Genomic DNA, 144179 nt, shown 5'->3' with positions numbered 1-144179 from the left:
ATTCTGGCATTCTGCAGTTCAGTCCACCGATATGGCCCTTTACACATATACCCATGCATATGTAGTGTAGCTCCTTGCTTGCGAGTACTTTGGATGAGTACTCACGGTTGCTTTTCTCCCTCTTTTCCCCCCTTCCCTTCTACCTGGTTGTCACAACCAGATGCTGGGGCCCTGGAGCCAGACGCCACCGTCGACGATGACTACTACACCGGAGGTGCCTACTACTACGTGCAGCCCGCTGACGACGACCAGGAGTAGTTTAGGAGGATCCCAGTCAGGAGGCCTGCGCCTCTTTCGATCTGTATCCCAGTTTGTGCTAGCCTTCTTAAGGCAAACTTGTTTAACTTATGTCTGTACTCAGATATTGTTGCTTCCGCTGACTCGTCTATGATCGAGCACTTGTATTCGAGCCCTCGAGGCCCTTGGCTTGTATTATGATGCTTGTATGACTTATTTTTATTTATAGAGTTGTGTTGTGATATCTTCCCGTGAGTCCCTGATCTTGATCGTACACATTTGCGTGCATGATTAGTGTACGATTGAATCGGGGGCGTCACAAAAGGTGTCAAAGGTTAGAGGTTCATGGAAATATGGGAGGCTTGATGAGCAAAAGATAGGTAACGCAGCATAGCGATAGAACGAAGCAACTAGCATAGCAATGATAGTAGTGAGATCTAGGGTAGCGGTCATCTTGCCTAAAATCCCACAAGGAAGAAGAACGAGTCCATGAAGAAGATGAACGGATGAAGCCGAACCAAGCGTAGACGAACGAGTCCTCACGATCGCAACGAAAGAGGAACTATCGAAAAGAAGCACACAACATAGTAAAGACACCACACATAGACAAGGCATGATGCTCAACCAAGCATGATGCATGACAAAGCTACATGAAGCTACTCATGGCAAGAGATGATGCAAACAAGAGCAACACATCAAGGCAAATTTAAATGAGGTCGGGAACAACATATAACAATTCCGGTAAGTCCTCATATGCATATTTCGAAATTGGTCCAGATCTGAACAAAACTTATGTTTAAGTAGTTAAACATCAAGTTAAGATGCACCAAGATGATCTACACGAGATTCCAGTCAAGTTACATATAAAGTTCATTTAGTTCGGGGCTATGGCCTAGAAGATATGAGCAAAACAAGTCAAACATGGCATTGATGCAAAATGCATACAAACATCAAGCAAATACCTCAAAACAAGGATGCAACATGATAATATGGAACTACATGCAAAATCAAGCAAGTTTCATATAGAGCACACTCAAAACGGAGCAACGGTTCAACACACAAACACTAAACAAGTTTAAAGGACAAGCTGTCCGAAACAGCAACTAGGCATATTGCAAGCATCAGAACAATATGCTACAACATCTCAACATAAAAACAAAAGACATGGACATGATGCACAAGTAAAGCACAACAAAACATGAACACTGAGCTATCTCCAGAAATCACTAGAACAGCTCAAACACACATGGTAAGATTGCAAGTTATAACAATTTCAGACTTTGCAGAAAATAACATCACGACGCAATGTTTAGAGCTATCAAACAACATGTTACAGGAACTTATCATGGCAAACAAAGGCATGGCATGAATCTACTAAATGCATAGATCAAAAGTCCCTTAATGACCATAAGCCAAAAATGATCAGAAAATATGATGGCACCCATGTAAACATAGCGAGTTATTATACAGATTCAAACATGGCAGAAACAGAATTATGAAGGCATGTAGATGAGCTTGTGCAACTCACTACAGAGAAAAACATGGCATGGCAAGGCACCCAACAGTAATAAGACATGTTTTAGAAGCTAGGCATGGCAAGAGCAAGTTTATAGGGTGCATGGATCACTAGCAACAATCATGGTAACAACTGAACTTAAAGTTAACAGGCTAACAGCAATATTATCAAGCAACTTTGGAGCAAGATATGAACAAGCTACACCACGCTATAAATGCTACCAGGGGCATGGATGGATATAGGATGACATGTAGAACAAAACATGTTTAGTGGGCATCTCCAGATTATGCATAGAATGATAGTAGCAACATGTTTATATAGCATCACGAAATAACAGATTCAGCCTAGTAAAACAGCAACAGCATGTACCCTACTTAACAAGCTCGATTCACTCACCACAAGTCATTGCATGACAAGATAAGCACAGTATCATCAAGAAGACATGTTTGTGAAACAAACCAAGTCAAGAACAAGTTCATAGCATGCAATGATCAACTATAGCAACCTTGGCTAAATTGAATAACATGTAAATAATCTGCCAGGAAACATTTTGAAGCAAAAGTAGAGCAATCAAATGACATGCTAGACTACTCCATAATTGCAACAAAGGGCATGAATGGATAGACAATAACCATATGTTCAAAACACCCTTACTGAAGTGTCTCAAAATATGCATGGATCTCTTTGTAGCATCAAGTTTAGATGGCATCAAAATAACAGCAAAACAGGGACTAAAATCAGCAACATCACGATGCCTAGTTTGCATGCTTGTGCTAGTCACCACATTGATCACAAAAATACAAGGCATACACCCCTGTAAAGAAGCCATAGCATAGTTCAAAATACATGCACACATCAATCATGGCAAAAATGACAAAAGAGCTCGTTCTGTTAACAGACAGCAGAAAACATTATGAAGCACTCTTAGAACGATGATTCGGGCATCAAGATGACCTCAAATGAATATGATGCAATCGAATGAAATGATGTACTCGTCGAGGCGAACAATTTGACATATTACACGGACGAAACGGAGCTACAGATGCAGAGATACAACATGACGAACAGGCATGAAAATATCAAAAATCTGGGACTTAGAAATTTCGGGGGCAACCTCCAGATCTGCACGGTTTTTAAAGCGGCGGCGGATCTCGCAGGATCTCCGCCGGAGAAGATGGGGAAGACGGCCAGAGCTCGGGGAGGAGGCCGGGGAGGTCGGGGACGACCGGATCCGGTCCGGCCCGACCGGAGCCGCGGCAAGGCGGCACGGCAGCCGGCGACGCGGGACGGCGGAGGGGCGGCGCGGGGCGCGGCTCCGGTGGCCGGAGGCGGCCGGGCAGGCAGCCGGGCGACGCGGGGCAGCCCGGGAGGCAGGGAGGCGGCACTCGGCGAAGGGGAGGCGAGGGGCCGGCGGAGGAGGCTCGGGGGCCGGCCGGAGGGACGCGGCGGCGGGGTTCCGGCGCGGCGGCCGACGGCGCACGGGCGGCGAGGCGCCGCGGCGGCGGCGGAGGCCTTCGGCCCGGGCGGCGGCGAAGGGTGAGCGCGACGACGCGGGCGGCGGCGCGGGCTCCCTCGGGCTCGGCGCGGCCCGGGGCGGGCTCGATCTGGGCCCTCACTGGCCCCGGCGACGGGGAGGAGAGAGAGAGGGCGCGGGGGCGACGTGTCCCTGCCGGATTGGCCAAGGGGGCGGTGGCGGACGTGTCCGGCGCCGGGCGGACGTGTCCGGCGCGGCGCAGAGGGAAAAGCTAGGGTTAGGGGAAATGGACTGCGGGAATTTCGGAGGGGATCACATATTTATAGGTAGAGGGAGCTAGGAGAGTCCAAATGAGGAGCGGTTTTCGCCCACACGATCGTGATCGAACGACCGAGAGCATGGAGGGGAGTTAGATGGGTTTTGGGACACTTTGGAAGGGGTGTTGGGCTGCAAAGAAAGAGGGGCTTTACGGTTACCCGGTTAACCGTTGGAGTACCAAACAACCTCCGAATGGCACGAAACTTGACAGGCGGTCTACCGGTGGTATACCAAGGCCACTTGGCAAGCCCCGGGTCATTCCGAGAAAGTTTAACACCCACACATGAAAATAGAGAAGAGGGGGACGCCGGAGGGCATATGAGTGCCGTATTGCAAAACGGACAACGGGGAAAAGGCTCGGATGCATGAGACGAACACGTATGCGATGCAATGCAATGCACATGATGACATGGCAAAGTGCAACGTGCAAGCAAATGACATGGCAACGACGGCGAATAACTGGCGGACACCTGGCGCATCGGATCCGGTGCGTTACAACCACCTTCCGGAGGTGTAGAAAAATAATGTATAGGAGCTTGGAATGCCTCTGATGAGATGTAATCTTCCTTTCACCGTAGTAGTACTTTGTTTGGTTTTGTACTAAACCTTCTATGGTGTGTATGACGATGGAATAAAAGAAGTAGTTTTTGTATCTACCATGTCATACAGATGATCATCTTACATTCCAAGTTATCCATTACATTCTACATTTCTATGTCAGAATCTTATCATCCTGGACTAAACCATTGTCTTGTTTTCAAAGGATGGTTAACACCCGCACCAACCCTGCTCCCCCAGAGCAGGCCGAAGGCAGCAGAGTTGGGGAAACAAACCTGCCTCACCCACCTTCTCTGGCCGAGGTTATGCTAGAAGCCGAGAGAAACAAGCGGGAGACCAACCATTTGTTGGAGCGCATCGAGCAAAACACGGCACACCATCAGAGGAATAACTTGGTGTCGCTCAGCGACTTCATCAAGTTACATCCACCCACTTTCCACCACTCCGTCGAGCCTCTCGACGCCGATGACTGGCTTCGCAGTATTACTCACAAGATACGCTCTGCACTCGTAGCTGAGGCTGATAAGGTCACATTTGCTACATATCATCTTGAAGGCCCCGCCATTCTCTGGTGGGAGAACTATGGAGCCATGCGCCCAGTGGGCCAGGTCACTACTTGGGCTGAATTCAGCGAGGCTTTCTGTGAACATCACATTCCGGAGGGTCTTATGGACCATAAACGCGAGGAGTTCTGCAGTTTCACTCAAGGTCGACTCTCTGTGGATGCATACTGCAGGGAGTTCGGTAACCTAGCACGGTATGCAACTGAGGAAGTTTCCACTGATGCCAAGAAGCAAGCAAGGTTCCGCAAGGGACTTAGCCCTGAGCTTCGCCGTGACCTCCGTCTGCATGAGTGCACATCTTTTCATAAGCTTGTTAACAAGGCCATCAGTGCTGAGTCGGGTCAGTCTGATTATGAAGCAACACGCAAGCATGGCCGCGACATGGGTTCCTCATCCGGTGCTGGTTCACAGAAGCGTCGGGTGTGGGTGCCTAACACTGCCCTGCCACCGAGGTTCACACCGAGGCCATCCTATCAGGCGCCTCGTCCAGCTCAACAGTATGCACCAGCCAAGCCCTATGGTGGGCCAACCAACAATGCTCCTCCACGCACCAGCTCCGTGACATGCTTCAAGTGTGGGGAATCGGGCCACTACCTGCGCGAGTGTCCCCAGACCAACCCCAACCAGTCTAGAAAAGCTGTTGGCCATGGCAAGCCGACAGGGAAAGTGTTCTATGCCAAGCCGGCCACCGCTGCACGTGGCCATGTCAACTGTATCTCTGCTGAAGAAGCTCAAGAGGATCCAAACGTCGTTCTTGGTACGCTCCTTGTTAACTGCCACCCGGCATCTGTTCTTTTCGATACTGGAGCATCTCATTCATTTATATCCGAGAGCTATGCTCGACTGCATAACACCACATTCTGTGAGATGCCCACCTCTATGGTAATTCAAACCCCGGGATTCAAATGGCAAACTTCTAGAGTAAGCCATGGGAATGAAATTCAAGTCGATAGACTTGTTTTTCTCGCATCTTTGATAGCTCTCAAATCTTCGGATATTAATATCATCTTGGGTATGGACTGGATGTCAGCCCATCATGCTAAGATTGATTGCTTCTCTAGGACTGTTCAACTCACACATCCTTCGGGAAAGATAGTCAATGTCTTGACCCGAGTAGCCAAGCGACAGCTATATTCTCTTAACGCCAGTCCATTGCCAGACCTCGAAGACATTCTGGTAGTCCGTGACTTTCCGGATGTCTTTCCAGAGGAATTGCCAGGTGTTCCACCTGACAGAGATGTCGAGTTCGTGATAGATCTCATTCCCGGAACTGTCCCAATTTCTAGAAGACCCTATAAGATGGCACCACTAGAACTAGCCGAGCTTAAGACAGAACTCGATGAGTCCTTGAAAAAGGATTTCATCCGTCCTAGTTCGTCTCCATGGGCTTGTCCTGTTCTCTTCGTCAAGAAGAAGGATGGTACGGATCGGATGGTTGTAGATTATCGACCAGTCAGCCTGGTCACAATCAAGAACAAGTATCCGCTCCCCAGGATCAATGATCTGTATGATCAGCTCGCTGGATCCTCATTCTTCTCCAAAATGGATTTGAGGTTGGGCTACCATCAAATCAAAATCAGGAACGGGGACATTCCTAAAACAGCCTTTGTTACTCGTTATGGCCAATACGAGTACACCGTCATGTCCTTCGGTTTAACCAATGCTCCAGCCACTTTCTCTCGCTTAATGAACTCAATCTTCATGGAGTATTTGGATAAATTCGTTGTGGTTTACCTCGATGATATACTCATCTACTCCAAGAACGAGGAAGAACATGCCGAGCATCTAAGGCTAGTGTTGATGAAACTTAGAGAGCATCGCCTTTATGCCAAGTTCTCTAAATGCGAATTTTGGTTGCCAGAAGTGACCTATCTAGGACATGTAATTTCTAGTAAGGGTATTGCTGTCAATCCCGAGCGAGTTCAAGCCGTCCTTAATTGGACTCCACCTGAATCGGTCAAGCAAATTCGGAGTTTCCTTGGCTTAGCGAGCTATTGTCGCCGCTTTGTCAAGAACTTCTCCAAGGTTGCTAAACATCTAACTGAACTCCTCAAGAAAGATAAATAGTTCGAGTGGACTCCACAATGTGAGCACAACTTTCAGGAACTGAAAAGACGCCTGACATCTGCTCCCGTACTGGTACCACCAGATTTCTCTAAGGACTTTGTTATCTATTGCGACACCTCGCGACAGGGACTAGGTTGCATTCTCATGCAAGATCGTCATGTAATTGCTTATGCTTCACGGCAATTACACCCACATGAGGAGAACTACCCTACTCATGATCTAGAGCTTGCAGCTGTAGTCCATGCACTTAAAACCTGGTGACATTACCTCCTCGGTAATCGTTGTGAAATCTTCACCGATCATCAAAGTCTGAAGTACATATTCACCCAACCGGATTTGAATCTCAGGCAAAGACGTTGGGTCGAGTTGATCACAGATTTCGACTTAGGGATAACTTACACCCCAGGAAAAGCCAATGTCATGGCTGATGCACTAAGTCGTAAATCTTATTGTAACAAACTGATGTTACAACAAAGTCAACTGCTTCTCCATGAGGAATTTCGGAAGCTTAATCTTCACATCGTTCCTCAAGGATTTATTTCCACCTTGGTGGCGAAACCTACCCTTACGGATCAGATCATCAAAGCTCAGAAGGTAGATCCGGGGATTTCCCGTATCAAAAGAAACATCAAGAAAGGAGTTGCGAATTGTTTCTCCATTGATGATCAAGGAGTCGTATACTTCGGGAACCGCCTAGTGGTTCGTAAAATGCGAAACCTGACGTGATTGATCCTTAAGGAAGCTCATGAATCTCCTCTCACCATTCATCCCAGTAGCACTAAGATGTATCAGGACCTACGCCAGAGGTTCTGGTTGACTAGGATGAAGAGAGAAATTGCTTAGTTTGTTGCTAGTTGCGACGTCTGTCGTCGTGTAAAAGCAGAGCATCGACGGCCTGCTGGCACCCTTCAACCTTTAGCTATTCCTGAATGGAAATGGGACAAAATTGGTATGGACTTCATCACCGGTTTTCCCAGGACCAAGAGAGGGAATAACGCTATCTTCATCATTGTCGATCGTCTTTCCAAAGTGGCCATTTCTTGCCTGTTCGTGAGAGTATAACCGCTAGTCAGCTAGCAGACTTGTATATCTCCCGAATAGTATCCCTCCATGGTGTTCCACTGGAAATTAACTCGGATCGAGGAAGTCTCTTCACCTCTCGATTTTAGGAAAGTTTCCAAAATGCTATGGGAACCCGCCTTTCCTTTAGCACTGCCTTTCACCCTCAATCAAGTGGTTAAGTAAAACATGTCAACCAGATTCTAGAAGACATGCTTCGAGCTTCTGTTATCTCATTCGGAATGGATTGGGAGAAATGCCTTCCATTTTCCGAATTTGCTTATAACAACAGCTATCAATCTAGCTTGGGTAAAGCCCCTTTTGAAGTTCTCTATGGACGAAGGTGTCGAACGCCTCTTAACTGGTCAGAAACCGGGGAAAGACAATTCTTTGGCCCGGATATGATCCAGGAAGTAGAAGAGCAAGTTCGCATTGTTCATGAAAAGTTGAAAACAGCCCAGTCTCGTCAAAAGAGTCAATATGACCGAAAACATAAGGCTATGACTTTTGAGGTTGACGAGAAGGCTTACCTTCGGGTTACTCCTCTGAAGGGAACCCATCGTTTCGGTATCAAAGGCAAATTGGCTCCTCGCTACATTGGACCTTTTCGCATTCTCGCTAAACGAGGAGAAGTTGCCTACCAATTGGAACTACCTCCGCATCTCTCCAGAGTCCACGATGTCTTCCACGTTTCTCAACTCAGGTGTTGCTTCTCAGATCCTATTCGTGGAGTGGACCACGAAACGCTTGATCTTCAAGATAATCTCATGTACCGAGAGTACCCCGTTGGTATCCTCGATCAAGCCGAGCGTACCACTCGACGTCATAATATCAAGTTTATCAAGATTCAATGGTCGCACCCTTCTGAGAAGGAAGCAACTTGGGAAAGGGAGGATCGTCTTCGACTTGAGTACCCCGCCTTCTTTCCGGAGGAACCTAAATCTCGGGATGAGATTCTTTTGAGTGGGGTTGAGTTGTGACACCCTAGCTAGTTCATGCATTAGAGTGTTGCATCATGTCTATTTTTCTCAACAGAAACTTGAAATGGGGATGACAGAACCCCCAGCCCCCTCTGAAACCAACTAGGGTTTACTAAAAATATTTTCAATGAACCTGAAATGCCCTTCTAAAATGTCCATCATTTTTGCCCTGGTCCAGAACCTCTGCCAAAAGTGGTGTACAATTTTCTAGGTCATCCTAAGGTCTTTGAATTAAATCATAAGTATTTGAGTCTGGGCATTTAAATTATATAAATTATTTTAAATTCTCAAATAATCCCAAACTAAAATGTTCCATGCTGGATATATTCCAGTTAATGGCCATGAGCAGTTTGGTGAATTTTGGAGTTGTTTAGGCATTTTTAGTAAGTCCACAAAGTTACAGAATAAATAAAAATAGATAAATAAAAAGAGAGAGAGGGAACTAACCTGGCAGCCCACCAGCCAGCCCACCTAGCCGGCCCAGCCCAGCAGCCACTCCAGCGAGCTGCTTGCCTTCGCCAGGCAGGCAGGCAGGTGCTCGACGGCGGCACTAGCGCGCGCCACGCAGCTACCCGCCGCCCTGCTTCCTCCCCTCGCCTCTCTGCTGGCCTGGACAACCCCACGTCGTGCCCCGAACCCCGTGGACACATCCATTCTCCCCCTGCCTCTCTCCCTCGCTCTCCCGCTCCATGGCCGACGCCACCGTAGCCGCACCGTCGCCGTAGTCGCGCTCTCCGTCGTCCTTGCGCCGTGCCGTCGTGTCCAGGAGCTCCGCCGCCCTCCTCTTCATCGAGCTAGCCGAGCCCCGAGTGCTCGCTTGCCCCGAGGCCTCTGCACTGACCTCGCCCGACTCCGCCATCGCCGGAGATCCCCTTCGCCGTTGCCGCCGCACCAGCTCGTCCCCGACCGCGCCGTCTACTCCCTCGAGACCGCTGTGAGCCCAGCTACCTCTCCCCCCTTTCCTTTCTCGCTCTCAAGCCCCATAGCGATTGCACGTAGCTCACCCGCACGCGCCGCCGCGGAGTTCGTCTCCGACGTGACTCCGGCCATCCACTGGCCACACCACCATGTCCAACGCACTCACCGCACTCGTAGGAACCCGTAGCACCTCACCACGAGCCTCGCCGTGCTCCGTAGCTTCGGGTTCATCATCACCCGAACTCCAGCGACCACCAAAGTCGTCGCCGGCGCCGTTTCCAGCCACCCCGAGCGCAACCACCACCACCAAGAGCTGCGGCTTGCTCCCAGCTACACGTAGATGCCCTCCGCCGCTCATTTGGTCGCCGGAATGCACAAAACCACTCTCGCCGCCGTGTTCGGCCTCGTCGGCGGCTAAACAACGGTGAGTTGACCCCGCTGACCCCTCGTTTGACCACGGGTGGGCCCAGTTTGACCCCCCTTGGTCAATGACAGGTGGGGTCCAGCCCTGTTAACTAATCAGGATTAGTTTTAATTAATATTTAGTTAAACTAATTACACTGACACACGGGACCCACTAGTCAGGGTTGACCTGGACTGTTCTGTTGACCGCTAACGTCATCCTGACGTAATGCTGACGTAATAATTTATTTACTGGAATTATTTTTATTCAGGAAATTCCAGGAAATACCACAAACTTCAAAAAATCATAGAAATTAATCTGTAGCTCCAAATGCAAAGTTTTATATATGAAAAATGATCAGAAAAATCCAATCTATCCATCTTTACTGGTTTCATGCATGTTTAAACAATTTAACCTGCTGTTTAGTACAGAACAAGATAAAGCACTAAAAAGGGCCACATATGAGTTTGAAACTTGAATCTTTTGTTCAAACTAGTTCAAACCCATCTGGTCTTAGTTGCATTAGCCCAACACACTCATTTTGCCATGTCTCATGCATGCATCATATTGTTGCATATTGTTTGGTGATGTTTGTGTATCGGTGCTCTTTGCGGCAGGTTCTGCCTCCGAGGAGTACCACGATTACCCTAACGAAGAACAATACCAGTGCACCGACCCATCAGGCAAGCAACCAACCATTTGATCATATCGATACAATCCCATGTTCTCGCTTCTGCTCTCTTTTACTGCATTAAGACAACGCGTTTCAAACTGCTGTGTGCTACGGTAGTTGAACCCATTTCCTCTGCATGACCTATCATTGCCACAGTAACTAGATGAAACCCACTAGCATGTGTAGGAGTTGATTGAGCCATATGTATGTGTTGTTCCTACCTTGCTATGCCTGCTATGCTTAGAGTCGTGTCAGGTCTGGTTCATCTGGGTGATGGGCTAGAGTGAAATGATCATGTGGATATGAGAGTAAGGTGTTGAACACGATTTGGTAAAGGTATCGATGAGAGGCCATGTAGGACTACATGGTGGGTTGTTTCATTGAAGCCGACCCTAAGCACTAAGATCTGTATGTGTGATTTAAGATTCAGCTACTACCATGCATTGGGCCCGAAACCAATGGACCCTCTCGGCTTCTTATTCACCCTAGTCCTCTGTCCAAGAGTTGCAAGTAGTTTCTGGTGTTTGTAGCCTACTGGAGGCCGTGGACAGCGCTGACCGCGGGGTGGGCTGTGATGCGGTAGGTACGTGGCACGGTGTACCAGATACCCGTTAGGTATCTCGGGAACCCTGTACACATCGTTCGGGGCCGTATGTGGAAACCTCGGTCGGACTCCCTGCGGATGGAACCTGGATAGGCTATAAACCTGGACTAGAGACTTAGGTGTTTAGGTAGGTCGTGGCCGACACCCATGTTGGGCTTCCGCTTGAAGGTTGTCGAGTACATGTCGTGTAAACGGCGGTAAGTGGTGAGAGCGTGTATGAAGAAGTACACCCCTGCAAGGTTAACATCATCTATTCGAATAGCCGCGTCCGCGGTAAAGGACTACTTGGTCACCTATATAGTTCATAGACAAGTAAATGGATACTACTAAAAATCTCAAGATAAGCGTGAGTGCCGAGGATGGATCTTCCATAGGATGACGGAGGTGGATACTCAGTGGTGTATTGAAGTGGTGAGTAGTGGACTCGAGTGCGCAAAACCATTTCAAGTTGGTGTCTCATAGGATAGCTTAGCCAAGAGTCAAAGCTGGCTTGCTGCAATAACCCCACCAACCTTTCTTGATAATGTGCATGTATGTAGGATATTATGTAAGTCTTGCTGAGTACCTTTGTACTCATGTTGCTTTAATTTACATTTTTCAGAAGACGCTGCAACCCCTTCTGATGGGTTCTTCATAGACATTGACATCAATGAGTAGACTGAGGCCCAGGCGGTGATCCTGAGCTTGTGAAGGACCATGTAGTATAGCCAGGCTTCCCCAAGCCTCTTTTATTTTACTAGTTGTCTGTACTCACACAAGTTACTTCCGCTGTTGGCTTGTATGCTTGTATGACTTGAATGTGGGTCGTGTGACCCATACTTGTGTGTGTGCTATGTATGGCTCTCTGAGCCTTTAAATAAAAGTACTTTTGTTGTAGAGTCATGTTGTGATGCCTTGTTGTATTTGCACATATCGAGCATATTGTGTGTATGATTGAAATGCTTGTATGTGTGGGATCTGACTATCTAGTTGTTTATTCTTAGTAGCCTCTCTTACTGGGAAATGTCTCCTAGTGTTTCCACTGAGCCTTGGTAGCTTGCTACTGCTCCGGAACACTTAGGCTGGCCGGCATGTGTCCTTCTTTGTTCCTGTGTCTGTCCCTTCGGGGAAATGTCACACGATGGATACCGGAGTCTTGTTAGCCTGCTACAGCCCGGTTTACCGGAGTCCTACTAGCCCAGTGCTACAGGCCGGATCCACTTGCTGATGACCGACACGTTCGATGCTGGGTCATGGATGCCTGTCCCTGTAAGTCTGTGCCACTTTGGGTTTACGACTAGCCATGTCAGCCCGGGCTCCTTACCATATGGATGCTAGCGACACTATCATATACGTGTGCCAAAAGGCGCAAACGGTCCCGGGCAAAGGTAAGACGACACCCGTGGGAATACCGTGCGTGAGGCTGCAAAGTGATATGAGATGTTACATGCTAGATCGATGTGGCATCGAGTCGAGGTCCTGACACGAGGGCAGCAGCGGAGATGCCGGAGGGTCCAGCGACTCTCCCGAGATTCTCGTGACTCCGGAGACGAGCAACGACAGCTACGAGCCCCGGAGCTCGCGTCGCGCCCGGAGCAGAGTTGTTGCATCAGGCCGCCGGCGCGGCTGATCTGGATGGGGTTGGTGCTGACCCCTCATGGCCCATTGTTGATGATGGCGTCGATCATGAAGGCACATGTAATTAGCTTCCCTTAGGATTAGCACCTTTTGTTCCCTACGAGGAATCGGGGAAATACCCTGTGGGGGCATGTAAAACGTTTTCTACACCTTTTGTTAATATTATCCTTATCGCGAAGTGATGTAAGATTCTTGTCATGTCTCAGCTCGGTTCCCCCTTTCTAACCTCACGAGGGCTTGGTGCTCTACGCTGATAGATCCCGGTCCCCAGGCAGGCTTCAGCCGTCGCTGGTATGACAGGTCGCGATGTCGTGGTCAAGGCCAGGAGGTGAGCGGCCCGAGGTCTAGTAAGAGCCCCTGAGGCGCGATGCTCAGGAGGTCCCCCTTAGCGCTCAAGCAGCCGCCGCTGGGTGAGAAAGGAAGGCAACATCACCGTCACAGGACCGCATTTAAGTGAGGGTTCGGTGTTGCATTGATTAGCTTTTCTAGGAGCGTGACTTATCTCGGGAGCTTGGAGCCGTTCAGTAGCGAGGTGCCAGACCTGCGTGTCGGTAGCTAGGATGTTGCTGGGTCAGGCCTTCGGAAGCTTGTCCTTTCTTCCCAGCACTCTCCTTTGTGCTCTACGTCCTCAGGTCCCGGCCCTCCAGCGAGCTCAGCCGCCGCTGGTATGTTAGGTCGCGATGCTGTGATCAAGGCTAGGTGGTGAGGGCTGGAGAGCCAGTAAGAGCTCCTGAGTAGCGATGCTCAGGAGCCCCCTTTCAACGCGCGAGCGGATCGCACGGGTAAAAGAGAGAGAGAGTTCATGACGCCCCCACGCTATTCCTTAGTTGGACCCTGTAAACCAACATGAGGAAAACAGGGACTGGCATTACGATTGCCGGCCAGCCATTGGTTGCTCCGATGGGGTGATGAGGGCACTGAGGGCCTGGCGAGGTAGCACCTTGCAGTGCTGCCGCGACCAGAGCTCAACCACTCAGATTTGTCAATGTTGAAGGGATGGACCCATGCACAAGCGCCGTTCCAAAGCGAGCGGCTCCAAGGGTAGGTGTCAATTGAGCAGGCGATTATCACAGGCAGGTTAAGCATGAAAAAGAAAACCAACTTAGATAGATGCAGGAAAGGCCCGAGCGGCTTGGGGATGATGCAACCCGAGGGGCGCCCCCAACAAGGTAAGCTAAAGACATAAGAAAAACGGATACATGCCGCGGGGACAGACCCACGCGACCTGGGAATGATGCAGCCCTGAGGGTGCTCCCAGCTGAAATGAAACTCGAAAGATGTGTTGGCGAGTGTTGGAGTAGCTGATGACGCACGGTGAAGAAGCCAATCCTCACGAGCCTTCGGAACCCTGAGCCTCGGGAGGCTCTGGAGGTCCGGGTGGCTCGGCAAGGTCCATCTCCATCTCCTCCAGGAACGCACGGTGCCTGGCCACCTGAGCCTCCAAAATGCTCCTCATCAGGCGCTGGTGAGTAGCAGCCGCGTTCGGCAGGCCGAAAGGCATGCGAACATAGCTGTGGCGTGGAACCTCGCAACGTCCCACACGCGAAGGCTGGAAGCGCTCCTGAGACGCGACTCGATTGAGCCCTAGGTAGTCGATGCAGACGCGCAGCCCGCCATCCTCGGCTGGATGGGGTGCTACGCCGGGTAGGCGGCGGCTGCCGCGCATGACTCTCGACCCCTGCAGCTCCTGAGTGACCTCGGTGATGAACTCCTGAGGGTTGGGCCCTCCTTGCCTCATGCCTTCCTAAGGGAAACGTGCCGCGAAGCACGCCTCCCTCGTGCTCTTGGCAAAGTCAGTGGCCCTCTAGGAGAGAGCCCCCAAGCCTTGCGCACCTTTCTATGCGACGGATGGAGGCGCCCCTTGGACGGGCGCAGATCCTGGCGTGGTGCCTCCGGAGGTGCCTCTCTCCTGAGGCCTTGAGCTGGGTGATGTCTTCTTCTTTGGGGTTGCCTCGGGAAGGCTCCCACTCTTGCTGTGCGAGTCCACAATTGATGCGGCTTGGAAGGCACGCTTGAGAGAGCACACCACATCCTTCTCTTCACAGGGGACTGTGATGATTCCGCAGCTTCCCGGCATCTTGAGGACATTGTAGCCATGATGAGTCGCTGCCATGAACTTGGCCAGGGCTAGATACCCGAGGATGGCATTGTACGGCAGGTGAATGTGGGCAACGTCGAAGTCAATGAGCTTGGTACGGTAGTTCTTGCGCTGTCAAGAGGTGACAGGGAGGCATACCTACCCTATCGGGGTGGTGGAACCATCAGTGACTACTAGGAAAGGCTTGGTCGACTGAAGCTGGTCATACGGCACTTGGAGATTGTTGAACGTCTCGAAGGATAGAATGTTGAGTCCTACACCGCCATCAATGAGGGTCCTGGTGACCTGCACATTGTTGATGACTGGGGAACTGAGCATTGGATGGACACGGGCTGTTGCCGCACACTTGAGTTGATCCGCCAAGCTGAACGTGATGGCGCACGTGGACCACCTGAGAGGGTGCGTGGCCTTGAGCTTGGGGAGGATTACATTCACCTCGCGAGCAAATTGCTTGAAGATGCGCTGAGAGGCCGGGGCCTGGGCACTGCCCAAGATGCAAGCAATAGCACGCGACTCCTGGAAGCCCCCATCCCCCTCGTCCTGATGATGGTCGTCATTCCATCTTGGCAGTGGCGGTAGAGGAGGAAGGCCTGCGTTGCCTTGCGGGTGATCCTCACGAGGCTGATCCCTCCAAGCCCCCCTCGCGAGGCTAGTCCTGCGAGTGATCCTCGCGAGGCCTGTCACGCCACCCTTGACGAGGGCCACGGTCGTCCCATCGTCATCCACCTCTTCCTCCACCTCTTCCTCCGCCTCGACCATAGCCCCGATCGTTGTACTCAGGGCGTCGATTGACATGTCCTTGTCACACGGCCCTGAGCTCTTGGCATTCATTGGTGTTGTGGGTGTGGAGGTTGTGGTACATGCAGTACCGGCTTCCCTTTGACGACTCCGGCTGGTCCCTGCCGTGCTTCATATCTGGCTCTGCTGCGAGCACAACTGCTCCTTTGCGCTTCACGTCCTTGGCCTTGGCTTTCTTCTGTTCTAGGTCAGCAGCTGGGAGCTCGAGAAGGGAGAGGCGTCCCTCCTCGGCCATTGCGCACTTGGTTGCCAGGTTGAACATCTCCAGAGACATGCACATATCTTCGTGGATCGCCAGCTCCTCCTTCATCTTGACATCATGGACACCATCAGAGAATGTTGAGATGATGGACTCCTCGGTCACCTTGGGAATCTTGAGGCGAGCGTTGTTGAAGCGCTGGATGTACTTCTACAGGGTCTCTTCGGATTGCTGCTTGATGCGGTGCATGTCACCCACGGCCGGAGGGCAGTCGCGTGTGCCCTGGAAGTTGGCAATGAAGCGGGTGTGCATCTCGTCCCAGGAGGAGATCATGCCGGGAGGCAGGTTGAAGAGCCAGGTGCGGGCACCGTCTTTGAGCGCCATGGGAAACCAGTTCACCATGACCTTTTTGTCTCCGTTGGCCGCTTTGATGCCCAGCTCATAGAGCTACACGAACTCTGCAGGGTCGGCAGTGCGGTCGTAGCGAGGAGGCAGGTCTGGCTTGAACTTGCCCAGCCAGGCGACACTGCGTAGCTCGGTGGTGAAGGAGTGACAGCCTGCAGTGGCCACCAGTGCTCTTTGCTGATGCGGGGCTTGCTCCTGGAGACTCCCGCGCGCCGCCGCCAGGGGCAACTCGGGGTCTTGACGCGCCTGCGCAGGGATGCGGTCATGACGTGCCAGTGCAGGGAGCACGCGAGCACCTTCTTGGGGACGAGGATTTCTTGGCAGCTCCTTTCTTGTCGCGCTGGCGCTGGATGCGGTGGGTTTCCTCCAGGGGCAGCGCGTCTTGGAGCCAGGGCGCCTTCTTGGGGAAGAGGTGCCGGAGGCGCCTCCTGAACCGCATCACCCACGCAGGACGGAGGGCGAGGCAGCGAGAGGGACGGTGCAGGGGAGCCCCCTGCGGTGCTGACGAGATCGGTGATGCGAGCGAGCCACTCCTCATAGAGGTCATCGATGGGACGGTAGCACATGAGCTCACATGGCAGGACCAATGCGGCGTGCGCGTCCGTGGGAGCGCTACTGGCGTGCAACGACGAACCAGCTAGAGTCAGCGATGGGGTGCCGGTGCGGCCTTCCCACCGCACCGAGGGATGCAGAGACGACGTCTGCTGCTCGTTCCCTGCCGGGCCGGTGGCAGCGTGGGCGGCAGGCGGTGGGGAACAACGGTGAGGCCCACCGAAGGGAGCCGTCTGGGTGACGTGGGCGGCGAGAGCAGCCGACGCTCAGCGTGAGCCCTGCGAGCGTCAGCCATGGACACGGCGAACGATCGAACATGGAACAACGGAAGAAAGATTCCGTAGCACCCCTACCTTGCGCGCCAAATGTCGGATATCGGGTTCCAGCAAAACCCTTAAGGTTTGAACTCTGGGGTGCGCGCGAAGATCCTTCGTCTACAAATCCACACCTGAACGCCTCACTGAGAATCTAAGCTACACGATGAACAACACGAGGGACACAAGATTTCTACTGGTTCGGGCCACCGTTGTGGTGTACTACCCTACTCCAGTGTGTGGTGTGGTGGATTGCCTCAGGGGCTGATGATGAACAGTACAAGGGAGGAATAGCCTCGCAAGAGGTGTTCTTGGGCTGGTGCGATGAACTACTTGGGTTAGTTCGATCGCCTCTTGATCTGATGAGAACTTGATGATCTCCTCTCTACCGTGGTGGCTATCCCTATTTATAGAGGCCTTGGTCCTATTCCCAGATATTGAGCGGGAAAGGCGCCAACAATGGCCATTTTGAAGGGGAACATCTAGTACAAGTTATCCTGACTAAAGTTGGTCTTTGGCTGCTAAAGCACTGGCGATCATGCCATCTTGGGCTCCATGGTGACCTCCGTCCTGCCGCTCTGCTGATCTTGGTCTCATTGCACCGAAATGGTAACCTTTCCTTGATGCCTCGGTACTCCGTGCTTGTGCTTGCCCCCTTTGCACCAAAGAGGAAACAAGGACACTACGCAGGCCGGCGCCCGCCTGGTCTCGATCGTCATGGCTTGCGTCACGAGCACCTCGTGAGGTAACCTTGCCTTGGTCTCTCCGCCTCCTCGCGAGCCTGCCTGGTGAGGCCGCTGCTGAGGAAGCCTTGCATCGTCCGCCCCGTGAGGCTTGCCCCCTCGCGAGGGTCTTGAGCTTGAATTGATGATGATGGGCCGTACTAGGCCACCCCTTGAGCCACGCCGCAGGCCGCAGGCAGGCAAGTCTGGGGACCCCCGTTCCCAGAACGCCGACACGGCCCATTATGGTCTGCCGAATCTTGTGGGCCTTTAGCTGGGCCGGCCCATCGTGGTCCGAAAAATCTTGTGGGCCTTTAGCTGGGCCGGTCCGTTATGGTCTGCAAAATCGTGTGGGCCTTCAGCTGGGCCGACCCTTTATAGTCCGCTAAATTTTGTTGGCCTTTAGATGGGCCGGCCCATTATTGTCTACAAAATCTTGTGGGCCTTTAGCTAGGCTGGCCCATTATGGTCTGCTAAATCTTATGGGCCTTCGGTTGGGCCTGCCCATTTAAACTTTATGGGCCATTTTTTGGCTGGTCCACTTGTCAACATATCATAGGCCCATCTCGACTGTTGGATGAGTGACACCTGGATCCGTCAGCTAATGAGAATTTTACACATGGAAAATCGGCATTGGTCATGGCTGTTAGCGGGTTATCGGATCCAAAACCGGACCCGATAGGTTAATGGTGGTTAACATCGACCCGTTACGATGGATGCCACGTGTCGGTCACCCTTGAAGAAAGCACTTCTATGACGCGTGATTTATCGTCATGGAAGTGGACACTTCCGTGATGATAATTTTGGTAATGTCATGGAACACTTCTACGACAGCACAGGTATGACTATCTTGATTCTGTCATAAAATTGTCATGGATGTACATGCATGACAGAAAACGCGACCTACTGTGAGAAACATGTATCATCACGGGAGTGTATTTTTTTTTGTAGTGCGTGCCTGCCCCCAAGTTTACTGCTAGTGATGAATTTGCATATGTTGTAGACATGATCAACATGAACATGAATAACAGCCTATAAAACAATCCTTTCAAAATCCGGCTTAAAGCCTCCGGTTTAAAATAGATGTCTTGATTAGTACTGAACTCGTCACCCCCAAGGGCTAGTTTAATATGTATGCATGAGCCGGTCCTTCGTACTCTTGAACACAATACTTAATTGTGTAGTTCTCATGAGCCGGCTATGGCCGGTTGTAGCATCAAAGGGTAGTCGTAAAATTGCAACAAGACAATCAATATGCATTAGACCGCAAGTGCCAAGTACTCTTGCTCGCAAAGTGCTTGGGACTTATTCACATAAGCCGCCACATAAACAGAGCTTTCGGTAGACATTAGCCCCCAAGTGCCAAGTGTTGTTGCTTGCAAAAGTCTTGGGACTTAATGTTTTGAACTAAAGTTGAATTATGATTTTGATCCGGGGTGTCGGTGGGAAACGACACCTACGGGATCACAAGAACCCCTGCTATGGTTGCGGGGCGCCGGGTTGTGAGAAGAGCAGGATTAGCAATCAGCACAAGGATCGTTTACCCAGGTTCGGGCCGCGAGGATGCGTAAAACCCTAGTCCTGCTTTGGTGGATGTATTGAGTGTTTGTCAGGTCTTGAACTAGCTACGGTAGCTGCGTGGTTTCAAAGAGCCGAATCCCTCTCCAGTACGCCATGGGCCTCCTTTTATAGTCGAAAGGGGCTGCCATAGTGGCATAGAGGAGGTGGAAAGGCCTATAGTGCTACGAGCTTATCGCTCGTATTACAGGACAAGGCACATTTAATGCGTAGCTTAGGTGTCCTCTCCATCTGATCTTATTGGGGATGGGAGCGAGGCCCGTCCCGTCCGTCCCCACTCCTCCTCACTTCGACACGCGCCCTGGCCAGCGATGCATGCGGCGCCATGTAGGCAGGGAAGCAGCTGAGGTGGCGCGGTGGTGGATCCTCCATGAAGATCTGCATGCCGCCACGCAGGCGTGCACTGAGTTGGCCTGGAAGCTGCATGTTGCCACGCAGGTGCCTGCCCAGCTGGTTGGGATGGCAGCTGCATGTGAACTGTGGTGGAGATTTGGTTGGTGCGGGCCTGGAAGTGGCCCCGCTGACGCTCTTGGCAAGGGTCTTGCCGGGTGGCGGTCTTGACGTGGCGCGCTGGCGTCCCCGGCAAGGATCTTGCCGGGGGTCTTGTGGGTTTCCTCTGCAAGGATCTTGTCGTGAATTGTTGACTTCCAATCCCCATCTGATCTTGAATATTCTTTGTCTTCACAAAGATCTGCATGCCAACATGGAGGTGCCTCCCGAGCCCTAGCCCAACGTGGTTGATGGTGTTGGAGACCGTGGGTTTGAGGGTGTCTCACTCCGCTGGTGTGGGCGAGCTGTCCCGGCAAGGGACTTGCTGGGGAAACCTGCTTCGCCCATCTGCTCTCTGTGGTCTCGGTCTTTGGCTTCTCTTCGGCTCCCCTACTTTGCCCTCTATGTGCGGCCGTGGCGCATGGCTCTGACTGCCCATGCACAAGTAAAGGGTCAAAAGGAGAGCCCCTACTTTTGTACACCGACAGGAGCCCCCGGGCCTGGGCCACGCATAAGCGCGACACATTGTTGGGCCAGGCCCAAAACGGTACGCGGGCAGGCGGGGCGGATTTTACCGCGGTAACTGTTTCGTCCGCTGCGCTTCCCCACGACCCGCGTCGAACGTGCGTCATGGAGGAGCGTGCTTGATGTGGTGGGCATGCGTGGGGCGGTTCCCGCACGCATGCGTCATATCGCAGTTAATGGGAAAGGAGGCGGCCCGCGCCTTCCCCGTAAAAGGGAATAACCGTGGGCGCGTTGCTCACTTTACCCCTTCCCTGCGTCTTTTCCAATCTAGGAACCGCCACTCCCTTTCTTCCTCCTGCTCGAGCCCCCCGTCTTCGTCCACCGTTGCTGCGCTTCCGCCGTCCTCTGCCATCTTGCTTCTCGCAGCCGCCATGGCGCCCAAATCAACCAAAGGCAAGGGAGTGGCCAAAGATGCCGGGGCGGCGGAGCAGCTGGAGAGCGAGCTGGTGGCGCGACGGGCGTAGTTCGCCTACTTCCCCTCGACGGTCGACGTGTCCGAGCTCTGGGATTTCTTCAAATCTCTATGGGGGGGTGAAGACCGGGGGAGAAACGACGGGGCATCCAGCCACGCGTGTCATCCCTGCCAGCGACGGGGCCGCCCCAAATCGGTACCCCTTCTTTGTTGACTACTTCTCTTGCGGGCTCTGTCCCCCTTTCTCTGATTTCTTCAAGGATGTCATGCACACCTACGGCTTCCGCCTTCTGGATTTCACTCTGATTGTCGTGGCGTGCATGGTTCTCTTCGCACAGCTCTGCGAGGGCTTTGCCGGGGTGCACCCCAACACGACGCTCTTCCGCCACTACTTCTCTCCTCGGATCAAAAAGGAGGGCGCCATCTCCGGTTTCTTCGCCTGGATTCTATGGGAGAAGGGGGCGTACCCAGAGGGCGCCACGAAGGAGTGGTGGGAACAGAGGAGGGGCCGGTGGTGCTGGATTGAGGAGGAGAACCCGCCAGCATTCTGCAAGGTTCGCCGGGAGCCGCCGGTCCGTGGAAACGACTGGGGCGACGTCGACACCGACGACGCGAAGCTCACGATTGCCACCACCAAGATCCATCGGCTCACCCAGGCCGGGCTCACCCTCAAAATGATCGAGGCAGACTTCATCCGCCGCCGAGTCACTCCTTTGCACAACAAGGGGAGGCCGGCCTGGCTTTTCATGAATGCTGCTGACATCATGAGGCTCCGCCCCGGCCTCGAACACAACCTGACGGTGCTGAGGCATGCCCATCTCTGCCAACGGATCTTCCAGCTTGAGGTCAATGACGACGGCGAGGTTGAGCGGTCCGGCAAGGATGCGAGGGCCGCCGCGAAGGCCGACAAGGTCGCCAAAGAGCCCGTTTTCAAGTTGTCGGTGGGAGTGGTCCCGTTGTGCAACAATTCTTGTCAGTCCGAGACCGTCGCCATGATGTCGTTCTTCAACGCGCAATGCCTTGACCCGAGTTGGGTCGAGCCAGATGAGCTCCAAGTACAGGAATTCTTTGACACCTTGCATGAGCGGTACGTCACCTCCGAGCCACGGCTCATCCAGGACACCTCCCAGGCGGAGCTGGATTACATCACCGCCAGGGTGGCGGAGGCGAAGCTCACCGAGGAGGTCGGTAGCGCCGGCGGCGTGGAGGATAAGGCCGCGGTGGTAGCAGAAGAAGAAGACATTGCCCGGTGGGCTGAGGCCGCTATGGAGGCCAGCAGTGCCGGCACCGGAGCTCCCCTCGTCGAGGACGTGGTCGACGAGTCGTTGGAAGAGGAGGACGAGGGGGAGGAGACCACGGCAGCTGACCCTCCAATCACTGGAAGAGGGAGAGTCCTACTGTGGGCCACCTCCGGCGAGCCAGTCTATCCCGACCGGGCCGCGCAGCTGCGGCAAGCCGAGGAGACGTCTGCTCGCCAGACGAGGGCTGTGGCAACAAAGAAGGCGGTGAAGGCCATGGCGGCGAAGAAGAAGGCATCCGCTTCTTCATCGTCCAAGTGTGTCCAGACGCCATCGCCTCCCCTTCGCCGGCAGACATTGGCGCGGGGATCGCGTTTGACTGGACCCCTCAGCCCATAGAGGAAGAGGAAGGCAGTAGAGGAGGAGGAGGAGGAAGAGTAAGCTCTGCTTTTCCCTCTTCTTTTCCTTTTTTTTGTTTTCTCCATTTCCGCAAATGGTGCCGCCTATCCTGAATCATCTTCATCCCGCAGGGACGTGGAGACGCTGGCCCAAAGGGCGAAGAGGGCCAGGATTTCGACAAGCGGCCAGCCCCTGGCAGGCACCTCCAGCATGCCGCTGGTGGTGTTGAGCAGCCCGGACAGCAGCCCCCAGCCCAGCCCCCGGCGTGAGCCCATCACTCGTCCTTTGTCGATGTGCGCTAGGGGTACGATACTTTGGTACTGACCATGTCATGGATGTAGGAGGGGAGCAGCAGCAACGGGAGCCATAGAGGGCTTCTCCCAATGCGCCGCCCCCATCGACAATGCTGCCCCGAGGGGCGTCCCCAGCAAGGGCACCAAGCACCGAGCCCATGCACACGGAGGAGGAGGAGGAGAACGAGGGTGCCGGTGGCTTCGCCTCGACGCCGAACCTTGGCGGGGAGGGGACTTTTGCTTCTCGGCTTGGCACGGGTAAGCCACTCGCCTTACGTTCCTGCTTGCGTTCTTTCTTTCTTCTTTTTTTATTGGCTTTTGATCTTGGCCCCGCCCTGTCCCCTTCTTGGCATCTAGACTTCCCCTTGATGGACACAGAGGACGTCGATACCGTCATTGAGGATGTCACCAAGGACGCCGCAGCGCTGGCCGGGAAGATCACCACTGGGGAGAGCGCCAATGGCGCTGCCGAGGACGCTGCCAAGGGGCTCGCCAAGGAGCCCGACAAGGGACCTGCCGGGGAGGCCGGCAAGGCCGCTGGCTAGGAGGAGGTGGTTGATGACCAGCCCTCCACCTCCGCTGCCTCCGCCTCCGGCAGGTACCTGCGGGTGAGCGATGACCTCTTCGTCCATCTTCTAGGTGCGTCGAGCACCAGGGCTCCCATCGAGGGAAAGGTGTTTGATGATGAAGTGCTTTCCGCGGCTGGGCTCGAGGTCGTCAACGAGCCAAGCATTGGTGGCGACGGCTCCCGGGAGGAGCGGCTGCTCCAGGCCATGGGCGCCAGCTTCTGGAAGCTCCAGGCGCTCCACCGCGCCCGTTTGGACAAGGCCATGTCCAGGACGGCGGTGGTGGAGAAGGCGGAGGCGGACCTCCAGGGGCGTGTCGCCGAGGCGCAGGACTGGTTCCGCTAGGCTCAAGACGAGCTGAAGGCCGCCCAGGGTGAGCTGGCCAAGCGTGACGTGGAGCTCACCATGAAGCTGGCCGACGTCGAGAAGGCCCAAGAGGCGGGAAGAACTTGGCCGCTGCTGCCGAGACCGCCCGGGCCCAGCACGAGGCCGCACTAAACTCCTAGGAGGAGGACCTTGCCGCGCGCGAGGAGAGGCTCGCCACCACGCTCCGCAGCAAGGATGAAGAGGTGGACTAACTCGTCGTACAGTGGACCCAAGAGCCAGAGCAGAGGCACAGGGAGGCGCTCGATGCCCAGGCTATGGTTCACGCCGGCAAGGTGAAGGAGCTGGTGGCGGAGCGGGATGAGCTGAAGGAACAAACTCTGAAGTTGTCCGAGGAGAAGGACACGCTCAACAGTGCCCTGGCAGAGGTGCATGGCGCAGCCGTCAGCAGGGCCGGAGAGATCTCCGAGGCCAACAACTCCATCAGAGACCTCAAGCTGAAGCTGGAGGATGTCGAGAAGATGCTGTCGGAGGCCAAGGCCCGAGAGGGGACCCTGGCCAAGAACCTGGAGACCGAGAAGCAGCTACGGAGGAACGAGGCCGCCAACCTTAATGACCATGTGGAGGGCGAGAAGCGTTGGCTCGGATGCCTCGCCATCGTTACGAACTCGGTCGTCATACATCTGGCCATCATGGGGATGTCGGACATAAGGTACGCCCCAGAGACGAGCCCGAGCCCCAACGCCAACCTGACCCAGTTCTTTGAGAAGGTTGTCGGCGCCCTGGAGCCGCTTCACTCTAACTGGGTAGCCTCCCTAGCCGAGGAGTCCCGGATGCTCTGTCGGGGCGCCATGACCAAGGTGCTTGCCAAGAGAGCGCACTGGTTTCCCGACCTCGACTTCGAAGCTGCACTGAAGAGCTTGCCGGAGGATGATGACATTGCGGCGCTCAAGGAGCTTATCAAGCCCATCATCAGCCGCATCGACAAAATCAAGAGGTTTGAGGGCCAGTGCCGGGACTAGGCACCCCATTTCTTATCGCCGCTGTAGGTTCATGACCAGGACAATTGCTATCTTTAGTTAGGACCGCGGTGGCAATTTCTATAATATAACTCTGTAGTACTTCTGACATTATGCATGTTATTTTCGAGTTCGATTTGCCTTTGTATGTCCACCCTACGCTAACTGGGTAGGCTTGCCGATGCGTAAATCCAGGGCGGCATCTTGAGGAAGGATACCCATTGGCCTGCCTGGTGCGCTTGCTGCCAAGCGAACCACCTTACCGCCCTTAACGCAGTCGCTCGAACTGGCAAGCTTGACTCGAGTCAGAGTCAAGAGAGTTGCCAATTGTGGAAGGCTACCCTGCCGCCCTTGACGCGGCCGCTTGAGCTGTTGAGCAGACTTGAAACAGAACAAAGTCGTTGCCAAATTGCGGGAGAGCCCCTTTGCGCACAGGTTTCCCATACATAGGCAGAATCTCCAAGGATGATAACCTTATATTAAGGAGAAAAGTTTAAAGTTTGGCATGACTTAGCTTTTTTGTCGCCACCCTGGCATCCTTCGTGCTCGCAGGCAACACTTCTCTCTTGGCTGCCTTCTCCGCGGGAGACGTGGCGATGAAGAACTGCTAGGCCAACTACTATACCAGATTCTCACAATTGCGCCCCCTACCTAGCACGCCAAAGATGTCGGTGGAAAACGACACCTATGGGATCACAAGAATCCCTACTATGGTTGCGGGGCGCGGGGTTGTGAGAAGAGCAGGATTAGCAATCAGCACAATGATCATTTACACAGGTTCGGGCCGCGAGGATGCATAAAACCCTAGTCCTCCTTTGGTGGATGTATTAAGTGTTCTTGAGCTCTTGAACTAGCTACGGTAGCTGCGTGGTTTCAAAGAGCCGAATCCCTCTCCAGTAAACCATGGGCCTCCTTTTATAGTCGAAAGGGGCTGCCACAGTGGCACACAGGAGGTGGAAAGGCCTACAGTGCTACGAGCTTATCACTCATATTACAGGATAAGGCACATTTAATGCGTAGCTTAGGTGTCCTCTCGCTTTATCAGGGATGGGAGCGAGGCCCGTCCCGTCTGTCGCTGCTCCTCCTCGCTTCGACATGCGCCCTGGCCAGTGATGTATGCGGCGCCATGTAGGCAGGCAAGCAGCTGAGGTGGCGCGGTGGTGGAGCCTCCACGAAGATCTACATGCCGCCACACAGGCGTGTGCTGAGTTGTCCTGGAAGGTGCATGTTGCCACGCAGGTGCCTGCCCAGCTGGTTGGGCTGGCAGCTGGTGGAGATTTGGTTGGTGCGGGGCCTGGCAGTGGCCCTACTGACGCTCTTGGCAAGGGTCTTGCCGGGTGGCGGTCTTGCCAGGTGACTCGGCAAGGGTCTTGCCGTGGCGCGCTGGCGTCCCCAGCAAGGATGTTGTCGGGGGTCTTGTGGGTTTCCTCGGCAAGGATCTTGCGTGGATTGTTGCCTTCCAATCCCCATCTGATCTTGAATGTTCTTTGCCTTCACAAAGATCTGCATGCCACCATGGAGGTGCCTCCCGAGCCCTGGCCCAACGTGGTTGATGGTGTTGGAGACCGTGGGTTTGAGGGTGGCTCAATCCGCTGGTGTGGGTGAGCTGCCCCGGCAAGGGGCTTGCCGGGGCCGCTGAGGCTGCCCCAGCAAGGGTCTTGCCAGGGAAACCTGCTTCGCCCATCTGCTCTCTGTGTTCTTGGTCTTCGGCTTCTCTTTGGCTTCCCTCCTTTGCCCTGCTATGTGCGGCCGTGGCGCATGGCTCTAACTGCCCCAGCACAAGTAAAGGGGTCAAAAGGAGAGCCCCTACTTTTGTACACCGACATAGTGTATGAACAGACCACCACTGCTCAAGTTCAATCAGAGCTGTCTGACTTGAAGACTCATCTGGAGATGCAAGAGGCTGAGGCCCAGAAGGCGAATTCAAAGTTGGAATTTAGTGTGGCTGAAGCAGAAAACATGAAGACCGTCTTTGAAGTCGAGAAAAATGCCTGGGCTGAAGAGAAAATAGCCTTGACACGACGGGCTGAGAAGGCGGAGGCGGCTCTCCAGGAAGCGAGCACTCAACTTACCGTCTTAAAATGCCTGGTGTCTCAGATGGTTTCTTCTATCTTTGGTAAGTCGCCTTATGATTATCAGATTTGAATATCTTCCTTGATGATATGAACCATGTTGAACCCATCCAATGATTATTTTGCAAGCCCAGAAGCACCAATCTCAACCAAGATATGCTTGTGAAGCTAAAGGCGGTTTACACATTGGCGGAGCAGCTTTACACTAGTGCTCAGCGCGCATTGGCCACAAATTCTCCATCTAACGAAGCCCCCACACTCTTGGTTGATGTGTTAAGGAAAATATCCATTTTGCCTAAGAGATTTAATGAAATGAAGCGATCATCTGCGAGAGCCAGAGCTGTGACTGCCTTAAGGCGTCCCAAAGCATGGTTACCAGAGTTAGACTCAGCCGATATCTCTATCGGGTATCCAAGCTTCAAGGAAGACGACACTCCGTTTGACCAGAAGGACTTTGCTGCTTGCGTGAAGGATATACGTCCTCTGGCCAGTCTAATTGAGAATGAGACAGACCTCACCAAACATCAACCGGCTTACAACGTGGGAAATCAAAAGATGCCAATGTCGTCTTACAAAGTGAAAGACCTGACCCCCTAATCCATAAGCACACTTTTTCTCCTGAAGTTGACCCATCTAAGCTAATTGATGATGAAGCTGAGTTCCAAGCTTTGAGTGGTATTGACTGGTCGTCACCAACCTTCCAGGAAGTAGAACGGGACAAAGAAGCGGAGAGGGATGATCCGGAAGCGTCAGGCCATCAGGATGATTGACACGCTGGGTGGTTCATATTTGTGACCTTCTGAAAAATAGTTAATCCTTTGGATTCTGGGAGTCATGTAATAAGGTAGCAATAACTTTGCTCTGCCGTGCCATCGTGCATGTTTATGTTATGCTCAACGCTGTTAAGCCACCGCATTATAATTATCCTCTTTACACTTATTATATTGTTTAACTCATGTGGATGAAAATTCTGAATTATCCTGCACACAAAATAGATCACAAGATCCCTTGGCGGTTTACGGCAGGGCGGGTCATAATACTGTCACACCCTAGCTAGTTCATGCATTAGAGTGTTGCATCATGTTTACCTTTCATCAGAAACTTGAAATGGGAATGACAGAACCCCCAGCCCCCCTGAAACCAACTAGGGTTTACTAAAAATAATTTCAATGAACCTGAAATGCCCTTCTAAAATGTCCATCATTTTTGTCTTGGGTTAGAACCTCTGCCAAAATTGGTTCACAATTTTCTAGGACACATAAGGTCACTGGATTAAATCATTAGCTATTTGAGTTTCGGCCTTTAAATAATATAAATATTTTAAATGCTCAAATAATTCTGGAAATAAGTGTCGGCTGTTGGAAACAATCTAAACTAAGCCCCTAATTATTTCCAAGATTTTTGAAATTGCCTAGCTATTTTCAATAAAGCAAAATAGTTGCAAAAAATTAGAAAAACAACTTAAATGGAAAAAAAAGAGAGAGAGAAAGGCCAGTGGGCACTTACCTGCACTGGGCCGGCCCACCTGGCCCGTGCCAGTCACCACCCACCTCTGCCAGTAGGCAGAGGAGGGACACCGCGACGCCGCCGAGCTCGCCACGCCACCTCCCTGCCTGCCTGCGTCGCCCGCGCCAGCGCGACGCCTCGAAGGGCCTACTCGGCGCCGCCCCGACCCCCTGGACATCTCATTCTCCCCCTGTCCTCTCCCGCGCCCTCTGCTGCCATGGCCGAAGCAGCTGCCACCGCACCGCCGCTGTTGTCGCGCCCACCTCGTCCTCGCGCCGCTCCATCGTGTCCACGAGCCCATCCGTCGTCTGCTCTATCGAGCTAGCCGAGCCTCGAGAGCTCGCACGCTCTGCACCGCCTTCACTGACCCCGTCTTCACCGACCGTCGCCGGACATCCGTTTCGCCGTCACCGCTGCAGCAGCTCGTCCCCGACCTCGCCGTCTGCTCCGCCGTGACCACCGTGAGCCTAGCTACCTCCCCATCCTCTTTGTTCACTCTCTCGAGCACCATAGCGGCTGCACGAAGCTCACCCACACGCGCCACCGCCGAGTTCGTCGCCGACGTGACTCCGGCCACGCAACAGCCACGCCACCCTGCCCGTTAGCCTTACCGCACCCCCAGGAGGCCGCATAACTATTCCACGCTCCTCGCCGTGGCTCCTAGCAATGAGCCCGAGCTCACCCGAGCTCCGGCAGCTGCCAAGGTCGTCGCCGACGCCGTTTCCGGCGACCCCGAGCCCAACCACAGCCACCACTGGACGCGGCTCGTCCCTAGCTACACGTAGATGCCCTCCGCCGCCTTTTTGGTCTCCGGAGCACAAATCCCAAACCGCCCCGCCGCGTTTGGTCTCGACGGCGGCTAAACACCGGCGAGTTTGACCCCGCTGACCATGTTTGACCCCGGGTGGGCCCAGTTTGACCCCCCTGGGTCAATGATAGGTGGGGCCCGCCCTGCTAATTAACCTAGGGTTAGTACTAATTAAAATTAGTTAGTCTAATGACACTGACACGCGGGACCCACTAGCTAGGTTTGACCTGGACCGTCCCCGTTGACTGCTGACGTCACCCTGATGCAGTGCTGACGCAATAATTCATTTACTGGAATTATTCTTATACAGGAAATTCCATAAAATACTACAAACTTCAAAAATTCATAAAAATTAATCTGTAGCTCCAAATGCAAAGTGTTATATATGAAAAATGATCAGAAAAATCCAATCTATCCATCTGTAATGGTTTCATGCATGTTTAAGCAAGTTAACCTGCTGTTTAGTGCAGAACATGATAAAGCACTATTAAGGGCCATATATGAGCTTGGAACTTGAATCTTTGATTCAAAATGGTTCAAACCCATCTGGTCTTAGTTGCATTAGCCCAATACACTCATTTTTCCATGTCTCATGCATGCATCATATTGTTGCACATTGTTTGGTGATGATTGTATATCAGTGCTCTCTGTGGCAGGTTCTGCCCTCGAAGAGTATCGCGAGTATCCAAACAAGGAGCAATACCAGTCCACGGACCCGCAAGGCAAGCAACCAACCATTTGATCATATCGATACAATCCCATGTTCTCGCCTCTGCTCTCTTTTACTGCATTAAGACAACGCGTTTCAAACTGCTATGTGCTACGGTAGTTGAACCCATTTCCTCTGCATGACCCGTCGTTGCCACAGTAACTAGATGAAACCCACTAGCATGTGTAGGAGTTTATTGAGCCATGTGTATGTGTTTCCTGCCTTGCTATGCCTGCTATGCTTAGAGTCGTGTCATGTCTGGTTCATCTGGCTGATGGTCTAGAGTGAAATGATCATGTCGGCAATGAGAGTGATGTGTTGAACACGATTTGGTAAAGGTATCGATGAGGGGCCATGTAGGAGTACATGGTGGGTTGTTTCATTGGAACCGTCCTTAAGCACCGAGATCTGTATATGTGATTTAAGATTCTGCTACTACAATGCATTAGGCCTTGAAATATGACACCGCTTGACTTCTTATCCACCCTAGTCCTCTGTCCAGGAGTTGCAAGTAGTTTCTGGTGTTTGTAGCTTACTAGAGGCCGTGGGCAGCGCTGAACCGCGGGGTGGGTTGTGATGCGGTAGGTACATGGCCGGGTATCCCGGGCACCCGTTAGGTGTCTTGGAACCCTGTACACATCGTTCGAGGCCGTATGCGGAATCCTCGGCTGGACTCCCTGCGGATGGAACCTGAATAGGCGATAAACCTAGAATAGAGACTTAGGTGTTTAGGTAGGTCGTGGTCTACACCCACGTCGACTTTCGCTTGAAGTCCGCCGAGCACATGTCGTGTGCAAACGCTAAGTGGTGGAAACATGTATGAAGAAGTACACCCCTGCATGGATAACATCATCTATTCGAATAGCCTCATCCGCGGTAAAGGACTACTTGGTTGCCTATACAGTTCATAGACAAGTAAATGGATACTAGTAAAAGCCTCAAGATAAGCATGAGTGCCGAGGATGGCTCTTCCGTAGGATGACATAGGTGGATCCTTGTTAGTGTATTGAAGTGGTGTGTAGCGGACTCGAGTGCGCAAAATAATTTCAAGTTGGAGTCTCGTAAGATAGCTTAGCCAAGAGTCAAAGCTAGCTTGCTGCAATAACCCCACCATCCCTTCTTGATAATGTGCATGTTTGTAGGATCTGATGTAAGTCTTGCTGAGTACCTTTGTACTCATGTTGCTTAATTTACGTTTTACAAAAGACGCTCCAACCCCTTCTGATGGGTTCTTCATAAACGTCAATGTCGATGAGTAGGCTGAAGCCCAGGTGGTGATCCTGAGCTCACGATTGACCGTGTAGTATAGTCAGCCTTTCTCAAGCCTCTTTTAGTTCCTAGTTGTCTATACTCAGACAAATTACTCCGCTGTTGGCTTGTATGTTTGTGTGACTTGAATGCTGGGTCGTGTGACCCATACTTATGTGTATGATATGTATGGCTCTGTGAGCCTTTAAACAAAGTACTTGAGTTGTAGAGTCATGTTGTGATGCCATGTTGTATTTGCACATATGGAGCATATTGTGTGTATGATTGAAATGCTTGGTATGTGTGGGATCTGCCTATCTAGTTGTTTATCCTTGGTAGCCTCTCTTACCGGGAAATGTCTCCTAGTGCTTCCACTGAGCCATGGTAGCTTGCTACTTCTCCGGAACACTTAGGTTGGCCGGCATGTGTCATTCTTCGTTCCTGTGTCTGTCCCTATGGGGAAATGTCACGTGATGACTACCAGAGTCCTGTTAGCCCGCTACAGCCCGCTTTACCGGAGTCCTACTAGCCTAGTGCTACAGCCCAGATTCACTTGCTGATGACCGACACATTCGTTGCTGGGTCATGTATGCCTGTCCCTGTAAGTTAGTGCCACTTTGGGTTCACGACTAGCCATGTCAGCCCGGGCTCCTTGTCACAGGGATGCTAGCGACACTATCATATACATGTGCCAAAAGGCACAAACGGTCCCGGGCAAGTTAAGGCGACACCTGTGGGAATACCGTGCGTGAGGCCGCAAAGTGATATGAGGTGTTACATGCTAGATCGATGTGGCATTGAGTCGGGGTCCTGACAGTGTTGGCATCAGAGCCAGACTTCCTGTAGGTTCTCCAAGCCAAACTGGTCGATGTTGAGTCTAGAAATGCTTTAGATATATGTAGGGGAATTGATTGTGGGATGGAACATAAGGCTCTTTTTACTCCTTTACCTCATGGCATTCTGATCTGGGTCAGTCCATCTTCCACCGGGGGTTAAGGATTAGGATGTCTTCTCTCTATCAGGTTCACGTGTTACTAATCTATAGTACCTTATAGGTTTGTTGGATACAAGCCTAGTTCAGTTCTACTACCCCGTTATGTTGATTAGATGGACCTAGAAACTTGATATGATGTTGTTGAGTGTCTATGCAATCCTTTGCAAAGTGTCTCAAAATCTTTTTTGGGCATTTACAACCGTTATGTTGTCCAATTTCTGCTAGAAATTCTAATGCCTTTGCATTGCATCATGTTTCAGATGGCCTCCCGCACCCAGAATCAAGTTGTTCGTCTGACTTGGTGCCTCGATGTACCTGGCCATATGGCTATGTTGGTCCGTGTAATGATCGAGGCTGGTTACGATGGTATCCCGAGTACACGTTGAGGACACTACAAAAAAAAGACACATCCGTGACATTTTGGGCCGAACGAAAAAAAATTCTGTCATACATATGACACTTCTATGACAATAATTGTGACAAGACCCGGTATCATCATAGATGTGGTGGGCTCCTACTTCTATGACAAAAAGTCATGACAGAAAATGGTCTTTTCGTCCTGGGCGGGCCGGCCACGTAGCTGCATGACATTCTTTGGGCCGTCTGTCGGTGTCAAAACCGGCAGATCTCGGGTAGGGGGTCCCGAACTGTGCGTCTAGGCGGATGGTAACAGGAGACAAGGGACATGATGTTTTTACCTAGGTTCGGGCCCTCTCGATGGAGGTAAAACCCTACTCCTGCTTGATTAATATTGATGATAGGGGTAGTACAAGAGTGGATCTACCACAAGATCAGAGAGGCTAAACCCTATAAGCTAGCCTATGGTATGATTCTTGTTCGTCCTACGGACTAAAACTCTCCGGTTTATATAGACACCGGAGAGGGCTAGGGTTACACAGAGTCGGTTACAATGGGAGGAGATCTTCATATCGTATCGCCAAGCTTGCCTTCCACGCCAAGGAAAGTCCCTTCCGGACACGGGACGGAGTCTTCAATCTTGTATCTTCATAGTCCAGGAGTCCGGCCAAAGGTCATAGTCCGGCCATCCGGACGCCCCCTAATCCAGGACTCCCTCAGTAGCCCCTGAACCAGGCTTCAATGACGACGAGTCCGGCGCGCAAGTTGTCTTCGGCATTGCAAGACGGGTTCCTCCTCCGAATACTTCATAGAAGATATTGAACACAAGGATAGTGTCCGGCTCTGCAAAATAAGTTCCACATGCCACCGTAGAGAGAATAATATTTGCACCAATCTAATCTGCTGACGTATTCCGCAGCGTGACATTACGCCACGGCCAGGCTTTTATTCGAATCATTTTACTGTTCCACCTTAGCGCGTTTAGCGAGGCGGTTTCCTTGGCACGTCTTGTCAAAGCAGAGATCGTGTCCCCTTATTCCGGGATTCTCATCAATACGGGCGTGGGTAACCCAACCGCGCCATTAACCGTGGCGCTTGGGAGATAAGCGAGTTTTATTAGGCCGGTGGGGGCTCATAGTTTCGGCCGCCCATATAAGGGGATAAGAATCTACCCTTTCCATTTACGCCTTCTCCTTCCTTCACTTATTCGTCCCTGCATGCTCGAGCTCCAACGCCTAAGCCCGCACTTCCCACCTCAACCTTCTCCAATCATGTCAGGAGCGGGAGGTAGATGGATGGCCTCCTCCGTCACGGAGGGGCAAATCAAAAAGCTGAGGAAGGCCAGATACTTGTCTGACGACATCGCGCACCGGCTTCCAGATGAGGGGCAACTCATCCCCACCCCCAGGCCCCATGAGAGGGTTGTTTTTCTTCCCCATTTCCTCCGCGGACTGGGTTTTCCTCTTCACCCGTTCGTCCGGGGGCTCATGTTCTACTACGGCCTGGACTTTCACGATCTGGCCCCGAACTTCATCCTCAACATCTTTGCGTTCATCGTCATATGCGAGGCCTTCCTCTGCATCCAGCCCCACTTCGGCTTATGGCTGAAGACTTTTAATGTCAAGCCGAAGGTAGTGGGCAGCCGCCAAGCGGAGTGCGGAGGCTCCATGGTGGGCCAGATGGCCAACGTCCTATGGCTCGAGGGCTCCTTCGTGGAAACAATAAAGGGATGGAAATCGGGGTGGTTCTACATCACCGAGCCGCGCGATCCCAAATGGGCGGCGGTCCCCGAATTTCGATCTGGCTTCCCCACATTGCTCACTTCCTAGAAAGAGATGGATCTAACATGGGGGTATTCGGAGGAGCTGACCGGACGTCAAACCTGCGTCCGAAAGCTGGTGAACAAGAATCTCAAGCTTGTCAACATAGTCCAGGTCATGCTCATCCGCCGGATCCTCCCATGCCAACAACGGGCCTTCAAATTGTGGGAGTTTGATCCGTCACATCACCAAACCTTGAGCAAGCTTTTTGACACTATGTACGAAGATGCCTAGAAGGTGCTGTTTAAGGGAACTGAGGCACCCGCATCCGCTACCGAAGATCGCGGATTCAACTCGCGGCGTCAGGCCAGCGAGGTAAGCTGCTCTACCCTTTACGGGACTCTTGTCTTTCATAGTCTGACTCTATGCGAGGTCTAACCTCCCTTTCCTTTAACAGGACTGGCTGAAGACATCCGGGCAGATGAACTATCTAGATCCCTTACCAGAAGACCCAGCGGATGCCCAATTGACAGGGCTGCTGGTTCCGGCACCTCACGTGGTGCCAGAGAAGAAGGCCAAGAAGAAGGCCACGGAGACTCGCAAGAGCTCCCGGCGCCTGGTGGTGTCGGGTTCATCGCCCGACAACCCCGAAGCACCCTCCGCCTCTGAAGACGAGGAGGAGGAAGAAGAAGAAGCCTCTCCCCCTCCGACGGGGGGAGGAAAGAAAAGAAAGGCCGCCCCAACTGGGGAGGCCGGAGGGTCCAAGAAGGGGAAAACCCTTCTGCCGGACTACGCCTCCGATGCCAAAGACGGCGGGGAGGAATGGCTGCCCTGGGTCAAGCCCCTGGCTAGATCGTAAGTGTCCGGATATCCGAATAACTTATGACGCCCCTCCATTATTTGGCATTTCCTGACGCCGAATTTGATCATGCAGTCCGCCCAAGGCTCAGCTCGATGATTCGATGAGTGGCTCCTTGGATTCGTCGGATGTGAATAGCGCTTCACTTCCGACGGCCTCCTCCCCTCTCCCTACGGACGATGCCGAGGTGGAGTCCCGAAAGGCACTAAACCAGGAGGAGGTGGTCCTGGAGGCGCCGCAAGGCAACCTCCCGGACTCCAGGCCCAAAGGGGGTAAAGCCCCGGAGGGATCGAAGCCCGGCCCCGGGCCGGACACTGCTCCGGAACCATCAATGGTTCCAGAGTCCGACAGGCGGCGCCTTCATAAGAAGGGCAAGACTACGATGCCGGCGACCTCCGTCCATCCGGAGGCGCCGGACAATTTGCTGGAGGTGCTTAACAGCGCCTCCATCGATGAGGAACGCCGCATTGTTATGAGTGCGGTGATTCAGAAGGTTCAGTCCGCTAATAGCGGGCTGACAGAAGCCTGTACAAGTCTGTTAACAGGCTTTGAGGTATGTGTTCAAAACATATAAAAATGTTACCGCATAGATAATAGCCGCTGATGCTCAGTTCAGCGTTCGGAAAGAAAAGCCGAGCTGAAGATCTAAAAAGATATACGCAGGAGTCTAACAAAAATATGTCAATATGGGAATGCAGGCTACGCTGCTGACCTCTGGCGCACTGACTACGGAGGTCAAAATATTGAATGAGAACCTCGAGCGGTCCGAGAACGAGCTCGGCCATGCCAAGAAGCAGCTCGAGGACAAGGAGGGTATGTAATACAACATGTAAATGTATATAGAAATACTTGGTTGCAAATAATGACAGGACCAACGTAAATGTTGTAGGGGCCACAGCCGAGGTGGTGACCCTGAAGGAGGCGGTCTCCAAGGCCGAAAGCAGTGCGGCCCTGGAGCGCACCGAGCGAGAGAAGCAGGAGGCGCGGGTGCCGGAGGTGCGGCAAGAGCTCCAGGCTCTCGTGGAAAAACATGAGAGTTTGGAGCGTAACTCGAAGACTCGAGAGTCCGAGCTCGCCTTGGCTCTTGAGAGTGCCAAGACCGCTAAGGTCGAAGCCTAGAAGGCCCTTCAGGAGATCGAGGCGATGAAGAAGATAGCGGCGGGTAAGGCATTCTTTATGCAAAGCAAGAATATATAAGTAAATTATCTGCTACTTACCCGAATCCGGAGCTCTTCAGGAGCGTTCGCCGATCTGCCCCGTAGTGTGTCTGATGGTGTCGCATTCTACCGAGCCGAAGAGGGGAGCTCGACCGAAAAAGTGTTCTGGTCTCAATATGCTGAGGCCGGACATCCGGTGCCCCTAAGAGACCAGCTGAAGCAGCTGGTCGAACTCCACAAGGTGGCCGAACAGGCCATGAAGGGCCTCATAGTTCGACTGTGGCCTAGAGAAGCCATGCCTCAGAGCTAATTCGGTCTGGTGCGGCGGCTGGTGGACGTGTGTCCGTGGATTGAGGTCGTCAAGCGCTCCGTCTGTATCGAAGGTGCCCGTCGGGCCCTTGCCCGTGCTAAAGTGCACTGGGGCAAGCTGGACGGTGAGAAGCTTTTGACGGACACGCCACCGCCGGGCAAGGAGTATCGTACGCCCGAGATGTATTATAAGGGCGTCCTGAAGGGTGCCCGCCTTATAGCGGATGAATGCTCCAAAGATGTAATTTTTGAGTAGACTCGCATCTGTTATCCTGTACGCTGAAAACTTTGTTCATATGCATTAAGGAACGCTTTGTTAATTTAAAATATTACCTTTTGTGCGGCCGTTTATCAACTGAGAGATGCAAGTCATCGGCTTCTACCCCCATGCCACGGATGCTGCGGTGTTTGGGATAAACTTGAGCGCTCTTGTTCCCATTCTTGGGTCCATCTAGGGGGGCGCTCAGCACAACGAACCAGGCCATCGGACTTATAATTCTTTATCACTCTCACTTAGCCATAGAATTCTATAATTTTAAATTTCGGCGAAGCCCCTAGTATTCGGAAGACCAAGTTCGGGGCGCTATCCATGCCTAGGCCGGATAAGTCCGGCTCCTCGCTCTAAGCGGCATAAGTCTTTAAGGACTTGAAAAACGTCGCGAACAGTGACCGGTCTCTCGCACTATCATGACGGTCAGTTTTAGCTTTCTCTACTGAGGTGTTAAGCCAATGTCGAGCTAGTCCTTTAAGCTTCAGTGGGAGGTATTTGATGGTGTGTAGATCATCACCACGAGCCATGTGGATATGAAGGAGATAATCCTCGATCCATACCGCAGGATCTGTTGTGCCATCGTATGATTCGATGCTTACGGGTTTAAAGCCCTCGGGGATTTGATGATCCATTACTTCGTCTATGAAGCATAGTGGGTGTGCGGCGCCCCTGTACTGGGCTATATCATGACGCAGCTCGGATGAGCTTGGTCTGTTGTATTCGGCCTGGCCGTATTTATCATGTCCGGCATGACGGCTAGCGTCACGTGAAGTGGGGCGCCCATGCGATCCGTAGATCGATCTTGTTTCCCTTGCCTTATTCTCCAATATGTCTTGCAGGTCTGTTGCGTCTCCCCGTACTCTGGTATGTTTTGAGTGGTGCTGGGGTGCAGCTTGGGTCGAGGGCCTGAAGGCCTCTCTGTCGCGGCCACGGGGTGGCCGATTGGGCGCTTCATACGCTGGTGATGTAGGTTTAGTTGCTTCCTCCTCAAGTTGGGGTAGCAGCCTGTGCTTTGGGTAGCTCTTGGAGGGGCGCTCGAGTTTATACTCTTCAGCCGCCAGGACTTCGGTCCATCTGTCGGCTAGCAAGTCTTGGTCAGCTCTAAGCTGCTGCTGTTTTTTCTTGAGGCTGCTTGCCGTGGCCATAAGCCTGCGTTTGAAACGCTCTTGTTCGACGGGATCATCTGGCACGACGAATTCGTCGTCATCGAGGCTTGCCTCGTCTTCGGAGGGAGGCATATAATTGTCGTCCTCGACCTCTTTGTCGGCCGCTCTCTCATGAGGGCTGGCTCCTTCATCCTCCTGCACTGAATCCTGTTGGAGGGGGTTGTCTTTTGCACTGTCCGGCGTGTTGTTATCTCCGGTGCCGGAATCGCCATTTTTGCTTTGGCGAGATTTAGAGCGGCGCCGCTGACGTCGGCGCTTGGGTTGCTTCTTGGAGGGGTCGTCCTCCGTTTTTTCATCGCCATCCCCTGCTTTGGGGGTGTCCAGCATGTATATGTCATATGACGAGGTGGCTTTCTATTTCCCTATAGGTGCTGGTTCTTGGTCGTCTCCTTCGTCGGCGTCCATACCGTCGATGTCTTCGGAGTCGAAGTCGAGCATGTCGGTTAGATCATCGACGGTGGCTACAAAATGGGTGGTGGGTGGGTTTCGAATTTCTTCGTTGTCCGCATCCCAACCCTGCTGACCATAGTCCGGCCAGGGCTCTCCTGACAAAGAGAGAGACTTTAGTAAATCCAGGATGTCGCCAAAGGGCGAGTGTTGAAAGACGTCCGCGGCGGTGAACTCCATGATCGGAGCCCAATCGGGTTCGATTGGAAGGGGTGCGGAATATACGGAGTCCGGCACCTTGGAGTAACAGGCCCTGCAAAGGACTAGGCTGGTATTCGGCTCTATCGCTGTAGATATTGCAGCTCCCGGGGTGGCGTCCAACCGTCCATCCCCGACTAGCGCAGTCGGCTCCGAGCTAATGATCGGAGCGGACACCTGAGCGGCACTCTGGGCGTTGTCCAATGGCAGAGTTATATCATGCCCATCGGGACAGAGCGACACGCTCGGCCATGGCTCGAATCCATCGAAGATCAAGTCCCCGTGGATATCGGCCGTGTAATTTAAGCTTCCAAACCTGACCTGATGGCCAGGGGCGTAGCTTTCGATATGCTCCAGATGGCCAAGAGAGTTGGCCCGCAAATGCGAAGCCGCCGAATACGAAGATCTGTCCAGGGAGAAAGGTCTCACCCTGGACTACATCGTGATTGATGATCGAAGAAGCCATCGGGCCTAAAGGTGACGACATAGAGGAACTCTCAATGAAAGCACCAATGTCGGTGTCAAAACCGGCGGATCTCGGGTAGGGGGTCCCGAACTGTGCGTCTAGGCGGATGGTAACAGGAGACAAGGGACACGATGTTTTTATCCAGATTCGGTCCCTCTCGATGGAGGTAAAACCCTACTCCTGCTTGATTAATATTGATGATAGGGGTAGTACAAGAGTGGATCTACCACGATATTAGAGAGGCTAAACCCTAGAAGCTAGCCTATGGCAGGATTGTTGTTCGTCCTACGGACTAAAACTCTCCGGTTTATATAGACACTGGAGAGGGCTAGGGTTACACAGAGTCGGTTACAATGGGAGGAGATCTTCATATCGTATCGCCAAGCTTGCCTTCCACGCCAAGGAAAGTCCCATCCGGACACTGGACGGAGTCTTCAATCTTGTATCTTCATAGTCCGGGAGTCTGGCCAAAGGTCATAGTCCGGCCATCCGGACACACCCTAGTCCAGGACTCCCTCACCGTCCATGACGGAAAAACCGTGGTAGAAGCGAGGGGGAGGAAAATTTCGGGGAGTTCCTGGTTACGGTGGGAGGTCGGGGGCCGAGCGATGCGCGTTTCTCTCGTACACGTGCGAGGCATTGGCTCTAACTGAACCCGAGCGAGGCGTTGGGCTCTAACTGAACCCGAGCGATTGCACTGCAGGCTACGCATTACTGAACCCAAGCGATCGATCGATGGCTGTTAACTGAACCCGATCGAGCGATTCCTTCGCAACTGCTGCTAACTGAAGCCGATCGATTGGATGAACAGTGAGCGATGGCGTTGCCTCTGGATGAACAGGACCCCGTGGTGTGGTGGAGTGCTGGAGGAACAGTAGAGATGGAGGGGTGCCCGTGGCGGGGTGGTTGAACAGGACCCCGTGGTGTGGAGGGCTAGATGAACAGTAGACGGTGGAGGGGTGCCCTTGGAGGGGTGGTTGAACAGTAGCCGGTGGAGTAGCGCACGGTGGAGGCTGGATGAACAGGAGCCCATGGAGGCTGGAGGAGGTCGATGGTATCCCGTGGAGGCTGGAGGAGGTCGATAGTGGAGATGAATAGTATCCCGTGGACTCCCGTTTTGCGGTACGCCACACCCCTCCCGATGAACAGGGCCCCCTTTTCGACCGTAGCGCTCCAACACAAGTCCGTTTCGTCCGTTTTGCGGTACGCCACACCCCTCCCAATCAACAGGACCCCCGTTTCGACTGTAGGAGGTCCGTTTCGTCTGTTTTGCGGTACGCCACACCCCTCCCGATCAACAGGACCCCCATTTCGACCGTAGGAGGTCTGTTTCTTTCGTTTTGCTGTACGCTAGACCCCTCCTGATCAATAGGACCCTGTTCCGAACGTAGGAGGTCCGTTTCCTCCGTTGTGTGGTACGCCAGGCCTCGTTTCCATCGCCTGTTCCATCCAAGCCCTCCCGATGAACACGAGCACGCATTCCATTCCGACCCAGCCGGTTGGCTCCCATGGGTTTCGTTGCCTCCCGATGAACATGACACATTCCGTTTCCTCCCGATGAACACGATGCATTCCGTTACCTCCCCATGAACATGAGGCATTCCGTTGCCTCCGCATCAACATGACGACGACGATGTTTCTCTGTTCCGACCCAGCCATGTACACGAGCACTGGCCATACGTATGCGCGAGTAGGCATTCGAGACCCCGCCCATATGTACGTACGTGGCCGTATTTTCTTTCTTGCACCCTGGCCGTTGTACGTACATGTACATGCTACGTGCGCCTCTACTACGACACATACGCACCTCTACTACGACACGTGTGCGCCTCTACATCGACCAATATATATGTACGTACACATTCGCTACCAGAATGACAACGCTGCATATGCTTCGACCAGGTGTGTCCCGAGTGTCAAGAACTTCCTTGCCTGCGAAGATGTAGCTGGTGGGTCTCAGCAGTCAGGGGGGCGAATCGTTTTGGTTTGTTTTACCCGGACGCACTTCCTTGCATACGAAGATGTAGCTGGTGGGTCCGAGAAGTCAGGGGGCAAATCATTTTTTTTTGCCCGGACGCACTTCCTGGCGTGCGAAGGTGTAGCTGGTGGGTACCAGAAGTCAGGGGGGAAACGTTTTTTTCGCGAAATACGATGGACAGTCCAATGGGCCCCTGCTGTCAGGTGGAGGAATCATTATTTTCCACGTAATAAGGAGGCACTTCCTTGTTGCGGCCGTGGATCCAGCTGTCAGCCTCTCCACGTACAGTTCACGTCCAATGGAAGTCGTTCCTTGACCATGTTGACCACGCCACGCCGAGAGCACCAGGGCGGTGGATGACGGCGAGGCCTAGGAAGGGGACGACGCGGAGCCGGTGAAGACGCGGCAGTGGATGCCCACGCGTAGAGGAGTATGAGGGTTCACTCGTTCGGCTGCGGTGTGAGGCTGCCATCGCCGCAGGGCCTGGCCAGCGGTGGGAATAGTAGGGGGCGGTGAGGACTCCATGGCAGCATAGCCGGCCACAGAAGGCAGGAGCAGGCGGCACGACCGGCGCTTCTTTGGGCGGCTGGAGCAAGAAGACCAGAGGTTGAAGAAGCACTACGGCCGTTGGATGGACATCGTATTGTCACTGGACCTAGAATCGTGCATATTGACTAAGTTGACAAAGCCCTCCATACCCGTCAACTTAGTAGGCCCACAAGTCAGCCTGCCACTATACTGGGTCCCAGCTAACAGGGGGAGTATTCATTTTTTGTGCGTAATAAGGAGGCACTTCCTTGCGTGCGAAGATATAGCTAGTGGGTCCGAGCTGTCAGCGGCGGTAACATTTTGTCGCCAAATACAGAGGCCCTTTCTGTGGGTCCTTGATGTCAGGTGGAGGAATCATTATTTTGCTCGTAATAAGGAGGCATTTCCTTGCGTGCGGCCGTGGACCCAGCTATCGGCCTCTCCACGTACAGTCCACTTCAGATGCATGTTGGTCGTATACCATGTTGACCAGGCCGCGCCGAGAGCACCAGGGCGGTGGACGACGGCGAGGCCTAGGACGGGAACGACACGAAGGCAGGGAAGACTCAGTAGTTGTTTCAAATGCAGAGGGGAGTACGACTGTACGAGGGTTTACTGGTTCGTGTGCCATCATCGGAGAATAACATCAGGTGTGGGTGAGTAGAGGGATGGCTAGGCCAGCGATGGGAGTACGGTGGGGCGCTGAGGCCTGCGCGGCAGCAGAGCGGGCCACAGGGAGGAGGGAGCAGGCAGTCCCGCCAGCGCTTGTTTGAGCGGCTGGAGCAGGAAGAGCAGACATTGAAGAAGCACGACGGCTGTTGGATGGCCATCCAACAGTCACTGCTTGTGCATCAACCTTTTTTTAGGAAAGACTCAAATCTGGGGAAAACATCATACATCCCTTCTGCCATTATTTCTAATAATTTACAGCCCATTTGCTAATTCCTATGGTTTTTTTGGAGCCCATATTCTTTTTGTTAGCATTACAGCCCATATTGTGGCCACGGTTAAAAAATTATACAAAATTTTGCATATTTCGGTGCGGTCCGAACTGTTTTTAATCCTGAAATTTTGACTCACATTCAAACTGATTTTCAAAATAAATGTATATCAATATAAAATCCAACAAATTCTCCATGCATAAAAATTAATCTAATTTAAAATCTCGAAATGACAAAAAAATATTTGAAACTAATTGCCGGTTTGATGTGTTTTAAAAATGTACAGCCCATTTCTCATTACTGACGGGCCATTTGCTCGGCTAGCCGAATGAAAGCTCTCCTCGTCTTGAAAGATTTGCAGCCCAACAGGCCTGACAAAGCGACTAACTTGGCGAATCACAAAAAAACTGGGCTGTGGCCATGGACCTAGCTGTCAGCCTCTCCACGCACAGTACTCTTCTGATGGAATGTCGTTGACCACATTGACCACGCCGTGCCGAGAGCACCAAGGCGGTGGACGACGGCGAGGCCTAGGAAGGGGACGACGTGAAGCTGGGGAAGATGCGGCAGTGGATGCCCATGCGGAGAGGAGTACGAGGGTTCACTGGTTCGGCTGCGGTGTGAGGCTGCCGTCGCCGCAGGGCCTGGCTAGCGGTGGGAGAAGTAGGGGGCGATGAGGCCTCAACGGTAGCACAGCCGGCTACTGGAGGCAGGAGCAGGCGGTCTCGCCGATGCTGGTTTGGGCGGATGGTGCAAGAAGAGCAGTGATTGAAGAAGCAGCAGGACCGTTCGATTCAAATCCAACGATTACTGCTGCTAGAATCGTTTGTTGACTAAGTTGACAAGCCCAGCATAGGCGTCAACTTAGCAGGCCCACAGGTTAGCCTCCCAACCGGTGCGCCCCAGATGTTAGTGGGAGGAATCATTCTTTTTCGCGTAATAAGGAGGCTGTTGATTGCGTGCAGCCAGGCCAGCGGGGCAGTATGGTGGGTCGGGGAAGCCTGCGCGGCATCACAGCGGGCCACAAGAGGAGGGAGCAGGCAGTCCCGCCGGCGCTAGTTTAGGCGACTGGAGCAGGAAGATCAGAGATTGAAGAAGCACGTCGGCCGTTGGATGGACGTCCAACAATCACTACTGCTAGAATCATGTGTTCACTGACAAAGCCTTGCATAAACAAGCCAGCCTCGAAATCTATGGCGTGTACTCATTTTATAATTCATATGGAAATTATTGCGGCTCATTTTCCATTTTTAGAATTGCTGGCCATTTTCTGGTCAGTACGAGGGTCAAAAATTTTACTAAATATGTGGGAAATTTTGAATATTCGCAAATTTTTGCTAGGGAACGAAATATTCTTAATCCAAAAATTAATAGCCATACTAAAAAAAATTTAAAAATAAATTAGTACTATGTCATGTTAAATCCAATGAAATACGTATAAGATATTAGTGAAGAACAAAAACAAAAAAAAGAAACTAATATCCCATTTGCTATATTTTTTTTGGAATTTTCAACCCCTTTTGATATTACTTTTAATAGACATTGACCATACTCTTTGGCCAGGACGGAATACATCCCTCCTCGTCTTGAAAGATTTGTAGCCTAGTAATTCAGAGAAAATAAATAGGCCTAGCTCTGGTATTCTTCAAAAAGAAATACCGGGCTACCTATTTTCCCAAAGAACTGGTGCATGAGCGTTTAGCTTTATTTATTTATTTACTTATTTATGTTTAGGGGACCATGAGCATGTACCTGGGCCGGATTCATGTGAGAGCCTCCCTTCCAGTTAATTATGGGCTTCTCTATTGGGCCTTCATCAGTGGCCTGCATGTTATCAATAAGTAGAAAATATGTTCCGTACGAAAAATAGTATGAGCTACGTACGGTACGGGGCACTAAAGGATCGAACCATGCAACGACTTCCAAAACATTGTGTTTGTCGTTCTAACAACACATTTATTCAACCAACAGACAAAATATACTACTGACTGTACATTGAAAACAGCAGCAGCAGCAACCAGGGCTGGGGGTGCAACAGAAGCAGTAAGCAGGCCAGAAGAGTGAAGATGCAACTCTCTCTTCCAAAACAAACATCAGCCATCATTACAAAAGGGCTACCAAAAAGAACAAGTGTATGCATCAAACTAAATAAAGATCCTACTACACCAAGTATACGCATCTAACTAACTGGCTCAGTTAGACGTTACTATTTATTAAGCTGTGCAGATTGGCTGACGGCTTGAACAAGATGGGTGCCTGACGGGGGAAACTCCAGCCAGCAGGTCGAAGTCTGATACTTGTGACCCTCTCTCCTACTTTGGCCTGCAGAGCATGGTGGCACGTATCAGGATATGGTGCATGCAGAGACGCATGGTACGCTGTGTACACACAGTTTTGCCTGATGAACGAAACCGCGCTGCCATCATGATCCTTGCTGTCGGTTCTCTCCTGGTTAATCGGATAATTCAGTCTGACAAACAGAGAGCATGTACCAAGGCTACTTACCAGCCTCCAGTCAAAAATTCCTGATGGCCCAGAGAAGCTGGGATCCTGCTCAAAGACCTTGCAGTGACTGTGATTGTATTCCGCAAATCAACACGTCCGATACATGCGAACGATCATCAATCTTTCGAAGTTGTCTGATCGAGCCAGGAAACACCTGCAACTGCCATGCCGCTTTTCTTTGAAAGGTTCTGGGATTAGGAAGGGTAGGGACACCATGCGGCCTATAACATCATATCAAGTTGGAGTCAAATAAAAAAGGGCTCTTGATTTAGTCAATCTTAAGAACAGCATGTTATGAGCATGAATATTTTTTCAGTAAATGTGGACAGTAATATAAGCAAGCCATCATGATATCATAGGAAAGTAACATACTGCTGTAACAGCCGTTTGTAGCGATGACTGGAGTAGGCCAGCAATACGTCCAGCCAAAGAAGGAGTCGACAGCGTAAATGAAGCCCTTGTGTTCAATGGCATCAGAGAATCATGGAGGATGTATGATCCTGCGATGGACATGCAGATTTATCCACTTACCGCAGTGACCTGTCAGATAGGCGAGACCGCGGTTGAAGAACGCAATTATCCTGAAGTCTTTATAATTCGCAGATCTTGTGGGCACTTGGCAGATTACAACCTTGAGCAAATCAAACTTGGTATCATGTTGGCTACTGTAAGATTCCGAGTATTCTGGGCCACGGTGCCAAAGCAGTGCAGTGTTAATCAAAGGAAGGGGGATCAATCGCCGGGTGTAGACCTCCATGAGCATCCAGCTGCCGCGACCATCGACGAGCACCATCCAAGACATGTTCATGCCGACCCAGTACATACCGTTAATGTAGTTGATTGTGACGGGGATCGGATCGTAGTCAAGGGGTTGATGCTCGCCACCCTACGATCGTTATGCTACGTGACATGCCGTTTCTGTAGATCAGGCGGCATCAGCAAGCAAGGAGCTGGCTTAAAAAGCTCCAGCCTGAGGGCTTTGAGTAAATGGTAAAGCCCCGACGAGCACGCGGCGAGCGGCATGGTACTGAGATTTTCCACACGCAAAATAATGAGCTTGATTACCTCTGTGGGGAGCGAATTCCAGCCACTCTTTCGGCGGACGCTGCTCGGTTCTGCCATTGTTAGTTCTTGGGTTTCGGACGAGGGGGGGAGGAGCCTTAGTGGGGATGGAAGATTGGACGAGATTATGTGCGGACAAAGATGGAGAAGCGAATATGTGCTGCGGGAAGTGGACAGGTGATGATGACTACAACATGCCGCTTGACTTACGAGACACATACCAGCAGCGTAGGGTCTTGTCGATGCCAGACAACATGGTTGAGTGATCACAGTACTGGTACTCCCTACAGTGCTATGCTCTAACTTGCTTGAGTAGAGTAGTAGAGTAGGACTCTGCTCTACTACTAGCACCAGAGGAGTAGTATATTCTAATCTAAAATAGTTACAAACTTCAATACCCGAGCATGGGACGACTACGAGCCATGCTCAAAGACCGTGTCTACGTGGTGTCTGGACTTATATGCAAAAAAATAGCAAGATGCCCGTGCATTGCACGACACACCATCATCACCAACTGGGTTTTTTATCTACTCCTACTCCTATAAAAGACTCAGTTGGTGATGATGGAGGCAAGGAGGCGTGTTCAGCCGGGCATGCAGCGGACGGCGCAACACTATTCGATTTGTTATAAAAAACAAAGAAGAGTAGTAGAGATAGAGACATAGGGAGGAGCGCGAGGTTGTGGGAGATAAGGATGAACGAGGCAAGGCCTTATCTATAAATGTGGAGAGAGGTGCGGGTATCTTTTGTAAAATTCTCATAGCTGGCTTTCTATCCGTCAGATATAGATCGGACGGTCTATATTACAAGATGGCAGGCATACCATCATCACCAACTCGGTTTTCTATAAGAGTAGATATAGATAGATAGGGACTAGGGAGTACTAGTAAGGACACCATCTACTGCTTCGTGTACTACTCCTGCCAATGCACCGCGCGGACGGTCAGGCGTCGCTGTTTCTTTCCTCGCTGCCACTAGTAGAGGAGCACGCCCGGCTTCGTGTAGCGGCGAGGAACGGAACGGCGACGCGTCGCACAGCGGCGAGGAGCGGAACACCGACGCGTCCTCCTCTACTAGTGGCAGCGAGGAATGGAACGGCAACGCGTGACCGTCCGCGCGGTGCAGCGAGGGGCTCCTAGGGCTTGGGAGGGGCGATGCCATGGTGATCGACGTGAGAGGGAGGGGGAGGAGATAGCGATGAACGTGAACGTGAGGGGAGGAGATAGCGATGTCGTGGGAGGTGCAGTATTTATAGCGAGCAATGGCACACCTACGTAAGATATGGACTGAGCTGCGCTGACTTAACTGCAGGTCCAGTTGCGTCACTGATGGGCCAGTCCCCTATTGGGCCCATATGTCAGTGACCCAATGAACCTGAAGTCAAGTAAAATCTACGTGGGCATATTTGTTGGAGCAAATTACGGGGGAGCGAAGGGGTGGAAATATTGCTGGTCACAACGGATTGGACGAGCATGGGGAGGAGAGTCATGCATGCAGATTTTTTCACACGGGGTGGAGTGGTGGGACCGCCGGAGGGAGAAGGAGAGTTTGGCAGGCATATTGTCTCCACACATGGAGAGGAAAAGATTTGGAGATGAACGGGCTTCCTGCAGGTATGGGGAATGGTGCATAATAAGTCATCTTGCATGCCGGGCTAGGTATAGTCTCAAGTCATTAAAAACATACACGCCCCACACATGTTCATATTTCAAGGTGCACTAAATAATTGCATGCGATGATTAAGGCTGGCCATAATGGTGGTATCTTAGCAGGTATCATGCACACAGGAATAGCAAACATGCTGATGTGGCAAAGAATTAAAGAAGAGAGGGGGGTTAGAGTAACTAGTGTTGATGCATGCATTGGTAAACACATTTTTTTGTGAAGAACGACAACATTAGTTGAGTACTTTTGCAGACTTCAAAAACTATTCCACCGCCTCTACAATCTAGCTAAGAGTAGGTGAAATTTTTGAATCGAGCCCTTTAAACTAGAAGGGAGGTAGTGGTACTCTAATAGCTAGGTGTGTAAGTCATCTTATGAAAACCAAATAATCCCAAAACACGTAGGCGCGGCGCATTAACTTCTACCTCGTTTCTTGTTTCTTGACATATCAACCAATAAGAGATGAGGGTGTGCATGCTTTTAATGACCTGAGACTATCAAACATGACATGCAGTGGTTAGTTCATTGCATGCAATACTATTAATTAGCAAATAAACATTGATGTCTCTCGTTTTCCCCTCCTCCTTGGTCACGGTGCACAGCCTAAGATGACTTACTCGCCTAGACGGAGGGAGTATCAACATTCACAATGTCAAATCAATGTTTTTACACTCATTATAAAACGTTGTTCTTATACTCATTATAATCAGCATTGTAGATATTGATATTTTTAGTATAAATTTGGTCGTGGGATTTCATTGATGCCTGTCAAAGCATGGAGGAAGCAGGGATTAGGGCTTGCATCGCCGGTCTCTACATAGGTATATCTCTTCATAATCCTGTAATTTTAGAGACTGATTGCGCTTTTGTGGTAGCGTCTCTTGCATCGGGGGACTATGACAGGTCTCCTATGTGTGACTTGAAGATGAAAGCGTTGATCATCTCGAAGTTGATCAACAATCTTCAATTGTCAAAGATTAGCCATTCAGCCAATAAGGTGGCACACTTAATCGCTAAGTATAGCTTTGACAATAGATTAGATGGTATTCTTGTAAATAACGTACCGCCCTGTGTGGTGAATATTGTATCGAATGAGTGTACTAGTGTGGCTGCTTAATTAATATAAGGTGGTGTTCAAAAAAAGTATAAATTTGGTCAAACACATCGCAAACAGTTGACGGGAGTAAAAAGGACCAGAGGGAGTATCATGCATGCGGAGTAGGCAAAAAAAGTTGCTCATTTATAGCCGGTCTAAGTCTCAGAGGGCGTGACCGCGCGAGGGAGGCGAAGGTCGTGGGAGGCACGGCAGTTGATGGAATTAAGTGAAGTTACATCCACGCGCCGGCATGGCGTGCGAACAGGCAGAAGCTATACCGTCAGGCCTACGATATGGGTCTAGTAGACATGACATCTAGTGGGTCCCGCATAGTTCTCGAGAACTCTTAGGGGGCTTGCAACCGTTTATCCACCGGGCAAGCCAGCAACCCCATGCCGTTTGCACACCATACTCGTCCCCTTCTTCTACCTCACAACAGTTTGCTCCCAGTCGTCCCATCCTTTCACATTAGTTCGCTCCCAATTTTTGCGGGGTACAACAGTTCAACTTCTCCTAACCCTCCTCCAAAATCCATGGCCTCCCAAATCTCCATGGTCGCCGCTGAGTACCAGGTTAGAGCCATCACCGGCGATCAGTTCATCGTCATCTACACACGTGGATCCGTGACGGTGAAAGCATGGCTTGCTCGCTTCCTACGCATGTTCAACAGTTCAACTGATGAGTGGGTCGCTGGGCTAGATGTTGAGTACACCACAGTCCTGGGACAAGAGAAGGATCTAAAGGACGAAGAGAGGAAGAAGCCCGCCGTGATCCAGGTTTCTGCACATAACATTTGCTTGGTCTACCACATATGCCATGCCGACGTTGAGTGCCAGGATTTTAAGAACTTCCTCAAGGACAAAAGAGTGAAATTCGTTACTGTAGGCTTTAAGGACGACAGGGATGTCCTGCGTCGGATAGGTCTTGTTGTAGGCTAGCCCTTCGATCTCTAGAAGGCAAGCCTGGTGTCCTCCTCTCAACCTTCAATGTTGACCCTGGCAGCAGCCATGATTGATCCTTCGTACGCTATACTGAATAAACCTCATCACGAGTTTCATCATGCATGGGAGTCGAAGACATTAGATGAAGATCACATCCTGTATGCGGCAATGGACGCCTACCTTTGTTTAAATATCTACAAGGGTTGGATGAAGAAGCAGAGCCCAGTGTCCGGTTCAAGCAAAGAAGCGTCAGCGAAGAGGAAGAGGAAGAGGGACGAGGACGAAGTCGAGGATGTGGACTCGGACTCCGAGTAGGTGGCAGTGCCGTCGCTCATTCTGGTTCTACTGCAGTGTCAAGCGGACTAGTTGCTTAGTTTATTTTCAAGGGTGTGATGTGCTGAGGCCCCAGCAGAACTATGTTTATGTTCTTTCTCGTTATTTGAACTCTTTAGTACATACAGTAGTACTAGTACTATGTCTTACTACTATTCTTCTTGCAGTTGGTACTACTGCTCGTATCTTCGTGTTCCTACTGTACGTAATACGTTCGTACTAGTAGTATAATTTGGGTCAGTCGATTTGTGAAAGAAGTTCGACGGAGCGAAGGAAGAAGACGACAGAAGAGGTGGAAGAAGCCCTTCTAGCCATCCATGTTGCATCAAACGGCTCACATTAGTCGACTGACCCAAATTGCTCCTTCAGATTGCAGCATCCACGTGGAATTCAAGGTCTCGAAGGTACATTCCACGTCCGCACCAGGTTTGCGGGCTCGACGCACGCGCGACCGGCTTCCGCCGTGACAACCACCATGCGTGCCTCCTCCACGTGGGCGGAGAAGACAATGACATGCTAGTTCCTCCTCGCCGGCGTGCTGGAGCACGCACTCGTCCTCCACTTCGTATGCTGCGTGCATAGACGCGGCTCCACCAGCTCCTCGCATGCTTGGTAGTGCGGCGGCATGGCCAGGAGGGACTACAGACAACGTGAGCGGGCGAGCCTTCGGCTTCATGGCACAGGGATGGCGGCGACACGGCGGTGATGGGCGAGAAATTGTTGGCCGGAGTAGGCGGGCGCTGGCATGCGCAACGGCGGCGGCGGCATATTGATGAGTGCGCGTGTGGGAGCTTACTTTAGTTTTATATAAGGTTGGTCAGACTTAAAAGAAAGCCGTACTAGTACACGTAAACATTAGACTCAGGCAGCGCTTTTATTAGTTTTTTTGAAGTTAGTACCACAGCGACGATACGGAATCCTGTGCAAGCGCGTGAACCGCGGCCGCGCGGTCGATCGAACGGTGCATCACCATGTCGCGCTCGAAGGACATCCACCGAACCTTTTTTTGTGTGTGAAAACAATCCTTGAATATTACTCAACTTTTTCTTCCTGGGAAAGTTTTTGACGCTGCAATATTTCCATATATTTGAATTTAGCTCCAGTTTTTGTTTATTTGGATTTGGACGTTTTAGGTGCACCCTAGTTTTTTTAATACTTATTTTCTGTGTGTGACTGAGAGAGAACACGTGCATGTGTCCATATGTGTGTTGTGGCAGAAGGGCAATGTGGAGACGGTGTGCATGTGATACAGACATGGAGAGGTGTGAATGTGCAAATGATCATGCACGAATGAGACATAGACAGATGCCGATACGTTGTGTATACATGAGAGAATGGTCTTCTAGTTTACTTGTGTGTGTGTGTGTGTGTGAGAGAGAGAGAGACAGAGAGAGAGAGAGAGAGAGGAGCATCCGTAACACAACAACCATCTCTCTCGAGTCGTCCGCCCCTTCCACGATTGCATGCAACACATGCATCAACGCGCACATTTTGACACCCTCACCCGGCCCCTGCCCACCTCAAGGCCCGCACAATCTCTTCGTGAATACCCATTTCTCTCCTTAGGTTTGTTTTCTCTCAATATCTGACACACACACACACACACACGCAGCATAACACACACACACACACACTCCCCCGAGCACACAATTCATCCCCATCCAAGGTTATACGACGACCAATCTCGCTTGTGCTTCTTTGCACCCCAACATGCACAACACCTCAATCTTCAAAGAGGGCATCGAGAAGATCGAAGACGGCGACCACACCGCGCTAGAGAATGCGGGGTCATTTGGAAGCAGGGTGATGTGACGACGGCTGACTGACTCCTCCCCCACCCTGTCTCTCTCTCTTGCACAAAATTACCAATCCCTCTCTCCCACGCACAAAATTGTCAATCCCTTAACCCACGAGATCCTTCCCCTCTCGTCCATGTTTTTCCAGCTCTCTCATCAAACATGTTGTCTCTTCTCCTTCCACGTATACAGAATCCGGATGCACACGCATCTCACATATATTACATGTCTCCATCTTTCTCACAGACCTAACTACTTCCTCTCTCTTTCTCTCTATCTCTCTCTCTCTCTGTCTCGTTAGGTTTGTCTCCTACTCTATTATCCACATAGATACAATCTTTCCCGCCCTATCTGCTCCATCTTCAAAAGCTCTCTCTGCACATTTCATTCACACATTGGAATATGTCAAAATGTTGCTTCTATAATGGCTGATGTAGAGTTATGGTTGTTTTTGTTGCATCCTACAAAGTAATAACTATGAAATGCATTTAGATTCTCATTTGACTGGGATTATGTGAGTTTGAGCATGTTGTGAAGTACTATAGACCCTGTATACATCTTGGGGTTCGACAATGATTGTAACTATTGAATTGTATAGACCATTACATTCGAAGTCAATAGCCTAATATATTTATTTCACAATTTCAACAAATGATTAGTTCACTACAAACTAAGAAAACAAATGTGTACTCCCTCCATTTTTATTTAAGTCCCCGTATTAGCATTGGTCAAACTCAAGTTTTGTAAACTCTCAGAAAGCTTATAACAAAAAATATTAACATATACGATAACAAATAAATACCATTAGATTACTTATTGAATGTACTTTCACATCATACGTATTTGTTCTGGTAAATGTTTATATTTTTATATAAACTTGGTCAAACTTTAGGAAGTTTGACTTCGGTCAAACCTAATATGCAGAGTTTACTACTACTACTCGCTAGTTGCTTAGCTGAATCACTCAACATGCCACACGGGGAGTCTACTGTCACAAAATTTTGAGGTCGGCGGGAAAATCTCCCGCGACCCTGATTCGAGCAGTGGGAAGTTACCATCATAGCCTTCGGAACAGGCCTACGGATGACGCTTGGTAGGGGGCTGTTTTCGTAACTTCAGGTTCACCCTACCCAGCCAACCCCACCAGGGCACCCAGAGTAGTACACCTAAATACTCCCCATTTTCTATCCCCACCGCAAAATAGACTTCTCCATGGCACCGTAGCCTTCGTGCTCCTCCCCTTTACCTCAACGCACTCGTCCACCGCATTGCATCTGCCTCATCGACGACCTTATACGCCGCACTGGAGCCGGTCCACCATCATCGTCGTACACGGAACCTCGTCCCCAGCATCGTATTCCACGGTCTCGGATCTTCTTCCCGGAAGCCGACGCCAAGCGCAGAAGTACCACCATCGTGGAAAATGAACTGACTCCCATTGCCGACCATGACTCACAGAGGCCGCCGCGACCATCGTTCTCCTCCTCGATTGGTAATGTGTGTATTGAATCACTTAGCAGTACATGTGCAGTTCCAATTTTATTCATACCTACCCTTCAAATTCCCTGGGTGCTATTGTTACCGTAAAAGTAATTGGTTATAGCCTCCATTGTCCAACAGAATATCATCTTGTAATTGTGCGTCGCTCCTGTATCGCGCTGTGCTTGGGTAGGTTTTTCATCTGCAACCAGTAGTGTGGCAAATGATGGAAAGGTTTTTAGAACTAGCAAGATGCCCATGCATTGCACGCATCAAGATGCATTTGTATGAGTAGTTTATCTTGTGGGAGAAAAGGATGAACGAGGGAAGGTCTTATTTGCAAATCTGGAGAGGGGTATGGGTATCTTTTTGCAAAATTCCCATTTGTTTCCTTCCTATCTGTCAGATATAAATTGGACGGCCTATATTGCAAGAAAAAAAGTATAGAGAAAAAAGTAGACAGTAAAGGAAGTAGAGATAAATATTAAATATTAAATATAAAATAAATATAACAGTAGAGAAGAGAGTAGAGATAGCAGAGACGTCGGGAAAGGATCGCGCGCACGCGAAGAAGCGGCCGGGAGTGCGCTAGTTCTGGCGCGCGCGCGTCCGGCGCACTTTATAAAATCCAACGGCCTCCCACCACTTTGTGCCTTGCCACCGCTTTGTGACTGGCCATTGCTTTTTTGCCTCACCGCTGCCACGCCACCATGCCACCGCGTCACCGGGAAAGTTGGGGATACCGCGACGTCCGCACGCGCACCTCTGGCGGCTTCTCCGCTGAGATCTGGTTCCATGGGATGCACCTCGGCCTCGGCAATTTCAACACCGCCAACGAGGCCGCCTGCGCGTACAATGCAGCGGCGTGGCGCCTCCGGTGGTCTCATAGAACATTGAACTTCCTCAACGTGCCAACGCGGGAGTGGGCGCAGGAGCTCGTGCCTCTGCCGCGACTTAGCACAGACGAGGATCGTCGTGACAACCGGAGGTGGGAGCACCGTCTCGGCATCGCCGAGATGGACGGAAGCCATGGCGCTGTGGCGCCAACACTTCCCATAGGACATCATCAACGAGCGCGAGTTCTACGCGCAAAGGAGGGTGGAGAGGGATAAGAGGAGGGCGGAGCGAGCCGCCTATCGCAAGGACAAGCGTAGGCGAAAAGCGGACGCTCAATTAAACATGAGGCTAGGAGCAGCGCCGCCCTGGGAACCCGACGATGATCGATATCTTCACGCCTATAGTCAGACGTCGGAGGAGGACATCACCGAGGAGGAGTCGGACGACGAGGAGTAGTTGAATTATCTTTTTTTTATCTATCTATGCTGAGAACTATCCTCTACTCTCTAGTATCTACTTCTCGATCTCAGCAGTGTAAACGCTTTTTTAAAGCGCCGCGCGTTGCGATTCTGTTGGAGATGCTCTTACATGGCAGACGAGTGCTTTAATGTTGCCCACAAGATGCGCGAGTATTACTAGTAGTATATTTTTCTTGCCATGTTGAGATTTTAAAACCACGAGTGCGAACATGCAGAGGAGCAATGAAGACCAAACAGGGATATTCAGGACATCTTAAAGGAGCGTGGCAAGTTAAAGAGGAGCTGCACCGAACTTGTAAAACGAGCTTTTTTAAGTAACACCCTTTCAATTACTTTCGTTTAGCCTCGTGTTCTTCGATGTGTATACGTGGCAGTTTCTGTTTCTCTTAAGCGTGGTATTCTTCGATCTTAATCGTCATAATGATTTCGTTTTTAGCTTGATGTAGGAAGTGGGTGTTCTCACCTTGTAGTCTGTTTTTATATTTCTTTTCCTTTTGAATTCACTTCTTCGAGTTCTTTTCATCTGGCTTATACTAAATGGATCTAGGTTGCTCTGAGTATTGATCTAAAAAAGAAGTAACTTCATGTCAGAATGCAGTTCCTGCGAGGAGGGAAGTATGGTCAACCTCGAGACCATGTTTCCAAAATGAGGTTGGATTACACACAAGGTGCCAGTTCCCAAATGATGCTGGACTAGTCACAAGGGGCAAATTCCCAGATGATGCTGGATTACACACAAGCCAGGTGGAGTCGTCAGCTGTTTGTGTCCTCCTGACATTAGTAAAGGCTGAAAGAAAGCGTGCAGCAGCCCTTGAGAATGTAGTTGAGTTCCTGAAGAAGCAAAAAGAACAATCAGATGCCCTCTTCACCCAAGCCAAAGAAGAGATGGAAGAAGCCAGAAATAAGCTAGCAGAGGCAGAGTAGGCTAGGTGTCTGCTGCTATCTAAAACTGTTGTCAATACAAAATTTCTTCATAATAGCTAGGTTCAAATGTTTATCTAGTCAGCATGCGTGTTGTGATGTCTGTGCATCTACTGATGTGACACAATTTTTTTTTGGGTCATGTAATAACAACAATTACTTTCCAAACAATAACGGACGAAGCATTGGACATGGTATAGTTCACGCGCAAGCCCGACATTCCAAGTTCAACTTCCACAGTAAACTCATGTTAATAGATATCTGCACATTCATACATAATGTCCACAACCATGATTCACTTCAAAGCCAAAAAAATGTGAGGAGAGTTATAAATAAATAAAAACCTCTACTAGTTCCTGCTACCAGTGCGAGCACAACAAGTAAAGACCATGCGTAAATTAATTATATTTTAGTCATTTTTTGTGTTCTAAAATGCCTGCCGGCTCGTGGAAGGACATGTTGCCGGCACACACGCGGATTAAATGAAGGCAAGCGGGGCAGTCTAAGCTGGTTGCACGCGGCGAGGAGGCATGCTCAGCCGGGCCTGCAGCGAGTGCGGCCCTCTTGGCCGGCGCGCCGGTTCAATGCATGCGCTATGAGAGGTCGCGTCCGTGTTAGAGCAATGACTCCCTCCAGTCCTTTTTTGTTTGGGTATAACAAAATCTCGTTTCCCATTCACATTTTACAAGTAAAATTCATGGACAAACTTTGACCCAAAGTACGATGGGGACAAGTAAACTAGAATGGAGGTAGTAGTTTTTTTAATCAAAGAAGGGTTTCCCCTTCCGATTTTCATTACTGAACACCAGCACCTAAATCTAAACCATAATATTTGCCCTAGAACTACCAGGTTCAACATCTCGCAACATAAACCCATACAACCATACGCCAAGGAGGTACGTAGTACTATGAATTCCATTTTCGCTCCATACCAATCGTTCTAAAAACTACTTACTACTTATAACGTGCCATTGAAAATCGGAACTCTTAATCCGTTTTGATGAGATAAGGGAGGAATGTTGTTGGTTTCAAGATTCGAGGAGTGGTATATGTCTAATTTCTACTCTTACTAGCAAGATGCCCATGTGTTGCATGGAACATCAAGATCTTGTGGTAGAAAAGGATGAACAAGGGAAGGACTTATATGCAAATGTGGTGAAGAGTGCGGGTAAATTGCCATATTTTCGTTCCTATCCGTCAGATATAAATCGGATGACCTACATTGCAGGATGGCAGGCCTGCCATCATCACCAACTCTATTTTTTGTCCCTACTCTTATAAAAAGCATTGTCAGTGATGATTGTGTGCCTGCCATCCTGCAATATAGGCCATCCAATCTATATCTGACGGATAGGAAGGAAACTATGGCAATTTTGCAAAAAGATACCCACACCCCTCTCCACATTTGCAAATAAGGCCTTCCCTCGTTCATCCTTTTCCCCCACAAGATAAACTACTCATACAAATGCATCTTGATGTTCCATGCAACGCATGGTCATCTTTCTAGTTGTTGCAAAATGCCCATGTGTGTGAGAGAGAGGGAGAGTGGAGGAGGATGGAGTGCATGTGTGACAAAGACACAAGGAGTGGTTGTGCGATAGGTATCAGCTTAAAATGAGGCGATAGTGTGTGTATGCACTATCCAGAGGGCGTGTCTCAAGAAGGGAAGAAAAAGCTACATAGATACAAGGAGCGGGAGAGAGACATGTATGTGATGGTGGAAGCACGAGTGTGCGGGTGTATAAACCTATCTAGAGGCTCGCTAGTCGATAAATGTTTGTGAGAGACATATGAGTCGGGGTGCGAAAGCGAGAGTTTTGTGTGTGTGTGTGTGAGAGAGACGGTAGTCGGGAAGGGGAGTGGAAGTAGGAGTTGTGTGTGTGTGTGTATGTGAGAGAGAGAGGAGATGGTCGTTGGGGTTGTCTGATCGGTAAACAAATGAATAATGCCAGTCTGGGATGGAGACAAAAAGGAGACCATAACAAATGTTGTGTCTACAGGAGAGAGAGAGAGAGAGAGAGAGAGAGAGAGAGAGAGAGAAGAGTAATTTTAGTGGTATGAGTCATATGTAGAGACATACAGGGTGTGTGAGAGAATCCCATAGAGAGAAATACAAAGTGGAAGACGAGTGGAGACTGTGTGTGTGGCCATGAAAAAGAAAGCTTAGGTACCGAGTGATACCAGAGAACAGTAGAGACGTGAGAGATAATGAAAACCATGTAATGTATAATGATAGGGAGAGTGTGACACTTCTCAAGGGAGACGTCGAGAGACCATGTTTGCGAGAATAGGAGAAACATGAAGTGAGCATGCGGGTGAGCTAGAGAAAAGATAGTGATAGCTACCTGAAGGAGCATGCATGCGAGAGAGATGGGCATGAAAGGAGTGAACAAAAAAGGGATTCAAATATTTGAATTTGAGATGATGATACATGTAATCCATACTCGAACCAAAATTGATCTATCAAACATGCATACTCATATGAATTCATGCACATCTATGTTATTTAATATGTAGATATTACTGATCCATACATTTTAGTAGAACATAATTTCGTTAAATTTTTTTGAATTCATCCTTAACTTTTCGAGATTGTTGTATTTGTAAATCATATTATACATATAAAGGAGCAGAATTCTTTGTTGTGGTTTTGAAAGTATATATAAAAATGATGTATATAGAATGTAATTCCAATTGAAAATGGATCCCGCCCGAAAAAATAGAATACAAACGGGATTCGAATTGAGTTGGCACGGTAAACATGCACTCTGCAAAATTTGAACGAAGCGGGGAAAGTCGCAGTAACCGGCCGAAACCAAAATCTGCGAGATGGAAATCACTACTGCCTATCCCTGCCATGCAAATCCTATCTACTGGATTTCAATAGGTCTCAATAGGGGTAGGTTTGCAATTTCACCCATACATGACATAACTGCCTCTCACCCGGATTCATACACGGTGGGCGCCAAAACACAGTGTGTCCTCGGCCGAAATCGACTCCTCCCTGATTCATATTCATACACGGTGGGCGCCAAAAACAAACTCTCGTCGGAAAATATTCGGTGTATGCGAGATTACCATCCTATCCCCAACCGACTAATGTTGTTGTGATGTAGTAGAAATTAGAAAGGGGGGCTAAGTTTGTAAATTTCCTCGCATTTGAGACAAGCGCGCCCTGAAAATACATGGTTCCCCCCTTCCTCTCTACCTCCCTTTTCCCCATTTGTACTCTGTGAGCGCCAAAACACCCTCTCCAGCCCACCCTCCTCCGTCCGCCACCGTCCGCCACCCCATCCACCGCCGTCCTCCTCCACCATGCCGGAGCTGATACCCCGACGCCACCGTCCATTACAAGAGATCGACCTCTCTCATCCACGCCTTCGGACCGGGATCCTTGCATCCCATCCTCTCGCTTCATCTCCACCATCGTCCACCTTGCCGGCACCGCTCCTATGACCGTCTCGTCCACCGCGCCCTGCCGCCACCGTCTACCCTCCTAGATCTGCTTCCACGCCGCCGACAGCCATCGCTACCGCAGCACCGTCAAATTCTCAGCAGATGCGTACACGATGCCGCACCAGAGGTGGTACTCTTTCGTATCTGCTCAACTTATTTATTGCAGCAAGAAAATAGATCGCCACTTCTTTACTCTGATTTCTTGTCTTGGTTGCGAAGTTGCCTTTGTTCGGTTTGCACCTTCAGATCCGCCATGGCACGCTCAATACTATACTCCCAATTCTTATGGTTTTCCCCTTTTATATTCCACACTAGTTAAATCATAGTAGACTAAATTTCAAAATTGGGTCAGTCGATTTTTCAGAGCTCACACGGAGTTCGTCGGTGCGATCGAAGGGGCTCGGGTGGTTGTGGGGCCTCGCCAAACGAAGAAAACTCAACGCGGGTGGGGGTTGGGGCGTGGGTGGGTGGTGGGGTGGTGGAGGAACACAGGCGGTGGGGGCCGGTGGTCCGGTCGGCGGCCCGTGCGGTGTTCTGTATGGGAAGAATCAGAGACTAGGAAGAAGAAGGGTTAGGAGACATAGGATCTTCATCCCACCGCCTGAAATGGTTGAGAGACAGCTGGGAGTTGCATTCTTAATGCGCTCTGGTTCATCATGTGTGGGCACTGCGCAACCAACATTTTATTATCCAAAATCTACTTGCTCTTCTTTACCATGTTCCTCTTCCGTTCTTCTTTAATATGTACTCTCTCCGTTCCTAAATACAAGTCTTTGTATAGATTCCACCATGGACTACATATGGAGCAAAATGAGTGATTCTACACTCTAAAATGTATCTGGATACATCTATATGTGATCCATATTGGAAATCTCTACCAAGACATATATTTTGGAACGGAGGGAGTATGATAGTAGTACAGTATGTTCCTTGTACTGAAGATGAGCAGGGACATTTGCAGTGTCGAGGTCTATACGGTCGGTCGTGATGGACACTTTGAGCCTCTTTGATTCGTAGGATCTTGTAAACATAGGAATAAGATTTGTAGTGGCCTGCCCACTTGAATCCTATAAGAATAGCAAGGAAATGCGGGGAGCTGTGTCGCCTTTGAGAGTTACACTGATATTAACAGTACCGCACCTTCACTTGAAGAGAGCTGGTATCCGAAGCCTTTCTAGCCGTACTGGCAATACTAGGACATATTTTCCAGCAAGTTCCACTTTGCTGATTTTACTCTAATGCTTAAGGTTTTCCCGTTATATCTACACTATGATCTTTGTAGCTGCTTTGTGTCGCACTAGCAGCAGTACACTCTTGAAGCTAAACACTGCAATGACTTACAAAATTGGCACCAAGGCATTGAGTGCCATTCTGGATGCAATGAAACTCATACGCTCCCCACCTATTGACTCTTGTTCAGAATATGATCCTAATGACTATTCTAACCTCAAGGAGTCAAAGGCAGATGGCCTGTCCTGTTCACCCATCAAGGTGCCTGTTCTAATTTGGTAATGTTTTATTGATTGCAGGTATCTTGAATATGTTGTCTTGCATTTCTTCTACTTTGTTGCACCGCCATCTGCTTAGTTTACTCATCATATATGTCGAGGTGCCATGCCCATCCATTATCAATACATATTCCATCTGTCATCATACCATGTTTTTCCACTCAAATGATGTTCTTGTGCATTAGAGATCAAAAAGGAAGAGGGTGATTGCCGAACCTGAAGGAGCACCAGCAAAGTCCTTGAAAAACGTGGTGGTGCCAGAGAAATCAGACATCACCCCACTTATATTGGCTGTAGAACCAGTGACACAAAACGTAGGACCGATTCCAGCAGACTGTACCCATACTTCACTGGCCACACCACTAGCCCCACCACACAGGACCTGCACTCCAGCAAAAGTTATACCGACTTGATTTGCCATAGCACTAGCTGTACCACAGAAAAACCACTCTAGCAAAAAGTACAGCAAGTCCACCGGCCGAAGACCTATCCCAACTGCAGAGACGGCCAATTCCTGCAGATTGGAACCCCATTCCATTTATTCACAGTTTAAAAGACAATGCTTTCAATGTTGTTAGGGACTACGTGCATATATTCCCATCATGGGAAGATTATTGTTAAGACAAACACCATTTTCACATCTTCCTGTCCAACTTACGTGTAAGTGTTATTATTCATGGTTATTATTTTCCTGTTTTCTGCTGATTGAACACATCAATGATTTACATTACATTGTTGTAACTAAGCGAGGGTCAATCTGGATAGTCATGACGAGCAAAGCTTGCTTGTTCTTTTCACGGAAGCATTGCAGCAGTATCGGTGTTACCTGAGGAAATCACACTTTGATGGCAAGTCTATAAACGAATTTCCGTTGAAGTCTCATGTGCTAAATTCAGAAGAGATTGAATGGAAAAACCTTGTTATGCACTGGTCTCATTCCCAGGATGACGTACCGTCTATGAAATCACATGACAATTTGAACTTCTACTTTTCCGCATGTGCTTTACGGATCTTTTTTGCAGGAAATCTGCTCGAAGAAGAATTCTGGTTTGAAAGGAACGACGGGATATCACAAATATGCTACCAGCTGCTTTGCTCTTGTTAGTACCTGTTGTCATATATCACTGTACTTGCATACATACCCGGTTCATTATGTGACAGCAGTATGCATGATAGCTTGCTTATCAATTGTTCGCTCTAAATTATCTGATCTGTATGAATGTATACATTAGTGTAGAATATATCTAGTGCCAATGGTTTTTTAGCTCTGCATTGTTCTTGTAAGTACATGTTGTCCTTTATCAGTGTACTTATAATGACAGGTTGTTGTTCAAGTACCATCACTCTGCAGCTTATTTTCCTTTGCCCTCCATTTTCTACACATCAAATCTATATTTACTCTTACCATAAGGTTGGTACTGAAGAAGTTTAGCTATGCATTCCTCTTGGCTATACCTTTTGCCTGTATCGCTGCACTTACATTTATAGCTACTTGGTTATGTAGCATCACTCTTCATCTTATCTTAAATATTCTCCATTTTTTCGTATATTATCACATCTATATTTACTCTTAACAAAATGTAGAATAAAGGCAATGCTTATGAAGAAGATTTTGTGGTAAACTTCTTGAATTGCCCCCCCCCAATCAGCATGGACAAGGCCTTTATAGAGCCTGTCTTCACCAGTAATGTAAGTTTTTCCATCTCAAGCCTTCAAACTTTGTTGTATATATTTGTTTAGGCATGACTGCAACAGCTATTTATTTTTGGTGTTTGCATCAAATCGCATGTTTAAAGTTTATTATGTAGTTCATAAACAAAAGTTTGTCCTTTCTCAATTTAAGTTATCAGTTGTACAACCAAGTTCCTTCTTCATACCATGTAAATTAAACTATACAGAGCAAGTGATCTTCTTTTGCACTGCATGTATGCTTCTGTTCTTCATCCGTAATCCAGTGGTGTGGTGAACCTACCCACTACAGCACAATGTCATATTCTGCAATGTCTTATATATGAACAATGTCATATCATTCTACTACTCCCTCCGTCCGAAAATACTTGTCATTGAAATGGATGTATCTAGATGTATTTTAGTTCTAGACACATCCATTTTGATGACAAGTAATTCCGGACGGAGGGAGTATTATTCAAACCGTCTCTTTATTTGCCAATCTGAAATGGGATAAATTGACAGCACACTAAATATTGATACTTATGAGTTCTTGATCTGTAATCCAGTGGTGTCGTGAAGCCGCCAACTCATTCACAATGTCATTTCTTGCCATGTCTTGACCTGAACAATACCATATTGTGTTAATGCAATTTTAAACTGTGTCACTTTATTCGTCAGTAAGAAATGTGATGAATTGTCAGCACTGATACTTTTATGTGCAAAACCTGTCATCTGTCTGCTTGTTTGTCTTTCAGAGTGAGGAAGATATAAGTGTTGAACAAGCGCAGTCTCATCATATTGCTCAGCTGCTTGCGCTGCAGCTCCCCAGCAGGGCTAACCTTTCTTGAACTCTATTAAAGTGATGTTGGTTTTGTATATTATTTTGTCGGCATGTTTATTTCCATTGGTGGCAATCTTTGATGCCCAGTGTATGTAATCTGCTGTCTGCTTGTGCTTTATTATCATAGAGGCGAACTTTGATGCCTAGTGGATGTAATATGCTATAATTTCTTTATTGTATAGTCTAGGTTTTTTCTTATTAATGATGATGCAGTTATTTTACTGTATATATATCATGTCTTCGCAGTAAACCGGCCAAACCATAAAATTACGGTACATAATCAGGCTGTCATGCACTCATGATGTAGGTTGCGCCTGAAACGTGTCGAACAGCTAACGGGCCGGCAGCAGCTCGAAATGAACCCCTGCCCATGATTGTACGAATCAAATCACGGGCTTTTAAAAGGCCAAAATTTTCTTCGTCCTTCTTTGGCCCAATCAGATAACGGCTGCGAGAAGGCCGGATGCAAACTGGGCCGTAGTTATGCCCAACTATATGACGGGCTTTTAACAGGCCGGAATTAATGTAGGTCCAAAATGTTAAACGGGCCCTTAATAGGCCAAAACTTATATCAGGCCGAATTACTAAGTGGGCCTTTAGCAAGTGGGCCCAAAAGCATAGTGTCCAGTTGACGGGCCGAATCTGATATGGGCCATAATTGAGCCCAAAGCCTCTTAAAGGGCCGGACCTAATCTGGGCTGTAATTTGGCCCAGAATGTGGTAGGCTTTTAACAGGCCGGATCTCATATGGGCCACTATTAGGCCCGGAACATGGCAGGACCTTAATGGACTGGTTCAAATATGGGCCGACATTTGGCCCAAAACATGCCAGCTAGTTAATGGGCCGGCCTACTAGGGTCCTCAAAATCTTGTGGGCCTACAGCTAGGCCGGCCCATTAATGTCGGCGAAATCTCGTGGGCCTTTAGCCGGGCCGGCCCATTATGACCCGCAAGAATATTGTGGGCCTTTACCTAGGCTGGCCCATTATGGCACACAAAAATCTTGTGGGCCTTTACCTGGGCCGGCCCATTATGGCCCACAAAATCTTGTGGGCCTTTAGCTGGGCCAGCCCATTATGGTCCGTAAAATCTCGTGGGCCTTTAGGTGGGCCGGCCATTATGGTCCGCAAAATCTTGTTTGCCTTCAGTTGGGCCGGCCCATTTAAACTTGATTGGCCGGTCCACGTGTCAACATATCATAGGCGCGTCTCGCACGTTGGATGAGTGACACCTGTCCCAGCGCGGACCTGACACGTGTCTCCTCTAGCCAATGATGATTTTACACGTGGAAAATCCCCATTGGTCGGGGCTGTTAACGGGTTATCAGATCCAAAACCCGACCCGATAGCTTAACGGTGTTCTGTTACGGTGGATGCCACGTGTCGGTCACCCTTGACGAAAGCACTTCTGTGACGCGCGATTTATCGTCATGGAAGTGGACACTTCCATGATGATAATTTTAGTAATGTCATGGAACACTTCTACGACAACACAGGTATGACTATCTTGATTCTGTCATAAATTTGTCATGGATGTACATGCATGACAAAAAACGCGACCTACTGTGACAAACACGTATCATCACGGAAGTGTATTTTTTCGTAGTGGGAGCAGTATAGAGATTTCAATCAAAGCCAATACTGCTTCACAGTCAGGATATTCCCTTCCTATCCTGGATCCACTGAACCCCTCCATTGCTAATATGGACTTGGGGTTACCATCGAGATGTCCGTGCAGGACGCTTCTTATCTGATGAGGACTATTATGCGGACTAGAACTGCCTTGCTGTGGAACACTGACTTCCGCTATATGCCAGCGTCACTCCTTGGGGCGAAGGTTACTTCACATCTATTTACACCAACTCTTCTCATGAGGATTCGCTGCTCCGCACTACCGCATAGATGCTTGAGGATAAGGACCGCGAAAATTGTGCCTTGCGATTGGAGCTTTTCAACTCCGGTCTGATCACTGGGCCACTTTAATCCGGTTTGCACCCACTGTGCAGGTAGGGTATATGGATATGCGGGATTTGTACCCCGTGTGGTCTAGTCTGCCAGATCGTATGGATTGGCGTGATGTAGGGGGCATCACTCCTCCCCGTGGACCTCGTCTGCCGCCGTTTGTTGGACCTAGGCCACATCCGAGTCCTTATGGACCACAGGCTCCACGGGATCGACTTTTTCCAGATGATCACGTCCAGCTTCCAGGACATGCGGGTAATCTCTATGAAGATTACTACAGAAATGTCTGAGCTGATGGTAGCACCACTCGTATTGTAATAGTTATATCATCCACCGTCCTGCGTGACTCGTGCGATATGACTTAGTGTGTACCACATACCAGAGGTGTAGAAAAATAATGCATAGGAGCTTGGGATGCCTCTGATGGGATGTAATCTTCCTTTCACCGCAGTTGTACTCCATTTGGTCTTGTACTAAACCTTGTATGGTGTGTATGACGATGGAATAAATGTAGTAGTTTCTGTGTTTACCATGTCATACGGATGATCATCTTGCATTCTGGGTTATCCCTTACATTCTGTATTTCTATGTCAGAATCTTATCATTTTGGACTAAACCATTGTATTGTTTTCCTAGGATGGTCAACACCAGCAACAACCCTGCTCCCCCGGAGTAGGCTGAAGGCAGTGGAGCTAGGGATGCGAACCTGCCTCATCCTCCTTCTCCGGCTGAGGTCATGCTGGAGGCCGAGAGGAACAAACGGGAGACCTACCTTTGCTGGAACGCATCAAACAGAACATAGCTCTACACCAGAGGAATAACTTGGTGTCGCTCAGTGACTTCATCAAGTTACATCCACCCACCTTCCATCACTCCATCGAGCCTCTCGACGCCGATGATTGGCTTTGCAGCATTACCCACAAGCTACGTTCTGCACACGTAGCTGAGCCTGATAAGGTCACTTTTGCTTCCTATCACCTTGAAGGCCCTGCCAGTCTCTGGTGGGAGAATTATGAGGCCATGCGCCCAGCTAGCCAGGTCACTACTTGGGCAGAATTCAGTGACGCTTTCCGTGAACACCACATTCTGGAGGGTCTTATGGATCGTAAGCGTGAGGAGTTATGCAGTTTCAATGAAGGTAGACTCTTTGTGGATGCTTACAGTAGGGAGTTCGGTAACCTAGCACATTATGCAACTTTGGAAGTTTCCACCGATGCTAAGAAGGAGGAAAGGTTCCGCAAGGGACTTAGCCCCGAGCTTCGTCGTGATCTCCGTCTGCACGAATGCGCTTCCTTCCAGAAGCTTGTGAACAAGGCCATCAGTGCTGAGACAGGTTAGACTGATTTCGAAGCAACACGCAAGCATGTCCGTGACACTGGTTCCTCATCCGGTTCTAGCCCTCAGAAGCGTCGGGTGTGGGTGCCTAACACCGCCCTGCCACCCAGGTTCACACCGAGGCCATCCTATCAGGCGCCTCGTCCAGCTCAGTAGTATGCACCAGCCAAGTCCTATGGTGGATCAACCAACATTGCACCTCCACGCACCAGCTCTGTGACGTGTTTCAAGTGTGGAGAACCAGGACACTACATGCGAGAGTGTCCCTAGACCAACCCCAACCACTTTGGAAAGGCTGTTGGCCGTGGCAAGCCAACAGGGAAGGTGTACTATGCCAAGCCAGCCACCGCTGCACGTGGCCATGTGAACTGTGTCTCAGCTGAAGAGGCTTAGGAGGATCCTAACATCGTTCTCCGTACGCACCTTGTTAATTTCCATCCAACATCTGTTCTTTTTGATACTGGAGCATCTCATTCATTCATATCTGAAAACTATGCTCGTTTGCATAACACCGTATTCTGTGACATGCCTTCCACCATGGAAATTTCTACTCCTGGTTCTAGATGGCAAATCTCTAGAGTAAGCCATGGGAATGAAATTCAGGTCGACAGACTTGTTTTCCATGCATCATTAATAGCTCTCAAATCTTAGGATATTAATATCATCTTGGGTATGGATTGGATGTCATCCCATCATGCCAAGATTGATTGCTTCTCTAGGACTGTTCAACTTACACATCCTTCGGGCGAGATAGTCAATGTCTTGACCGGAGTAGCTAAGCGACAACTATATTCTCCTAATGCCAGTCCTTTGACAGACCTCGAAGATGTTCCGGTAGTCCGTGACTTTCCGGATGTCTTTCCAGAAGAATTGCTAGGTGTTCCACCTGACCGAGATGTCGAGTTCGTGATAGATCTTATTCCAGGAACTGTCCCAATTTCTAGAAGACCCTATAAGATGGCACCACTAGAACTAGCCGAGCTTAAGAAACAACTCGATGAGTCCTTGAAAAAGAGTTTCATCCGTCCTAGTTCGTCTCCATGGGATTGTCCCGTCCTCTTCGTCAAGAAGAAGGATGGTACGGATCGGATGGTTGTAGATTATCAACCCGTCAACTTGGTCACAATAAAGAACAAGTATTCACTTCCCAGGATCAACGACCTGTATGATCAGCTAGCTGGATCCTCAGTCTTTTCTAAGATGGATTTGAGGTTGGGCTACCATCAAATCAAAATCAAGAACGGGGAAATTCCCAAAACGGGCTTTGTTACTCGTTATGGCCAATACGAGTACACCGTCATGTCCTTCAGTTTAACCAATGCCCCAGCCACTTTCTCTCGGTTAATGAACTCAATCTTCATGGAGTACTTGGATAAATTCGTCATGGTTTACCTCGATGATATACTCATCTACTCCAAGAATGAGGAAGAACATGCGAAGCATCTAAGGCTTGTGTTGATGAAACTTCGAGAGCATCGCCTTTATGCCAAATTTTCTAAATGCGAATTTTGGTTGCCAGAAGTGACTTATCTAGGCCATGTAATCTCTGGTAATGGTATTGCTGTCAATCTCGAGCGAGTTCAAGCCATTCTTAATTGGACTCCACCTGAATCGGTCAAGCAAGTTCGGAGTTTCCTTGGCTTAGTGAGCTATTGTCGCCGCTTTGTCGAGAACTTCTCCAAAGTTGCTAAACCTCTAACTAAACTCCGCAAGAAAGATAAAAAGTTTGAGTGGACCCCATAGTGTGAGCACAGCTTTCAGGAACTGAAAAGACGCCTGACATCTGCTCCCGTATTGGTACCACCAGATTTCTCCAAGGACTTTGTTATCTATTGCGACGCCTCGCGACAAGGACTAGGTTGCATTCTCATGCAAGATCGTCATGTAATTGCTTATGCTTCACGACAATTGCACCCACATGAGGAAAATTATCCTACTAATGATCTAGAGCTTGCAGTTGTAGTCCATGCACTCAAAACCTGGCGACATTACCTCCTGGGTAATCATTGCAAAATCTTCACCGATCACCAAAGTCTGAAGTATATATTCACCCAACCGAATTTGAATCTTAGGCAAAGACGTTGGGTCGAGTTGATCACATATTTCAACTTAGGGATAACTTACACCCCAGGAAAAGCCAATGTCATGGCTGATGCACTAAGTCGTAAATCTTATTGTAACAATCTGATGTTACAACAAAGTCAACCACTTATCCATGAGGAATTTCGAAAGCTTAACCTTCACATTGTTCCTCAAGGATTCCTTTCCACCTTGGTGGAGAAACCTACTCTTACGGATCAAATCATTGCTGCCCAAAAGCGAGATAAAGGGATATTCCAAATCAAGGAGAATATCGCTGGCAAAGATGCTAAATGTTTCTCTACAAATTATCATGGTGTTGTGTACTTTGAGAACCGTCTAGTGGTTCCCAAGAACCAGCATCTACGGCAGTTGATCCTTAAGGAGGCTCATGAATCTCTTCTCACCATTCAACCCAGATGTACCAAAATGTATCAGGTCCTACGTCAGAGGTTCTGGTGGACTAGGATGAAGAGAGATATTGCTCAATTCATTGCTAATTGCGACGTTTGTGGTCGTGTAAAAGCAGAGCATCAATGTCCTGCTGGCACCCTTCAACCCTTACCTATTCCTGAATGGAAATGGGATAAAATTGGTATGGATTTCATCACCGGTTTCCCAGGACCAAGAGAGGGAATAATGTTATCTTCGTCGTTATCGAACGTCTTTCCAAAGTGGCCCATTTCTTGCCTGTTCGTGAGAGTATAACCGCTAGCCAGCTAGCAGACTTGTATATCTCCCGAATAGTGTCCCTCCATGGTGTTCCGCTGGAAATCAACTTAGATCGAGGAAGTCTTTTCACCTCTCAATTTTGGAAAAATTTCCAAAATGCTATGGGAACCCACCTTTCCTTTAGCCACTGCCTTTCACCCTCAATCAAGTGGTCAAGTAGAACGTGTCAACTAGATTCTAGAAGACATGCTTCGAGCTTCTGTTATCTCATTCGGAATGGCTTGGGAGAAATGCCTTCCATTTGCCGAATTTGCTTATAACAACAGCTATCAATCTAGATTCGGTAAAGCCCCTTTTGAAGTTCTCTATGGACGAAGGTGTCGAACGCCTCTTAACTAGTCAGAAACCGGGAAAAGACAATTCTTTGGCCCGGATATGATCCAGGAAGCAGAAGAGCAAGTTCGCATCGTTCGTGAAAAGTTGAAAACAGCCCAATCTCGTCAAAAGAGCCAATATGACTGAAAACATAAGGCTATGTCTTTTGAGGTTGACGAGAAGGCTTACCTTCGGGTTACTCCTCTGAAGGGAACCCATTGTTTCAGTATCAAAGGCAAATTGGCTCCTTGCTACAATGGACCCTTTCGCATTCTTGCCAAACGAGGAGAAGTTTCCTACCAATTGGAACTACCTCCGCATCTCTCCATAGTCCATGATGTCTTCCACATTTCTCAACTCAGGCGTTGCTTCTCGGATCCTATCCGTGGAGTGGACCACGAAACGCTTGATCTTCAAGACAATCTCGCGTATCGAGAATACCCCATTCGTATCCTCGATCAAGCCGAGCGTACCACTCGACGTCATAATATCAAGTTTCTCAAGGTTCAATGGTTGCACCATTCTGAGAAAGAAGCAACTTGGGAAAGGGAGGATCGTCTTCGACTCGAGTATCCCTCCTTCTTTCCGGAGGATCCTAAATCTTAGGACGAGATTTTTCTGAGTGGGGGTGAGTTGTCACACCCTAGCTAGTTCATGCATTAGAGTGTTGCATCATGTTTACCTTTCATCAGAAACTTGAAATGGGGATGACAGAACACCCAGCCCCCCTGAAACCAACTATGGTTTACTAAAAATAATTTGAATGAACCTGAAATGCCCTTCTAAAATGTCCATCATTTTTGTCTTGGGTTAGAACCTCTGCCAAAATTGGTTAACATATTTCTAGGACACATAAGGTCACTGGATTAAATCATTAGCTATTTGAGTTTGGGCATTTAAATAATATAAAATATTTTAAATGCTCAAATAATTCTGGAAATAAGTGTGGGCAGTTGGAAATAATCTATAGTAAGCCCCTAATTATTTCCAAGATTTTTGGAAATGCCTAGCTATTTTAAAAAAGCCAAACAGTTGCAGAAAATTAGAAAAACAATTCAAATGGAAAAAGAGAGAGAGAGAGAGAAAGGCCAATGGCCACTTACCTGCACTGGGCTGGCCCACCTGGCCCGTGCCAGTCACCACCCACCTCTGCTAGTAGGTAGAGGAGGGACACTGCGACGCTGCCGAGCTCGCCACGCCACCTCCCTGCCTACCTGCGTCGCCCACACTAGCGCGATGCCTTGAAGGGCCTCCTCGACACCGCCCCGAGCCCCTGGACATCTCATTCTCCCCCCTGTCCTCTCTCTCGCCCTCTCCCGCCTTGGCCGATGCAGCTGTCGCCGCACCGCCGCCGTAGCCGCGCCCACCGTCGTCCTCGCGCCGCTCCACCGTGTCCACGAGCCCTGCCGTCGTCCGCTCCGTTGAGCTAGCCGAGCCCCGAGTGCTCGTACCCTCTGCACCGCCTTCATCGACCCCATCTTCACCAACTGTCGCCGGAGATCCCTTTCACCGTCACGCTGCAGCAGCTCGTCCCCGACCTCATTGTTTGCTCCTCCGTGACCACCGTGAGACTAGCTACCTCCCCATCCTCTTCGTTCCCTCTCTCGAGCACCGTAGCGGCCGCACGAAGCTCACCCGCATGTGCCGCCGCTGAGCTCGTCGCCGACGTGACTCCGGCCACGCAACGGCCATGCCACCCTGCCCGTTAGCCTTACCACACCCCCAGGAGGCCGCAGCACTACTCCACGCTCCTCGCCGTGCCTCCTAGCGACGAGCATGAGCTCACCCGAGCTCCGGCAGCCGCCAAGGTCATCGCCGGCGCTGTTTTCAGCGACCCCAAGGCCAACCACCGCCACCACTGGACGCGGCTCGTCCCTAGCTACACGTAGAAGCCCTCCGCCGCCTTTTTGGTCGCCGGAGCACAAATCCCGCACTGCCCTGCCGTGTTTGGTCTCGCCGGCGGCTAAACGCCGGTGAGTTGGACCCCGTTGACCATGTTTGACCCTGGGTGGGCCCAGTTTGACCCCCCTGGGTCAATGCCAGGTGGGGCCCGCCCTGCTAATTATCCTAGGGTTAGTACTAATTAAAATTATTTAGTCTAATGGCACTGACACGCGGGACCCACTGGTCAGGTTTGACCTGGACCGTCCCCGTTGACTACTGACGTCACCCTGATGCAATGCTGACGCAATAATTCATTTACTGGAATTATTCTTATACAGGAAATACCAGAAAATACTACAAACTTCAAAAATTCATAGAAATTAATCTGTAGCTCCAAATGCAAAGTGTTATATATGAAAAATGATCAGAAAAATCCAATCTATCCATTTGTACTAGTTTCATGCATGTTCAAGCAAGTTAACATGCCGTTTAGTGCAGAACATGATAAAGGACTATTAACGGCCATATATGAGCTTGGAACTTGAATCTTTGATTCAAAATGGTTCAAACCCATCTGGTCTTAGTTGCATTAGCCCAATACACTCATTTTGCCATGTCTCATGCATGCATCATATTGTTGCACATTGTTTGGTGATGATTGTATATCGGTGCTCTCTGCGGTAGGTTCTGCCCCCGAAGAGTATCGCGAGTATCCAAACGAGGAGCAATACCAGTCCACGGACCCGCAAGGCAAGCAACCAACCATTTGATCATATCGATACAATCCCATGTTCTCGCCTCTGCTCTCTCTTACTGCAGTAAGACAACACGTTTCAAACTATTGTGTGCTACGGTAGTTGAACCCATTTATTGTGCATGACCTATCATTGCCACAGTAACTAGATGAAACCCACTAGCATGTGTAGGAGTTGATTGAGCCATGTGTATGTGTTTCCTACCTTGCTATGCCTGCTATGCTTAGAGTCATGTCAGGTCTGGTTCATCTGGGTGATGGGCTAGAGTGAAATGATCATGTCGGTAATGAGAGTAATGTGTTTAACATGATTTGCTAAAGGTATCGATGAGAGGCCATGTAGGAGTACATGTTGGGTTGTTTCATTGGAACCGTCCTTAAGCACCAAGATCTGTATGTGTGATTTAAGATTCAGCTACTACCATGCATTGGGCCCTGAAATATGACCCCGCTCGACTTCTTATCTACCCAAGTCCTCTGTCCAGGAGTTGCAAGTAGTTTCTGGTGTTTGTAGCTTACTGGAGGCCGTGGGCATCGCTGACCCGCGGGGTGGGCTGTGATGCGGTAGGTACGTGGCCGGGTATGCCGGGCACCCGTTAGGTGTCTCGGAACCCTGTACACATTGTTCGGGGCCATATGTGGAAACCTCAGCCGGACTCCCTGCGGATGGAACCTAAATAGGCGATAAACCTGGACTAGAGACTTGGGTGTTTAGGTAGGTCGTGGTCTACACCTACGTCGTCTTTCGCTTGAAGTCTGTCGAGCACATGTCGTGTGCAGACGCTAAGTGGTGGAAACATGTATGAAGAAGTACACCCCTGCAGGGTTAACATCATCTATTCGAATAGCTGCGTCCGCGATAAAGGACTACTTGGTTTCCTATATAGTTCATAGACAAGTAAATGGATACTACTAAAAGCCTCAAGATAAGCGTGAGTGCTGAGGATGGCTCTTCCGTAGGATGACGGAGGTGGATCCTCGGTAGTGTATTGAAGTGGTGTGTAGTGGACTCGAGTGCGCAAAACAATTTCAAGTTGGAGTCTCGTAAGATAGCTTTGCCAAGAGTCAAAGCTAGCTTGATGCAATAACCCCACCATCCCTTCTTGATAATGTGCATGTATGTAGGATCTGATGTATGTCTTGCTGAGTACCTTTGTACTCATGTTGCTTAATTTACGTTTTACAGAAGACCCTGCAACCCCTTCTAATGGGTTCTTCATAGACGTCGATGTCTATGAGTAGGCTGAAGCCCAGGTGGTGATCCTGAGCTCACGATGGACCGTGTAGTATAGTCAGGCTTTCTCAAGCCTCTTTAATTTCCTAGTTGTCTATACTCAGACAAGTTACTTCCGTTGTTGGCTTGTATGTTTGTGTGACTTGAATGCTGGGTCGTGTGACCCGTACTTGTGTGTATGATATGTATGGCTCTCTGAGCCTTTAAATAAAGTACTTGAGTTGTAGAGTCATGTTGTGATGCCATGTTGTATTTGCACAAATCGAGCATATTGTGTGTATGATTGAAATGCTTAGTATGTGTGGGATCTGACTATCTAGTAGTTTATCCTTGGTAGCCTCTCTTACCGGGAAATGTCTCCTAGTGCTTCCACTGAGCCATGGTAGCTTGCTACTGCTCCGGAACACTTAGGCTGGTTGGTAGGTGTCCTTCTACGTTCCTGTGTCTGTCCCTACAGGGAAATGTCACGCGATGACTACCGGAGTCCTGTTAGCCCGCTACAGCCCGGTTTACCGGAGTCCTGCTAGCCCAGTGCTACAGCCCGGATTCACTCGCGGATGACCGACACGTTCGTTGCTGGGTCATGTATGCCTGTCCCTATAAGTGAGTGCCACTTTGGGTTCATGACTAGCCATGTTAGCCAGGGCTCCTTGTCATATGGATGCTAGCGACACTATCATATACGTGTGCCAAATAGCGCAAACGGTCCCGGGCAAGGTAAGGCGACACCCGTGGGAATACCGTGCGTGAGGCCGCAAAGTGATATGAGGTGTTACATGCTAGATCGATGTGGCATTGAGTCGGGGTCCTGACAAATACCTCGCATATAACTACTGATTTTTTTAAACAGTTATAGATAAGGTTGGCTGATCCCGAATTGAAATATAACAATAACAATATCATACATGTGATATTGAATTGTACTGCCGATTTACGATACCTTGTGCAGTAAGAGTGTGGACCCAAAACTTCAGAAGCCAATATTTCCAGGTGGTGGATATCATCATGTAAGGGCGAATTGTCGCCTGTCATTAAACCGGGTAATTGAAACCACGGGTAAGCCACAAATATGAGCTGTGAGAATGAAGGTTGTTTGGCCAGATCCACTTTAAATCAAAAGGCAAGATAGTATCCAGAAGAACCGGAAAAATCTTCAAAATATCAAGCCAAATGACAAAAAGCGAGGCTATGCTTCGAATACGAGCAGGAAGCCGGACCATAAGGGTGAATAGCTATGATTCGAATACGATCAGGAAGCCCCCGAATGGTATTTGGCAATGCGCCGATCAAAGGGGTACCGACAGGTATGACTCGAATATGATCAAGAAGCCCCCAGTGACCAAAGTGTTTAACGGCTATGATTCGAATACGATCATGAGTCGGACCAAGAGGGGTTAATAGCTGTGATTCGAATACGATCCTACCCCCAAGTGATCTAAATATTTACTACTATGGTTCGAATACGACCAGGAAGCCAGATCAAAGGGGTTAATAGCCATGATTCAAATACGATCAAGCCCCCAATGATCAAATTGTTTAATGGCTAAGATTCGAATACGGTCAATAAGCCGGACCAAATGAGGTTAATACCTACGATTCGAATATGACCAAGCCCCAGATGATCAAAATGTTTATGGCTATGGTTCGAGTATGACCAGGAAGCCGGCCAAAAGGGGTTAATAGCTACGATTCGAATACGATCCAACCCCCAATTTTTCTTTGAACTTATGATGATGACGACACATGGTTGTTGAAGATGAAACAACAGAGACCCTACTTTATTATAATCATCATAATATATACATCATCAAAAAATATGTACATCATAAGAGCCGGTGGCTCAGGTGTAGTAAGGCCGAAGATGAGTGATATTCCACGGCCGGCGGGTCTCCTCTTCCGACTTACATGACTCCTTGTGCTCTCTAATATCGATAAGGTAGTATGACCTGTTCTTCGAGTTCTTGCTGACCACAAAGGGTCCTTCCCAAGGTGGGGATAACTTATGCATATCAGTTTGATCCTGGATGAGCCGGAGCACCAAATCACCTTCCTGAAAGGTTCTGGACTTAACCCAGCGCTGTGGTAATGGCACAGGTCTTGTTGGTAAATCGTAGAGCGAGCCGCCTCAAGGTCATGCTCCTCGTCTTACAGGTCAAGTTCATCCCAACATGCTTGTTCATTATCAGCTTCAACGTAAGCCGTCACGCGGGGCGAGCCATGACGGATGCCACTAGGGAGAACCGCCTCTGCTCCGTAAACCATGAAGAAAGGCATGTAACCCATAGATATGTTGGGAGCAGTATTGATACTCCATATCACAGAAGGTAAATCTTCCGCCCAACAACTCGGCATCCTCTGCAACGGAACCATAATCCGCGGCTTGATGCCTCTCAGAATTCTTGATTGGCTCTTTCAGCTTGACCTTTGGACTAAGGGTGAGCTACGGATGAAACATTAAGTCAAACATGCTCACGTTGACAAAACTCTTTCATAGCACCCTTGGAAAGATTAGTGCCATTATCAGTTATGATATTGTGGGGAAGCCAAAGCGAAAAATCACCTTTTTAATGAATTGAACTGTTGTTGCCATGTCACACTTACTGACCAGCTCTGCTTCAACCCACTTTGTGAATTTGTCAACCGCCACTAAGAGGTGGGTCTTTTTATCTTTGGACCTTTTGAAAGGCCCAACCATATCAAGCCCCCACACTGCAAACAGCCAAGTAATTGGAATCATCCTCAATTCTTGAGCCGGCACATGAGCTCACCGTGAAAATTTCTGACAACCATCACATTTACTGACCAAATCCTTTGCATCAGCATGAGCCATCAGCCAATAAAATCCGTGACGAAAAGCTTTGGCCACAAGGGATTTTGAGCCGGCATGATAAACACAATCTCCCTCTTGGATCTCACGAAGAATCCCATGACCTTCCTCAGGAGATACGCAATGCTGAAACGCCCTAGTGGCACTGAGATGGTGTAACTCGCCGTTGGCAATTGTCATTGACTTAGACTGCCGGGTTATCTGCCTGGCCAAAGTTTCATCCTCAGGCAACTTGACCCGGGTCATGTAAGCCAAATACGGTACTGTCCAATCTGGGATAGCGTGAAGAGCCGCTACCAATTGTGCCTCCGGGTCTGGGACAGCTAGATCTTCCTCTATAGGTAACTTGACAGAAGGGTTATGCAAAATATCCAAGAAAGTGTTAGGTTTCATTGGCTTACGCTGAGATGCGAACCGGCTTAAAGCATCAGCCGCCTCATTTTTCCTGCAATCAATGTGCTCCACTTGATAACCATTGAAGTACCCAGCAATAGCATCAACTTCGCGGTGATAAGCCGCCATGAGTGGATCCTTAGAATCCCATGTGCCTGAGACTTGTTGAGCCACTAAGTCTGAGTCAACCAAACATCTCACCCGGCTTAAATTCATCTCTTTAGCCATCCGAAGACCATTCAGCAGCGCTTCATACTCAGCTACATTGTTAGTACAGGGGAACATCTACCTTAGAACATAACAAAACTTGTCACCTCGAGGTGAACCTAAGACAACTCTAGCCCCCGAGCCCTCCAATTGCCTGGACTCATCAAAGTGAATAGTCCAATATGTGTTATCTGGCTTCTCTTCAAGCATCTGCAACTCTGTCCAGTCGTTAATGAAATCCACCAGTGCTTGAGACTTGATAGCAGTGTGAGGCATATATTTTAAACCATCAGGCCCAAGTTCAGTGGCCCACTTGGCGGCTCGTCCTGTGGCTTCTCTGTTTTGAATAATATCTCCTAAATGAGTAGAACTGACCACAGTGATGGGATGACCCAGAAAATATTGCTTAAGATTCCTGCTGGCCATGAACACCCCATAAACGAGCTTCCGCCAATGTGGATATCTCTGCTTGGACTCAATAAGCACTTCATTGATATAATAAACCGGCCGCTGAACCGCATACTCCTTGCTAGCCTCCTTTCGTTCCCCCACAATTGCTACACTGACGACACGGGTGTTAGCAGCCACATATAACAATAGTGGCTCCTTATCAATGGGAGCAACAAGGACTGGTGGCTCAGCTAGCTGCCTCTTCAAGTCTTCAAACGCTTCATTAGCATCATCACTCGAGACGAAGTTATCTATTTTCTTCATCATCTGATATAGCCACCCAACCGGCTTATGAACCGGCTTAAGGCAGCAATACGACCCGCCAGACGCTGAACATCATTGATACACGTCGGCTTTGCCAGGGAGGTGATGGCCTTGATCTTCTCAAGGTTAGCCTCAATGCCTCTGTTAGAAACCAGAAAACCCAAAAGCTTGCCTGCTGGCACACCAAAAACGCACTTGGCAGGGTTAAGAATCATCTTGTAGACCCGGAGATTATCGAAGGTTTCTTTCAAATCATCTATCAAAGTTTCCTTCTCTTTGGATTTAACCACAGTGTCGTCCACATAAGCATGAACATTGCACCCAATCTGACTGTGAAGACAATTCTACACACATCGCTGATAAGTCGCCCGGGCACTCTTGAGCCCAAAAGGCATAGATACATAGCAAAAGGCTCCAAAGGCAGTAATGAAAGATGTCTTCTCCTGGTCCTTAATTGCCATCTTGATCTGATGATAACCAGAATAAGCATCCAAAAAACTGAAATGCTCACAATCCGCTGTAGCATGAATGATTTGTTCAATACGAGGGAGAGCAAAAGGATCACCCGGACAAGCCTTGTTTAAGTCCGTGTAATCCACGCACATGCGCCAAGTGCCATTCTTCTTAAGCACCAACACCGGGTTAGCCAACCACTCTGGATGAAAGACTTCAACAATGAACCCAGCCGCAAAGAGCCGGGCCTCCTCTTCATCAATGGCCTTACGCCTCTCCTCGTTGAAACAACGAAGGAATTGCTTGACTATCTTAAATTTTGGTTCAATATTGAGAGTGTGCTCAGCGAGTTCCCTCAGTACACCCAGCATGTCAGAAGGTTTCCATGCAAAGATGTCCCGGTTCTCATGGATGAACTCGATGAGCGCGCCTTTATTTTTTGGATCCAAGTTAGCACTGATACTGAACTGCTTGGAAGAGTCGCCAGGGATAGAATCAACTAGCTTGCTATCATCAGCCAACTTAAACTTCAACACCAGATCATGCTTTGTATTTGGCTTTTTCAAAGATGTCATATCCGCCGGGTCAACATTGTCCTTGTAAAGCTTCAATTCCTCTGTTGCACAGACAGACTCAGCATAACCAGTATCACCTTCTTCATATTCCGGACTATCTTCTGACTCCCATGCACTTTGATGGTCCCTTTATAACCCGGCATCTTGACCTATAGATGAACATAGCACGGCCTTGCCATGAACATGGCATAAGCCGGCCGTGCAAATAGAGCGTGGTACGGGCTCCTGATTTTGACCACCTCAAAGGTTAACTTCTTAGCCCTGGAATCATGCTCATCTCCAAAGTCCACTTCTACCTCAATCTTTCCCACAGGGTATGCCGACTTACCAGGCACCACTCCATGGAAACCAGTATTGAATGTCTTAAGATTTGTATCAGTTAACCCGATGCGATGGAAAGTCTCATAATAAAGGATGTTGATCCTACTACCTCCATCCATGAGTACTGTCGGCATTCTAGGAACGGGGGTACCCAGACTTGCCTACCTGTGGCCTGTGGCGTGGCTCAAGGAGTGGCCCAATGCGGCCTATCTACATCAACACATGCTCAAGACCCTCGCGAGGGGCCAAGCCTCGCGGGGCGGACGACAGGAGGCTTCCTCAGGCACGGCCTCGTCAGGCTGGCTCACGAGGAGGCGGAGAGATCAAGGCGGGGTACCTCACGAGGTGCCCATGACGCAAGCCATGACAACCAAGGTGCAGGCGGGCGCCGGCCTGCGCAGAGTCCTTGTTTCCCCTTTGGTGCAAAGGGGGAAAGAGTAGGCAAGGGTATCAAGAAAAGGCAACCATTTCAGTGCAACAAGACCAAGACCAGCAGGACGGCAGAGCGGAGGTCATCGTGGAGCCCAAGCCAGCGTCATCGTCAGGGACTTTTGGTAGGCGAGGACCAACTTTATTCAGGATAAGTGTACTAGATGTTTCCGTTCAAAATGGCCAATTGTTGGCGCCCTTCCCGCAGAATATTTGGGAAGAGGCCCGGGGCCTTCGCCTATAAATAGGACTAGCCACCCACAGGGTAGGGGATCGGGATCTGACCGCATCAAGAGATCAACGAGAGAGAGAGAGAGGTGACTGGACTCCCCTAGCAGTTCATTGCCCCAACCAAGAATAGACCCTCACGAGGCTGTTCTGCCCGTGTACTGTTCCTCATCAGCCCAGAGGCAATCCACACACCACAAACTGGAGTAGGGTATTGCACCAGAATGGTGGCTTGAACCAGTATAAATCTTGTGTCTCTTGTGTTGTTCTTCGTGTAGTTTAGATCCTAGCAAGGCGGTGACACACCGGTTGGCTGAGGGTGTGATTTCCGCGTGCACCTCAGTCTTTGAACCTCAAGGGTCTGTCAGAACCCAAAATCCGACATTTGGCGTGCCAGGTATGGGTGCGCCGAAGCTCTCCCTTCCATCGACCCGTCCCCCATCAGCACCACGCTCCGCCCTCATGGCGGCCAACGCACTGCCCGCTCCGGCTGTCGACGCCGGCGCGGGAACCAGAGGGCTTTGAGCCCTGGCCCCCGCCTTGCGACGGGTGCAGTGGCCGAACAAGTTCAAGCCGGACATGCCGCCGCGCTACGACAGCTCGGCCGATCCGCTGGCCTTCCTGCTGGCGTATGAAGAAGCAGTCCTCAAGGCCGGAGGCGATGACAGGGTCATGGCTAACTGGCTGCCCATGGCCGTCACCGGCGTCCCGCGCATGTGGCTGCTCCACCTACCGGTGGCTTCTGTGGCCTCCTGGGAGGAGTTGCGCAACCTCTTCCTTGCCCATCATGCTGCACTAGTGCCCCCTGTCGCCGCAGCCCTCCTGGGCGGATCGCAGGCACCACCTTCATGCCACCACATCAAGCCGTTCGTCCGCCAGATCAGCGCCGCCCTCGTGCCGCGCGGGGCGCCTCCGGGTTGGGCGGCACCTAAATCCAATCTGGACTTCAGCTCAGATGATCACCCCTCCAACTGGGCCTACTCGGGCGCGCTCCCAATGTTATGCACCCCCACCATCTGCAACGTCGCGGTCACCAAAACCATCATCAACGACGACGCTGGCCTCAGCGTGCTCTCAATGGAGGCCTTCAGCCTTCTCCACGTACCGTTGGAATGGCTGCAACCCAGCAAGCCCTTTTGGGCGTCGAAGGTAGCTACCTCGACTCCCTGGGGCAGATCCGCCTTCCAGTGACCTTCGGCACCTACGACAACTTCCGCACAGAGCTAATCTACTTCGACATCGCCCCCCATCGGCCTCCCATACAACGCCATCCTAGGCTACCCGGCGCTAGCCCGGTTCATGGCCACAACTCACCCGACATACAACCTCATGAAGTGGCCCAGGAGTAGCGGCATCCTCACCGTGTCTGGGGACACCGGGGACGCATTGCAAGCGCTCAAGCTCGTTTTCAAGGCCGCGACAGCGGCACAGCCCGTCAACTCGGACGCCTCTGATCCCAAGGGGGCCGCATCGGCCAAGAAGAAGCAGCTATTCACTCAGGACAAGGCGGAAACCAAGCAGGTACTGGTCGACGAGGATGGATCCACCAATGCCACCTTCACCATAGGCACCAACCTCGAGCCCGAATAGGAGGAAGCTTTGGTGAAATTCCTGCGTGCGAACAAGAAGGTATTCGCATGGGAACCTGATCAGCTAGCAGGGGACCCGAGGGGCGTAATTGAGCATCACCTCAATATGTGCCCCAATGTGCGCCCAATGAAGCAGAAGGCAAGGCGGTAGTCCACAGAAAAGCAAGCTTTCATCATCCAAGAGACCCGCAAGTTGGAAGCGGCGGGGGTCATTCGCGAGGTCCGCTACCCAGACTGGCTAGCTAACCCCGTGGCCGTACCGAAGAAGGGGGGAAAGGAACGCATGTGTGTCGACTTCACCAACCTCAACAAGGCCTGCCCGCAGGATCCGTTCCCGCTCCCTCACATCGACCAGATCGTCGACTCCACCGCCGAGTGCAACTTGTTGTGTTTCCTGGATGCCTTCTCCGGCTACCACCAGATCAAGATGGCAGTAGAAGATGTGGAAAATACGCCCTTCCTGACCCCGTGCGGGGTTTACTACTATACGTGCATGCCATTCGGGTTGCACAATGCCGGTGCGACCTTTCAACGGCTGATGCACATCCCCTTGGGTCGGGAGCTCGGGAGGAATGCGGAGGCTTATGTTGATGACATTGTTGTAAAATCCAGAGAGGCAAGAACTCTGATACAGGACTTGGAGGAAACCTTCGCGAGCCTCAAAAAGGTGGATTTGCGGCTCAACTCGGAGAAGTATGTGTTTGGGGTCCCCTCGGGCAAGCTCCTGGGTTTCCTAGTATCCCACCGGGGCATTGAGGCCAACCCTGAAAAGGTAAAAGCAGTCAAGGACATGAGCCGCCGAAGACCCTCAAAGAGATGCAGAAGCACACCGGGCGCGTGACTGCACTAGGGCATTTCATCTCCAAGCTGGGGGAGCGAGCGCTGCCCTTCTTCATGCTGATGAAGAAAAAGGGCCCCTTTGAATGGACTGAAGAGGCCGACAAGGCATTCCAGGATCTCAAGAGGTACTTGACCAGCCCCACGGTGATGGTGGCTCCACGCCCTCAGGAGCCCTTGGAGCTCTACCTGGCGGCCACCCCCTACTCTGCCAGCGCAGCCCTGGTGGCTGTCAGGGAGGAGCGTAGGACCAAGGCTGCAGCAACCATCCGGGTTAATGGGAAGTAGGGCCGAGAGGACCTCACAGCCACCACAGCTGCAGCCAATGAAGACCAGCCACAGAAGGAAAGCACATCCGAAACAGAAGAGGCCCCTCCCCTAGGCGACTAGTCGCCAGGGGCTTTGTTGTCTCAGGAAGCACCCCAGCCTCCGGAGGATATTAGTGGCACCAGCACTCCCAAGCTAGTCGAGCACCCAGTATACTTCGTCAGCACGGTATTGCGGGATGCAAGGTCGCGGTACCCCATGCCTCAGAACCTCCTCCTTGCACTATTGGTGGCCTCGCGCAAGCTATGGCACTATTTCCAAGGCCATCCCATCAAGGTTGTCTCAGCATACCCCTTGGAAAGGGTGCTCAGGAGCCCCAACTCAGCTGGAAGAGTCGCTGAGTGGAATATCGAGCTGCAGACGTTTCAGATAGAATTCAGCACAACGAGAGTCATCAAAGGGGCAGCGCTTGCGGACTTCGTGGCGGAATGGGCAGAGGTGCCAGGCCTCAAGGCTGGCGAGGATCGATCGCTCTCCCTAGGGAGCGAGGCACTGGACGGATGGGTCATGTACTTCGACGGGGCATTCTCCCGACACGGCGTAGGGGCTGGCACGGTCCTCGTATCCCCCACTCAATACAAGCTTACTATGTCGTGCAACTCTGTTTTCAGCATGGGGAAAAGGTCTCCAATGACATTGCAGAACATGAAGGCTTGATAGCAGGCCTGAAGGCCGCAGTCATCCTGGGGGTGAAGCGCCTCATCATCAAGGGTGATTCGCAGCTCCTTGTCAACTTCTCCAACAAAGTATACGAACCAAAGGACGAGCACATGGAAGCCTAACTTGCAGAGGTCCGCAGGATGGAGAAGCAGTTTTGGGGGATGGAGTTGCAGCATGTGCCTCGTGGCACTAATCAAGAGGCTGATGACATCGCGAAAAGGGCATCCAGGCGGCTACCTCAGGAGTCTGGCATCTTCGAGGAACGGCTCTTTAAACCCTCGACAAAGCCAACGCTATCGAGCACGGCGCAGCCCCGAGGGTAGCTCCCCCAGCCGCTTGCCTCGGGAGCCCCGGTCTGCGGCCCGACATCAGGAGCGCTCCTGCTCCTGGCGCTGGAACCTCAGGAGGGGTGCTGCATCACGGAGCTTAGGAGTTACCTGACGCGAGGCACGTTGCCAGAAAAGGAGGAGGAGGCAGAGCGTGTGGCACGGCAGGCCACATCATACTGCCTTAAGGATGGGGAGCTCTACCGAAGACGACCGAATGATGTGTTCCTGCGTTGCATTTCTAGGGAGCAAGGGAAGGAGCTATTAGCAGACATACACGGTGGCAACTGTGGGCATCACTCGTCATCACGAACCCTCGTCGGTAAGGCGTTCCGCAGCGGGTTCTATTGGCCCACAACACTCAATGACGCTGCGGAACTGGTAAGAGCTTGTGAGGCCTGTCGGTTCCATGCCAAGCAGATCCATCAGCCGGCGGGAGGTCTGCAGACTATACCCCTCTCGTGGCCCTTCGCAGTCTAGGGACTGGATATCTTAGGCCTGTTCCCTCGGGCGCTAGGGGGCTACCGCTACCTCTATGTTGCCGTGGACAAGTTCACCAAGTGGGCTGAGGTGGTAGCTGTCCGCACCATCCCCACAGGCTCCGCAGTCAAGTTCATCAAGGGCCCCGTGAGCCGATTCGGGGTCCCGAACCGCATCATCACCGACAACGGTTTGCAGTTCACCAGTAACCTCTTCAAAACATACTGTGCTAACCTTGGAACGCAAATATGCTACGCTTCGGTGGCGCACCCGCGCAGCAACGGTCAGGCTGAGCGAGCCAACGCAGAGGTCCCGAGGGGCCTCAAGACTAGAACCTTCAAGAAGAAGCTGGAGGCCTGCGGCAGGGGCTGGTACGACGAGCTCCAGTCCATGTTGTGGTCAATCCGCACGACCGCAACCAAGCCGACTGGCGAGACCCCGTTCTTTCTGGTCTACGGAGCTGAAGCCGTTCTCCCTCACGAGGTCAGACATTGTTCCGCGTGGGTCCTGGCATTCGACAAAGCGCAGCAGGACTCCATGGGGACGGATCTCTTGCTGGGGGAGGAACATCGCCGAGAAGCCGCCCTGCGGGCGGCGAGGTACCAACAAGCGCGATGGCGATACCACTGCCGCAACATCCGCCCCAGGACTCTCGAGGTAGGGGACCTCGTACTCAGACGGGTTCTCTGCAGGGAGGGGCTACATAAGCTCTCTCTCATGTGGGAGGGCCCGTTCAAGGTTGTTCATGTTTCCAGGCCTGGCTCTGCACGCTTGGAGACCCAGGAGGGAGTGCCCATCTAGAACGCGTGGAACATCCAACACCTCCGAAGGTTTTACCCCTGAAAAAGGCCCGGTGCCTGTGAAGAAGGCGGACGTCTGTGAAGTTACTGTGTTTTGGAAAAGGCCCGGTGCCTGTGAAGAAGGCGAATGCCTGTGAAGTTACTGTGTTTTGGAAAAGGCCCGGTGCCTGTGAAGTTGCTGTGTTGTGAAAAAGGCCCGGTGCCTGTGAAGAAGGCGAATGCCTGTGAAGAAGCTGTGTTTTGGAAAAGGCCCGGTGGTTGTGAAGAAGGCAAACGCCTGTGAAGCTCACCGCCCGTGACACTCTCACGTAATAATGAGTGGGGTTGTACATGCCCCGGAGTCTCCGGAGTGCCACCCTCGGGCCTCGGGGGCTCCCGCCCACGCCCAGTGGCAGCACTTAGCTCCGCGCTGGTGAGAAGACCTCGAACACTAGACTAGGTGCCGGACGCGGCCTTTTTCATTTGCTTTCCGCAGTTGGCATGTTTGTTCCTATTTGAAGTTTTTTTTCCTAAGTTGTTGCCATTTCAAGCTCGCGACTCTCCCGTTTTGCTTGCTCGTTTCGTTTTCTCCCACGCAAAGTCTCGCGAGGGGGGAGCGTGGGCACCCTCGAGAGCATTTTCTGCCCAGCAATTTGGATCTTCCCTGTTCGAGTCCGCTACAGGAGCACCCCTCCCAGTCCGTGCCCCACGGGCATCGCGACACGATCGCGGGGCCTGGGTTGGTTCCCCTCACTACCGAGGCTGGGGACTACCCCTGCTGACTAAACTCTGCAGGGCACAAGGCGCTGGACGAGGCACCGGCCTCAGGAGGCGAGGACCGCGACGAACCCCCCCCCCCCCCCCCCCCAAGATAAGTGGTTTTCACGCATAGACGGACAAAATGAAAACATAGCACATAAGCAGTAGAAACAACGCACCAATTAAAATAGCAATAGATCAGCACGCCCCGCGGGGCAACAGATTACATTCTTTTCGCAGGAAACAAAGGAAAGCAAAAGGGGGACGACTTGCTCGGCGCCAGCTCTCAGCGAAGGCTCGTACTGCCTCCGAAACTCAGCTGGATTCCGCCTCCCGCTTCACCGGAGCACGGCGGCGGGCCGACCCGCTGCCCTCTCCCAGACGAGGACGACAACGAGGGGGCTGGTCGCGACCACCGCTGGAGGAGCTGCTACCCGAAGGGGAGTCGCCGTAGCTTGGTGGATTTTGGGTCCCGCTGCCCGTGCGCCCTTCGCCCCCTTCACCCCGACCAATGCCGGCGCTGGGCGCATGACTACGGTCATCGTCTTCAAGACAACAACCGGCTCAGCGGCCGTCTTCCCCGAACACCCTCACGTAGAGGGTGGCGTCGCCGTCAACTTGAAGTGCAGAGTGCAACGTCGGCGCAGGCCACGCGCGCGGGCAAATATTTGCCAACCACGGGTCAAGGCTGCCTCCCCGGCGGTGGAGACCTCCAGGGTAGCCAAGAGGACCTGCTGGAACAACCATTTGCTTGGAGCCAAAGGCCGCCTGGGGCACTAGCCGGAAGCTCACCTATGAAGAAACGGGGAAGCTGAAGCCAGGTGCCGGTCAGGTCTGCCGACCACACGACGAACTCCGGCAGCACCTCCGCCGAGCGGAAGCGCGGCCTTGGGGGTCGCGCAGCCTCAGCGTACCTCTCGGTGGCAGCTGGACGCCCACCGCCGCACAGAGGGATGCTTCCACGACCCCGGGAAGCCGTAGCAGGGACAGAAGGGTGCTTACGAGGGCGGCCCCGGCCGCGCTTGGTCAGAGGGGAGTCGGGCCCTTCCTGGCGAGCCTTCCCTTTCTCCACGTCCGAGAACCTCTTCGGTGGATCCATGGGGATGGCGAGCAGCAAAGAGGAAGGCGAAGAGTAGCGGGAAGAGATGGGTTGGAAAGGCTCGTGCCGTTCCGTACATATAGCCGAGGGAGGCCAATCGTCGGCCTCCACGATCACAGTTGCCGAGGCGTCGTGGGGAGCCAGGACGCCCATGTCCAATCAACCGCCACGCAGCGCCCAAGGCTGCAGGCTATTGGGGCCCGCGGCGCTTCGCACTTTCCTCTTCGCTTCTCTTCTAAGCCAAGTCCAAGCGCGCCTTGGGCCCGGGGGCTACTGTCAGCATTCTGGGAACAGGGGTACCCAGACTTGCCTGCCTGCGGCCTGCGGCGTGGCTCAAGGAGTGGCCCAATACGGCACATCTACATCCACACATGCTCAAGACCCTCGCGAGGGGCCAAGCCTCGCGGGGCGGATGACAGGAGGCTTCCTCAGGCACGGCCTCGTCAGGCTAGCTCACGAGGAGGCGGAGAGATCAAGGCGGGGTACCTCACGAGGTGCCCGTGATGCAAGCCATGATGACCAAGGTGCAGGTGGGCGCCAGGCGGGCGCCAGGCGGGCGCCGGCCTGCCCAGAGTCCTTGTTTCCCCTTTCGTGCAAAGAGGGCAAGCGCAGGCAAGTGTATCAAGCAAAGGCAACCATTTCGGTGCAACAAGACCAAGACCAGCAGGACGGTAGAGCGGAGGTCATCGTGGAGCCCAAGCCAGCGTCATCGTTAGGGACTTTTGGTAGGCGAGGACCAACTTTAGTCAGGATAAGTGTACTAGATGTCCCTTCCAAAATGGCCAATTGTTGGCGCCCTTCCCGCTCAATATTTGGGACGAGGCCCGGGGCCTTCGCCTATAAATAGGACTAGCCACCCACAGGGTAGGGGATCGGGATCTGATCGCATCGAGAGATCAACCAGAGAGAGAGAGAGAGAGAGAGGTGACTGAACTCCCCTAGCAGTTCATCGCCCCAACCAAGAACAAACCCTCGCGAGGCTTTTCTTCCCGTGTACTGCTCCTCATCAGCACCAGAGGCAGTCCACACACCACAAACTGGAGTAGGGTATTACACCACAATGGTGGCCTGAACCAGTATAAATCTTGTGTATCTTGTGTTGTTCTTCGTGTAGTTTAGATCATAGCAAGGCGGTGAAACACAGGTAGGCTGAGGGTGTGATTTCCGCGCGCACCCAAGTGTTCGAACCTGAAGGGTCTGCTGGAACCCGAAATCCGACAAGTACCTTAGTTAATTTGTATCCACCAACTTGAGGCTCCACTACCAAAGCTAAGTGACCCGGGTTATCGACCCGGGGAACATGATCCGCCCGACTCCACGTAATGGGATGCTCAGACCATATCAATTAATGAGGTACTACCGGCTCAACGGCGCTCACAACCCTCTTGTGGAGCTTCTGGTCCCGCTTGCATAAAATTGTGGTGAAAACATGATACTGCCACTATTCAACTGCTTCGGATTACTATGATATCCGGATTGCTGCTGCTGTTGACCCCGCTGGCTGGATTGCTAATTGTAACCACCCTAATTACCTTGATTATAACCACCCTGATTACCTTGATGGCCCTGGAAGCCGGAATTAGAACCACCACCTCCGTAACCCGGGCCATGAGAACCGTCGCCGCCTGAGCCGCCGCCCGGCCCATGATTGCTATGAAACGAGTCAGAATTTTTGAAAGCCCTCATAATGGAACAATCCTTCCAAGGGTGAGTAGGTGGTTTCTCCTACGTGCCATGCTTTGGACAGGGCTCGTTGAGTAACTTCTCAAGAGTAGGACCTGATCCACTGTTCCGAGGAGGCGGCCTCCCCTTACGACACCGATTATTGCCATGTGCATTGGTGTTAGCCACAAACACCGAGCTACCATCAGCCTTGCGTTTACCGTTGCCCCCCTGATTTGCTAGGTTATGCTGCTGACCCTTGGTGTTGCCATTCTTTTTTCCCTTCCCTGTCTTTTCATCGTCAGACTCGGGGTCCTTGGTACTATCAGAGTTGGCATATTTGATTAGAGCCGCCATCAGCTGCCACATATCATTACAATCACGCTTGAGCCTTCCCAGCTTCTGTTTAAGAGGACGACAATTTTTCTCCAACATTAAGACCGCAGAGCCGGCATTCATGTTATCAGAGGAATGTGTGACCGTGATGTGTAATTTCAAAACTATTGGACTGTCATGTGCAATTTCAAAACTTCTAGCAACCCAATTGCTTTGAAGTTACTGGTTGGCAGTTCATACTTAAACTATTGGTTATTGAATCACGATTCTAACATTGATCATGGTACCTAGCCCATATTTCGGGTACACCTTTCAACCAATGTTTATTTGTGTATGTTTTTTGATCTGACAAATGTTATCTCCTTGTTCACATAATTGTGGAAATCCATCTTCTTGGAAATCTCGATGTGATGTTGCTGAGTCCATCAGCCACCTCCTCATCTTCTCCTTGGTTTAACGATGAACTCTTGTTTCAGAACACACTTCCATAGTTCATTTCCCGAGAATCTTACAATGTCTCCTCGTCAATTTGTGTTGCACCTTTTCTTCTTAGGCATCCCGAGTCTGAGGTATCCTGACACCAATCAAATCTAAAACTCAGTCAGATATGATGGTTGGTTTCCAAGAGTCATAGTATTGGTCTTTATATAACCCAGTAAGGTGATGTCATGCCTAGCACACCTGGCCGGAGGACCTATTGTTATAGTTTCCTTTTTAGGAAGTTTAACCATTCTTCCATGAGTAAATTGTAAGACTTATTCTATGAGTTGTTCCTGATGGATCCTTTGTGTATCCAAAGTCTGGCCTTTACTTGAAGACCATGTCAATGCTATATCGAAGCATGTCTGTGGTACTCAGATTTTCAATAAGAACATTTGAATCACAATGCTAAAATTTTCTATATCAATTATCCAAACACCGTTGTTTGGGTAATGTCATGAAATTCCTCTCCCCTTACCTAAATGGTTTTCTACTTTCTATCCTGTCATGGATATTATGCTCTACTTTTCCTTGGAGAGGATATACCCCTAGAATATGTGTTTGAACACATTTTCCTCTCCATTGTAACGTTTAATCTGATAATCATAGTTTCCCATTCCATTGTTTTTAACCTTTCTTTTGATATATATATATATGATCTGAGCAGTAATATATTCCTTCTTATGCAAGCACCTCAGTGTACAACTCTGCCAGTAAGACACTGTTGCTACTGTTGATGACATTCCGGTAACCACCGGTGAACAAGAACCTTGCCTACATGCCCGCCTTGCCTTGCGAGCAGGATAATGGTTCTCTTTGTCCCTCGCCCTTGGTACCGATGTTGTCGCCGACATAACTGACAGGCTATCCTCTGACCTGCCTTGCTTACATGACTATGCAAGATGACAACACTATTCCTACTTTTAACCCACATGGTGGGCCCATAACCCATGGTTCCACGAGATTAAAACCTGACTCTCTTGTGCATCCCCGTTTCTAAGGTTATTCCTCGCACTTGGCCTCGTATGAATTGACGAGCCATCGTCTTAGGGATGATCTATTCTAGTATCAGACACAATATTTTTTTCTTTCGTTGCTCTGCACCCCCCCTTCACGTGTTGTTTCAGGCATCGGACGATCACCTGCCCGTTCGAAACTTCTCATCATACCTACTTAACTCTCATTATTTCCTTTAGTCTCAAATCGAGAGTTACTTTCCACCACCTTCCCTGTTGTTATCTACCAGGTAAGCAACCATGTAGAGGTCCGTTCTTCCGAAGCTACCCCTTAACCCTTTGGTAATTGGGATGGAGTTCCCGAAGAAAGGATGTCAACTTCATCATAATGACCTGAAATAGAGAAATGAAGACATCAACTAGAGGGATCAATTTCTTCGAGAAGAACAACCAAGAACGAGAAGATCTGTTAGAATTCTGTAATCAGAACTTTTCCCTTACTCCATCTCTTAAATCTCAGGACGATATTTCTTGTAGTGGAGGAGATCTGTAACACGCCGGTAGATCAGCTACAGTAATCACACCCTAATGGTGCCATGCCATCGCAACTATTTTGCTAAACCTCACTTTGATTCAAACCGAGTTCAAATTCAAAATTTAAAATAAAGTCAAAATAATTATTTCTTCAAAAAGTAAAACTAAAATGTTCGAATAATTCTATAAATTCCCTTGATCATCTTCATGTTGAAACCAACTTGATTGGACTCATAAATAAATTCCTAGGAAATTAATAAGTGGTGTAAGAGAAAATAAAATTGCCTTATCAAAGTAAACAAATGTACAAACTTTCTAAAATAAAATGAAAACCTTGTGTGTAGCGCCGAAAATATTGTATTTTAATTATATGTGCAGTATCTTGTAGGACTAATATCAGTTAGTGCCTAAAATAAATAGAAAGCTAAGACAAAAGGTTTGACACAAAAGCATAAATCTTTTTTTAAGGAAAAGGCCCCTAGTTCCCCTTGGGCCTTAGCCCACAGGGGCTGACCAAGGCAGGCCGGCCCACCTACTCCTGTGTATCCCCTTTCCTCTGTTCACGTAACAGAGGTGTGGCACACATCCATGGCACCCTGGCCATGGATGGCCTCCACTCGCCCCTCTAGTCCTACAAGCACGCCCCCACGAAACTCTAGACCGCCCTTGTCCATTCCCCCCTCGATCCTCCATCGGCCTTGTAAGCACGGGCTGGGATCTCTCGAATTCAATTGTAGGATTCACTCAGATCTTAGATTAGTTCACGAGGATTCAACCGAGAGAAGGGGATTACAACCAAGTCTCATACACCAGCTATCCTATCCATCTCGGCTGAAGCCGCCAGCCGCCCGTTACAATGTGGGGATGGGGATACATATAGAACGACTATCGGCCCACTCTGGGCCATGCAGCCTTGAAGGGGCCTGCGTCCTCCTCTTGGGTCTGGCCTGCTCCGCTCTTGCGTGATGTGTGTACAACGCGTGTTTGTGGCCGGTGTGCCCATGTGTGTGGGGCTGCCCCAACGCAGTGTGTGTGTGTGTGCTGTGTAGGTGTGTGTGTGTGTGTGTGTGTGATGTGTGTGCCGCGTGTGAGTGTGTGTGGCCAATGTGCCATGTGTATGGGGCTGCCCCAAAATTAGTTTAGGTCAAATGTAATTAGGTGGATTAGTTTTAGGATTATTTTTGCTATTTAGCTGGATGTATTAGTGTTAAGTTACTCTAGTAGTATATGACATGTAGGCCCCCTTTTAAATAAGTTAGGTTTATTTATTTATTTAGGTTTATAGTCAATGACATGCGGGCCACACCTACCCTTTGACTAGTCTAATTGACTTGGTCATTCGGTTTAAGCTAAATATAATAATTCTAGTATATTGTTAAAACTTTAGGAAATGAAAATACTTTGTACATGAAAGTTCCTCAAAACGACGAGACCAATGTGAGTACGCAGTCCGTTCGTTCGCAATCCACCTTCGGTTCATCTGTTCAAAATGCGAAACACCGAGAATACTTTCCCGCATGTCCCCCCCTTCGCCGGTATCACCTACTAGCGCATTAGGGCACACCTAGCGCCGCTCATTATCATGTCAAGCATCGTCATGCATATGTTTGCATTATATTTATTGTTTCTTCCCCCTCTTCTCTCGTTAGACACCGAGACTGACGTCATTGCTGCCCCGATCGACTACGGTGTTGACGACCCATCCTTCTTGCCAGAGCAACCAGGCAAGCCCCCCCCCCTTGATCACCCGATATCGCCTATTCCTTCTCTCTACTGTTTGCATTAGAGTGGTGTAGGATGTTACTACTTTCGGTTAATCCTATTCTGTTGCATAGCCTGTCATTGTTGCTACAATTGTTGATAGCTTACCTGCAATCCTAAATGCTTAGTATAGGATGCTAGTTTATCATCTGTGGCCCTACATTCTTGTCCGTCTGCCATGCTATAGTACCGGGCTATGATCACTCGGGAGGTGATCACGGGTATATATTATACATATTATACATGATACATGTGGTGACCAAAGTCGGGTTGGCTCGTAGAGTACCCGCGAGTGATTCACGGATTGGGGCATGAAAGGACATTTGTCCCAACGGCCATATGAGTGGATCTTTGTGGCGGAGGGCAGGTTGAGACCACCTTGGTGAGAGGTAGGCCTGGCCCTGGTCGGCGTTCGCGGTTACTTCAAAATAACACGCTTAACGAGATCCTGGTATTTGATATGAGTCTGGCCACTAGCCTATACGCACTAACCAACTACGCAGGAACAATTATGGGTACTCGACATCATGGTATCAGCCGAAGCCTTCTTGACGTCAGTGACTCAGTGGCGTGCGCCGGGTTGCACTGGAACGCCTGCTCTTGTATAAGGGAGACCAAGTCTGCTCACCGGCCGCGTTCGCAATGTGCAGGTGTGCAATGTGCGATGGGCCCAGACCCCTGCGCACTTAGGATTTAGACCGGCATGTTGACCTCTCTATTGTGCCTAGGTAGGGCTACGATGTGTTGATCTCTAAGGCCGGGCATGACCCAATAAAGTGTGTCCGGCCAGAGATATCGAGCATGTTGGGAAATGTGGTGCACACCTGCAGGGAAGTTTATCTATTCGAATAGACATGTCCCTCGGTAAAAGGATGACCCGGAGTTGTACCTTGACCTTATGACAACTAGAACCGGATACTTAATAAAACACACCCAGACATGTTCCAGGGACATCCCAGTGACCGCTTTCCCACAGCGCGATGAGGGGAGGATCGCCGGATAGGATTATGTTATGCGATGATACTTGGTGTGTTGGAAATATGCCCTAGAGGCAATAATAAAAGTGTTATTATTATATTTCTTTGTTCATGATAATAGTCTTTTATTCATGCTATAACTGTATTATCCGGAAATCGTAATACATGTGTGAATACATAGACCACAATATGTACCTAGTGAGCCTCTAGTTGACTAGCTCGTTGTGATCAACAGATAGTCATGGTTTCCTGGCTATGGACATTATATGTCGTTGATAACGGGATCACATCATTAGGAGAATGATGTGATGGACAAGACCCAATATTAAGCATAGCACAAGATCGTGTAGTTCGTTTTGCTAGAGCTTTTTCAATGTCAAGTATCTCTTCCTTAGACCATGAGATCGTGTAACTCCCGGATACCGTAAGAGTGCTTTGGGTGTACCAAACGTCACAACGTAACTGTGTGACTATAAAGGTGCATTACAGGTATCTCCGAAAGTGTCTGTTGGGTTGACACGGATCGAGACTGGGATTTGTCACTCCGTATGACGGAGAGGTATCTCTGGGCCCACTCGGTAATGCATCATCATAATGAGCTCAAGGTGATCAAGTGTTTGATCACGGGATCATGCATTGCGGTACGAGTAAAGTGACTTGCCGGTAACGAGACTGAACGAGGTATTGGGATACCGACGATCGAGTCGCGGGCATGTAACGTACCGATTGACAAAGGGAATTGTATACGGGGTTTGATCGAATCCTCGACATCGTGGTTCATCCGATGACAACATCGAGGAGCATGTGGGAGCCAACATGGGTATCCAGATCCCGCTGTTGGTTATTGACCTGAGGTCGTCTCGGTCATGTCTGCATGTCTCCCGAACCCGTAGGGTCTACACACTTAAGGTTCGGTGACGCTAGGATTATCAGGAAGACAAGTATGTGATTACCGAATGTTGTTCGGAGTCCCGGATGAGATCCCGGACGTCACGAGAAGTTCCGGAATGGTCCGGAGGTAAAGATTTATATAATGAAAGTGGTTAAACGGACACCGGAAGGGTTCCGGGGGTCCACCGGGTGGGGCCACCCCTCCCGGGGGGCCACATGGGCTGTGTGGGAGAGGGAGCCAGCCCCTAGTGGGCTGGGCGCGCCTCCCCACCTAGGCCCATGCGGCTAGGGCAAGGGGAGGGGAAACCCTAAAGGGGGCGCCCCCCCTAGCTTGGGGGGCAAGCCTCCCCTCTTTCCCCTCTCCCTTTGGCCGCCGCCCCCCTCTAGGGTTTCCCCTAGAGGGCCGGCCCCCCTAGCCCCTTCCCCTATATATAGAGGGGTGAGGGGAGGCCTGCTACACCCCAACTCAAGGCGCAGCCCCTCCCCTCCCCAACACCTCTCCTCCTCCGTACGTGCTCGGCGAAGCCCTGTCGGAGTACTTCTGCACCAACTACACCACGCCGTCGTGCTGCCGTTGGAGCTGTCTTCCTCAACCTCTCCTTCCTCCTTGCTGGACCAAGACGGAGGAGACGTCGCCCGTACCGTACGTGTGTTGAACGCGGAGGTGCTCTCCATTCAGCACTTGGTCATCGGTGATCCGAATCACGACGAGTACGACTCCATCATCACCATCCCCTTGAACGCTTCCGCACTTGATCTACAAGTGGTATGTAGATGCAAACTCACTCCCTTGACTCGTTGCTTAGATGAACTCATAGATGGATCTTGGTGAAACCGTAGGAAAATTTTTAATTTTCTGCAACGTTCCCCAACAGTGGCATCATGAGCTAGGTCTATGCGTAGTTCTCTTTGCACGAGTAGAACACAATTTTGTTGTGGGCGTAGATCTTGTCAACTTGCTTGCCGCTACTAGTCTTATGTTGCTTCAGCGGTATTGTGGGATGAAGCGGCCCGGACCAACCTTACACGTACGCTTACGTGAGACCGGTTCCACCGACTGACATGCACTAGTTGCATAAGGTGGCTGGCGGGTGTCTGTCTCTCCCACTTTAGTTGGAGCGGATTCGATGAAAAGGGTCCTTATGAAGGGTAAATAGAAGTTGACAAGATCACATTGTGGTTATTCGTAGGTAAGAAAACGTTCTTGCTAGAACCCAATTGCAGCCATGTAAAAGATGCAACAACAATTAGAGGACGTCTAACTTGTTTTTGCAGCGATTGATCATGTGATGTGATATGGCCAGAAGTTGTGATGAATGATGGATGATATATTGTGATGTATGAGATCATGTTCTTGTAATAGGAATCACGACTTGCATGTCGATGAGTATGACAACCGGCAGGAGCCATAGGAGTTGTCTTTATTTTTGTATGACCTGCGTGTCATTGAAGAACGCCATGTAAACTACTTTACTTTATTGCTAAACGCGTTAGTCATAGAAGTAGAAGTAGTCGTTGGCGTGACAACTTCATGAAGACACGATGATGGAGATCATGATGATGGAGATCATGGTGTCAAGCCGGTGACAAGATGATCATGGAGCCCCGAAGATGGAGATCAATGGAGCTATATGATATTGGCCATATCATGTCACAACTATATAATTGCATGTGATGTTTATTATGTTTATGCATCTTGTTTACTTAGGACGACGGTAGTAAATAAGATGATCCCTTATAACAATTTCAAGAAAGTGTTCCCGCTAACTGTGCACCATTGCTAAAGTTCGTCGTTTCGAAGCACCACGTGATGATCGGGTGTGGTAGATCCTTACGTTCACATACAACGGGTGTAAGACAGTTTTACACATGCAAAAAAACACTTAGGGTTAACTTGACGAGCCTAGCATGTACAGACATGGCCTCGGAACACGGAGACCGAAAGGTCAAACACGAGTCGTATGGAAGATACGATCAACATGAGAATGTTCACTGACGATGACTAGTCCGTCTCACGTGATGATCGGACACGGCCTAGTCGACTCGGATCGTGTAACACTTAGATGACTAGAGGGATGTCTAATCTGAGTGGGAGTTCATTCAATAATTTGATTAGATGAACTTAATTATCATGAACTTAGTCTAAAACCTTTTGCATAATATGTCTTGTAGATCAAATGGCCAATGCTCATGTCAACATGAACTTCAACGCGTTCCTAGAGAAAACCAAGATGAAAGATGATGGCAGCAACTATACGGACTGGGTCCGGAACCTGAGGATCATCCTCATAGCTGCCGGGAAACAATATGTCCTAGAAGGACCGCTAGGTGACGCTCCCGTCCCAGAGAACCAAGACATTATGAATGCTTGGCAGTCTCGTGCTGATGATTACTCCCTCGTTCAGTGCGGCATGCTTTACAGCTTAGAACCGGGGCTCCAAAAGCGTTTTGAGCATCACGGAGCATATGAGATGTTCGAGGAGCTGAAACTAGTTTTCCAAGCTCACGCCCGGGTCGAGAGATATGACATCTCCGACAAGTTCTATAGTTGTAAGATGGAGGAAAATAGTTCTGTCAGTGAACACATACTCAAGATGTCTGGGTTGCACAACCGTATGACCCAGCTGAATATTAACCTCCCTGATGAGGCATTCATTGACAGAATCCTTCAGTCGCTCCCACCAAGCTACAAGAGCTTTGTGATGAACTACAATATGCAGGGGATGGTAAAGACCATTCCTGAAGTATTTTCTATGCTGAAGTTAGCAGAGGTTGAAATCAAGAAAGAACATCAAGTATTGATGGTCAATAAGACCACTAAGTTCAAGAAGGGCAAGGGTAAGAAGAACTTCAAGAAGGACGGCAAGGAGGTTGCCGCACCCGGTAAGCCAGTTGCCGGGAAGAAGTCAAAGAATGGACCCAAGCCTGAGACTGAGTGCTTTTATTGCAAGGAGAAGGGTCACTGGAAGCGGAACTGCCCCAAATACTTAGCGGATAAGAAGGCCGGCAACACTAAAGGTATATTTGATATACATGTAATTGATGTGTACCTTACCAGTACTCGTAGTAACTCCTGGGTATTTGATACCGGTGTCGTTGCTCATATTTGTAACTCACAGCAGGGGCTGCGGAATAAGCGGAGACTGGCAAAGGACGAGGTGACGATGCGCGTCGGGAATGGTTCCAGAGTCGATGTGATCGCCGTCGGCACGCTACCTCTACATTTACCCACGGGATTAGTTTTGAACCTTAATAATTGTTATTTAGTGCCGAGTTTGAGCATGAACATTGTATCTGGATCTCGTTTAATACGAGATGTCTACTCATTTAAGTCTGAGAATAATGGTTGTTCGATTTATATGAGAGATATGTTTTATGGTCATGCTCCGATGGTCAATGGTTTATTCTTAATGAATCTCGAGCGTAATACTACACATACTCATAGCATGAATACCAAAAGATGTAAAGTTGATAACGATAGTCCCACATACTTGTGGCACTGCCGCCTTGGTCACATTGGTGTCAAGCGCATGAAGAAGCTCCATGCTGATGGACTTTTAGAGTCTCTCGATTATGAATCATTTGACACATGCGAACCATGCCTCATGGGCAAGATGACCAAGACTCCGTTCTCCGGAACAATGGAGCGAGCAACCAACTTGTTGGAAATCATACATACCGATGTGTGCGGTCCAATGAGCGTTGAGGCTCGCGGAGGATATCGTTATGTTCTCACTCTCACTGATGACTTAAGTAGATATGGGTATGTCTACTTAATGAAACACAAGTCTGAGACCTTTGAAAAGTTCAAGGAATTTCAGAATGAGGTAGAGAATCAACGTGACCGAAAGATAAAATTCCTACGATCAGATCATGGAGGAGAATACTTAAGTCACGAATTTGGTACACACTTAAGGAAATGTGGAATCGTTTCACAACTCACGCCGCCTGGAACACCTCAGCGTAACGGTGTGTCCAAACATCGTAATCGCACTCTATTAGATATGGTGCGGTCTATGATGTCTCTTATCGATTTACCGCTATCATTTTGGGGATACGCTCTAGAGACAGCTACATTCACTTTAAATAGGGCACCGTCTAAATCCGTTGAGACGACACCGTATGAATTATGGTTTGGGAAGAAACCTAAGCTGTCGTTTCTAAAAGTTTGGGGATGCGATGGTTATGTCAAGAAACTTCAACCTGAAAAGCTCGAACCCAAGTCGGAAAAATGTGTCTTCATAGGATACCCTAAAGAAACCATTGGGTATACCTTCTACTTAAGATCCGAGGGCAAGATCTTTGTTGCCAAGAACGGATCCTTTCTGGAAAAAGAGTTTCTCTCGAAAGAAGTAAGTGGGAGGAAAGTAGAACTCGATGAAGTACTACCTCTTGAACCAGAAACTAGTGCAACCCAGGAAAATGTTCCTGTGATGCCTACACCAACTGAAGAGGAAAATAATGATGATCAAGGTACTTCGGATCAAGTTGCTACTGAACTTCGTAGGTCCACAAGGACACGTTCCGCACTAGAGTGGTACGGCAACCCTGTCCTGGAAATCATGTTGTTAGACAATGGTGAACCTTCGAACTATGAAGAAGTGATGGCGGGCCCAGATTCCAACAAATGGCTAGAAGCCATGAAATCCGAGATAGAATCCATGTATGAAAACAAACTATGGACTTTGACTGACTTGCCCGATGATCGGCGAGCGATAGAAAACAAATGGATCTTTAAGAAGAAGACGGACGCAGATGGTAATGTTACCATCTATAAAGCTCGACTTGTCGCTAAGGGTTATCGGCAAGTTCAAGGGATTGACTACGATGAGACTTTCTCTCCCGTGGCGAAGCTTAAGTCCGTCCGAATCATGTTAGCAATTGCCGCATACTATGATTATGAGATATGGCAGATGGACGTCAAAACGGCATTCCTTAACGGTCATCTTAAGGAAGAACTGTATATGATGCAGCCGGAGGGTTTTGTCGATCCTAAGAATGCTAACAAAGTATGCAAGCTCCAGCGATCCATTTATGGGCTGGTGCAAGCATCTTGGAGTTGGAACATTCGCTTTGATGAGATGATCAAAGCGTTTGGGTTTATGCAGACTTATGGAGAAGCCTGCGTTTACAAGAAAGTGAGTGGGAGCTCTGTAGCATTTCTCATATTATATGTAGATGGCATACTTTTGATGGGAAATGATATAGAATTCTTAGACAGCATTAAGGCCTACTTGAATAAGTGTTTTTCAATGAAGGACCTTGGAGAAGCTGCTTATATATTAGGCATCAAGATCTATAGAAATAGATCAAGACGCCTCATAGGTCTTTCACAAAGCACATACCTTGATAAAATTTTGAAGAAGTTCAAAACGGATCAGTCCAAGGGGGGGTTCTTGCCTGTATTGCAAGGTGTGAGATTGACCTCGGCTCAATGCCCGACCACGGCAAAAGATATAGAAGAGATGAGTGTCATCCCCTATGCTTCAGCCATAGGATCTATTATGTATGCCATGCTGTGTACCAGACCTGATGTAAACCTTGCCGTAAGTTTGGTAGGAAGGTACCAAAGTAATCCCGGCAAGGAACACTGGACAACGGTCAAGAATATCCTGAAGTACCTGAAAAGGACAAAGGACATGTTTCTCGTTTATGGAGGTGATGAAGAGCTCGTCGTAAAGGGTTACGTCGACGCTAGCTTCGACATAGATCTGGATGACTCTAAGTCACAAACCGGATACGTGTATATGTTGAATGGTGGAGCAGTAAGCTGGTGCAGCTGCAAGCAGAGCGTGGTGGCGGGATCTACATGTGAAGCGGAGTACATGGCAGCCTCAGAGGCAGCACATGAAGCTATTTAGGTGAAGGAGTTCATCACCGACCTAGGAGTCATACCCAATGCGTCGGGGCCGATCAAACTTTTCTGTGACAATACTGGAGCTATTGCCCTTGCGAAGGAGCCCAGATTTCACAAGAAGACCAGGCACATCAAGCGTCGTTTCAACTCCATCTGTGAAAATGTTCAAGATGGAGACATAGAAATTTGCAAAGTACATATGGATGTGAATGTCGCAGATCCGTTGACTAAACCTCTCTCGCGAGCAAAACATGATCAGCACCAGAACTCTATGGGTGTTTGATTCATCACAATGTAACTAGATTATTGACTCTAGTGCAAGTGGGAGACTGTTGGAAATATGCCCTAGAGGCAATAATAAAAGTGTTATTATTATATTTCTTTGTTCATGATAATAGTCTTTTATTCATGCTATAACAGTATTATCCAAAAATCGTAATACACGTGTGAATACATAGACCACAATATGTCCCTTGTGAGCCTCTAGTTGACTAGCTCGTTGTGATCAACAGATAGTCATGGTTTCCTGGCTATGGACATTGGATGTCGTTGATAACGGGATCACATCATTAGGAGAATGATGTGATGGACAAGACCCAATATTAAGCATAGCACAAGATCGTGTAGTTCGTTTTGCTAGAGCTTTTTCAATGTCAAGTATCTCTTCCTTAGACCATGAGATCGTGTAACTCCCGGATACCGTAAGAGTGCTTTGGGTGTACCAAACGTCACAACGTAACTGGGTGACTATAAAGGTGCATTACAGGTATCTCCGAAAGTGTCTGTTGGGTTGACACGGATCGAGACTGGGATTTGTCACTCCGTATGACGGAGAGGTATCTCTGGGCCCACTCGGTAATGCATCATCATAATGAGCTCAAGGTGATCAAGTGTTTGATCACGGGATCATGCATTGCGGTACGAGTAAAGTGACTTGCCGGTAATGAGACTGAACGAGGTATTGGGATACCGACGATCGAGTCTCGGGCATGTAACATACCGATTGACGAAGGGAATTGTATACGGGGTTTGATCGAATCCTCGACATCGTGGTTCATCCGATGACAACATCGAGGAGCATGTGGGAGCCAACATGGGTATCCAGATCCTGCTGTTGGTTATTGACCAGAGGTCGTCTCAGTCATGTCTGCATGTCTCCTGAACCCGTAGGGTCTACACACTTAAGGTTTGGTGACGCTAGGGTTATCAGGAAGACAAGTATGTGATTATCGAATGTTGTTCGGAGTCCCGGATGAGATCCCGGACGTCACGAGGAGTTCCAGAATGGTCCGGAGGTAAAGATTTATATAATGAAAGTGGTTAAACGGACACCGGAAGGGTTCCGGGGGTCCACTGGGTGGGGCCACCCCTCCCGGGGGGCCACATGGGCTGTGTGGGAGAGGGAGCCAGCCCCTAGTGGGCTGGGCGCGCCTCCCCACCTAGGCCCATGCGGCTAGGGCAAGGGGAGGGGAAACCCTAAAGGGGGCGCCCCCCTAGCTTGGGGGGCAAGCCTCCCCTCTTTCCCCTCTCCCTTTGGCCGCCGCCCCCCTCTAGGGTTTCCCCTAGAGGGCCGGCCCCCCTAGCCCCTTCCCCTATATATAGAGGGGTGAGGGGAGGGCTGCTACACCCCAACTCAAGGCGCAGCCCCTCCCCTCCCCAACACCTCTCCTCCTCCGTACGTGCTCGGCGAAGCCTTGTCGGAGTACTTCTGCACCAACTACACCACGCCGTCGTGCTGCCGTTGGAGCTGTCTTCCTCAACCTCTCCTTCCTCCTTGCTGGATCAAGACGGAGGAGACGTCGCCCGTACCGTATGTGTGTTGAACACGGAGGTGCTGTCCGTTCAACACTTGGTCATCGGTGATCCGAATCACGACGAGTACGACTCCATCATCACCATCCCCTTGAACGCTTCCGCACTTGATCTACAAGTGGTATGTAGATGCAAACTCACTCCCTTGACTCGTTGCTTAGGTGAACTCATAGATGGATCTTGGTGAAACCGTAGGAAAATTTTTAATTTTCTGCAACGTTCCCCAACATGGTGAACTTACCATCTACTCTGTTCTACATGCTGCAAGATGGAGGCTGCCAGAAGTGTAGTCTTTGATAGGATTAGTTATCCCCCACTTATTCTGGCATTCTGCAGTTCAGTCCACCCATATTGCCTCTTTACACATATACCCATGCATATGTAGTGTAGATCCTTTCTTACGAGTACTTTGGAGGCGTACTCATGGTTGCTTTGCTCCCCCTTCCCCCCTTTTACCATTTCTTCTCGGATGTCGCAACCACATGCTGGAGCCTAGGAGCCAGACGCCACCGTCGATGATGACCCCTACTACACCGAGGGTTCCTACTACTACGTGCATGCCGCCGACGACCAGGAATAGTTTAGTAGAATCCCAGGCAGGAGGCTTGGTCCTCTTTCGGTTTGTATCCCAGTTTGTGCAGGCCATCTTATGGCAACTTGTTTAACTTATGTTTGTACTCAAATATTGTGGTTTCCGCTAACTCGTTTATGATCGAGTACTTGTATTCGAGCCCTCGAGGCCCCTGGCTTGTAATATGATGCTTGTATGACTTATTTTACTTTTAGAGTTGTGTACTGATATCTTCCCATGAGTCCCTAATCTTGATCGTACACATTTGCGTGCATGATTAGTGTATGATTGAATCGGGGGCGTCACATACACTTGCTTGTTCTGTACGCCTTCTCAAGTCATTGATTTTCTTTCTGTTATTTGCGAGGAAGAAAGGAGGACAAAATTGAGAGTTCCTGGGACTCGAACCCAAGACCTCTCTGTCAGGACCCCGATCCTAAGTCACACCGATCTAGCATGTAACACATCATATCACTTTGCGGCCTCACACACGGTATTCCCACGGGTGCCACCTTACCTGGCCCGGGACCGTTTGCGCCTTTTGGCTCACGTATATGATAGTGTCGCTAGCATCCATATGACAAAGAACCCGGGCTGACATGGCTAGTCGTGAACCCAAAGTGGCACTAACTTACAGGGACAGGCATCCATGACCCAGCATCGAACGTGTCGGTCATCAGCGAGTGAATCCAGGCTGTAGCACTGGGCTAGCAGGACTCCGGTGAACCGGGCTGTAGCGGGCTAACAGGACTCCGGTATTCATCGCGTGACATTTCCCCGAAGGGACAGACACAGGAACGAAGAAGGACACATGCCGGCCAGCCTAAGTGTTCCGGAGCAGTAGCAAGCTACCATGGCTCAGTGGAAACACTAGGAGACATTTCCCGGTAAGAGAGGCTACTAAGGATAAACAACTAGATAGTCAGATCCCACACATACCAAGCACTTCAATAACATACACACAATATGCTCGATATGTGGAACTACAACATGGCATCACAACATGACTCTACAACTCAAGTATTTATTCATTAGGCTCCGAGGAGCGAGATATTACAAACAGGGGTCTCATGACCCAACACTCAGAGCATACAAGTCAAAGCACAAGCGGAAGCTATCATGTCTGAGTACAGACATCTATAAATGAAAAAGGCTAAGAAGCCTGACTATCTACCAGATCCTGCCGAGGCACAAGATCGTAGCTGAGGTAACAAGCTAAACGTCGAAGTCCACGTGGAACTACTAGTGAGACTGAAGTCTCTCTGCAAAAACATAAATTAAGCAACGTGAGTACAAATGTACCCAGCAAGACTTACATCAGATCTATCTACATATGCATCATTATCAACAAAGGGGGTGGTGGAGTTTAACTGCAGCAAGCCAGCTTTGACTCGGTGGCTATCCTGAACTACGACTGCAAGTAACTCTTTTGAGGTGGCGCACACGATAACCCTGCAGGGGTGTACTTCTTCACACACGCTTTCGCCACTTATCGCCCTGTACACGTCATGTACCTCGGCAACCTTCAAGCGGAAGCCGGGTGAGGGAGTCGGCCACGACCTGACTAACCGAACAAGTCTCTAGTCCAGGTTTATCGCCTATTCGGGTTCCATCCGCAAGGAGATCCGGCCGGGGTGTCGCTTACGGCCCCAAACGATGTGAGCAGGGTTCCCAAGCCCACCAACCGGGTGCCACTTGGTACACCGTGCCACTGTGCCTAGTCTGTCCCAAGCCCACCTGTACCGGGTGCCACTTGGTAGACTACTAACACTACCTACAAACACTAGAAACTAGTTGCAACTCCTGGACAGAGATCATGTTGATTAATAAGTCGAGAGAGCTTGGAGCGCCCGGAGCCCAATGTGTGGTAGTAACTGATCATGGATCACAAACACAGAACTCAGTTCCTGAGGACGGCTGCAATGAGACAACCCACCATGTACTCCTACATGGCCTCTCACCGCTACCTTTACCAAATCGTGTTCACACACTTAGCTCACACACAGTAGGACATGTTCACACACCTCTGATTCATCCCCGATGAATCAGACCTGACTCAACTCTAAGCAGTAGCAGGCATGACAAACAAGCATGAATGAGTAGGCACATCAGGGCTCAAACAACTCCTACTCATGCTAGTGGGTTTCATCTATTTACTGTGGCAATGACAGGTCATGCAAAGGATAAAGGGGTTCAGCTACCGCAGCAAGTAACAAATATGTCGTTGTTGTCCTAATGCAGTAAAAGAGAGCAGGAGCGAGAGAGTAGGATTGTATCGGAATGAACAAGGGGGTTTTGCTTGCCTGGCACTTCTGAAGATAATATAGCTCTTCATCGGTGTCATCGATCACATCGTCGGTATCACGTCTATCGAGAGGGGACAAATACCGGCAACACAGAAAGGAGCACAATCAATTCAATGCACAATATGATGCATGATCATGACATGGCAAAATGAATGTGTTTTGGGCTAATGCATCTAGCAACAGATTAAATGAAGTTGGTTTGAATACAAGATTCAAATTCAAACTCCATATGTGATTATTCAAATGCCATTTAATTTATTTGTGCTAAACAGCAGCTATAAGTTGTTCTAACATGCATGAAAATGGTATAGATGGATTCCTTGAATTTTTCTGATGATTTTTCATATATAATTTATTTAATTTGGAGTTACGGTTGAATTTCTATGATTTATTGAAGTTTATACAATTTTCTGGAATTAAAAAAATCATTTCCTAATTTATTTTAATTCCAGAAAGGAATTATTGCGTCAGCATGACCTCACGCTGACCTCAGCAGGTCAACGGGCGCCGTGCAGGTCAAACTGACCTGTGGGCCCCGCGTGTCAGTGAGATTAGTTTAGTTAGAATTTAATTAAACTAAACTGGGTTAATTAACAGGGCTGGGCCCCACCTGTCAGTGACTCATCGGAGTCAACCAGGGCCCACCCGTGGTCAAAGCCAACGTCAGCTGCCCGGCGTTTAGCCGCCGGCGAGCCCGACGCAGCGGCGAGAGTGGTTTTGGCCGTTTCGGCCACCAAATGGGTCACGGAGGGCATCGGGGTGGAGCTGAGGACGAACCGCGGCTCTTGGTGGAGTCCGTTGGGGTCGGGGTGGCCGGAGTTGGCGCCGGCGACGACCTAGGCGGCGACCGGAGTTCGGTTGCGCGCGAGATTGCGTTTCAATTCATAGAAGAGCGGGGCAAGGGGCTAGGAGGACGCTACGCATCGCCAGGAGTAGGTTGGACACTCCAGGGTGACCATATGGTCACCGGAGCATCGTCGGCGGCGAGCTCAGGCGGCGGTGCATTCCGGTTATCAAGGGGGCGACGGCTACGGCATCAAACGAAGAGGGGAAGAGGGGGAAACGGTGGCAGAGCTCACAGCGGTGCCGTAGGGATGGTTAGCGGGCTCGGGGATGCGCCGGAGTGGCCGAATCGACGGAGAAGGGCGCCGGGGCCGAAGCTTGAAGATGATGACGATGGCGGCTGCTCGGGGCCCTTCTGGTCGCATGAGACGTCGAGGAGGACGATGGCGTCTTGGTGGAGCTTCTTGGCGCGTCGGCGGGGCATGGGGTGGCCGGTGGCCGCGCGAGCGCTGGCCGGCGGCGACGGCTCCGTTCGGTCGCGGGAGGGAGAGGGAGCAAAGGGGGATAGGGATGGAGGGAAGGAGCGAGGAGAGTGAGAGAGGGAGCCAGGGGCTGCGTGGCGTCGCAGGAGGCGACCAGGGGAGGGGGAGGCAGCCAGGCAGGGAGGAGGTGGCCGGGGCGCGTGGCCGCGCGCCCCGGGCGCGTGCCCGTCCTCCTGGCAGAGGAGGAAGGCGACAGTGGGGGTAGCGGTGGCGGGCTGGGCCGCCAGCTGGAGTTGGGCCAGGTAAGTGGGCGCCAGGTAAGTCCTTCTGCTCTTTTTTAAATTTTCTGTTCTGTTTTATTTTTATTTAATTCTTTTGCCACTGTTTTGAATTTAAAATAATTCAAACAATGCCAAAAACTCCTCTGAATATTTTTATTTGGCTAGATGGACTTTTCCAAAAGCTCATAAAATATTTCAGGGTATTTGAAATTATATTCTAGTTATATGAATATAATTCAAATTCAAATAGCTAATGATTTAAATTCAAAGTCCCAAAAATAAATCCTTAAAAATGTTCAATATTTTGGTTGGGACCAGAACCCTTGCCAAAAATTATCAAACATTTAAGAAGAGCATTTTGGAACAATGAATGAGATTTTTAGGGTTTTTGCCCTTCTTTTATTTAGGGTTTTGAGGCTTCCAATATTCCTCAATTCAAGTTTCAAAAATATAGACATGATGCACACATGAAGCTAGCCTAGAGCACTACCAGCAGCTAGGGATGTGACACTCTCGGTTGAAAACCAAGGGTGCTAGTCACTTATGTGGCGAACGTTCCCTGGGAGGAGGACGGCAGACGAACGCATTTTCCTCGCAGTTTTACTTGCGACGCAGGATCGAACGGTCACAGTTTCGGGAATGCTATCAGGCGAACGAGCCCAATTTTTCTTTTCTTCCGATATATAGAAAAGTATGCTACTTGGTGTCGGCTTAGTCAACAAAAGATTGTGCCAACCTTGACCGTTGGATTGACATTCAACGTCAGTTGTGTTTCTTCAGTCCCTTCTTCCACTACTAGAAGAAACCTTATACATAGAACTTTAGTAGTAGCGCATGTCAAAAAAGCATGTTGGTGCTAAGTAGCAATAGCGCGCTGCTGTAAATGGCGCTACAGATAAAGTTGTAGCAGTAGCGCTCCTGAAGATAAAAGAGCTACTACTAAAATTCCCACGGCTTAGCCGATAGGCTACACATTGTAGTAGCAATCTATACCGAACCGCGCTACCACTACTTGCTTTGTCGCAGCGCGTTTACACTGAAAGGCGCTACTGCTAAAGGATAAAAATTAAATGGAAAGCAAATAGAAAAGTAAATGAAAATGAAAGAAATAGAAGAAGGGGAAAGGAAAAAAATAAAATGTCAAGAAAATTAAATGAAAAAGGGGAAAAGAAAGGAATAGCAGTAGTGCATATCGCGGAACGCGCTATAGCTAACTTAGCAGTAGTGCACTTCCTAGAACGGGCTACTGCTACTTCTGACTTAACCGAGCGGTTCGTTCTTCCCCATGACCACTTCCCCCAAATCCAACTCCTCCGCTGTCGCAGCTGTCGTCGCCCGTCAGCCGTCGTGCGCTCCCCATACACCCTCAACGACGCCCCGACCCCGACCTCGACGCCGCCCCGACCTCGACGCCACCCCCGACCCCGACCTCGACGCCGCCCTCCGCTGCCGCCTGCCCCTCCCTTGCCGCAGGCACCCTAGGTGAGCATGCGTGCTTTTCTCTCTCCCCTACCTCTGCCTAGGGTTCTTCAAATTTTAGTTGCATCAAATTAGTTAGGGTTCATCTCTGGGTGGAAGCGAATCAGATGCAGATGTAATCGGATGCGGATGCGGCTCGAATGTTTTCCTAGATGATGTTTTCTTAGATGATGGATAAACACTATTGTAACGCATAATAATTTCTAAGATTAATCATAAAACGAGTAAAATTTGACCGCTTATTTCACATTTAAGTTGGATAATTGAAATATCCGCTACCACTTTCCACCCCTAGGTTCATCAAATTAGATGGTAATTAGGGCAGTAGTTCCTAGGTACAAATTAGTTAGTAAGAACTAGGTACTAATTAGGTACTAGTTTATTTTTATTTATAGTAAGTTTATTTTTAGCAAGAACTAGTTGAATTAATAGAACTAGTTGAACATGTCACATTTGTTGTTATTTTTTAGTTTCCTGCATCGACGTCGATGATGCCTATCCCGCATCCTCGTCGTCGGCTCGGTGGAGGACGCCTGCTTGACCAGATGGGCCATGTTCGGCATTGGGCTCTGCCTGGCTGGTACTGGGAGGCGCTACCTACCGGGGGGCGCAGCTTGGTGAGGAGTCATCCCATTATTGACCCGAACCTTCTCTGGTGGCGGTCGCATGGGCCAGTGACGGTCGAGAGGCTTTTGGACCCTGTGGAGGTGGTACGTCACCATCTCAGCGAGGAGGACGCCCACGTCCGTTGCTACTTGTTTGCGCTGGAGCAAAGGTTCTCCAATACCTTGCAGGTTCTCCAGGGATCTCACTGGAGCTATGATCCTGTGATGGTTCCTTCTCTTTGGGTGTCCATCGCCCGCGTCGATACCAGTCATTCGCTAGGGATTTAGTTGTATTAGTGATGTTATATGTATGATACTATTCGGGATGTATTAGTGATAATATTCGATGATGTACGGACGCAAGAGATGATTTACTTTTGCTTATTGAATGCATGCTAATTTGAATAATTATGTATTTTACGATTTGGTTTTGCTTATTGAATGCCCATGTCAAGATGAGTCCAATAAGATATTCTGAAATGTATATCCTGTGTTGCTGAAATAGGATATGTGCTTGCCCAAGTGGCCGGTCTTGTTTGCAGGTTACACCTCAGAGTGGCCTATATTTTGCCGGCTTGTTGATTCATTTCCGTTCCGGCCAATTTCAGGCGCTCGATATCTCCTATTTTAGCAAAGGTCATACCGGATTTTTCCATGAATTTTGGCATGACTTGTGCCAGAATATGTTGGAAATATCGAGTGCCCCGAATTTGTGTGTTGAGTATCCTGGTAGTTGTCTTCGATCGATTTTCAATTAATGTTTCAACTATGAACATAGGAAATGTCTGACGACGAAAAGGATTTTGGTATTTGCAAATACTGCAAACACTACTAGGAAAAGGGCTATAGATGATATGGCCACTAATGGGGCACCAGACATGTGGTGCGCCAGTACTATATAGCAGTGGCGCACCATGTGTTGGTGCGCCATTAGTGTGAAAGACACTAATGGCGCAACAGACCCATGGTGCGCCACTAGTAACAATTTTTTTTCTTCCAAAAATACTAATGGTGTACCAGGGCAGAGTGCGCCATTACTAGTTTTAACTAGTACTGGCGCACCAGCCACAGAGTGCGCCACTAGTAACAATTTTTTTTATTTTTCCAAAAATACTAATGGCGCACCAGGGCAGAGTGCGCCATTACTAGTTTTAACTAGTAATGGCGCACCAGCCACACAGTGTGCCACTACTATATATTTTTTAAATATTTCTTTGCAAAACTACTAATGGTGCACCACCAGCTGGTGCGCCATTAGTAACCAGGGTTACTAAGGGCGCATTTGTAGGTGGTGTGCCATTAGTAACCTGGGACCAGCTAGATATTTTGGACAGCCACACCTACACACTCACTTTCCCCACTTCATTCTCTCCACCTCCTCCTCCAAGCTTGTTTCGGTTGCCTCCTCCTCCTCACCTCATTTGCACCACAGATTCATCCAAATTAAGTGGATAAATTAACTTTTTTGATAGGTAATTAAGGGGAAAGCTATCTTTATGTTGTAGATCTACTTTTTTTCTCCCTCCAACAACGTGCACATGCACTTTTTATGGCCTAGCTAGATCTATGTATGTTTGTGGTGTTGCATATGTTTGTGGTGTTGTATATATGTTTGTGTTTGCAAGTACCGGTATTTGAAATGCGATAGTTGCCAATATTTTGCCGGAATGTTGTTTGATTTCCGTTTCAGCGAGAATTTTGGCACTATGCATTCTTTTTGGTCCTATTTTTAGGCAAAGTCATGCCAAATTTTTTCTTGGTTCTAAAATATCATTTTGCTCTACCCCGCAGGCGACCATGGTCCGCACGATGACTAAAGGCATCGTGAATGGGTTTTTGAGCTCCACGAAGGCCGAGATGCTTCAAAAGAACGAGACGGAGATAAGATGTTCGTGTCGAAGATGCAAGCTGAGGAGCTTTGTGGACCCGGATTCCGTACTAGTGTGGGACCACCTTCTCTTGCGTGGTTTCATGGATGGCTATCGGTGGCAAGTTGATGAAGATGATTATGAAGTCGTCCATGGGGGCCGGGCAAGAAATGAGGAAGGGCAGCAGGACAACCGCGGCGAGGGCGGGCGAGAAGACGAAGAATCTCCAGGACATGATCATGAAGTAGATGCAGTACACAGTCATCATGTAGAAGATGCCTGACATGATGATGAGGAAGATGCCGGAGCAAAGGAAGGGCATGATCATGAAGATGAAGATGCCAGAGCAGACAACGATGGATCATCAATGGGCTGGGTGCAGGACCCTCATATTCAAGAGCTACTTCTCAAGCAGACGGATAATGCAAGAGCTGCCGCCTGAGAGAAAGCCAAGCTAGATCAACTGGAGATAGACGCGGTTACTCCATTGTATGAAGGATGCAGGCCCGAGGATACCCGCCTGAAAGTAACGCTCGTGGCTCTGGAGATGAAGGTAAAACACAAAATGACTAACGCATGCTTCGACGAGAACATGTCATTCTGGCACGAACATCTTCCCAAGGGGAACAAGTGCCCAGCCAGTTTCGAGGAGGCGAAGAAAATCGTGTGTCCTCTGGATTTACCGCACGTAAAATACCATGTGTGCATTAACAATTGCATCAATTATCGGGACGAGCACGTGGAGTCTACCATATGTCCAGTGTGCAGCATCACTCGATACAAGAAGAGGAAGAAAGCTCCTCGAAAAGTGGTGTGGTACTTTCCGATCACTCCTCGTATGCGGCGGTATTTCACGGACCCTAAGGTAGCAAAGCACCTGTGTTGGCACGCGGATAGGGAAGAGAAGAAGCGAGAAGATGACGCAAATGATCCGGAGATAAATAAAAAAGACAAGATGCTGAGTCACCCTAAGGATGGGAGCCCGTGGGAAGCGTTGAACTTCGAACACCCAGAATTTGGGAAGGATTCAAGGAACATCGTGCTGGGCGCGAGCACCGATGGAGTCAATCTGTTTGGCAGCCAGAGAAGCACACATAGCACCTGGCCTGTGTTTGTGTGGATGTACAACCTTCCCCCTGGTTGTGCATGAAGAGGAAGTACATTCACATGAATATGCTAATTGAAGGGCCGAAACAACCAGGGAACGACATCAATCTGTATCTGGGGCTGCTGAAAGAGGAGCTAGACACGCTGTAGAAAACCCCAGCCAATACATGGGATGCCACAGAGAAAGAATATTTCCCTATGAGAGCCGCACTACTCACGACAGTGCATGACTATCTCGGTTACGGATATGTCGCGGGGCAGGTGGTCCACGGACTTTCTGGATGCGTCAGGTGCATGGATGACACAACATATCGCCAGCTAGATAGAGAACCTGGGTATTCGAAAATCGTGTTCATGGGACATCGAAGGTGGCTTTGCGATGATGAACCATGGAGAAAATGCAAGGATCTATTCGATGGTGAAACCGAACCCCGAAGACGCCCGCGTACGAGGAGCGGCGAGGAAATAGACGAGCTGTTGCAAAAATGGAAAGATTGCCCACTGCCGGGAGATAAGCAAAAGGCGCCAGAGCCAGGAAAGAAGCGAAAGGCGCCAGAGCCACTGCTGAAGGTATGGAAAATGAGGTTTGTTTTCTCAGACTTGCCGTACTGGAAGATCCACCGTGTGCCTCGTAGCCTTGATGTCATGCATATCACGAAGAACATGTGCGAGAGTCTGCTTGGTACCCTGCTCAACAAGCCAGAGAGGACCAAAGATGGGCCGAAAGCAAGGGCAGACTTGAAATCAATGGGCATCAGGGAGGAGCTTCACGCTAATGATGATGAGGCGAAGAAGGACACGAAAAGTTGTCGCAAAGGCAAAAAGGCCAAGAAGACCGGAAATGACTACCCTCCCGCGTGCTTCACTCTAAGTTAGGAGGAGATCAGTCAGTTTTCACCTGCCTCATAGGAGTAAAACTTCTTTACGGTTACGCGGGCAAGATAAGCAGATACCTAGACCCAGCAAAGTAGAAGTTCAGCGGGATGAAGTCTCACAACTGTCACGTGCTGATAATGCAGATACTTCCAGTCGCAATCCGTGGGATCATGGACGCGCACGTCCGTGAAACACTATCTGGCCTATGTAACTTTTTCCACGTCATCTCTCGGAAGTCGGTTGGCGTGAGGCAACTCAGAAGGCTACAGGAAGAGATCATGGTGATACTATGCGAGCTTGAGATGTACTTCCCGCCCGCATTCTTCTGCGTTATGGTGCATCTGCTGGTCTATATCGTGGAGGGTATCATCCAACTCGGGCCGACGTTCCTGCACAGCATGATTCCGTTCGAAAGGATGAATGGTGTCATCAAAGGATACGTTCGCAACATCTCACGTCCAGAGGGAAGCATAGCCAGGGGCTTTCTGACCAAAGAGTGCATCTCCTAATGCACGAACTATCTAGGCATCGAGAACCCCGTTGGTCTGCCCGTCAACAGGCACCTTGGTAGGCTTGCTGGATGGGGTCACTATGAGGGTCGCCGTGAAATGCATGTCGACTTCGAGGGTCGACTCGCCGACTTTCAAAGAGCAAACCTAGTCGCGCTACAACACACAGACGCGGTCGATCCTTGGGTGGTAGAGCACAAAACCTTTATTGAGAAGACGTACAATGACCGAGGATAACAGAGGACGGGCGGAGATATAATCAAAGAGCACAACTCATGTTTCACACGTTGGTTCAAGCAGAAGCTTCTGTCGTACCCTTTACATGGAGATTCTTCCGCAGAAGAATAACTCATATTCGCCTTGTCATAGGGCGCCGAGCACAACCTGATGACGTATGAGGCATACGATATCAACGGCTACACATTCTACACCGATGGAAAGGACATGAAGAGCGATGGTTACCAGAACTCCGGGGTAACGCTGGAATCCTACACCGGTAACGACAAGGACAGATACTACAGAAGGATCTAGGAGATCTGGGAGTTGAGCTACTCTGGAGTGAAGGTCCCGATGTTCCATGTCAGATGGGCCAAGAGCGTCATAAAAGAAGACTGGTATTTCACCACCATGGTTATACCCGAAGCCAAATCCAAGACCGCGGGCGCAAACATCACCGCGAAAAATGAGCCATGGGTACTGGCTTCCCAAGTGGACCAATGCTTCTTCATTACCGACCCATCAAAGCCCAGTCATGTTGTCGCGAGGAGAGGCAAAAGGAAGATCATAGGAATGGATGGAGTCGCCAATGAGCAAGACTTCGACAAGTACGGCGACCCAAAGATGGAACATGACGACGACGAGGAAGTGCCATACACCACAAGAAGAAGCAGGACCACCCTACCTAAAGGACGTCCGTTCAACAGAAGAACTCCATTTGTGAAAAAGAAGGGCAAGAAGATTGTGAAAAGATAGCTAGCTAAGATCGATTGTATTTAAATTGTAGCTTTCATTTCTCGATTGTATTTCATGGGCACTTTTTGTACTCGTGAATATTTTTAAATTTCATGGGCTTTTTGAATTCATGAATATTTTTTCAAATTTGATGATATTTTTTCATATTCAATATGAAAAACTATTGAATATTCATGAGGACACTCGATCTCGATCCCCCTCCATCTTGATCGCTATGCCCCCTTCCCCGCTCCACTGCCGCCACCGACCCACCGCACCCTCCCCCGCTCCACCGCCGCCGAGGACCACACCCCCCTCCCCCCCCCCGCACCCTCCCCCGCTCCACCGCCGCCGATGACCCCCGCACCCTTCCCCACTCCACCGCCGCCGACGACCCCCCGCACCCTCCCCCACTCCACCGCCGCTGACGACCCCCCGCACCCTCCCCCGCTCCACCGCCGCCGACCCCCCGCACCCTCCCCCGCTCCACCGCCGACGACGACCCGCCGCACCCTCCCCCGCTCCACCGCTGTCGACGACCCCCCACACCCTCCCCCGCTCCACCGTCACAAATGAATGCAACTAAAAATAAAAAAACAAATTTGATTATATTTTGAAATAACAAATTTGATGATATTTTCAAATAACAAATTTGATGATATTTTTTCATATTCATAAATATTTTCAAATAACAAATTTGATGATATTTAAAAAAAATTATTACTATTTTTATAAAAATTTATTATTGTTTCATATTCATATTCATTTTCTAAAAAATTATTAGATGCAACAAAAAATAAAAATAAAAAAATTACTTATGGCGCACCGCTGGCTGGTGCGCCATTGCTATGCAAAAAAAAGTTACTTATGGCGCACCGCTGGGTGGTGCGCCATTCCTATCTAAAAAAAGACTACTTATGGTGCACCGCTCGGGGGTGCGCCATTGTTATAAAAAAACATACTAATGGCGCACCGCGAGGGGGTGCGCCATTAGTAATCTTCCCCCCTTGCTAATTCGCCGGTCCCTTCGTCCCTCCCTCGCCAGATCCACTTCCCCCCTCGCCATACCCTCACGCGTGCCCCCTCTTTTCGCCGCCCGGTCGTTGTCCCCCGATGCCATAGCCGCGCAATCATGCTCGCCCTCTCGCCCTCTCCCTCGCTCGCCTTCTCCGCCAGATCCCGAGCCTCGCCACCATGTTAGCCGCGGCCATCGCCGTCCCCGCACCTCAGCGGCCGAGCCAGACCCCTCCCCTCGTGCTGCTTCACCCGACTAGGTCAGTGTCGTCCATCTCTTCGCTGGCAGCTCTCCCTCCGGCCATCTTCCCCACCCCGCGCCGCTCTCATCTCGTCCTTCCCCCTTTTTCATGGACCCGGATCGCCCCGCCCGCCTGCACCCCCCCACCCCTAATCCCCATCGCGGCGTTCGTGGCGGGCTGCTTGGCACTTCCGTTGTCTCGGACCTCTACCGCCTGCTACCTCCCCATCTTCGTCCCTTTCCTATGACCTAGTACCTGTCCCCGTCTCCTCCCAAGCCCCATCTCCACCCCCTCTCCATTCGAGCTACTCAACATGAACCCTGACCCTCTGCTGTTTGTTTTTTCAGGTTTAGCTATTGTTCTGTACGAGATTGCCAAGCTGTACTGTTGGTTGTAATGGTGTAGTTCTCCCAGGTTGAAGGTATTCTGAATCATGTGGTGTTGCGGTAGCATATTGCAGTACAGAGCCCCATCTCCATTCGAACAGCTCGACATGAACCCTCATCCTCTACTGGTTTTATTTTGCAGGTTGACCTGCTGTTCTGTCCAAGATTGCGGTGGTGTACTGGTGGTTGCAGTGGTAATCTTCTCCCAGATTGCAGTGGTGTTCTTCTACCAGGTTGAAGGTAATTCTTGATCCAAACTTATGCAAATTCTTTATTGATGTCTTCTTGTATGCTATGCATGTTTTATTGTGTGCACAACATCTTACAATTAGATAATTGCAATGTAGCAGAATCATGTGAGATCTATTAGAATTGGTTTCTTGCATATGCATTGTGTTTAACTAAGCAGAACTTCCATGCCTTGTGCACCATCTTGCGTGAGAAGTGTCGACTCTATGATAGTGTATATGTTACCGTCGAAGAAAAGGCTGCTATCTTCTTGTTGGTAGTTGGACATGGTCTCAAAATGAGGTTGCTGCATGGTGCTTACAAGCGGTTTTTAGAGACTATTAGTAGGTATTTTTCTGATGTCTTAACAACCATTCTTTCTCTAACTGGGGAGTTCATTAAGTTTCCTCATCCTTTGGTTCAACCTCCTGATGGTTACAAGTGGAAGTGGTCTAGCAATGCACTTGGAGCACTAGATGAGTGTCATGTTGATATTTGTGTTTGATGTACGTGGTCTGTCCAGTTCGTGCACTTGGATTGGGCTTCATGAGTGATTAATCTGCTATAGGAGATTCATCTACTATGTATGGCCATTTGGATTAGGGCATATTTTCCTTGAATCGGCTGGCTCGTTTTGTTTGTATATGTATGTGCAAATGCTCAATTGGTTCACAATGGGACACTGTAGAACACCCTGGAAGTGCCCTGTTTTAGGTGTTAGATTGCCTCGCCATTTTATGAAGTTATGTTTTCAGTTTCTTTAGATTAGACTTTCAAGTAGTGTTTTGTTTCTGTGTTTGAATAGGCAGCAAACTTTCTGTTCTTGCTCTGTAGTTGTATGCTTATTTAGGGTTCCAAATCACATTTAAGTTACCTATCAATTATCATGCAGGGTCTAGTTTTCAGTGTTATTTTTAGTGGATTTTATCTGTACTATGGTAGTGTAATTACTGTGTGTTGTCAGTGCATTTTTAGTGTGTTTTAGTGTAAATATTATATGTAATTGCAGTGTTATTTGAGTGCATTTTGACTATAATTCAGTGGTTTAGTCTTGCATTTGTTCCAGTGTACTTTCAATGCAATCTCATTGTAATTGCAGTGCACTTCAATTTGATTGTTTAATGTATCTTTGATGTAATTACAGAGTATTCTTGCTGTAATTACTTCTTTAGCTGTAATCTTTTTGTTGTAATTTCAGATTAATCTCTCTGTAATTATAAAGTGAATATAGAGTGTAATTACATATAAGAATTTTAGTGGTGTTACTAGTGGAATTTGCTCTGTTGTTCTAGGGGGTATGAGTTGGTTTGTTTGTCGTGAACTTTGTGTAAATGTGTGTTTCCTCCAGAGTGTAGATTTCCGCTCTTCTTCAGCTAGATTTCCGTATGTTATGGGGGGACAACAGATATTGCTATATGTTCATTCTTGAGGGTACAGACTTGCTAAACTATTGATGATTTTTTGTTGGGTGACCTATTAGATATGGAATGGAAGCTCACATAAGTTGAGCTTTTGTCCATATGAAAGCAGAGGACCATATGGTCTGTGGCCTTTTCATCCATATGAAAGTAGAGGCACATTGTGGTGCTAGTTTGCTGGGTTTTGTCTCCGACCATCGTGTCGTGATGATTTTGCAGGTACCCCGAGAGGCCCTTGAGTTTGCCAGAATGTCGATTAACTCCCGTTCTGGCAAATTCGGGTACTCCTTATGTCCTATTTTCAGCAAAGGTCATGCTGAAATTTTCCGTGAATTTTAGCATGACTTTGCTAAAAATCGGACATATGGGGTACTTGCTACTAATGCATGGGCCACGGTATCTTAGTACTTAATTAAGTAGGATCAACTGCCCCTTTATTCTTGCTGCATTAGACCATAGGTGGCAATAGAGCCAAGTGATTAGGCCCAACTTAGAGTCGACAAACCTAAATTATAAAAACTTGGCTTTTAGGGCGCCTCGGTGTCGATAAAAACCTAAATGATGAAAGCTTAGGCTTTTAGGGTGCCTCGGCATTGACAAACCCTAAATGATAAAAGCTTAGCTTTTAGGATGCCTTGGTATCGACAAACCCTAAATGATGTGACCATGATCTTGTTCCTTAACAATAACCAACTTTTTGACCAAACTTTTTTCCTATTTAGAGCGAAACATGGCCCACAACGATGAGGCCGGCGGTTCGGGCGGCAAGCAATTCTGGGAGCTGTCCCAGGAGATGGAGGAAGAACCTCACCGCTATGAGGCCGCCGCGGAAGACACCGTTCCTGACTACACAAGCCCTAGTGGCGTCGGGGATGACACCACTGATGGTGCCGCCGAGGATGCCACCACTGATGATGGCAGCGCACACACAGATGCCAGCCAACCGAAGAGGCAACGGAAGGACCAGCGCCCAAACATGCTCGGTAGCGTCAAGGAGGAATTTACTAAAGTGCACTCCGACGGGCATCCAACGGCGCCCAAAGAATTAGTCAAGGGGTACTCGGTTCAGCTTGGGTGCATTCTCCGGAGCACTGTCTCGATCAACACCGAGAACCTAAGGCACAAGGACCGAGGGAATTTGCGTAGCCTCCTCTTCACGAAGCTGCACGAACGATACAAGTTCCCCGCTGACTTTGCAAACACATGCCTCTCAGGGAATAAAGTGAACAGTGCCGCCCTCACGAGGATGAGCACGGCCCTGTCTACTTGGAGAAGCGCGGTGAAGAGAATGATTGACAAAGGTGATAGTTATGAGAAGATCAAGGCGAAAAATCCTTCGATCAGCGAAGATGACTACAAGGAGTTCAAAATCAAGTGCGAGAGCAGCGCAACCTCCGAATCAAGTCAGTGGAGGAAAGAAATGCGGGAGTTGAACTTAGGGGTCCACCAACTCGGTCCCGGTGGTTATAGAGTGGCGGAGCCTATATGGGACAAGGAGGACGCGGAGCGTGCCGAGCAAGGCCTACCTCCCCGCTTCGAGAAATACCATGACAAGCAGACCAGGAACTTTGTCAGGGCCCGGTACAAGGACGACCTGGTAACAAAGGAGCTTACCACGGATCCGAAGACCAGGGCGCTTGAGCTTGTTCTGGTAAGGAATACACCCCCGCATAATTCGCTCCATATGGTTGCATTCTAATTAATGAAGCCAAATTTCTATATGGTCCACATTCCTTCTGCAAGAGACTGAAAGAAGTAGAGTGGGGTCGTCTCAGAGCTCCCCTTGGGACAACACTCTAAATAGGGTGTTCAACGTAATGAAAAACAAGGATAAGCTCAGTAAGCCGTCGTCAGCTGGCCGTGTGGCCAGCAAAGGCTTGTCCACAAAATGGTCTTCATACTATACTGCTGGTGGGCGAAAGGAGAAAAAGACAAGCTTGGAAAGCTAGTCGCGCGAGGTTAAAGAACTCAAGGCACAAGTGGCGCGGATTACGGAGATTGTCCAAGAGCAAGTGCAACAACAACTGGGAACGATGCTCACCGCCATGGTGCCAACCTTGATTCAGGGGCTGGCGACGTGGATTGCGGGCGGCAAACAGGGGCCGCCCTCGGTTCCCAGCTTCACGGGCACCAACTCGCACAACGCGCAGGCGGCGCCATTGGTATCTCCGGCGGAGGCGGTATTCGTGTCTCCGGTGCCGGCACGGGCATTGGAGCTTAATGCACCCGGGTGTACACCGGCCGACACCTCGCCAGCAAGCAGCCCCTCCGTCAGTTGCACGCCCGCCGTTGGTGGTGCCTCGACATTAGCCGAGCTCGACGGCATCACGGTAACTAAGCCTCTCGACCGATGACTTCATCTCCTTGCCTTTGACTGGGCATCCCTGACGCCCAACATGTTTTCGCAGGGCGCCGCCGATGTTCCGTGCACTCTCCTGCACTTCGTGAATGACGAGTTGGTTGATGTCGCCAAGGGCAGAATCGTTCAACCGGGCAACCCCGTGTTCCACGGTAATCCGATGCCACCCATCGTGTATAGGGTTCAACTGGTTCGGGTGCTACCAGGCTGCGACGAGTTGTTACCTCAAATTTGACCCGCCGGGGCCGACGAAGATGATGTGATGACCCTCAACGACTGCATAAGCTGGCCCCTGCTTTGGCCAAAGAGCCAAATTCGTTTGGGGGCGGGGGACACCACCCCAAAGACAACACCACCAGTCGTGCCGGCGCCAAGCCATGGAAAGACTGCCGCAACGCTACCAGACATGCCGGACATCCCTATGGCACAGGATTCGAACATGCATATGGCACATGATCCGGTCGACGACGACAACGACGACGGTACATTTACCAACGTCGATAAGTACTTTTCCGAACATGGGTACGATGACGAATTCTTGGGGCCTACTTCTCAAGAACCCAACCCTAAAAAAGACGATCGCGATCTAGCTGGTACCACGGAGAAACCCGATTGCAACAGGCATTGTCGGTGTCAAAACCGGTGGATCTCGGGTAGGGGGTCCCGATCTGTGCGTCAAGGCTGATGGTAATAGGAAGCAAGGGACATAGATGTTTACCCAGTTTCAGGCCCTCTCGATAGAGGTAAAACCCTACTTCCTGCTTGATTAATATTGACGTTGTACACAGTCCGGCTGTCCGGATACCCCCTAATCTAGGACTCCCTCAGTAGCCCCTGTACCAGGCTTCAATGACGATGAGTCCGACGCGCAGTATTGTCTTCGGCATTGCAAGGCGGGTTCCTTATCTGAAAACTCCAAAGTAATTATTGAACACTTGAATCATGTCCAGACCCACAAAATGATCTTTGCACACTGCTGTAGAGAGAATGACATTTTACGAACGCAATCTGCTGACAACTTTTTCTGATGACATGACATGTTATTACGGTCGGATTATTATTCGAACCATTTTCCCAGAACCAGCTACAATGCATATTGCGAGGTGGTTCCTTTGACACGTCTTGTCAAGGCAGAGATCGTGTCCCCTTATCATGGGATTCTCATCAATACGAGTATGGGTAATCCCACCACGCCATCAATCATGGCGCTTGGGAAGCAAGCGATTCCCAATGTGCAAGTGGGGAGGCGCACCGCTTTCGGCTCCTCTATAAAGGGATAATATTTCCCCATTTTCACCCACACCCTCTTCCTCCTTTGCCCACTCTTGCCCCCTCGAGCTCCAGCGCCCAAGCCCAAATCTTCTCCGCACAGCTAAACATGTCTGGGGCAGGAGGCAAGTGGGTGGCTTCCACCGTCAAGGAGAAGCACATCACAAATCTTTGGCGGCCGGATACTTGGTCGCGGACATAGCGCACCGGCTACCGGACGCCGGGCAGGTCATTCCGACCCCAGGACCCCACGAGAGGGTCGTATTCGTCGCCCACTTCGTCCGTGGACTAGGATTTCCACTCCATCCCTTCGTCCGCGGGCTCATGTTCTACTACGGGCTAGATTTCCATGATCTAGCCCCAAATTTTGTCCTCAACATCTCGGCGTTCATCGTCGTATGCGAGGCCTTCCTCCGCATCCGACCTCATTTCGGCCTATGGCTGCAAACCTTCTGCGTGAAACCGAATATTGTAAGCGGCCAGCAAGCAGAGTGCGGAGGAGCCATGGTGGGCAAGATGCCTAGTGTCACCTGGCTGGACGACTCCTTTGTGGAGACCGTAAAAGGATGGCAATCAGGGTGGTTCTACATCACCGAGCCGTGCGGTGCCAATTGGGCGGCGGCCCCCGAATTCAGATATGGAGCCCCCATGCGGCTCACCTCCTGGGAAAGGAAGGGCCTGTCCTGGGGCGAATCTACAGAGCTGACAGGACTCCACACCTGCATCAAGAGCATGAAGTACAAGAACATCAAGCTTGTCAATGTGATCCAGGTCATGCTCGTTCCCCGGATTCTGCCATGCCAAAGGCGAGCAGTCAATCTGTGGGAGTCCGTCCCAACCGAACACTAGATGCTCCGGAAGCTCTACGACATGACGCACAAAGGTGCATGGAAGGTGCTATTCAAGGCCTCTGAAGTACCTCCTCCCACATCCGAGGACCGCGGGCTTCACGCCGCGCGGGCTCCTAGTCAGGTGAGTTCTCAGACTGCCACTGGACCCGGTTCTTCCCCAATATATTCATGGGATAGCCTTAAGTAGTTATGCATGTTTGCTTCAGGATTATGTGGAGACAGCGGAGCAGGTTTACTGTCCGTCTCTGCTGCCTGAAGGCCCAGCTGATGCTCTCCTGACGGAGATGCTGGTCCCGGCACCGTACAAGGTGCCGGAGAAGAAGGCCGAGAAGAAGGCTCCGGGGATCCGAAAGGGTCTCCGGCGTAAGGTTGTGCAGAAGCCTCGTCCGAAGACGATGAGGCAGACTCCTCCCACGAAGGGGAGGAGGAGGAAGAAGAAGACGCCCCATACAGAAAGGATGAGGGGCCCGGGGAGGCGGACCGGGGGGCCGGAAAAGGCCCTCGTTGTAAGGCCGTCAAACCCCTGTCGTCTGATGACGACGAGACAGATTCCCCCCGCAAAGGCGGGGGGAAATCAGGAAGAGATTCTACCTCCCCCCACTGGGGGGGAGAAGAACAGGAAAACCGCCCCCTGAGGGGAGGCTGGGGCATCCAAGTAGGGGAAGGTGTCCCTTCCGGACTACTCCCACGACCGCTCTCAGCGAGGAGGGGTGGCTGCCGATGGGGAAGCCCCCAGTGCGATCGTAAGTGTCCGCACTCCACCATAACTTCACTCTATAGCTTTTGTTTAATGCCAAATATATGTGCAGTCCGGCCAGGGATCACCCCGAGGTATCTTCCTCCGGGTCTCTGAGCGATTCGGAGATGAATTCGCTTCCGACAGGCACTACTCCTCAACCCGCGGACGACACGGAGGTGTTGTACCGGAGGCTCCCGGAGCGGGGGGAGGTGACTCTAGAGACGCCCTGAGGCGGGGTCCCAGATGTCGGACACGCGGGGTTCGAGGTCCCTGCAGATCGTGTCGATGAGAGCCACAATAGGCCGGGCTCTTAGCCGAACACTTTTGCGGAACCTTCAATGGTTCCGAACCCAGGCGGACAGCCCCTCGTTAGGGAGGGCGAGCCATCTGCATCGAGGACTTCCGGTGCGCCTGAGGCGCCGGATTATCTGCTGGAAGCGCTGCGAGGCGCTTCCATGGATAAGGAGCACCGATCTCTTATGAGTTCGGTGATTCGGAAGGTTTTGTCTTCCAAGAGCGGACTAAGCGAAGATTGCACCAGCCTCTTGACAGACTTTGAGGTAATTAATAAATATGTGTAAAATTACCACCCGATAGGTAGTAGCCCTTGATACTCTGTTTGGTGTTCGGAAAGAAAAACCAAACGGAGGGTCAATTAAAATCCGCAGGAGTCTAACAATAAATATTCATGTGCACAAGCAGGTTGTGCTGCTTGCTGCTGCTGCCCGTACTGCCGAGGTTGCCGAACTGACGCAGGATCTGGAGCAGGCATAGGGAGAGCTCGGCCTCACAAAGAGGCAGCTCGAGGAGAATAAAGGTAAGCGATTCCCCGCTTGCATGTATTTAAAGATAGGCAAAATTGGTCAGTCTAACGCTAAAGCACGGTGACTGTGTAACAGGGGCCACCGCCGAAGTGGCGTCCCTGAAGAAAGCACTGTCCGAGGCCGAAGACAAAGAGGCCTTGGAATGCAAGGAGCGCAAAAAGCAAACTGCTAGAGTGGGTGAGGTACAACAAGAGCTCCAGGACCTCGGCAAGAAGTGCGAGTCCGTGGAGCATGACCTGAAGATGAAAGAAGCCGAGCTTGCGAAGCCCGTGTAAATTTGAAAGACTCCAAGGCCGAAGCCGAGAAAAGAACAGCAGGAGATCCAAGAGGCCAAAAACATAGCAACGGGTAAGAAGTTCTTTATGTAAAGCAAATATGTGGAGGAGGCATTTCTTTTACTTACTCGAATTCGGAGCTCTCTAGGGGCATTTGCAGATCTGCCATGCAGCATATCAGATGTTGTAGAGTTATACCGTGCCCGGGAGGGGTGCTCAACGGAGAAATTGTTCTGGTCCTAGTATGCTGGGGCCGAACATCCGATGCCTTTGAGCAACCAACTGAAGCTGTTGGTCGAACTCCACAGGGCGGCCGAACTGGCTATGAAGGGCTTCATAGTCTGGATGTGTCCTGCGGAGCTCCTTCCCAGTAGCTACTTTGGCCTGATCAAGCGGATGGTGGATGCCTGCCCACGGCTTGAAGTGATCAAGCAATCTGTTTGCATCAAGGGTGCCCGTCGGGCCTTTTCCCGCGTCAAGGTGCATTGGGGCAAGTTGGATGCGGAGAAGCTGGTCAAGGACAGGCCGCCGGAGGGCAAGGCGCATTGCCATCCGGAGATGTACTATGATGGCGTGATGAAGGGTGCTCGTCTCGTCGCCGATGAGTGTACCAAGGATGCTATTTTAGAATGAATTCACTTCTGTCATGTTTGTAATTTAAAGACGAAGTTACTTGCGCTATGTAGCGCTTTCGTTATTTAAAATATTACCTTCTGTGCGGCTATTTATAAAATTCTGAAAGTAGGCCAGTCGTCGGCTTCCTCCCCCACGTAAATAGTACTAGGGTGTTCGTGGAAAACCCAGACACTCTTTATCCAAATGTTTGCTCCCTTAAGGAGGTGTCTCGTGCAGCAAACAAGCAATCGGACTATGCGGATTTATAACTTTCACTTAGCCATAGAAGTCTACAATTTTTAATTTCGGCGAACCCCCTAGAATCCGGAAGGCCGAATCAGGGCACTATACACCCCTAGATCGGACAAAGCCGATTTATCGCCTAAAGAGGAAAATCTTTAAGGATTTTAAGACCTCTCGAACAGTGACCAGCTCTCGCCACATCATGCCGGTCAGTTTTCGGCTTTCTCTACTGAGGTGCTCGTCCGGAAGAAACGGGACACAATCGCAGTAGTTCTCCCTGCGCTACCTTAGCCGATATAACGGAATGTAAGGCACAAAAACAAGGGAGCCGGGCTATCCCAACTGTAGACCCAAGACATGATTCGGAGCTGATGCATATAGTGGTATAAGTTCGGGGTGCCGCACTGTAGAAAGTGTTCGGACTTTATTTGCCATATTACGGGGCGCCATGAGAAGCCCCTGGCGAACTGACCATACCAAGGTGTACGGATGCAATATCAAATAAACATTTATAAGAGAAAAAATGCTCAAATAAGAATAATGACGCTATATAATATCTCACATTGACGAAAACTACGTTTAATCGTATGTTTACAATGGATGCATTAAGCGGAGATAAAATAGGACTACTTGACATGTCCTATCCAGGGGCAGGCTGTGTACGGATAGATAAAGCAGGTATAATGATCGTAAATAGATTCCACCTGGTATTTTCTTTTGTGCACAACGTCTGTTGCCTCCTTGGATGTCTCTCCCATATAAGTCCGGCAATTCGGCTCTTCTCAGGATGCTGCACTAATGCTGTGTCCTGGAAGGTAAGAGGGAAAGAGTATGAAGGTATTTGGTGGTTACCCGCACTATTGGCTGAGTCGTTGATGCGCCTCCACCTATGCCCATGGTATCTTGAGTGCATAATTATGTATGCGTGGCACGAATGCTGCTTTGAAGGGGCTTGAGCGGAGGCCGGACTGCTAATCACACTCTTGGCATTGCTGATGATCCTGTTGTGGGGTGCTCCGGACTCGCTTGACGGTGCTCGAAGTTGTCGCCGGATTGGTTTGTCGGAGTAGGCCGCATTGTACTTCTGCCGCAAGGGCTGCCGTATGCTCTTCTATTCGAAGGGAGCGGTCCATATTTCCATTGACAGTGATAACCCCGCGCGGTCCTGGCATCTTGAGCTTGAGGTATGCGTAATGTGGTATCGCATTGAATCTAGCGAATGCGGTTCGTCCGAGCAGTGCGTGGTAACCACTACAAAAAGGGACGGTATCGAAGATTAATTCTTCACTCCGGAAGTTATCCAGGAATCCGAAGACCACTTCTAGTGTTATAGAGCCTGTACAGCGGGCCTCTACTCCAGGAATTACACATTTAAAGGTGGTTTTGGTGGGCTTGATCCTTGAAGGGTCAATGCCCATCTTGCGCACTGTGTCCTGATAAAGCAGGTTAAGGCTGCTGCCGCCGTCCATAAGGACTCGCGTGAGGTGGAATCCGTCAATGATTGGGTCTAAGATCAATGCAGCTGAGCCGCCATGACGGATGCTAGTAGGATAATCCCTATGATCAAAGGTGATCGGACAAGCTGACCATGGGTTGAATTTGGGGGTGACTAGCTCCATCGCATAGACATCCCGTAGTGCTTGCTTCCGTTCCCTCTTGGGGATGTGAGTGGCGTAGATCATATTGACCATTTTCACCTGGGGGGGGGGATTTCTATTGCCCCCCCATATTCAGATGCCCGGGCTCTTCTTCATGGTCATTGTGCAACCCCTTGTCCTTGTTTTCGGCGTTTATCTTACCGGCATGTTTGAACACCCAGCAGTCTCTATTGGTGTGGTTGGCTGGCTTGTCCGGGGTGCCATGAATTTTTCACGAGCGCTCCAGTATGCGATCCAGGCTGGATGGTCCCTGATTCTTTCTTTTGAAAAGCTTTTTCCGCTGACCGAACTTAGATCCGCTGAGTCCGGCGTTGACCGCCGTATATTCAGTGCTGTCGCCATTGTTCCGTCTCTTATGTCAGTTACGCCGTGGCTTGCCGTTAGCATCGCGGCCGCCCAAAGTGTCGGAATGTGGCGTGGTGCCGCTGTGAGCCAACCAGCTATCTTCACCCACGCAAAAGCGGGTCATTAGGGTTGTGAGAGCTGCCATGGACTTGGGTTTTTCCTGGCCGAGGTGTCGAGCGAGCCACTCGTCACGGATATTGTGCTTAAAAGTCGCCAGTGCTTCGGCATCCGGACAGTCGACTATTTGGTTCTTTTTAGTAAGGAACCGACTCCAGAATTTCCGTGCTGACTCTCCGGGCTATTGAGTAATGTGGCTCAGGTCATCGGCGTCTGGTGGTCACACATATGTGCCCTGGAAGTTATTGAGGAATGCGTCTTCCAGGTTTTCCCAACTACCAATGGAATTTGCTGGTAGGCTGTTCAGCCAGAGCCGAGCTGGTCCTTTGAGCTTAAGGGGAAGATACTTGATGGCGTGTAGATCATCTCCGCGGGCCATGTGAATGTGGAGAAGGAAATCTTTGATCCATACTGCGGGGTCTGTTGTGCCATCGTATGATTCGATGTTTACAGGTTTGAACCCTTCTGGGAATTCATGATCCGTAACTTCGTCGATGAAGCAGAGGGGGTGTGCGGCGCCTTTGTGCCGGGCTATATGGCTACGTAGTTTGAATTGGTCAGGGTTGGTGTGTTCGGCCTGGTCGGACTTGTTGATGATGTATCTGGCGCGACGATCATCATCGCGCGCTGGGGCACGCCCCCGCGATCCGTAGATCGATCTTGGCTGTCCTGCTTTGCTTTCCAGAATATCTTGCAGGTCTTGCCTGTTGCCCTGGGCCATAGTGTATCGGCGTGGGGGTGTGGGCTGGTATTCGGGCTGATATGCCGTTTTATCCTGGCCACGGGGTGGCCTGTCAGCCGTTTGGCGCTCGAGTCCATGTTCCTCGGCTCCCATGACTTTAGTCCATCTATCTATGAGCAGGTCTTGATCAGCTTGGAGTTGCTGCTGCTTCTTCTTCAGGCTCCTTGTAGTGGCTATAAGCCTACGCTTGAAGCGCTCCTGCTCCACGGGGTCCTCAGGCACGCCGAATTCGTCGTCATCGAGGCTAATCTCATCTTCAGAGGGGGGCATGTAGTTGCCCTCCTCCGGGTATCCGTCTATTGCCTGTTCTTCTGGCCTGACCTGATCATCTTCTTGTTCGGCCTACTCGAAGGCGAGCTGGTCATGGTCACATTCTTCTTCGATGCCATCCGGATTACTTTCATCTCTGAGGCCGGTATTGCTGTGGCGGGGCTTTGAGCGGCACCGACGACGCCCATGATTTGTTTTTCTTCCCGAGGGGTTATCCTCTGTTCTCTCGTCGCCATTTGTTTCCTTCGGAGTGTCCACCATACATATATCATTTGAGGAGGTGCCCGTCCACCGCCCTGTGAGCGGTGGCTCCTGTGATTCTCCTTCATCGTCGTCCATACCGCCGATGTCTTTGGAGTCAAAGTCAAGCAAGTCGGTTAGATTATCGATCGTGGCAATGAAGTGGGTGGTGGGTGGGCAACGAATTCCGTCGTCGTCTGCTTCCCACTCAAGCCGGACATGGTTCGGCCCAGAGTCTCCTGACAAAGAGAGAGACTTCAGTAAGTTCATCATGTCGCCAAAGGGCGAGTGCTGAAAGACGTCTGCCGCGGTGAACTCAAACACCGGAGCCCAACCAGGCTCGGCGGGCTCGGGGATGCGCGGACTGGAACCTACGACCGGATATGAATCCGGGGGTCTGGAGTCACAGGCTACCTCAGAAGTGAGGCCTGTGTTCGGCTCCATCGCCGATGAGGTTACGACCTGCAGCGCGGGGTCCAGCCCTCAGTCCTTAGGCAACGCAACCTGCCCCGGATTTAAATCCGAGGCTTCTGCCGGGGTGATATCCCGAGCATCGTCTGACAGAAGGTCTAAGCCATGATCATCAAGACTTTTCAGCGCTCCTGACGCTGGCCCGAATCCATCGAAGATCAAGTCCACGCGAATATCCGCTGTATAGTTCAAGTTTCTGAACCTGACCTGGTGGCCGGGGGCATAGCCATCAATCTGCTCCAGGTGGCCAAGCGAACTGGCACGCAGTGCGAAGCCGCCGAACACGAAGATCTATCTGGGGAGGAAAGTCTTGCCCTGGACAGCGTCGTTGACAATGATCGAAGGGGCCATCGAGCCTGACAGCGACGACACAGAGGAACTCTCAATCAAAGCACCAATGTCGGTGTCAAAACTGGGGGATCTCGGGTAGGGGGTCCCGATCTGTGCGTCAAGGCTGATGGTAACAGGAAGCAAGGGACACAGATGTTTACCCAGGTTCGGGCCCTTTCGATGGAGGTAAAACCCTACTTCCTGCTTGATTAATATTGATCATATGGGTAGTGCAAGAGTTGATCTACCACGAGATCGTAGAGGCTAAACCCTAAGAGCTAGCCTATAATGGTATGATTGTAATTGTGAACGGCCTTCTAAGGACCAACCTCTCCGGTTTATATAGACACCGGAGAGGGCTCTGGTTTACATGGAGTCGGTTACAAGGAAGGAAACAACAATATCCGGATCGCAAAGCTTGCCTTCCACGCACAGGAGAGTCCCATCCGGACACGGGCCAAAGTCTTGAGTCTTGTATCTTCACGCTTCAATAGTCCGGACGTTGTACACAGTCCGGCTGTCCGGATACCCCCTAATCCAGGACTCCCTCAGGCGTCGTCTGGTGTTCAGTTCTCAGGAGACGCCTCCAGCTGCTGCCTTCACCGAGCCTCAGATAGCCGAGGTGCGAAATATTATCAGCCTCAACACACTCAAGATGGCGGTCTGTGAGCAGAACTCCATCCCAATACAGGAGAAGAAGAAGGGACAGAAAAGAATGAGTAACAAGGGTGCGAACCAGCCAGCACCGAGTACGATCCGTGCTCAAGACAGGCCACCTTCACCTAAGGATATCTCGAGGAGGGTGCATGTGGCGGGTAGGCCGATGCTACCGACAAATCTGCTCAATGCTGCAACCGGTGCTATGCGGAGTCTGGATGACAGTGTTCTTTCTTTGGAGAAGCGGCGTCTCTCCCAGAATGATGTGTCATACCCGGTTTTCGTGGCCAAGGTGCCAGAGGGCAAGCGCTTGTGGATAGCACCATCGGGGGTACGATCATCCTGTGGTTTGATGACATCTTCGCTATGTTTAACCTTCATCCGCTGCACTACACCTTCGTTCGGCTATTTTCGCTGAGTATGGAGATGCGGATCATTAGAGACAAGACCACGTACATCGTGATAGTTGACCCCTTATACATGTGTGCCAAGATCTTGGGCAGCGCTGGGGACCAGCAAGTCGCGAGTTCACACCTCGAAGGCATCATTCTGGCAAACCCAGATAAGGATAACTTCGTCGTGCCTTACTTTCCCGAGTAAGTCATCCCCTCACCGCCCCGTAACATATGATTTCATAGATTTCGATCGTTCTTTTTTTCTAACATTCTGTGTTTTGTGCAGTGACACACATTGCACACTCATCCCCTTAAGCCCGAAATATTCCATGGCCACGTATTTCGACTCGGACCGTAAGTCGAAGATAGACTACACAAATATCAAGAAAGTTCTTGATGATGTTCTCCCCGTCTATGCCCAATCTGGAGGCACCTTCAGCAGGCCAATTTGTAAGTACATCAAGCACATATTCACCCACAATACGATGTTCCCCTGCATCAAGCAGCCACCTGGTGGTCAGAAGGATGCCTACTATGCCCTCCATCACATGCGGGCGATCGTACGGGACCATAATCACCTTCTGCTACCAAATAATCTCAAAGATTGGGCCGCATGCTTATCGACAATCCAGGACGCGGACATCAGACAAGAGTTCTTCCGCATCCAGTCGGAGTTTGCAGAAATCATCCATCAAGATGTCCTTCGTACCTCGGGGCAGTTCTACCTGAGATATCAACCGTCCAACATTGATATAGACACAACGCTACAAATGCAGGCTGAAAACGCCCGTGACTTCATGACCATCACGAGAGACGGCGGCTTCATCCGCGCTCTGGTCCCTAAGTTGAGTCGAAAGTAGTGATGCTATGTGTAGTTCTCAAACATCGATTATCTCATGTTGTAATTAAACTTTGATGAACTTGTATGTCTCTTTGGTTTGGACAGTCATTCAACTTAGATGTAATCGATGCTATTTATTAGTAGGACCATGAATCGTGCTATTAGTGTCTTGCTTTTCTCTTCCGATCCTTTTGTTGCATAATTATATATTGCTTATGTATTGTCTGTGAATTGCTACTAATGTTTTGTTTGGCTAGTGCATAGAGATGTCATCATATGTCGTGTATAAGGGTAAGGTTCCCGGAGTCTAAGATGACTGGGAGGAGTGTCGGAGACAGGTTCACCGTTTCAACGGTAACAGTTACAAAGGGTACACCACTAGGGCGGAGGCGGAATCTAGATACGAGCGCTATCTCGCGCGAGAGAGGAGGGAGCGTTAGAGGAACCGGATGAAGTCCAGTTTCATCACGATGATGCTCATCGTGATGACTGCATCTCTCTTCTATGTGATGGTAGTTTAGATGATCGATATCAACTTGTAATGTGAAGACAAACTCGCTACTCGCGGTCTCGAGACTTGTAATGTTCTATCTTCGTTCGGTCTTTTGAATTCAGAGACTAATATGATGAATTGTATTCGGAGACTAATCTTCTATTGTATTTGATGAATATGTTGTTGCTGTGTGGTGCTGTCTATATTCTGTCCAATAATATATTTTGTAACCTGTGAAAATATCAGAAAAGAAAAATAAACTAATCCCTAATATTTATACTAGTGGCACACCACTCAGCACACTAATGGCGCACTGCAAAAAGGACACTAATGGCACATCACCCACTAGTGCGCCATTAGTATGCCAAAGCACATGGGTAAATATGGCCCCCAGGGAGGCATACTAATGGCGCACGGTGGGATATACTAATGGCCCCCAGGGGTCCGCCATTAGTATTTAATTCTAATGGTGTGGTGCTATTGGCGCACCAGTAGTGCGCCATTAGTAGGCAAAACTGGTGCGCCACTAGGAGGCCTTTTCCTGGCAGTGAAAGACAAGCGCGACCTATGTGACAGAATCTTCCTAGATGATGATAGGCACTTCAGCATCAAGCTGGACGAGAACTTCGAAGTGGATACAGTAAGTCACAACAACAAGTCTTTTTTCGTAATTAAGCATGACATCTTCTTCATTTGCTTCCACTTATAATTTAATTTTTTTACTATTCTACTAGCATATCCCCTGCCATGCAAGACTTTTTGTTTTGGATAAGATAGGTTTCAGTCCTATGAAAACTACTATGGTGGTAAAGAGAGTTTACTTGAAGACCGAGCATGGTCGTATTTTCCATGCAAAATTATACAACGCAGACACCTACACCTATTTTGGATGCAAAACTTGGCAAGCACTATGCAAGGCTTATGCAATTCAGCCTGATATGGTTATCACCTTTGATATTCGTCCGGAAGATAATATAGAAGGTAATATCGACATCTGGGTCGATGTGCAAACGCCTCCAGTTATACTATTATGTGAGTTTCTCAACCATATTTATGTCTTTGATATTGTTTATTCAAAAATAGTTGACAACTAATTTCTATTGACAGCTTATTTCCATTCAAGCAAACATGTCCAGCGCTTGGTAGACATGACCTACTACTGTCCCGGGGCTGAACTAAACTGCGAGGAGATAAGTAGATAAGTCATTATGTTTCATGGCTTGAGGACCTTCATACTGTCAAGATAAATTATTTTTCTGGACTTGAAAATCTTAGTACTCAAAATGTGCGACCAATAGTGTTCGTACTTAACTATGGTCACATCTATTTAGGAAAGATGGTAAGATTTTTACTATTTGTCCTCAGTGCATCTTTTGCATACATTATTTTTTAAGCTAAACTTGATTGCTAAGTATGTTACTATACGAGGTTCTTCAACAGGGACTCCTGATGGATGTTGTGCCTCATTGGATCGAGACTAAAGGTCGCATGAGAATTGTTAGATTACAGCCAAGATATCCTACAATGCACTTTAGTGCATACATGATTTCTAATAGCGAGTAATGCTTAATAGTGAAAGACTGGAGAAAAATTGTGAACGGTCACAGAGAAGTACTAGGGGGAAGCAATCAGAAGCGCAGCCCATGATTAGGAGACAGTTTCATCTACATGCTCCAACTTGATGAAGGAGTGCTACACATGATTTACATTATTTTACCTCAGAGAGAGCAGCAGGAGTGATTAATTAGCTAGCTAGAAATGAGTTTGAAGATGATGATGTGCTACACTATGACTATGATGATTACGTAGCTAGTGTCAGTGGTAATGACTATGATGATTATTATTAGCTAGTGTTGGTGGTGATTAGATAGCTACCGCGGTTAGTGTTGGTGGTGATTAGCTAGCTAGAATGAGTTTGAAGATGACGATGTGCTACACTATGACTATGATGATTAAATAACTACTGTTGGTGGTAATGACTATAATGATGATTAAATAGCTTGTGCTGGCGGATTAGATTCAAGTGGAGGCAACATGTGGTGCACATCGAAAGTACTCCTAGTCCAAACTAGATCATGTTTGGATTAGTAGTATACTTTTGACATGCACCACATATTGCCTCCGCTTGAACCTAATCCACCTTCATTTGACACACTGTTGTGGACATAATGATATAAACATCATAATTGGTATTGTACCAAAATTTGTATAACGGCGTATAAATACACTCAAAATAAAAAAATGGAAAAAAGAATACTAGTTGCGATGGATAGTAAACATGCTGCTACTAGCTAGATTAGCAGCAGCGCGAGAAAGAACAAATGCTGCGGCTATGTGTATTAGCAGTAGCGCACGTCGCACACGCTACTGCTAAGTAATAGCTGTAGTGCCTTATTAGTAGCGCGGTGACTCGAGCTACTAGTGGGCATTAAACCCGCACTACTACTAGGGTTGTCCCTAGTATTGTTCCTCCAGCCGCCAAAGCCAAACTAGCGCCAGCAGGACCACCTACTCCCGCCTCCCATGGCTAGCTGTGCTGCCACGCACGCATCATGGCCACGTCGCACCCTAAAACTCTGTGGATCTTCCCTAAGTCCTGTTCGTTCCCGTCCTAGGCCTCACCATTGTCCCCCGCCTTGGTTCTCTTACCACGGCACCGCCTCCGGTGTTGTCAACATGGTTAACAATCGAGAGGAATAAGGAGATGACTGTACATGGTGAGGATGACAGTAGGGACCCAATAGCGCGCTCAGTAATTTTGTTTTTTCGGGACGAAGAAGGGTATCAACTGGGTTGTGCGGGAGCTGTGGCCCATCTAGCCCACACTTTTATTTCATATGTTTAGCACACGACCAACCCTGTTGGGGATATAACTACTAAGTATAAACTGCCTAGGAGGGGCCGGGTTATACTCATAAGGAGTCATTCGTATTGAAGCCCATGAAGACAAGGAGTATGGCGCTTTACTACAAAGACATAAAGGCACAGAGCCCAAAGGCGGATTAGGGCCCGAAGACATAAACCGCCATGAGATATTTAACTTGTATTGTAAGATAGGAAAAGATAGAAACCGAGTCGGACACGCGTATGAGCCGGCCTCGGGATTCTGTAAACCACTGGGCGTCAACCTGTGTATATAAAGGGACAATCAGGCGGTGGTTCAGGGACAAGAAACAACAACTCGAGAGATAGGTAAAGCGTATTCGCTCCCTGCACATCGAGACCCCATCAATTCCACCACAACTGGATCGTAGGCTTTTACCTTCACTGCAACGGGCTGAACCAGTATAAACTCCCCATGTCCTTTGTCCGGTTTAACCCCTTTAAGCTAATCTCATTGAGATGGCTCCATGACTAAGTCCTCACACTAAGACATCTGACGTGATAATTCCATGACAATTGGCGCCCACCATGGGGCTATGGCATGATGGTTTCGAGTTCTTAAAGGGCAACTTTGAAGGAATCAAGGGATAAGCAGTGGGCCGGATGACCAAAAGTCATCGCGGCAAGTTCTAAATTGACAACGCAGGTTGGGGCCACGAGGCCGGCTCAATTGAGTACGGGTATCGGGTCCCCTTTGGAGGAATTCATGTCTTCATTGGCAAGATCGGCGAACCGGGCCCTGAGCCGGACATCTGCACCGACCTCATCGAGACGGCTCAGCGTGCAAGCCCCGCCCGGGTTCAGCCCGCCATGAAGCGTGCGTTCGTAGGATTCATCAATGGTGCGGAATCTAAACTGGAGTCCGATGTTCGGGTTGGGGCTGCTCCGATGGCGACAGTATTCCGAAACCCCTTGAACCGCCAAACTGGGTTGCGATCTTCATGGCCGGTACGCAGCCCATGCAACACTCCTCAACAGCAGCGGCGATGATTTCCGGATCGGCAGCCGGGGCAGGAGGCCCCGCGCGACGGCTGGCTCAAGTTCTGTCCGATTTATTGGACGCCTGGACGACGTTGCTGACTACATAGGTTACCCGGGATAATCAAGATCAGCACAACGCAGAGGTCACAAAGCTACGAGATCGGATAGCTAAGGCCAAGGAGGACTTGGCGGCTGAGGAAACCAGAATGGATGATGAGCGGACCGCTTTAGATGCCCAGTCACAGCGGATTCAGGCAGAGAATTACCGGCTCATGCTGGATCAGAACGCTTCAAACAACGTGTTGAAGAGGAGGCATGGGTCTCTCCTGCCACCGGTTTATGAAGCAATGAATCTCTTCAGCACGCTAGGAGCAGGACCCAGTAATCCGGCAGCAGTAAACCAGACTGAAGCACCTGTGACAGGAGTGTCTGATCAGCCACGGGTGATGGATCTACCTCGACGGACCCATGACCCGCCGTAATACATGCCGACACCGCGGGTCACTTCTCCACCCCTTTGGATAACATGATCGTTGCCGCATCATGGTTGGAAGCTATACCAATGGAGGACGAGTCTCCAGCGGTGGTTGAGACACGGCGGGCAAGAGATCTCCTTCAAACGGCTATGGTTCAGCAGCAAGCTTATTCGTATAGTCGCGATAGAATTCATTCAACCCCTCGCCCGAGCAGGAGTTACAGCAGGCAAAGAACTGTGACGCCCCTCGAGGGCTTAATCCGGTGCGCGATGGTGCAAATTCTCAGGACATGGTGGATAATGGTAGAGTGCAACGAGAAGCCGAGTTAGCGGCGCAGTACGCGGACCATCAACTTACTCCGGTTCGTCTGACAACATCAGTGGAACCAGGTCTTGCTTTCAGCTCTTGGGGGGGTGCCATGTCTCACCCCAGCTCTACGCAATGTGCGGCTGCCTAAGGATTTCAACGGTCCATGTAAAGTGCCCAATTACACTGCTGATTTACCACCCGAGTCATGGGTTGAAAGCTATGAGATGGCAATGGAGATGCTGGATGTGTATGAGGAGGCAAGCGCTAAATACTTCACCATTGGAGGGCAATTGGTTGAAAAGTTTGCCGGCTAACTCCATTGGTCATGGGCCAAGTTGCAGGCCCGGTTTATAACGAACTTCAAGGACACGTGCAGGCAACCCATGTCAATTGTGGATCTAGCCGCCTGTGTCCAAGAAGAAGGTGAATCAACAACCCATTGGATGTGACGGGTTTTAGAGATCTTGCATTCGTCGGACCGCATCAATGCTGACTCAATAATCATAACATTGGAGGGCAATTGCCGATTTAAGCCGCTGAAGCTGAAGTTGGGATGGCTCAAGCATCATTGCAATGACATGGGAACACTTATGGCAGCTTTGGTTAAGCATGCCGATTCTGATAGTTCCAAGGATCCCAAGTGTGACGATGAGAAGCCGGGGAACGGAAAGAAGAATGGCGATGGAAAAGGGGAGCAGCATAACGAGGCGGGCCATGGGAACAATGGTAAGCGTAAAGAGGTTAGTAATTCAGATTTTTTGGCTAACACCAATGCGCAGGACAATGGCCAGCGTCGTAAGGGTAAACCGCCCCCGCGGAGTGGAGGATCAGGTGTCAATCTTAAGCGCCTGTTAAATCAGCCTTTCCCGAGGCACGGGACGCGAGAGAAGCCATCCACGCACCTTTGGAAGGATTGCTTTATTATGCGTGAGTTCAAGAACTCAGATCGTTTTCGATATGATCATGGACCGTCAGGCAGTTCAGGGCCTGGGTCTCATGGGCCGGGTTATGGTGGAGGTAATTCCAGTTCAGGATTTCAAGGTAATCAAGGCGGGCATGGCAATCACGGCAATCAGGGCAACCAGGGTGGTTATAATCAATAGGGAAATCAACAGCAGCAATAGTCAGGTTCTCAGAATCACCCGAAATAGTTGAATAGTGGGCAATATCATGTCTTCACCACCAGCCTGTGCAAGCGTGATCAGAAGCTTCATAAGAGGGTAGTGAACTCTGTTTAACTGGTGGTACCCCGTTTTTTGCGCTGGTCTGAACAGCCTATCGTGTGGAGTCGAGAGGATCATCCGCCCCAGGTGGATAATCCGGGTCATCCGGCGTTGGTGGTGGTGCCTCAGGTTGGAGGTTATAAGTTCACCAAGGTGCTCATGGAGGGAGGGAGCAGTATCAACATCTTGTATTATGAAACCTTCCGTCGTATGGGGTTGACATACAAGAATCTTAAACCATCAAACACCGTTTTTCATGCTGTGGTGCCTGGTAAATCGGCTTACCCGGTTGGTAAGATAGCTCTGGAGGTTGCTTTTGGAGATGATCATGATTCAAGATAAGAGACATTGAATTTTGAAGTGGTGAAAATCAGGATCCTGTACCATGCCCTGTTTGGACGGCCGGCTTATGCAAAGTTCATGGCGAGGCCCTGTTATGTTTATTTGTAGCTCAAGATGCCGGGTCATAAGGGGACCATCACAGTACATGGAAGCCGGAAGATCGCTTTGGAATGCAAGGAGGGCGATGCGGCCTATGCTGAGTCGGTTTGTGCGACAGAGGAGTTGAAGTTCTATAAGGACAATGTTGATCCGGCAGATATGACGTCTTTGAAAAAGCCAACGATAGAGCATGCTCCGGCATTGAAGTTTAAATCGGCTGATGAGACTAAGTTTGTTGATTTTATTCCTGGCGATTCATCCAAGCAGTTTAGCATCAGCGCTAACCTGGATCCGAAATAGGAAGGCGCGGTCATCGAGTTCATCCGTGAGAATCAGGACATCTTTGCATAGAAACCTTCTGACATGCCAGGTGTACCGAGGGAACTCGTTGAGCACACTCTTAATACCGATCCAAAGTTTAAACCGGTCAAGCAGTTTCTCCGCTGCTTCAACGAAGAGAGATGCAAGGCCATTGGTGAGGAGGTAGCCCGGCTCTTGGTAGCTGGGTTTATTGTGGAGGTTATTCACCCTGAGTGGTTAGCTAACTCGGTGCTGGTGCTCAAGAAGAACGGCACTTGGCATATGTGTTTGGATTACACAGATTTGAACAAAGCCTGTCCAGCGGATCCCTTTGCTCTCCCTTGTATTGATCAAATTATTGATGCTATGGCGGGTTGCGAGCGTTTGAGCTTTCTGGATGCTTATTCTGGTTATCATCAGATCAAAATGGTAGTTAAGGACCTGGAGAAGACAATCTTTATAACTCCCTTTGGAGCCTTCTGCTATGTATCTATGCCTTTTGGGCTCAATAGTGCCCTGGCGACTTATCAATGATGTGTGCAGAATTGCCTTCACAATCAGATTGGGCGCAATGTTCATGCTTATGTGGATGATATCATGGTGAAGTCCAGGAAAGCGGAGACGCTAATAGCTGATTTGAAGGAAACTTTTGATAATCTCCGGGTTTATAAGATGATGCTTAATTCGGCCAAATGTGTTTTTGGTGTACCGGCAGGTAAGCTCTTGGATTTTTCGGTGTCTAATAGGGGCATTGAAGCTAATCCGGAAAAGATCAAGGCTATTACATTCCTAGCTAAACCGGTGTGTATCAATGATGTTCAACGGCTGGCGGGTCGTATTGCAGCGCTAAGTCGGTTTATCAGGCGGTTGGGAGAGAAGGTCATCCCTCTATATCAGATGATGAAAAAGACAGACAACTTTGTGTGGAGTGATGCTGCTAATGCGGCGTTTGAGGAGCTGAAGAAGCAGTTAGCTGAGCCGCCTGTTCTTGCTGCCCCCATTGATAAGGAACCATTGCTGTTATATGTGGCTGCTAAAGCCCGGGCTGTCAGCGTGGCTATTGTGGTGGAGCGCAAGAAGGCTGGTAAGGAGTATCCAGTTCAATGGCCGGTTTATTATATCAGTGAGGTGCTTATTGAGTCAAAGCAGAGATATCCACATTGGCAGAGCTGGTATATGGAGTTTTTATGGTGAGCCGGAAGCTTAAGCAGTACTTTCAGGGCCATCCCATCACTTGGTCAACTCCGTCCCTTTGGGAGATATCATCCAGAACAGGGAGGCGACTGGCCGGGTTGCTAAGTGGGCTATCGAGCTTGGACCTCACGGGTTAAAATATATGCCTCGTACGGCCATCAAATCTCAAGCGCTCATGGATTTCGTCAATGACTGGATAAAATTGCAGGCGCCGGAGGATAAACCGGATAATAGATACTGGACTATTCACTTTGATGGATCCAGGCAATTGGAGGGCTCAGGGGCTGGAGTGGTTCTTACTTCCCCTCGAGGTGACAAATTTTGTTATGTTCTCCGCTTGATGTTTCCCTATACTAACAATGCACCTGAGTATGAGGCCATGCTCCACGGTCTTCAGATGGCTAAGGAGATGAATTTAATCCGGGTACGTTGCTTCAGCGACTCTGATTTAGTGGCTCAGCAAGTGTCTGGTACTTGGGATTCTAAGGATCCACTCATGGCGGCTTATCAACGTGAGGTGGATATCATTGCTGGTCACTTCAAGGGTTACCAGGTCGAGCACATTGATCGGCGCAAGAATGAAGCGGTGGATGCTTTAAGCCGGCTCGGGTCTCAGCGTAAACCGGTGCCGCCCAATGTCTTTCTGGACGTTCTGCATAACCTGTCGGTCAAAATACCAATGAAGGAGGATCTGGCTGTTCCCAACCCGGAGGCTCAATTGGTGGCGGTTCTTCATGCTATCCCGGATTGGACGGTGCCCTACTTGGCGTATATGACCCGGGGCGAGTTACCCGAGGACGAAGTTTTGGCCAGACAGATAATCCGGCGGTCCAAGTCCATGACTATTGTCAATGGCGAGTTACATCACTGCAGTGTCTCAGGGGTGTTTCAGCGCTGCGTTTCTCCTGCAGAAGGCTGTGAGATTTTGCTTGAAATCCACGAAGGGGATTGCGGTCATAATGCCGGTTCAAAATCCCTTGTGGCTAAGGCTGTCCTACACAGTTTTTACTGGCTAATAGCTCATGCAGTTGTTGAGGATTTGGTCAGGAAGTGTGACGGTTGTTAGAAGTTTTCATGCCGGGCCCATGTTTCGGCTCAGGAATTGAGGATGATTCCAATTACCTGGACATTTGCAACTTGGGTGCTTGATATGGTTTGGCCCTTTAAGAGGTCGAAGGAAAAGAAGACCCACCTTCTGGTGGCGGTTGATAAATTCACCAAGTGGGTAGAGGTAGAGCCAGTCAGCAAGTGTGATGCAGCCACGGCGGTTCAATTAATGAAAAAGGTGAGTTTCCGCTTTGGTTTTCCACACATCATTATAACAGATAATGGCACGAATCTCTCCAAGGGCACCATGGAAGAGTTCTTTCAATGTGAGCACATCCGACTTGATGTGTCATCAGTGGCTCACCCCTAGTCTAATGGTCAAGCTGAGAGAGCTAATCAAGAAATACTGAAGGGCATCAAGCCCTGGCTTATGGTCCCTTTGCAGAGGACGCCGAGTTGTTGGGTGGAAGAATTTCCTTCCATATTATGGAGAATTAATACCACCCCCAATAGATCTACGGGTTATACACCCTTCTTCATGGTTTATGGAGCAGAAGCAGTTCAACCAAGTGATATTCACCATGACTCACCCCGAGTGGCAGCTTATGTTGAAGCAGACAATGAAAGAGCACGCCAAGATGCATTGGACCTGTTAGATGAGAAAATGGACATAGAGGCAGCTCCTTCGGTGATTTATCAGCAAGACCTGCGGCGTTATCATAGCCGCCGGGTTAAAACCAGAGCTTTTTAGGAAGGCGACTTAGTGCTCCATCTTATCCAGGATCAGACTGATATGCACAAGTTATCCCCACCTTGGGAATGACCCTTTGTGGTCAGCAAGAATCTGAACAACGGGTGATACTACCTTATCGATGTTCGAGAGCACAAAGACTCACGCAAGTCGGAGGAGGAGACCCGCCAGCCATGGAATATTGCTCATCTTCAGCCTTACTATACCTGAGCCATAGGCTCCTATTATGTACATATTTTTCACAATGTATATATTATGATCAATATAATAAACCGGCATCCTTGCTAAAGCGGGGCCTCTACCGTTCTTAAAATTATTTCTTGGTTACATGGGGGCTTTTGCTTATAAAGCGGAGTTATATTTGTCCATTGATCCGGAAAAAGAAGGAAAAAGAGCACATCTCAAATATAAGCTTGGGGGATTAATACCCAACATCATAAGGAGCCAAAGAGAGTTTATTGCAAAAACACAACTCAAACATAGGCGTCCACCGAGCACAGCTAAAAATATTGCTTAGGGGATCTTTGCTTCTACAAGAACAAACAATCTACGCCTTGTAATAGGCTATAAAAGCCAGGCTTGGAAGCCAGGTGTATTCACCTAAAACCCCGGGTTAACCTTCCTTCATCAAGTAAGTCACTCCGCCAAGGTAATCCTGGTATGACCCGCCGAACGTTTGGCAAGTCAATCTTATACAGACCCTGAACTTGTCAAAGTTAAAATGACGATTGGTTAATGTGAGGTCCATTTTAAAAGGCTTTGTAAAATGGTTTAACTCGGTGGCCTGGCAGCCCATGAAAAGCCTCACCTTTGTTGCATATTTTCTTCGCAAAGATTTTCTTTTCAATGTTTTTTCGATGAGACTTATATTCAATCCAGTACTTACTAACCCAGTTTGGCTTTTCAGTTGCCAAGTACAAACATACATGATGACCGGTGTCAATTGACCCGGCTTGGCTTTCAACTATAAGTTGTTAGTACACGATCATTTCTAACCCGGCATTTGTTAACCCGGTCTGGCTTTGACTATAAGTCGCCAGTATGATCATCCGGTGTTTATTATAACCCGGTATAACTTCATTATAAACCAACAAAGCATGGTGGGAGTTATCAGCACTCAAGATTTGGGTTATCGCCCTTACTACAATTAAGTTGATAAATCAACAATGTGATTCAATGTAACAGGTATGATGTATTTCATATTGAATTACTTTTGAGAATACAACCTTGGTTATAAACCCTGGTTTTATAATTGGGTGTTATGACCCGTCCGTCGGTAAGCCGCCAGGACAATTTCAGTTTCTTATATGCAGAAACAGAATTGCATAAAACTGCTATGGATCATAAGCAGACAATGCATATCCTGACAGATTAACAGTATCAGGCAAAGTGACTATGCACGATGGCATAGCAGACCAAGTGTTTAAACTAGCCTATTACAAGGCAGCAGACGCCCAAAAGAATAATTGTTTATCACCGATATCTCGGTATGCCGAATCTAAACCGGCCTCCAGATTATGATGCTTCCTCAGCCTGATTTGAAGGTGGTGGATCATCCTACGCCGGTTCACCCTCCGCCTCTCCACCCAGTGGCTGGAAGTCAATGGTTGCCCAGTCAATACCAGTTAAAGCTCAGAAGACAGCTTCATCGCTTATAAGATCGGACGGTTCAACATCAGGGGCGTAGGTATGCTTATGGATTGGCGGGATAAGATTTTGCACATCATATACAAAGGCATTAGCCGGTTTGTTGTCTGCGTCATAAATCGACCGATGGAAAGACAGATCAGTCTCTTGAGCCAGTTTACTTGCAAGAGGACGCATTTCCTTCGTCAAATCCTTGAGGTCGTCATTGTCAAAAACTGACCCATCCTCTTTTTGGCTGGGATAGACGTTTCCAATGTCTTCCGGATCAAGATCAGATACCCAGGCCTTGGCCCGAGTCAGTGCAGACAGAGAACCGGCCCTTGCAGCAGATTTTTTCAATTCCTCAAGCTGGGCAGGTGTCATCGATAATTTTGCCAATGTTTCCTTGATTAAAGTTGGTGGCGGTTTATTGTATGCAGATGACCCATTCAACGCTGGTATATAACTGCTCTATCAATGTATAGGCAGCCTTTAGTTTTGTTGCGCATATCTGATCCAAGATGAGTAACATGGCTACCTGCAATGGTGAACAAATTATTATTAAACCAGCAGTTTCAAATATGTTTATTTACAGCTTATGAAGAGGGTATTTACCGAAGACAGCAGAGGGCATGGCATTGATTTGCCGCTTCAAGCCAGTCAATTCCTCTCTCACTGGATTAAGGGCTGCATCAGCATCTTCAGCCCGCTTTAGCAAAGTTGCTCTTTCAGTTTCCCAGGCTGCCCGTTCACATTTAAAGCCATCCTTCAGTTGTTCCATGGCTGTTAAAACGTCGGTCATCTCTTCCTTAGCCTTGGGTGTTTCTGCTTGCTGCGACTTCATATTTTCTTGAAGGTCGGGATATGAGATTCCTTCTTGTTCAGGTCAGCCCGCAACAGATAGTTAATGAGTTGGTATTGCATCTTTGAAGTCCCAAGCACATAACAAGTTATACACTTGGTACTTGGGGGCTAATGCGGATTGCTTTTTATCAACTGACATTTTAAGTCCCAAGCATACAACAAGTTATATACTTGGCACTTGGAGGCTAATGTATATCGAACCTTCATGACAGGAAAGGTACCAGTTCATCCTAAAGTTATAAACCTGCCCTTAGGGGCTATGCAAGGAAAAATTCAATATTATTCTACTACAGGTCCCGGTTCACATCAATTTTATGAACCGGCCCTTGGGTGCTACTGGAGTTGATATTCTAAGCCAGTTATAAGGAAAGAAAATTCATGCAAAAGAGAGTGATATTTACCTCATACCGTTCCTTCATCAAGCCCACTAAACCGGCTTCTCAATCGCGGCTTGTGTTTAGGCGGTTTAAATATCCAGAATGGATGTCTTGGGCACTGAGATGAGCATAGCTTGGTAAATCTGTTTTCCACTTGCCCTTATCCATAGCAAAAAATTCTTCCTTGGCAGTATGGTTTGATAAAGCGACAGGGTTGCCAAGAGAGGTAAACCTAGTGCCAGTAACAACAACATCGTCATCAGTAGTTTTTGTCGGGCTTGGCGGTTTATCAGTTGTTCTTGTTGGACTTGGTTGATCAGCAGCCGGGCTTGGCAGATCAGTAGACTGGCTCGTCAGATTTATATCTGCCGGTTCAACAAAAGTGTCCTAAACCTGAGGTACCGGATCATCTAGGATGGTATCAGCATTTGGCTCAAAGGTCTATAGGGTCGCCTCCGGTCAAGTGACCGGATTATCATCGGTCAGTTTATTCAGCTTGGCTTTCTTGCTAAGTCTAGCTTTGGCACTAAAAAGAACAGACGCAAAAGTTAGTACAATAAACCAATACAAGGCATAAAGGGTTAAGTGTAATATGCTTACCCAGGAACAGTCTTGAGGGGAGGGATTTGTGTGGCCGATGAATCACCGGAGGATGAATGGGAGGTTCCCTGATAATTTGAATCTGACGGATTAAGAGGATATCGGAAATAACCCACCCTGGGATAAAGTGTATCAGAAGTACAAGAGACCTCTTGACGGTGTTTGAGAGCCGGAGAGTTCGGTAAACCAGAGGAAGTAACCACTTGGCCACTTTGCCGGATTGTGTGGCGTGCTTCATGCTGTTGTGTCTTCAAAAGAAAGTGCGGATCCGAATAAGCAAGAGGGCGTGAAAAATTTACTTTCCAGACTGCTAGATGGATTTTTGGTACTGGCACATGATCTGAGTCGGAAGATAGAACAATGACATCTGCATCACCAGCGCGGCTAGCTTCCGCATCATCCTGATAATAATCATTGTCAAT

General features: G+C 49.6%; 1 pseudogene; it reads left to right on the top strand.

Annotated features, from left to right (window-relative positions):
• The first annotated feature begins 54279 nt into the window (after positions 1-54279).
• LOC123090059 (uncharacterized) lies at positions 54280-116758 on the top strand (annotated as a pseudogene).
• Positions 116759-144179: the final 27421 nt, after the last annotated feature.

The sequence above is a fragment of the Triticum aestivum genome, chromosome 4B (genome assembly GCF_018294505.1).
Source record: "Triticum aestivum cultivar Chinese Spring chromosome 4B, IWGSC CS RefSeq v2.1, whole genome shotgun sequence".
Taxonomy (NCBI): Eukaryota; Viridiplantae; Streptophyta; class Magnoliopsida; order Poales; family Poaceae; genus Triticum; species Triticum aestivum.
Note: the sequence above shows the minus strand (reverse complement) of the source record. Positions and strands in the feature narration are given on the sequence as shown.